The sequence below is a fragment of the Acinonyx jubatus genome, chromosome E2, assembly GCF_027475565.1.
Source record: "Acinonyx jubatus isolate Ajub_Pintada_27869175 chromosome E2, VMU_Ajub_asm_v1.0, whole genome shotgun sequence".
NCBI classification, from domain to species: Eukaryota; Metazoa; Chordata; class Mammalia; order Carnivora; family Felidae; genus Acinonyx; species Acinonyx jubatus.
The window spans coordinates 27,486,518-27,587,443 of NC_069396.1; the positions used below are offsets into that span (position 1 = coordinate 27,486,518).

The 100,926-nt window shown below is 49.6% G+C and overlaps 1 protein-coding gene across 15 annotated transcripts; it reads right to left on the reverse strand.

Annotated features, from left to right (window-relative positions):
* Positions 1–6,213: 6,213 nt before the first annotated feature.
* On the reverse strand, positions 6,214–92,662 carry NLRC5 (NLR family CARD domain containing 5). Of its 15 annotated transcripts, XM_053210171.1 has the most exons (50): positions 92,510–92,662; positions 67,318–67,434; positions 65,949–66,490; positions 63,958–64,264; positions 63,085–63,144; positions 59,042–59,110; positions 56,284–57,958; positions 55,186–55,269; positions 54,956–55,039; positions 53,503–53,586; positions 53,293–53,382; positions 52,252–52,311; positions 50,452–50,517; positions 49,902–49,985; positions 48,022–48,105; positions 46,980–47,069; positions 44,831–44,899; positions 43,986–44,054; positions 42,535–42,618; positions 42,013–42,096; positions 40,402–40,491; positions 39,606–39,650; positions 38,557–38,646; positions 37,553–37,636; positions 33,433–33,516; positions 30,979–31,068; positions 30,729–30,791; positions 28,181–28,264; positions 26,483–26,566; positions 25,746–25,835; positions 25,358–25,423; positions 23,664–23,747; positions 23,500–23,583; positions 20,105–20,191; positions 19,532–19,609; positions 18,647–18,730; positions 18,237–18,320; positions 16,670–16,753; positions 15,954–16,037; positions 14,185–14,268; positions 12,657–12,740; positions 12,171–12,254; positions 11,787–11,870; positions 11,574–11,651; positions 10,769–10,852; positions 10,612–10,683; positions 10,254–10,337; positions 8,490–8,573; positions 8,101–8,184; positions 6,214–7,280 (listed from the first exon to the last, which is right to left on the reverse strand). In XM_053210171.1, the coding sequence occupies exons 4-50, from the start codon at positions 64,250–64,252 to the stop codon at positions 7,169–7,171; spliced, it is 5,604 nt and encodes a 1,867-aa protein (XP_053066146.1). In that variant the 5' UTR covers positions 64,253–64,264; positions 65,949–66,490; positions 67,318–67,434; positions 92,510–92,662; the 3' UTR covers positions 6,214–7,168. The 15 variants fall into 15 exon arrangements, with proteins under 15 accessions (XP_053066146.1, XP_026931612.2, XP_053066140.1 ...); XM_027075811.2 differs by lacking the exon at positions 12,657–12,740 and having other exon boundaries at positions 59,030–59,110; positions 63,052–63,144; XM_053210165.1 differs by lacking the exon at positions 12,657–12,740 and having other exon boundaries at positions 92,510–92,661.
* Between the last annotated feature and the right edge of the window lie 8,264 nt (positions 92,663–100,926).

Genomic DNA, 100,926 nt, shown 5'->3' on the forward strand with positions numbered 1-100,926 from the left:
GCATATGTCCACGCAAAAACTCATACACAAAGGTTCATTGCAGCATGGTTCAGAATAGCCAAAAAGTGGAGATGACTCAAATGTCCATTAACAGATGAATGGATAAACAAAATGTGGCCTGTCCACACAATGGAATATTATTCAGCCATAGAAAGGTAAATATGAACAGACTTTGAAAACATTATGGTAAATGAAAGCAGCCAGTCATTAAAGATCACATATTGTATGATTCCATTTATGTGAAATGTCCACACTAGACAAATCCACAGAGACAGAAGGCAGCCTAGTGGCTGTCTAGGCCTGGGAGGAGACTGGGAGTAATTGCTATTACTATGGGATTTCTTGGCGGGGGGGGGGGGGGGGGCGGTGATTAAAAATGCTCTGAAATTATAGTGATGGTTGAACAACTGTAGGTATACTCAAACCATTCACTTGTATACCCTTAAAGGGGTGAGTGTTATATCTCAACAAAGCTGTCTAAAAGAAAGTCAGGGATTAGGAGAAGCCAGAGGTCTGGGCGCCTGGGTGGCTTAGTCGGTTAAGCGTCCGACTTCGGCTCAGGCCACGGTCCCATGGGGTTCGTGAGTTCGGGCCCGCACTGGGCTTGCCACTGTTAGTGCAGAGCCTGCTTCAGATCCTGTCTCCCTCTCTCTCTGCCCCCGCCAAAAATAAATAAGCATTTTTTAAAAAGAGGAGAGCCCAGAGGTCAACTGATTAAGGCCAAGTGTCTTACCCTCTGTCCTTGATCCACACACAACGTAAGGCCGTTAGAGCAAAATGTTGGAGGACATCTTTCCTTGCCCTGGTAGAGACCTCACTGCGCAAGCAGGAGGCCTCAATTTCCCCAAATTGGCCTAGTATGTAAAACACCTGCTGTCTGGGTGTTTATTTCCACAGTCCAGGCTGTCGGGACAAACAGATCGGAATAACCAGGGCTGCCTGTACACTTCAGTGTGTTTGTGAATTACAGACACGTGAAGGTACTGCCTGTGTACCGGGCCCTGGCTGGCCTCAGGGATGTGTGAGGGGGTAGAGGATGGAAGGGGTCCCAGTTATTTATGCTGCATCCAAATCACCCCAAACTTTATGGTCTCTCATGGCTCTGGGGGTCACTGGGCTCAGCGGGAGTGGTTCTTGCTTAGGATTTCTCAAACAGTTGCAGTCAGACCATGACAGGGGCTGGAGTTATCTAGAAGGCATATGTCTGGCAATTGATGCTGGCTGTCAGCTGGGACCTCAGCTGGAACCGTCAGCCGGAACACCTACCCACGACCCTTCCATGCGGCCTGAACTTCCACATAATATGGCAGCTGGGTTCCAAGAGTGAGCATCCCAGGGGAACCAGGTGGATGCCTTGTTATCTTTTATAGAACCTAGCCTTGCAAGTCACATCATGTCACTTCTGCCGTAGTTACCAGCTCCCTCCATAGACCCGCCTCTCAGTGAGAGGACTGTCACTGTCACACTGTAGGGAGAGCATGTGGGATGGGAGGAATTGTGGTGGCCATCTTTGGAAAATACCGTCTGCCACAGGGAATTGATATGGAAATATATTCATGACGGAGACAGCCCCTCAAGAATCTCATGGCTGACTCCAGTGCCAGGCTTCAGGCAGAGTCATGGCTGTGGGTTTGAATCCCAGCCGCTCTAGTTATTGCCTGGTGCGATCACTCAGTTCTCTGGGCCTCAGTTTCCTCCTCTGTAAAATGTAAGGATAGACTTGTATCTGCTTCTGGGGATGCTTGTGGGAATTCAGTGAGACCCTTATGTGGCTAGCACAGTACCAAGCACGCTTAGACACCAGGGCTGGTGCATTGTTCTGGCTATTTTTAGGTCCCAGGGCTGTGGTCACTGTAATGCAGGGATGCCCCCTTCTCCGGTCAGGATGCCCGGGCTCCCCTGCCCTTTCAGTCAGCCCCAGACACCTCCATCGGACCCAACCTTACACTGAAATATTTGTGTGGGGGCGGGGAACCACAGGAGCAGCTGGGGAAACCGATGCTTCTGTCCTAGGAACTCAACCTGGGGACCCCAGTTGGATTGTTCTCAAGTGAAAGCTCCTTTTTTTGGTGGCCTCCTCCTTAGGGGAAAGGTCGCTTTCTGGGCAGCCAGGGCAGGGCTGGAGTTTGTGTGGGATGAACAACAAGGCATGGTTTCCAAGGCCCGGGGTCAGGGAGGACGCCAGCTCTGGAAGCTGGGAGACACATGGGGTAAGGGTGGGGTGCTTCATCGGGGTGGCTGCGGCGGGAGGGCGGACCGGAGGACCAGCTGTCGCCAGAACTTCCTGAGACCAGCCCTGGGAGGAGCTTTACCAAAGCAGCCACTGTCAGGTCTTTCCCAGGAAGCTCTGGATGTGTCCAGAGGGTGTGTCCAGCTCTGGGCGTGTCCAGCTCTGGCTGGGGTCACCACCCTCTGGCCTGGCCTTGGCCATGGGAGGGGGTTGGGAGCACAAGGTAGACTGCACAGCCCTCCAGACTGGGGTGGGGGTCGTGGCGGGGGCTGCTCTCTGAGGAACACACAGACCTGCAGACCAGTTAAATCCCTAGCCAGGACCACCTCAACTTCCTGCTTGTTCCACGACTGGAATTGAAGCCCCACTGAATACTCCCCGTGTGACCTTGGCAAGTCTCGTTCCTCTCTGGGTTTCCATTTTCTCCTTTGTAAAACAGGGTAGCTTGTTGCTGAGATTACGGCTTTGGGTCTAGAGGACGTCATGGATGGTGGAAATCCTACAGGACAATAACCAGGCAAGGCAGGTGACAGAGGGTTCAAAAGCCTCCCTGAGGGAGAGTTAACCATCAGGTCACCGTTGCAGCACTTGTGAAAGTAGGTCTTTGTGCCTTGTCTCAGTTTGCTCATCCTTTCACCGTACAGATGGAGAAACTGGGGCTGCACCTGTGGAACTGAGTCACAAAATTTGAAAGTGGTTAAGGGAGTGGATCCTAGGAGCTTTCATCTCAAGGGAAAAAGCCATTTTTTTCTTTCTCAGTTTTCTTTGGTAACTATGTGAGATCCTGGATGTTAAATAAACTTATTGTGTTGATCGTTTCACAATGTATGCAAGTCCTTAGCCTACATGTTCGCACTCATACAGTGCTGTGGGACAGTTGTAGCTCACTGAAACAGGAAAGGGGGGAAAATGTCATGAAACGTAGGTTTGATTCCCGGTGCTACCACTTACTAGCTATGTGCCTTTGGACAAGTCAGGAAAAATCTCTGGGTCTCAGTGTCCTCATCTGGAAAGAGAGGGCCCTTGGGACAAAAGGGGTCCAGGTATAAAGTCTTGTCTTGCCTTCCACACCCACAGCTGCACGTTAGCATTGCCTGGGGAGCTTTCTAAATAATGTGTGTGTGTGTGTTTTAAGGTGTATTTATTTATTTTGAGAGAGAGAGAGAGAGGTAGAGAGAAAGGGAGAGAATCCCAAGCAGGCTCCACGCTGAAAGCACAGAGCCGGATCAGGGGCTCGGACCCATGAACCGTGAGATCATGGTCTGAGCTGAAACCAAGAGTTAGATGTTCAACTGACGGAGTCACCCAGCTGCCCCTAAATACTATCCTCTGTTTTTTTAAAAAGGCATTTTAGGGGAGACTGGGGGCCCAATCGGTTGAGGCTCTGACTCTTGGTTTTGGCTGAGGCCATGATCTTGTAGTTCATGGGTTCGAGCCCTGTATCGGGCTCCACGCTGACAGTGGGGAGCCTGCTGGGGATTCTCTCTCTCTCTCTCTCTCTCTGCCCCTCCCCTGCTTATGCTTTCTTTCTCTCAAAACAAATAAATAAATTTTTTAAAAGGCATTTAAAAAAAGTTCCCCAAGTGATTCTAATGCACAGACAGGGTTGAGACCCACTCACTGGCAGATAGCCTTGCAAAGCTGAGTGTGGTCCAGCAGTATAGACATCACGTGGGGGCTCTTAGAAATGCAGCATCCTAGGCCCTGCCCAACACCTGCTGAACCAGAATCTGCTTGTTAACAAGATCCCCAATGATTCGACGCACATTACAGTTTCTGTAACTGTGATTTTATAGTTCAAGAAGCAGTGGCCTGGAAAGTGGATTTCAGACGTGTGTGTTTGGGGCCAGGATGGAAGGGGCAACTGGGGAGGATTTGAGGCCTGTAGGGATAGGAAGGGAGATTCTGTGACGCCCATCAGAAAGGTGGATGTTCAATCTGTAAAACCATAGGACAGAGGCCAAGTGACAAAGTAGCAAAATGAGCTTCTCCCAGCCTTGCGGACAGACGAGAGTACTTACCAGCTGGCTCACATTCTTGGGGAGAAAATTCACGTACAGAAATCGGGAGCGAACGCCATGTTCATTACCCTGCTCACTTGGCCACAGCCTCACTTTTCTTTGAATTGTATTTGTTTCATGCATCTATTTAAACAGCTTACTTTTCGGAGGAAGGGGGCATGGAGACTGGACCTCATCGGTGTTGGGTAGAAAAACAGTCCAGGCCTCCAGCAAGCAGGTGGCTGCAGAGGAAGATTAATAAAAGGAACGAGGTGCCTGCACACCGCCCGTAGCGGGCCCAGCCAGCTCTGCAGTGCCCAACATACGGTTTATCTCAGGGCAGCTGCTGAAAGTTTCTTGGGGTTTAGAACTTGGCCAGAGCTGAAAGGGAGAGAAGAAGGAAAATGTAAAACGAATAAGCAGCAAATGAAGAGCATCCCTGAGCTCCGGGCTCTCCTGGTGTGCATTTCATCTGGCCTGGAGCTTCTGGTTGGTGCCCTGTTCCTTCCTCAGCCATGACTTCCTGGGAAAGTCACCTTCAGGCTTTGAGGGACTCAGACTCCAGTTTTGGGCACAGAGAGAGGACAGTACAAGCACCCCTCCCCCGCTTGGTATGAAGGATCCAGAGTCAACTTGGCATCATTTCCCAGGGAGGAGAGATAGCATTTGGGGTTCCAGTTTTCTGGGGAAACTTGTTAGAGCCTCTGCCTGCCCATCCCCTCCCCCATGACCAGGATCACGGCCCCATTCGGTGCCAGGTGTGCCCTGACCCTAGCCCGATAAGAGTGTCCTCGTGTGGGGTGTGGGTGCTTGGCACTTGGCCGGAGGACTTTCTCCTCGTGCTTGGCGGGGGACCGGAGACAACATGGAGAGCGGCAAAGGTCAGGGCTGAGCCACCCAGGTGAACCACTAGTAAGCAGAGTATCCCAGGATCCTAGGCCAGGTGGGACAGGCCCCTAGCATCACCTCTTAACTTCATTCTGGGTCCAATAGGAAGTAATCTCAGGAATCACCAGTGGGCCAACCTGCCCTCTAGTGGCGCTAAGCTGTAACTGCACCCTGTCTGCCCGCTTTTTCACAATGGGGTGCAGCTCTGGGGGAAGGCGCCCTGTGATCAATTTGTTCAACCCACAGGCAGGTGACGGAGAGTGGGTGCCTTCTCCTGTCATTTCAAGCATCTCTTCACCTCATATGTATTCAACCCTAAAAGGAGAAGGGAAATAGCAATAAACCATTACCCACTGCCTATTAGGGATTTTGTATACCATGCTTCCTGGGTGCCTCCAAAGGTCCTGGGTGTTGGGGGGCGGGGGTGGTTACTAACCCTTGTCCAGAAATAGTTCTTGTCTTCAAAGACCAGCAGCAAGGAGTCAAGTCACAGTCCATTCCATGCCCATCTGACTTCCAAAGCCATGTTTTTAATGTTCCACCCACCAGTGGACCCCTCTAGGCCAGGAGATTCTAGGCTCTCACAAGGACTGCCAGGCAAGCAGCAAAAGGGAGGGGTGATACATCAGGGAGTGGTGGGGACTGTGGCAAACTGGGAGGTGTGTGTCATATCCAAAGGGCATGGTCATATGACTCCCCGGTTTACTCTTGAGTGAGAATGTGGGACCAACACCTAACAAAAGCTGAACATCTAGATTTTCATGTAAAAGTTCTCAATTTTAAATACTGACAAGTGATTCCAAAAAGAGTTTAAATATAATGCAGGTCCAATAAAGAATGTTTCTAACACTTCGAGCTTCTATAATACCCGCATAGTACAGCTGAGTCAGGAGAGAGAAGGCAACTTGCCCACGAGCCCGTGACCATATGGAGACAGAGTCTGGAGTTGAGCCCATGTCTCCTGACTCCCAGGCCAGTGCTCCTCTCGGTTCATCTCTCTGTCGTCTGTCCCACTCTCCAGTCCCTGGGGCAGGGGGTGAACCACTTCTGACCTTGGTGAGTTACCAGGATACATCAGACTCAGGGTAGAGGCTGTTAACACGATCCACATTTATTGGTCAAATTTGGCTTACAGTGTAGCAGGGCCGTCCTTGGAAGCAACAAGAATATTACGTAGCACGTGCAGCCCCTGGGAACTCACCCGGATCCTGCTGAGGTAGCGACTGGACCCCGTGGCCTTGCCTGATTATCTTGGTAGTGCCTATCCCCACACCCTTAGACCTGGCTTCTTCCCTTACATAGGTCAGAGTAGGCCTGTCCATTCCCACGGACTGTACCTAGCCCTGGGCCCAAAGTCCTTGGAAGCCAGTGTTTAAGAGGAGGGAGTCATCCCATTCACAAATGGGAAAACTGAGGCTTGAGGCAGGAGGGGACTCATCCAAAAGCCTCAGGGCTGAGTCCCTGGCTTGGTTCTCAGGCCACTGGGCTGATCAGTGCTTGGACACCTCTCCCCATCCCCAGTTCTGGGTGGAGGACATTCCCCAGCTTAGATGCTCTGGAAATGCAATATATAAATACAGACTTGCCTTTAAAAAGTAATAAATTAGATTTTGTACCAGCCTGAGGGTATGCTGCCAGCACATATCCTACGATATGAGCAGCTAGCACATGCCATCTATGAGCCACAAATCATATGTCCTGCCACGTGTGGTGCTAGGACCCATGACACTGACCCTGAGGCCACACCGCAAGCTCTATGTAACACCGCATAGAATTCTGCCACGGGCGACCTGTGTCACCCATCACATCACGACACTCTCATTGTGCGACATGTCCCCGACTGCTCATGAATATCACATGTGATGCAGGGTAGTCTATTGGCCACACCAGGCTTTGGGCCCTTCTTGAAGACTGTAGCAAGACAAATAGGCCCTGCCCTCCTAGGGCAGCATACAGGGGGACCCAGCTGCGGCTCTCTTCCTGAGCCCTCAGTCCTGGTGGGTGGAAGCTGGCTTCACTTGGCTGTATTCGAAGGACCTTGAGGGGGCCATCAAGTACCCCAAGGGGCTTTCGGCTGCTTGTCAAAGAAAGCGAAGTCCAGCCTGGGCTCCTGCCTCTGCAGACGCTGCACCGTGTCGGGGGGAATGGGGTTGTTCCAGAGGCTGCAGGGCACAGAGGCAGGCACTCAGGTCTAGGAGTTGCTCACTCATTCTCTTGTCTCCATCCCCCATTTGATCTACAGATGGGGAGACCCAAGCCCACGAGGGGGAGAGCCATGCCCAGGGCTACCTGGCAGAGGCAGGTATTAGACGAGCACGGCCACCCTCGGGAGAGGGTGTCCTCCACACCCACCTCCCGACTTCTCCCACTCGCTCTCCATCTCTGGGCACTAGCGATCCCAGCCAGGGCCACGCTCTTATGACACATTTGGGTGAAGAGGGAAAAACTATATTCTTCAAGACACTCTACTTCCACCATTTGAAACTGTCATAAGATATCGATTTCCATAGCACAAGACACTTCACTACCATTTACTAGAAATTCAAAATGCAACTATATAAATGATGTCCCTTGGTGGCAATGCCCTTGTGCAGTGCACAGCCTCTAAAACTGTACGTGGTGGCTCTGATTATATAATTTTAAGTGCTTACTACGTGCTAGGCATTGTGCTCAGTGCTTCATATAATCGTCTAGTCCTCCTAGAAACTTTCCGAGGTAGATACTATCGTTGACCCCATTTTACAGATGGGGAAAACTGAGGAGAAGAGAGGTTGAATTCCTGACACAAAGTTGCATAACTGGCAAATGGCAGAGCTGGGATTTGATCGAGCTTGCTGTCTAATTCCTGGTGGAGTGATGCAAGGCCCCTCTGATAATCCCCAGCCCGGGTCTTGCCCCCTCCCACAGGGAGTCAGTCCCCTTACATTGTAGAGGTTGGTGTGGCCTCCCACCCACCATCTCTGCCCTGTGAGCCCTTGTTACCGAATGACTTGGATGCCAGACCCTTGCGCCAACCCTTCAGCCAAGAGCCAGGCTCCACAAGCTGTGATCCGATTCTTCTCCAGGCTTCCCAACAGATAGCAGAGAGAAGGGAAAGAGAGAAACTGGCATGAGTGTGGGGGATGGGCTTCCCTATATCCCCCCCACCCCAGGCCCAACGGAACCCAACAGACAACAGTGCAGCGGGAAAGCCAAATGCGGGGACCCAGGGAGAGTGAAAGTCGGCACGGGCTTGGAGCAGAGTGTGCAACTCAGTGAGGGCTTCCTTGCAGACAGGGGCCTGACCCAGTGGCCTCTCAGCTTTCCCCAGGATGCAGGTTCCCCTTCGCGCCCTCCCCTCCTTCTGGTTTCCCAGGAGGTGCCCCTCATACTCCATTCTCTTCAGCCGGCCCATCTGCGGCAGGACCCGGGCCAGCTCAGCAGCCGCCTCATCCCCGAGCACATTCCAGGACAGCCTGCAGGGTAGGGGACCTAAGGTCAGTGGCAGGAGAACAGGGAGGCCGAGGGGTAGAGACAAGGCGGCAGGTGGGGAGGCCTGGTGGCCCACGATGGGGGGGGGGGGCTGTCACGCAGGTGCCAGAAAGGCCAAGATGGAGTGCTTGTGTGGCCTCCCCCAAAGACTTCGGAGCACAGGTAGTCCCTTCCACTCCTGAACCCCGTTTTCCAACTGGTCATCCCTCAAGACCCCAGACAGCTCAGGAGCTGGCTGTGCAGACAACTCAGAGCACACGGTCTGCAGCAATAACGCCAGGGTCCAAACCTCCACCACGCAGGTGCCTCTATCATAATTTTTGCTCTATCCATGCACCTCCTGTATTCTACTTTTGTGTGATATTTTTCTTAAAGCAATCCTCACCCCCACCCTGCTTTTTTCACTTCAAGAAATTAATCTTAGGGAATGGTTATCACCACCATCAATGGAAAACCTGTGTTCACAACCCTAAATAGGAGGTAGTTATGGGGCGTCTGGGTGGCTCAGTCAGTGATGTGTCCAACTTCGGCTCAGGTCATGATCTCACAGTTCATGAGTTCGAGCCCCACATCGGTCTCTGTGCTGGCAGCTCAGAGCCTGAAGCCTGTTCAGACTCTGTGACTCCCTCTCTCTCTGCCCCTCCCTGCTCATTCTTTCTCTTTCTCTATCAGAAATAAACATTAAAAAAATAAATACATAAATAAAATAAAAGGAAGGTAGTTATAAGGATAAACACAGTGCAGACAACAGTATTAACTTCCAGCTGGAACCTAGGTTCTTTTTGAGGGCGATGAGCCGGTGGCCTGCCCCCTGCTGGTTAAAAAGGGAGAATCATGAAGAGAAACTGAAGCAGAGAAAATTCCAACACTGGGAAATTTACTCTCTGGCACAGTAATATTTCAAGACCACGACAATGAGGCTAACTGGCTAATCTCTGATTTATCTTTGGTATGAAGTATCTGCTCCGTGGTCACATACAATATTTCTTGACTCATTAAGCAAAAAAATAAATAAATAAGGGAGAATGCCTTAGCACTGATCTGACACTTTGTCTTTGGTCTCATGTAATGAGAAGGATTAAAACCTTTACGATGCAAACCTAAAATCGTCTTAGAATCACTTGTGTCCTGTATTTCAGGAGACGGCATTTTCTCCCATTGTGTGGTCAGGGTCCCAGGCTAGTCCTGGCAGTGTAGTGCTCCCCAAGGTCGGAGCGCCTCTGATTGCCAAGGTGCGCATGGCCCGCGGGCAGGTCAGGGGCATGCTGGTTTGGGCCATTCTTCACTACGAACCGGTGGTTTGTAAATGAAGGCCCTGTAAACGGGGTGAGGTGTTCTATCCAGCCGCCTCCCAAAGGGAAGGTCAGGGGCAAAGAGCCTTTAGAGAGGAGCTGGCCTCCCTCCCTGCCCCACCCAGCCCCACCCCCACCATTCCAGAGGTGGGGAAATGGGCAAGAGAGGCTGAATGAATTTGCCCAACATCACTCACAGCCCACATGTTGAAACTCCCTCCAGAAGAGGTTTAAGTAAGAATGGCCTTCCCCGTTTATAGATGGAGACTGGCCAGGGAGGGAGGGGCCAGCTCTAGGCTGTACAGTGACTGGCAGGCAGGCCAAGCCCCCGATGCCTGCTTTTCCCAGCTTAGGCTTCTTGCAAGTACTCACAGAATTTCTTCCAGGGCCGGGCAGAGAAGCAGGCTGGCAGCGAGGGGCTTGGCAGTGTGGTCATCAATATCACATGAAACCAGGCTGGGGACAGAGAAGGGGATGGGATGGAGGGTGTCTGAGTCGGGGGCACCTCCAGCCAGCCCGCCTCTGCCCACCTTGCAATCAGAACGGGAGGGAAAGGAGTGGCCAGGGTGCGGGGCAGGGTGGGAGTCTTAGGAAGGTGCCCCTTTTTGCTCCAGACTCCCCTACACCTGAGGCCCCTGTCACTTCAAAGGCCTTCCCAGGTGCCAGAGAAGGGCTCCCCCGCCCCTGTCCCAGCCCCCCCCCGCCCCAGTAGTCAGGAGAGGCTACTTACTCTATCCGCCTGAGCAGTGGGAGCCCCTGACAGAATTGTGGGATCCCTCTGGCCAGACTGTTCTCTGCCAAGCTGTAGGGCAGGGAGACACCTGTGAGAGGAGTCCCCAGATCTCCCTGGCCTGTCCCTCTGCCCAGGCTCCATGGTCCCTACTCACCTGACCTCTTCCACATATGGGCATCCATCCAAGGCCTGGCTCAGGCTCAGTGCCCCCTCTGGGCCCAGACGGCTAGATGGCAGGCTGGAGAAAGGGGAGGAGGTGAGTGGAGCGCGGGGGACCAGTGTGGGAATTGGGAACCTTCCAGATCCCCCACACTCAGCATTGTTTCAGGCCGCACCATCAAACCTTACATGGTCTCTGGGTACCTGCCACGCCCCGACCACCTCCCCATCCACACAGGACCTGGGTGGATATTAAGGGCCCTGGCTTTGGGGTCTGAGATCCCAAGTTCAAGGCCTGGCTCTTTCTTGTGTAAGTAAGGTAAGCTCTCCATGCCTCTCTTGGCTTTAGTTCCCTTGCCTGGAAAATGGAACAACTAGAAACCGCGGCCGCGGGGCTGCTGTGAGGCTCAAACGAGACCGTGGGCACGAACTGGGGTTTTTCTCCTGAGTCACCCTTTGCCGACACGCCCTCACTCACCCTCACAGACTGGCTCAGAGCTGAGACTATTACACTTCTTTTGCAGATGAGGAAACCAAGACTCAGAAGGGGTAGTGGCTAGGCCAAGGGCCAGTAAGGGGCTGGTGGCAACCCGGGACTAGGCTAGGTCTCCTGACAGCCCTGCCCCGGACTCCAGAGCCAGGCGAGGAGCGGGCAGGGTGGGGACAAGCAGCCCCAGTACATGTACCACAGTCTGACCTAAGGCAGGGCAGCTGGGCCAGTGGGGGCCTTGGTCCCCCACTGCTCCCAGGGAACCCCTCCCTGTTAGCCCTGCACCAGCCCCAGGCACAGGGACACTCACTGCAGGATTCTCAGGTGTCGAGGCAGTCCCTGGGCCAGCCCCAGGGCTGTGGCATCCCCCAGGGCATTGCAGCCAAGCCTACAAGAAGAGAGGGATGAGTCTGAGCAGGGGGCTGGTCTGCTCCGGACCCCTGCACTGCCCTGTGCCCACGTGGGGGACACAAAGGCCAGGAGGGCGGTGGGGACACAGAGGGCCACTGGCACTCATACTCACATCAGCTGCTCCAAGTGCCTGCAAAGGGCGAGAGATTCTGCCAACCGCGCTCCCCCAGCTGGGCCAATGCCATTTCCTGAGAGGCTGAGGGCGGGGCAGGCGTTAGGCTCTTGGACACCCCAGGTCCCCCCACCTGCTTAGGGCCCCAAGAGCCAGCATCCCTGACACACACCTTCCCAGCCTGATGGGGGCAGAAAGGACCAGAGAGGAACGGGGCCTGGGCCAACTAAAGGTCCCAAAGCTGGCAGGGCCAGGAGGCCACCCAGCCCCACCACTTGCACACTGAGGTCTGGGGGAGGAATGTCAGCCCGAGGCGGGGGCCAGTGTCCACCCCGGCTGTGGTGTGGCCACTGAGGGGCCCTGTCAGCAGGACCAGCCACTCACTCTATCTTCCTGAGCTCCGGCAGCCACGGTAGGACGGCAGCTAAGAGCTGGGCACCAGTGTCTCCAATCTGGTTGTGGCTCAAGCTTGGAGAGAGAACAGGAGATGATCTGGAACCAGCAGCCTGCCACCCATGTCATTTTGTCCATGCCCCCCCACCCCCAGAACAGAAGAGGAGGCTGAAGTCTGGAGAGAGGCCTCAGCTCACACCAAGAGAGTCCCCTCACTCTGTGTTGGGTGAGGACTTCAAACTCCTGTCTTCTGTTTAGAATGTTCTCCCTGATGTCTGACCTGAATCCCTCTTGCTGCAATCCACACTCGCATCCTATCTCGGGGTCTCCTGGTGGTCTTGGCCTGGGGTCATGCAGTGGGGAAGTGGGTGAAGGTCATGGGACTAAGCAGGGAAGCGTGCTCTCAGGGAGCCCCTTGCTTTTATCATCTGACCCTGCCAAAGTTGTCTTGGGTTGGGGGAGGGACAGGCAACTCATTCCAGCTCCTCCAAGCTGGTGGCAGCTCTGAGAGCCTCGGAAAGCAGGTGGCAGCCGACATCACAAACACCATTCCTGCTCAGACTGGAGAAGCAGAGGCCTTAGTGGGGAGCAGAGGCCTTTGCAGGTGTTGCGCTAAGAACTCTACAGTTTACAAAGCTTTTACACATCCAGGGGCGCCTGGATGGCTCAGTCGGTTAAACAGCTGACTTCAGCTCAGGTCATGATTTCACGGTTCGTGAGTTGGAGCCCCACATCAGGCTCTGCACTGACAGCTCAGAGCCTGGAGCCTGCTTTGGATTCTGTCTCCCTCTCTCTCTGCCCCTCCCCTACTCATGCTCTGTGTTTCTCAGAAATAAATAAAACATTAAAAAAAACCCAAACAAACACAAAGCTTTTACATAACCAGGAACCCATGTGCCCGTCACTAAACCTCAGGGGTTGGGGAGGGGGACAGGCGAGGTGGGCATGACTGTACCCAAAGTCCGGATGAGAAAACAGAGGACCAGGGAGAAGCCATGACTGGCCAAAGTCTCCTAGTGATTCCCAGACAAAGTGGAAATGAAAGCCTGGAGCCCCCGCCCCCCCCATCCTGGAAGCAGTGGCCACATTCTCTGGTTGGGTCAAGCTTTGCCTCAGCCTCTGTACCAGGGATCTCCAGCCGGCTGAATGCCAAGTTCACGTGGGCTCTGCAATTCAGGCAAATCATTTCTCTAGGGCATAGGTGCTCTAATCTATGCAAATGCTGGGCTTTTCTATAAAGCCAGTTTATTGTCTTTTCTGCACCCTGACCTTGCCCTGCCTCCATGAGGGGGGAGAAACAAAACGAAACAAAACAGCTGAGGCAAACTGTCTTGGCCCCATGTTGAGTCTTTGAAGATTGTTTTGTTTTCTTTCATTTCACAAAATCAACTTCAGTGAAGTGCCTTTCTAGAAATTAATTTTGGATGGAATGACCTAGTCTCATCTGATATGCTTCCAGAACTCTCTGACCGTGCATTTACCACCCACTCCATACCGCTAGCATCGGGGGTGGGGACTTGGGTGAAAACAAAGCAGTGTTTTGTGCTGTTGCTGGGGTTTGTTCTTAGCCACCACATTTCATATTTTGAAAAAAATCACATGAAAAGGAAGTGTTATATCTGTTAATCAAGGTGGCCAGGGGCCCAAGGCGAGAATGTCAAAGTCACCAGATCTGAGTCTAGACCCTCATTACTCAACGTGTGTGGTCTGTGGCCCCCAGACTTGGTATTACTTGGGGGCTTGTCACACTGGGTGAATTTGTGCACATTAAGGGTCATGCCAGGACTTGGGCCCGACCCCTTCAGGTCACTTCCGTAGCCAGGAGGAAGCTGGTGGCATCCAAAGGCAAGAGGAGTGGGCACTGACCTGGGAGGGCAGCGATGTCCCCAGCAGAGGAGCCACAGAGGGTCCTCAGGAAGTCCCCCTGGTGCTTCCCTGGGTGGGTGGTCCCAGTGGAACTGGGGAGCATGCCCTCCCACTCATACCATCGGGCTTGGTCACTCACCGGAGGCTCTGCAGGAGGGTCATGTGTCTCAGTCTTTGAGTGAGCACGGCCAGGATGGAGCCTCCCAGTGGGAGATGGCTGAGGCTGGAAGAGGAGGGCTTGGTATGGCTGGAGTTGGGTCCCAGGGGTAGACTGAGGCCCTGCCCAGGGACCCCCAAGATAGCCATTTACATCCACAGTGAGTAAACACATTGTACAAAACGAAACTTCCTGGGAAATCCAAAGGCCGTTTCTCTGCGTGAATTAAGGCCATCCAGGTGACAGTTCTATGTTCCAAATCACACTGGACCCAGACTGTTGACCAGGAATCATAGCAACCACTGTATACTAGCATACTATTACTGAGCACACTGAGCTCAGGGCCGTCCTGAGAGGTGGAACTCTTATCACCCCCATTTTACAGATGAGGCACACTGAGGCTAAGAGCATTAGAAAACTTGTTCAAGGCCACACACAGAAAGTAGAAGCCCTGGGAACAGAAGCCAAGGCTATAGGACTCCCATTCCTGGACCCCAACTACCTGTTACCCATGGGATCACACTCCTTAAGGCCCCCCGTCTGGGCAGGAGAGAGGAATAATAATAATAATAATAATAATAATAATAATAATAATAATAATAGTCAATACTTGTAGAGTGTGAACTCTGTGCCAGACTCTAAGGACTTAATACGTATTATCTCATTTAATCGTTATAACAACCCACGGAGGTAGGTACAGCTGTTATCTCCAAAGTCAAGATGGAGAGAAAAGCACAGAGAAGTTAAGTAATTTGCCCGAGCTCACACAGTCAGAGGTGGAAGCAGGAGGTGTCCTGGTTTGCCTAGATTTATCTTTGTACTTTGCAAATTTCCCTATGCTACGTCGTGGTGTTGAGCTGTTTTTGTTGATTTTAAGGGGCATTCTCTGTGCCTCCCAGACTTGAATGCCTGTTTCCGTCCCCAGATTAGGGAAGTTCTCAGCTATAATTTGTTCAAATAAAACTTCTGCCCCTTTCTCCCCACTCTTCTTCTTCTGGGATTCCTATGATCCAGATACTGTTTCATTTTATGGAGTCACTAAGGTCTCTAAGTCTCTCTTTGTGATCTAAGAATTTCCTCTCCCTCTTTTTTTCAGCTTCATTGTCCCCCATAATTTTATCTCCTGTATCACCTACTCTCTCCTCTGCTTCTTCAGTCCTCATTGTGACTGTATCCGGTCAGTTTTGCATCTCAGTTATAGCATTTTTTATTTCAGCCTGGCTGGTTTTTGGGTCTTTGATCTCCACAGCAAGGGTTTCTCTGGTGTCTGGCTTGCCTGGATTTGAGGGGGTCTCCAGGATGCGGGACTTTCAGCTCTGGGCAAACCAGGACAGGCGGGTCACCCTACCGAGACTTGAACCCAGGTGGGGTGGCTCCTAACCAGGGTCCGTGCCCCTAATCACTTGGCCACGGATGGACAGGTGGAAGACATCAGCTGGAGAGCTCAAGGAGAGCTGCCTGTCAGGGAGGAGACCCTGGGAAATGACAGATCTGAAACCGGAAGAGGTGTCTGGGCAGTGAGGATCCATCTCCTTTGTGGTGTGGGTCAGTTTGAGCGAGTATCTATTTCCAGCGACCAAGCACTTTGATGGCACTCAGAGCCAGGCGAGGAGGTAAAAGGGAGGGCATTCGGCTCACCTGCATCCATCCAGGGATTTCACAGTTTGTGTTCGCAGGAGATGGAGAGGTTCCTGGCCATGCTCCCGACTCCTCCCCACCTTTTCCCCCCTTAACCATTCACCACCACTTACTCCAGCCTCTTCAGCCAGCACTTGCCCTCGAGGACCCCCATCAGCACTCTGGTGCCCTCCTCGCCAAATTGATTGTTGGACAAGCTGGAAGGGACCGGGTACGAGGTGAGTGTTAGACGAGCCCCCTGGCTCCTGGAGCTGTCTCATCAGCCCCCTCCGTCTCTCAGTGCCCCCCCCTGGAGGGCAGCTCTGGGTCTGCAGATCCTAGACCACCGTCTTTGTCCAGGCCCCGCCAGGGCACTGCTGGCTCTAAGGGCCAGACACGGCCATCACAGCTGACCCAGCTGAGAAAGGATGCCTTGGATGAGGGCTGCAAAAGGGGAAGCCGGGGACAAGGGACACACACGCACACACACACGCACACACACACATACACGTGCAGTGATCCCTTCCGCCCCGGAGCCCTCACTGTACCCTGGTACCCACAGCCACCCCAGGCAGAGAAAGAGGATGACCCCCATTTTACATGAGACAGTCCAAACCCAGAGAGGCACAGTTATTTATTTGTCCAGGGTCACCCTGAGTGAGTGGTAAGTTGGGACCAAGGAGACAGTGCTCAGCTCCCCCAGGCCACACCCAGGGTCTCTGGGCTTCATCGGGGAGCAAAGTGATAGGTGGAGTCCCCCATCCGCCTTATCAGAGCCTCAACTGTCCTCACCACCCTCAGCTGGGTCACCCCTTCCCCCCACCTCCCCACTCCCAGCTCTGCGACTCACTCCAGCTCCTCCAGGTGGAGGCAGTGGCTCAGACCGGATGTCAGGTGGGCCAGACCCTCGGACCTCACACAGCTGCAGGTCAGCCTGTGGGGGTCAAAGGGCAGCAGGTCAGGTAGGGGCTGTGGGTCTTGAGAACCCCAAATGCCGGTAGCAGAGAGCAAGGAGGAGGGGTGGGGCGGGGGGAAGGGGCCCTCCTTCCCTTCATAAACCTCCCTGCCATGGAATCATTAAGCTGAGGTATAGCTTGGAGGCAGGAGCATGGACTAGTTGAGCATTTCCCTAAACCATATTCAGGTAGCAACTTCACAACGTAAGCCACGAAGTCTAGCTAGCTACTATCTTTGACCGTGAGCTCTGCCTCTTTAGTTCAACAGCAAAAGCGAGTAGCAAGTACTGGAGAGGTGTTAAAGATGCCCTGGCACCAAACGGACACCTTCTCCTTGATGCAATCAGTTGGATTCAAAGAGAACGGAAAGTTAGAAAAGCTCCATTTTGCAACCATCATACTGATACTTGACGCAGGCAAGAATTATCAATGGAGGTTGAAATCTGTAGATTTCAGATGGAAATGTGAGGAAGGACAGTATGTTTACACAGTCTTAAAGTATCGCCCTACAAGATACAGGTTAATTAGAAAGGGGAAAACAGTCGCCTTGCAAGGGAAGAAACCTGGCAGACACCAGCTTAACCAGGTGATCCCAGTTACCCGTCACCAGTCAGGGGACAAAGAGACAGCATGTCTCCAGGGAAAAAACGCAACATCACCTCTGTGATATTTCTGTTCCACACGCAGGACATAAATCTAAACATGAGGACACATCAAAGCCAAACGGAAGGACGTTTTACAAAATCACTGGCATGTAAATGTCATGACAATATCATGCGCGACAAAGAAGGCCTAAGGACCCTTCCAGATTGTCAACTAGTGTTGGCAAATAACAACTAAGTGCAGTGTGTGATCCTCGGTGAAATCCAGGACTAGGAAAAAAATGCAACAAACAACATTAGGGGGACATTTGGCAAAATGGGCACAAAAACGGTAGTTCTGATAACAAGCATGTGCCAATGTTACATTTCCTGCATTTTACACTTTTACTGGGTCATGGGAGAGCATGTTCTTGTTCTTAGGAGATTCCCTGAAATAGTAAGGGGGGAAGGGGCAGGTTTATGCAACTGCTTCCAAATGGCTCAGAAAAAAGAGAGAGGGAGAGAGGAGAAGAGCAGAGAGGAGGGATGAGGAAGGAGGGAGGAAGGGAAAAAGAGCAAAGGTGAAAAAATATTGACAAGGGGTGAATTTGGGAAAATGGTATATGGAACCGCTTCTCGGTCTTTTATCAGTTTGCGATTATTTCAAATAGGAAAGAAAAAGAAAAAGAAAAAGCATTGGAAAGGAAATCATTCTCTGCCATACGGCCATGTGGATGACCACACACCTTGACTTTCCAGAGCCACGGAGTGGTCCCAGCCCCCAGGGTTAGTTCCTCTGAGCCCAGGGCTGGGGAGGGCGGGAAGTGCGGGGGCAGAGCAAGGGGGTGCAAGGGGGCGCGTGAACATCTTGTCTGCATACCGGAATGTCTTCAGCTCAGAGAGGGACGGCAGGAGGCTCTGCAGCAGCAGGGAGCTGGTGTCGCAGAGGTTCACCTGGGACAAGCTGAAAAGGCGCAAGCATATTCTGGAGGATTTCAGGTGGGATGCTCCTCAGGGAACATCCATCACATAGAGATGGGGAGGCCAAGAGGGGGAAAAGAGCCACCCAAGAGTTCCCAGTGGGGGCACCTAAGCCACCCTGGAGCTCTCCTCAACTGGCCAAGTATGATTCTCTCCTGCTTGGGGAAGCAAGAAGGCCACAGAAAGCAGTGCTGCCCCAGGCTCTGCTCCTCCCCATCACAGACTGGCCAGCCTCTCCCATGTGGCCTGGACTGGGTACGGGGGTGACCAGAGACCTCGGGACCCTAGGAGGTGTTTCAGGGTTCTGACCTGAGCTGCCGCAGCCTGGCACATGTCTCCATCAGCTGCCAGACAAGAAGATTGTGGTGGGTCCCAAGGTCACAATGAGCCAACCTGGAGGTAGATAGGGAGGCAGCAGTTTCTGAACACCTGGGTTACTACTGGGGACTCAGTCCCTGCCTACACGGAGCTTACCTTTTAGGGATAAATAAATGCTAATGAAATAAAGTCCCACAACTTTCTATTCATTTATGGGAAGTGCTATGAAGGAGAGGTCCAGATGGGGCATCTGGTATGGCTGTGCAGGTTGTTCACCGCACAAGGGGACCCAGCCAAGAAGGTGAGCTGGGGCCGAGTTCCAGTTATGATCTATTTCCCAGAATGTACACATGCAAGGCTGTGCATTCACCTAAAAGGGGTGATGTTTTAGTTTCCAAAATGTGCTGCATGGATTCGGGGTGCTGTGAATCCAAGCATCTGTAGGAGTGGATCACGGGAGAACCTGATTCTTTCTGGGGGTTCAGAGGGGCCTTCCTGAAGCAGTGGTGTTTAAGCTGAGACCTGGAGAATGGGGTGGGGGGCAGGTAGCCAGGTGAATCAGAAGGAAGAGGGTAGGGGGAGAGAGAACATTCTGGTCCAGGAACAGCCTGTTCAAAGGCCCTGAGGTCAAAGGGAGCAAGGTGGTGTTGGAGGAAGTGAAAGATGGTGGGGGTGACTGGAGCTGAGACTAAGATCTGGGGTGGGGATGGACAGCATGGAAAGGCAGGTTGGGCCGGCTTTCACTGGCCACCTAGACACTTTGGACATCAAAGGACTCTGAGCAACGCAGGAGAAATATTGATCAGAAGCAGCAGGTGCCCCCACCCCTACCCCACCGCCGGCTACTCGTCTGGGGGTCCAGGTACTAGGTCCCACCTGAGGGCCACGGCCTCTGGGTTCTCCTGGCGGGGAAACTCCAGCTGGAGACAGAGTTGCTGCTGGGCCTCGGCAATGCTGAGGAGGGAAGGGGTAGCCAGTGTGAGGGCTGCAGCTGTCTCCCATGGAGGCTGAGCTCCGGACTGAGGCTGCCAATCGACTGACTCTAAGCTCCCAGACCCGGTAGGGACCAGACTCGGGGCAGCGGGACCCCACAGACTCTGCTCTTAGCTGCCCTGTGTCATCTCTGTGGCCTCCGGTCATAGAGCCACACTGCGCGTTACTGTCATCCAGGGGCCGCTACCAGGCAAGCGGCACAGCCTCCTGGCCGTGCACCCCCGTGATCCAACAGCTCTTTGCATCGGCAGCTGCCTTCCTCTTTCTGGCACGGTGGCCTCATTACTGCATAAGTCACGACACGTGTGTGTAGCCCCTGCCATCTTGGGGATCCAGAGAATTTGCTAGTGACAGAGCTGTTAGCCCACAGGCCAAGAGACCGATGTCTAGGGTAGGGACGGTCCCAACAGTCTTGAAAAGATGAAGCATTCAGAGCAGCCTCCTCCCTCGACTCACCTGATTTCCGTGATGTTGCCTGAGGCCTGGGTGCAAACTTCCAGCAGGGCGAGGACCCCGGCTTTGCCTACCCATGGTTCCTCCACCCTGTCACAGAAGCAGAAGGAGATGAAGGTCCCAGGCTGAGCAGGGGAGGGCGTGGGAGGAGGGCCAAGGAGGCTTTTTGGTTTGACTTATTTAAAAACTATAAAATTACACAACCACGCACAAACATAAAACAGGAAATTAACATCATCCTTGTTCCAACAGTTACTGTAACAATCCTAACAGAAAATATTCTTTTTTAAACAATAGCTTTAGACTTAAGGAAAGGCCTATATAGCATTATGTGGCAAAGATAAGGAAACAAAATTGTATATAAAACATCCCAATTTGTATTTAAAAAAAAGAAGGGGTGCCTGGGTGGCTCAGTTGGTTAAGCATCTGACTTCGGCTCAGGTCACGATCTTGGGGTTCATGAATTCGAGACCAACGTCGGGCTCTGTGCTGACAGCTCAGAGCCTGGAGCCTGCTTCTGATTCTATCTCTGTCTCTGTCTCTGTCTCTCTCAAAAACAAACATTAAAAATTTTTTTTATGTTTATTCATTTTTTTTGAAAGACAGAGAGAGACAGAGTACAAGCAGGGGTGGGGCAGAGAGAGAGGGGGCGGGGGACACAGAATCTTAAGCAGGCTCCAGGCTCTGAGCTGTCAGCACGGAGTCCGACATGGGGATCGAACTCACGAACTGTGAGATCATGACCTGACCCGAAGTTGGATGCTCAACCGACTGAGCCACCCAGGTGCCCCAAAATAAATAAACATTTAGGAAAAAAATTTAACAAGGAAAAATATGAGAGGGGAGAAAACATGGAGAGAAACAGAGACACAGAGATACAAGAAAAATATATTAAATGCTAAGGCTGGTTGTTTAGACGGTAGAATTCTCACAAATGGTTTTTCCCCTTTTTCCTTAGTTTCCAATATTTTCCAGACTTTCTACAATGTGCATGCACTAATTTAGAAGCAGAAAAAAAAAGAGTTGTTTAAAATATTTCTGCTTTTGAAGTTATGTTGAATTTTTTTTTTCAAAGTACTATTTTCTTATGTTCATCTGGATTTTCCACAAATCTCTACGAGTATGTGTTATTTTTAGGGAACGGAAAGTTTTCATTTAAAGCATTATTTTGGGTGCTCCAGGAATTCTGGGTATATACCCAAAAGAATTGAAAGCAGAGATACAAAGAGAGATTTGTACACTCATGTTCACAGTGACTAATACAGTCACTGTATTGGCCACAGTCACTGTGGCCAAAGGGTAGAACAGCCCAAGTGTCCACGGACGGATGAATGGATAGATAAACAAGATGTGGTGTGTCCCTACAATGGAACGTCAGCCAGCCTTTTAAAGGAAGGAAATTAATGGGGAGCCTGGGTGGCTCTGTCAGTTGAGAGTCCTACTTCAGCTCAGGTCATGATCTCGCGGTTCGCGAGTTCGAGCCCCGCATCGGGCTCTGTGCTGACAGCTCAGGGTCTGGAGCCTGCTTCGGATTCTGCGTCTCCCTCTCTCTCTGGCCCCCACCCCCACTCACGCTGTCTCTCTCTCTCTCTCTCTCCCTCAAAAATAAACATTAACAAAATTTTTTAAATAAAATAAAAGGAAGAAAAGTCTGACATGTGCTACAACATGGATGAACCCTGAGGATCCTGTGCTGAGTGAAATCAGCCAGTCACAAAAAAGACAAATACTGTACAATTCCACTTATAGGAGGGACCTAGAGCAGTCAAATCCATAGATTCAGAAGGTAGAATGGTAGTTGCCAGGGGCTGGGGAAGGGGGAAATGGGGATTTGTTCAAGGAGCATGAAATTGCAGTTTTTCAACCAAAGAGGTGGGGTTGAACAACAACGTGAATGTACTTAACACTCCTGAACTGTACCCTTAAAAATGGTTAAGATGGTAAATTTCACGTTATGCGTATTGTACTGTAATTAAACAAGGATGTTATTTCGGGGAACAACCAGACTCACACGCCTCATCACTGGCTGTGCTGAGAGGTGCACAGCACTGGCCACAAAGGAAGTTTTTTGGACACAAAAATGCAACTGAATCTCACGGAGCCTCTTCTGATGTAACTTCCATTCCAAAAAAGTCAGGGATTTAGAGGAACAAACAGTGACGTCACAGAGCCGGCAAGGGAGTCTATAGCACACGGCCGGTTTTGTCCACAGGTCACCGGCATAAAAGAGGAAAGTGGGGAAGGGGATACAGATTAAGAGTCCTAAGAGCCCCCCCCATGCCAACACCGACCTTGCCTGGATCCTGGGTCCAACGAGCCAGCTGCCCCATTTGGGGACGATGGGAATTTTCAGATCGGATTGGGTAATCACGACACTAAGAACTGCCACTGACTTTCCTGGGTGTCCTAATTCAACCGTGATTATGTACAAAATGTCCTCATATTTAAAGATCCATGGTGAAATACTTAGGAGTAATATTTTTTTTTAATTTTTTTTTTAACGTTTATTTATTTTTGGGACAGAGAGAGACAGAGCATGAACGGGGGAGGGGCAGAGAGAGAGGGAGACACAGAATCGGAAACAGGCTCCAGGCTCTGAGCCATCAGCCCAGAGCCCGACGCGGGGCTCGAACTCACGGACTGCGAGGTCGTGACCTGAGCTGAAGTCGGACGCTTAATCGACTGAGCCACCCAGGCGCCCCAGGAGTAATATTCTATGGGATTTATGGCTTATTTGGAAACACTGTAGCCAGAAAAACAAAATTAAGATATGAAACAAATATAGAGAACCCTGAACATCTGTCAAACCCAGGTGATAAGAACATGGGTCTTCAAAATTAGTCTACTTTTTAGTATCTTCAATGCTTTTCTGAAAGTTTTAAAATGATCATAGCAAACATGCACACATGGTATTTGTTATACATTATTATTTTTAAAAATTGTAATGTTTATTTATTTTTGGGAGAGAGAGAACGAGTGCGAGCAGGAGAGGGGCAGAGAGAGAGGGAGACACAGAATCCGAAGCAGGCTCCAGGCTCCGAGCTGTCAGCACAGAGCCCCACGCGGGGCCTCGACCACGAGATCGTGACCTGAGCCGAAATCGGATGCCTAACCAACTGAGCCACGCCGGCACTCTGTTATATATTATTTTTGACCTCAGCCGGGTGTCCTTGGGGGTTTCCTTTTTTTCTTATGTTTCGAAGCATAGGCCCCACCTCAAGGAGAGCGGCTTCTCTGTGTGCTAAGGGGGTTTCTGGGACCACTGTCAGGATCCAAGTGGTGGGGTTTGGGTGCAGGAAATGGCTGGGGCCACAATCCTGGGGGGCCCAGCCTCCAGTAGCCACCCTGACCCCATTCACGCCACAGCCCCCTCCCAGGGCCACAGAGGAAGACAATACCTGAGATTGAACAGTCCCACGGGCCACCTCACCAGACTCAGGAGAACAGTCAGCTGCTTCAGGCCCAGGCAGCACTGGGTCAGCCTGGGGACAGAGGTCCATTACTGGGGTGGCTCTCACAGGGAGTCCCTGTCCCTTCACCTCCCCTGTGCCGGGTCACTCACGTGAGCGCTGTAGGCTTCAGGGTCTGGTTCAGGCCGGTGGCCAGTCTGGGCACATGCTCTGGCCTGAAACTGCACTGGCTCAGCCTGAGGGCAGAGGGGAAGGGGCAGAGCCCAGGTGAGGCCTGTGGGAGCTGTAGTCCTGCTTCCTCCTGTCTGCCCCAGGGTCTATGGGGAGCCCCACCCTGAGTGCAAAGGCCTGGAAGCCAGGCCTCAGAACGGGCCAAAGAGGCAGTTCTTGCTCTGGGAGCTTCCCGTCTCCTGGGAGAGATCACCACCCCCACCCTGACCCCGCCAAGAAGGGGCCGGGAGTGTCACTCATTGAGCCCTGACTATATGCCAAGCCATGTGCCCGCCTCTGGGTACACCGGGTGAGCTTGCCTTACGTGCAGTATCTCGCGGAATTCCCAGCACATCGTTTACAGGCAGAGAAACCAACTAACCCGGGACGCACAGCTGGTGAGCGGTGAGGGCAGAATCGGGTTGCAGTCCGGGTCAGCCTGACTCCGGACCCCAAGCCTACCTACCGCCGCAGCCCCACTCCCCACTACGGCTTTACTCCAGGCTCCCTTGGGGAGAGGAGGCCTGGGACTCTGGCCGGGGCCCCACCCTCCTGGCACTCTGGTCCTGGGTGGCCCAGGGCAGTTCACTCCCAAGGGACAACAACGAGGCTTCCACGAGAGGCTGACATCTGCTGCACGTTAAAGGACAGGGGGAACTTTATCTCAGAAACCACAGGGAAGAGAGTGTCAGGCTGAGTGCCCCGTGGGAAGGAGGCTTCAGTGGGCCATGTGTGCTCTGAACAAGGAGTGAAGGTCCCGTGGGCTGAATGTGTGGGTGCGTGTGTGTGTGTGTGTGTGTGTGTGTGTGTGTGTGTGTGTGTGTGGTATGAGTGTGGTGTATATGTATGTGATATTGGGGGGTGAGGAGGAACACAGTAGGAAGTGGCAGCTAGATCAGACTGTGAGGAAAAGGCCAAGCTGAACAACTTGAACCCTATTCTGGGGACACTGGGAGCCACCAAAGGGCTTGGCACGATGGAAAGGGCACAGTCTGACGTGTGCTGGGAGATCCCTCTGGCTGCTGGGAAGTGAATGGATTAGGGGAGGCCTGGCCAGAGGCCGTGGACCGGTTCAGAGGCCATGATCACAACTGAAGAAAGATATATAGGGGAAGTGACCCAAGACAGTGGTGGTGAGGCCGAGAGGGAGTGAGCCCAAGGCTACTGGTGAGTAATAACAACTGATACAGCACTCGCGAGCCAGGCCCTTTCCGAGCACTTTACGCTTATCAACTCATTTAATCCTCATAATAACCCCAAGGGTCTGTCTTACTATTATTCCCATCTTACAGATGAGGGACTGAAACAGAGAGGTTAAGTCACTTGTTCAAGGTCACCTGGCTGGGATTTACCCTCAGGTGGCTCCAGAGTCTGAGCTCTTAACCACGATACTCAGAAGTTTCCAGACTTAAGACATGGCTAAGAGGCGCGAATACAACACGAAGGCCTGGCCGCAAGGACTGGAGGTGTGGGGGGCCTGGGAGCAGATCTGGGGGAGGCAAACCCAAGCCGTGAGCATGACGCTGGGTGTCTGACGGAGGAAAGGGCCCAGCGAAGGAGGCACGGAGGCTGCTACGGGGTCAGTCTCTTCTTCCCCATTCCCTCCCCTTTATCCTCACCCCAGACCAGGAATTACCGTAATGTCTTCCCAGCCTCCTCCTCTCGGGAGAAGTGGATCCAGAAGCTTTGCTCAGAGCCCAGGCTGCAGAGAGAAGGGTGTGGGGAGGCCCAGCATCCTGAGACCCAGACACCAGGGGGTACACCAGGGAAGGGGGCTGGGCCCGCAGGGGGAAGGCAGACCAGAGGAGACCCCCAACCCACTCTGTGAGGGACACTGAAGCCCGGCCTTCTCCATCCTGTGACCTCCCTGGTCCCTATGTCACGCAGGCCTCAGAGGATGGAAACTATGAACCCCCATTCAGTGAACGCTGAAAGGGGCACAAGTTGCCCCAAGTCAGACAGAGGGCTGCTAAGCGTGGGACCTTTGCTTCTCCCCCCATCAGCAAGTGGCACCAATCTCTTACTTCACGGAGGCCTCCCGGACACGTGGGCAGGAGGGGAGAGTCTTCACCAGGCACAGAGCACCTTCCACGGAGATGCTGTTGTGACTCAGACTGGAAGAGGAATGAGGCTCAGGATGGGGGCGCACCTCAGGGCAGCCCTGCCCAGCCCCCTGTCTCCTCTCTTCCAGCTGTCATCTCTGGGAGGAGAGTCCTTAATGTCCAGATGCAGACTCTGAGGTCCAGAGAGAGGCCAGAGGGGCACTATCCCTGGCGGGTCAGACACCGGGCCCCGCATCCTCAGGAGTTGGGGCTGACACAGGGTCCTTGTGGTCTGAGACAGGGCTGATGAGGCCAGGCCGGCAGCTCCAGCCCCAGGGGCTCAGGGAAACCCAGAGCCCAGCTCAGCTGCCTAGCGACCTGCTGTGTCTGGCCACCACTCTGTGAGTCACTGGGGTATCGGCTGAGAGTGTGGGTGACTTCCTAGGGGCCCTCCCTGCTGTGGGAACATCTCCAAATCTGTGTCCCGTAGAGTTAGTCAAGGGGAGCTGCAGGGACAGGATGGACCAGAGCCAGGACAGCTGGTGTCCTGCATCAGCTGGTTAGAGACAAACTGTCACTTCCCTGTCCCAAAGTCAGCTTGGGTCACCACGCTTTAGTTACAGCTTCTCCTGGATGCCTGGTGGGGGCTCTGCCTATGGTGGGCAATGAGGGAGAGAGGGGCGGGTATGGGGCTGTCCCCCAGGCTGCTCATCACTTACTCAAGAGAAGCGGAGATGGGCAACTGAGGCAGACATTCCAGTAGGCACTGGAGCCCGTCATCACCCAGCAGGTTTGCAGAGAGGCTGCGAGAGTCAGGAAGAAGTCGGTGGTGGTCAGATGCGCCCCCTAGGCCGGGGCCTTTCTCTTCACGGTTACTATCACTGCTACCCAACCCACACAGGACTGCTTCCGTGCCAAGGTCACCATCATGCTGTCGCTGTGGCGGGACAGCACCATGCCCACCTCCATCACACCATCATCTCTGGCACCCCCTGCACAATCACCCAGCACACAACAGCTCCTGCACTGCCCACTACCGCCCCCTGACCAGCACCGCAGGCTGGGGTCACCTCACCTACTGGGGCCCCCGGGCCTCCAGCAGGCTCCCCGGAGTTAGAGAAAAATGAACTTGCCTTTACTGTGCCCTTGGCCCACATCAGTTGAGAAACACAACTTTTGCACAAGAGTAAATTCAGGAAAAAGAAAGATGTCTGGAGGCCGCGTTTACCCAGGAGATTTCTTCTTTTAATTTGGGAATGTAATATCGGAAATTGCACTTGAATACTTTATCTGCCCTCTGAAGCAAGCCTCCTATGGTTTTAGCTACGGTTGCAGGAACAGTATGATCAGCAGGCCTGGAATATCTGATTCTTGTCTTGCATCTTTGAACTCATTTTGTCCCTGATGATGACTCTTTCGAGGCTTGTCTTTTTCGGAGAGACTTTAAAAATTAAAACTCGGTGTGTCTCATAAAGCCACTCGATAAAGTAATCTTTACAATTAGAAAAATTTCCCTCTATAATGAAAAACAGGAAAACTCAAAGCTGTACTGCTGATTTACCTAATATGTGATTTCCACCAGCCCCATTTCTCTTGGCCACATCACAATAGGAATTTAAAGTGTGTGTGTGTGTGCGCGCGCGCACACGTGCTTTTAGACAGCTCTCTTTATGTCCCACTGGTCCTAAGCTAGATACCTAGCAGTTATGAGCAAAGATTGCATCGTCCTAGCTATGTGACCTTGGCAAGTTCTTAAATCCTCCCTGAATCTCAGTTCTCTCATCTATAAAATAGGGGACAATAGCACCTAGGGTTTGGGGAGGGCAAAAAGAATATGTAAAGCACTTAGCACAGTGGAGAAAGTGCTCAGGAGGTGTTACCGATTTTAATTTTTCTACCCATCTGGGGGTTGTGCTACTTGGGCACCCAAGACAGGTCATACAGGTGCCACCTCTCAACAATATAAGGGCCCATGAGGCCTCACCCCAGCTGGCTCCCGGACCTTCCTCAGGCTGAGCCATCTGGTACCTTTAACCACTTGCCAGGCAGACCAAAGGATCCTTCGTTTTGGTTCCCATCTGCCAGCAGAACTCCAATGTCTTATCATCATGAGGCCAAGGGGCTCTTACAGCCCTGTTCTGAAGAGCTCCCCAAATTAGATCAAGGGGCGCAAGCTGAACTAGCTCCACCATGGCAAGAGTAGGGGGTGGAAGAGATAAATGGGTACAGGGAAATTTTATGAACGTGACCCAGGATGTGTCCCAGGCATCCCTGATAGCTGGCCCTGAGAGGTGTTGAGTGCATGAACACACACACACACACACACACACACACACACACACACACACACACAGTTTTATTGCCACCCAGGTACGTGCTCCCATGCTCCTCTCCCTCCTCCCCCACCCCCCACTTACTCCAGCTGGTTGAGGTCCTCGCATTTGCCCAGCAACCAACACAGCGGCTCCACATGCTCCCGACTGAGGGCACAGTCCATGAACCTGCTGGAGGAGGGGGAGCAAGCCTGAGGAGGGGGGCACTGAGCTGCTCACATCTGCTCTGCCCTGACTCATCCTGGGTGTGGCCTCTGAGTTCCCACGGGGCCTCACCCAAGGTTGGATTCTCTGGAACTGTCCATCATCCACCACTTCCGCCTGGCTCACAGCAGAGCTCACCTGGTGCCCACAGGCTCCCTCTGGGGAGGTGGCTGTCGGAGCTTGGTCCCTGACCAACCACACCCGCAACACTTGGGAACTTGTCCAGATGCAAATTCTAGGAAACCAGCCCAGACCCACTGAACCAGAAATCGTAGAGGCAAGGATCTCCTGGTGGCTCGGATTCAACCTCAAGTTGGAGAACTACAGCTCTTGGGGTCCTGTTAATGACCAGATGTGCAGGGTGGGGCGGAGGAGAAGTGGGGGGGGAGAGGAGAAGTGGGGGGAGGACGTCTGCTCTTGCCTTTGATATTGGAATTAAGGTGAAGAGAACTCAGAGGTACAAACTCCCAGTTATTGAAATAAATAAGAATAAATAAGTCAAGAGGATGAAAAGTACGGCATAGGGAATATAGTTAGTAATGTTGTATGGTGACAGATGGTGACCGTACTTATCACGGGGAGGACTGCCTAATGTACAGTCATTGAATCCCTAGGTTGTACACCTGAAACTAATACAACACTGTAGGTCAACTATACTTTAATTAAAAAATGAATAAATAAATGAGACTACACAAAAAGGTAAATGAAGGCTCTGTAACCAGCCAGCAACTTAAAAAAAAAAAAAAAAAAGAAAAGGAGGAAGCATCTTAAAACGAGAAAGTACCTAAAATCAATATCTCAAATTTTTATCACTGGTCCTGCCCTTCATGATCTTTTCCCTGTTCCTAAATTCCTTATTATAGTATTATTCACTTCCGATTTTTAAATCAGCTCATTCTTTTGACTAGACGCATTTATTATAAAAGGAAACCCTGTTATCATTCACTCAAATGGAAACATTACACGTGGTGCCACAAACAGACCATAAGCACAAGAATGCATGAAATGAGAGCAAAATAGCATCATTAAATTTGAGCCAGAATTTCCTGGACGAGGGCTCTCTCTCTCTCTTCTTATTAAAAAGGGGGCTCAGCAAGCATTAGAGTCAGGCCACTGCCCAAGCCCGACTTCCTCTTGGCCTTAATCACATCGAGAGTCAAAAAGGGAATAGTGACCTCATTGAGGGGCTCAGTGATGATGAACTACTCTGCTAGCTGCCCCGCCCCCTAGAAAACCATCCCATCCTGTCTCTGTTCTACATTTTGGAAACCGCTGACTTAGAAGCTATCAAGGCATTCTAGAAGTCAGGGTCGTGTTGGGCTAGATCAGGACGTGGAAAACTACGGCCCAAGGCCACCTGCGTCTTGCAAGCTAAGAATAATGTTTCCGTTTGCAAATCGTTGAGTAAAAAAACCAAAAGAAGAATATTTCCTGACACAAAATACACGAGATGCAAGTCTCAGGGTCTGTAAACGATAGAGGAGTTTTCTGGCACGCAGGCATGTGCCCTGGTTTACATATTGTCTCCGCTGCTTTCAAGCTACAAAGGCAGGGTCAAGTAGCTGTCGCAGAGATTGTGTGGCCTGCAGAAACCCAAAGTCTTTACAATCTCAACTTTTTACAGGAAAAATCTGTCCATCGCTGGGCTAGGAGCACTGCAGACCTTCTCGGGTTCGAATCCCGACTGCCCCCTACTGCCAACTGACCACAGCTGTGAGGCTTACAGGGCAGTAATGTGCAAAAGGCTATAGAATGGCACCCTGCAGATATTCAACGTATCTTGATTCTTCTATTTATTGTCACTTCACGAGTGGGGAGGCTGGGGCCCACAGGAGAAGGGTCCGGTCCAAGATCTCTCGGTGAGCCAGTGGCATCAGCTACCAGAAACATGATTTCTGCACTTGAAGGCTGTCCTCTCGCCTCATCATCCTGCCTCCGGTGCAGCACCTCCTCCCTCTTACCCAGGCAACCACAGAGCACTGGTCCAGGAGTCAGCAGGGGAAGGACACTCACATCTGTAAGTGCTTCACGCTTTACACACTGTCTCAGTTAATCCTTGCAAACATCCTGGCAGTTCCTTTGCAGCTGCGGAAGCTGGGCATCACAGAGGTTAAGGAGCTTGCCCATGGCACCGGGCCCTGTGGAGCTGCGATTTAAAGCCTGGTGGGCAGATTAGGAAGTACTTTTCCTTGGACCAGGCCCCTGAGCTCTGGTGTAGTCTGACAGGTACTCCTTATTTGCCTTTGATAAAGCTTGGTCCTCTCTGGCCCTCTGCTTCTCTATGTCAGAGGAAACAAGCCTCCTTGCAGGGGCCTTTCAAGGGGATGCTCTACAGCTGGCAATCTGTATCCAGTTCTGGGCATCCAGGAGGCAGGTCTTCTTGTCCCCAATACCTACCGACTGCCAGGGCACAATTCCAGGGACTTACCCACAGTACTCGCCTTTCTGCTCCTCGCTAGACCTGAAGTGCAGGGTTGTGTGATACAGGGACCTGGAACAGACAGCACCTGAGTCAGCCACCCTTGGCTACAGCCTCAGGGGGCCTCCTGGGGCAGGCTTCCTTCAGAAGCCAAGCCTCTGACTTGGCTTTTACTGTCTCCATCCAACCCCCACACACCTACCAGACCCTAGGCACAACCCTCCAAGATGAGACCCAGTTGTCCTAGGGCAATGCCCACCTGAGATCCACCTTCTGAACCTGCGGGCACAGGCTGAAGAGGTCGGCCAGCAGGAGGGGGCTCCTTGGGGACAGCCTTGTCTCACTCAGCCTGGGAAGGAAAGGAGTGGGACCATATGTGAGCAAGTAGGAGCCAAGCAAGAGCGGACAAGGAACCTGGATGGGCTGGAGGGGAAAGAGAAAAAAAGGATGGGGAGGGCTGGCGGGCCAGCAAGGTGATAAGGAAGAAGGCAGGGCCTCAAGAGGGACAAATAGGAGCTTAGAGTCAAGGAGACTTGGGTTTGAGCCCCAGTTCTGCTTATCGTCTGTGTGTCCTTGGACGCATCACTTAACCTCTCTAAGCATCAGCTTCCTTCCCTAGAAAAAAGGACTACTCATAGACCTTCTTCTAGGGTGTCGTGAGGGCCTCATCCTATCAAGCTTGTGCACTGCCTGGCACGACATCCAGGCTTGTTTTCTTATTATATTGTTTCTTCCCTCAAGCATGGACCAAACAGGCCAGTCCTGCTGACAGGGAGTGGGAGGCGCTAGGCCCTTTGAGTCGTTTCTCAGTGATTTGGGGCTAGATAATTTGTTCGTGTTGGGGGCTGTCCCGTGGGGTGTTTAGCAGCATCCCAGACCTCTATTCGCTAAACACCATTCGTAGCTCCCCCTCTCACCGCCCGCCTCCCTCTGCCATGACCAACGGAAATATCTCCGTTGCCATATATTCCTGATGGGCAAAATCACCCCTGGCTGTGAACCCCTGCCTTCCAGAAAGTGAGATGGCTCCATCTTGCCCTCAGAGGCATCCTTGGTGCTTCCATTTCCCTTGCCCCACAAACTCTCTATCAGCTTGTCGCGTCTGTTCCATTCTCAAGTTCTACCCTGGATCTGCCTACTTCTGCCCTGGCCCCCAATCCCCAGCCCGCACCATCTCCGACCCTGTACAGCCTCTTCCCTGCTCTCACTTCCACTCTTGTCCTCTAACCCCTTCTCAACCCAGCAGCCAGACTGAACTTTTGAAAATACACATCATTCCTCTGCCTTTCGAGCCCCCTTGGACACAAACCCTCAAGCTCCTCCCCATGGTTCCCAGGCCCTGTGTTGACCGGTCCAGGTCCCTCTCTCTACCTCCCGTCTGGCAACTCTCCCTGCCTGCCCCAGGGTGCTGGCCGCATTGCCCTTCTGGCTAATCCTTGAGCCCACCAAGCTTAATCTTGCCTCAGGGTCTCACATGTGCTCTTCCCTCTACTTGGAATGCTGTTCCCTTCTCTTCACAAGCCCGAATAGTCCCTTTTGTCCTTCAGGCCTAACCTTAGCATCCCTTCTTAGAGGTATGCCCTGACCACCCTCACCGTTGCAGACACTCTTGACCACGTTACCTAGAAAAATACCTCATCACTGTCTGAATTTGTGTTAAGTGCTTTTACTTGCTTATTGTCCAGTTCCCTCTACTACAAGGTAAGCAAGCTCCAAGAAGACAAGCACCTAGCCTTTCTTTCCCCCTCTTTGCTGTGTCTCCAGCCCTCCAAACAGTGCCCGGCCCACTATGGATTGAATAATACAAAGCGTGAGCCCTGGTGAGGGACAGGCTGGCCACCTCATTCCAAAGACGGATGAGAGCTGGGGCCGATGCTGTGTGACTTGGGCATGGAGAGGTCTCTCTCTGGTCCGGAGTCTCCCACCTGTTCATGTCAGCCTGCCACTTTTTGTGTCCAAAGGAGCCCTTCCCATTGTGGGTGCCGTGGGTTGAGCCGCCTCTGGAATGTCACACGTCTCCTCTTTCCAGTCCCTACAGGACTCAGGGATAAGCAAGGTCCTGGATGTGAAGCGAGCCGTCTCAGGCATCCCAGAGAGCCTTGGCGTTAGTACTTATGTTGCTGTTATTAATGGTATGATTTAATTTCCTGTTGTATTTTTCCATCTCAGCTGCAGCTGCCTTCCCCCCTGCTAGAAGAGTATTTAAAGTAAATCCTTTTTAAATTCTAACCAGTCTGAGCCAAAATTAGAAAGTGGAGTTTTAAATACTTTCGAGAATGCTGCTTAAGTTACCCTTTTACGGAGTTAGATGGTGACCTTTAAACATGGGTGGGTGACATATATACAACCCACATCTGTGAAGTCCCTTTCTAGGAGTTGGTGACCTTTTTGTGGGCGAGACATACAAGAGCCCATTTGTCACAGACTTCCCGTTCTTCGAGGCGCCTGTAGAAGAAGGCGTCTTGTTTGAGTCCCGACCCTGCAGGCGGGGTCGGGGAATATTAGTCCCATTTGTCAGATGAGGAACGGCAGGCCCAGAGTGGTCAAATAACTCCCCCGCCCCACCAAGGTTAGCAGGGTATTAGTGACGAGCTCCCGGTTGTGGCAGATAAAATGAAAGAGCCCAAGAGAAGGAGCAGCAGGCAAGGAGGGGGATGGCTTTGGAACCCAAGCCCCCCAGGCCAGGCCAGGGCAACGGGGAAACCAGTCTTACTGCAGCAGGCTTAGCTGGGGGAGCCGGGGCAAGTGATTCAGCAGGGTCTCCAGGCTCTGGTCACTCAGGACCTCACAGGACAACCTGTGAAACAAAGCATCTGAATGAGGTGGGGAGCTGTGGGGAAAGCTAGGGGCACTCCCTCACAGCCAGAGCCTTCTGAAGAGGGGTTCCCCAACGCGCTCCCTCCAAACGCTGGGCCCTCGAGGTATCATTGAGGCGGGAGGAAAAAGAAAGTCACAGAAGTTTTGGAAAATGCTGGTTAAGCCAAATTCAAAAGTTTCCTTTGCTGCGGGACGTCTCAGAGTTTGAATATGCTGCCGTGCATCGTGAATTTCCATGGAGCTCTAACGCTTTCTCCCACATGTTGTGGACTAGCGGGATTATTATTTCGAGGGCCATGAAGATTGGTGCCCGGCGGAAGACACGTGTTAAGAAGAGAATGCCCCCTTAACCCGTGGTAAAGTAATAGTGGAAGGTCAGGCCTGCAGCATGTCGGCAAAGGATCTGAGATGCCTGGGCCTCTGTCTGTCAAAACCGGACCGAACAGCTGATCATTGTCAGGATAATTTGTCGCCACCAGGTCCGCTTAGGAGAAATGCTAGATACCCACCCTTCGGGGTCTGCTCTGGCTACAGGACTCGGGCAAGCAGGGTGTCTAAGCGCCCTGGGATTTACATAGCCTCCCCAGGTCTATGTCTGTCCCTTCTCTCCTCTGTCCCTGTTCCTTTATGCCCTGCAGACCGCTTTTTCCTCTCACTGGGCCCTCCAGGGGCCTGGCCCAAGCCGCTGCATTATTTGCTGGTTGGGAGCTAGCGTGGGAGAGGCAGCCTCTGATTCTGGAGCTGGAGCCTCAGGGCCGAACCTCTGCCAGGGTACAGGCACCTCTACACCCTCTGTCCCAGGATGGGGCCAAGGGCTCCAAGCATTGGCAGAATAGGGGGTCTTCACAAAAGGCGGGTCCATCTGCAACCCCTGCCCCTCCCCCCACATGGTTTCTCACCAGGCCCCAAATACATGGTGTTGTGGCTTCTGGTTGGGCCAATGTGGACTTTACACACTTTTTTTTTTAGGCAATAGAAATGTTACCCATCACAACACCTCACGTGGAATACTGAAATGTTCACAAAGTAGACGTAAGGTGGTAGAATCTGGGGAGGGGGCCGGAACCCATCACCTTCCCTGGCATCCAAATTGCTGGAGTTCGGCATTAAGTACCTTGATAACAATATTCTCATATGTGGTCCCAGCACTCTATAGCTGGCAAAGCGCTTTCATGCTATAATCTCATTTTTCCAGCCACAGCTGGGGGGGGGGGTGCTTAGACCCTCATCTGTGCTCAGACCACTGCCTGAGATAGTTGACATTGTCCCCCACTATGGCGGGTGAGCCTCAGCAGGCAGTGATGTCCAGCCACACTTTGCTCCCTCCAGGGCCTGGTCCGGTGCCTGGTATACAGCAGGTGCTTAACAGTGAAATAACGGAAGGGTGCTTTTTGCAGTACTGGCCGCAGTGCTATAAAAAACACCACCAGCAGCAGCCTGGATGTCTGTCTAGACTCTAGAGAGGGGTGGTTGAATCACCTGTGGCATATCCAAACTGTGGAGGGTTAATATTAAAAGGCATAAGTGTAAAAAATAAAAGGTACAGATATACAAACGTTACATAAAAACGCATTAGAAACAATCAGGATGATTAAAAATTCATGGGCTACTCCATGATTTTAATATGTCATATAGTAATGTTAATATTTCAGGTCTGATAATGGTTTTGTGGTTATACAAAAAAATAAAGAGTACTCACTTTTCAGTTTCCCATACTGAAATAACTACAGATGCAGTCGTAAGGTGTCTGGGAATCGCTTCGAAATAACGTCTGTGTGCACGTGTGTGTTGGGGCCGTGACGTGATAATTATTGAGGCAGGTGGAAGGGACTGAGGGCCCACTACAATATTCGCTCTACTTTTTTTTTGAGAGAGAGAGAGAGGGCGCTAGTGAGTGAGGGGCAGAGAGGGGGAGAGGGGGGAGAGAGAGAGAGAGAAAGAGAAAGAGAGAGAGAGAGAGAGAGAGAGAGAGAGAGAGAGAGAGAGAGAGAGAGAGAATCCCATGAGGGACAGAGGAGGTGGCTGGAGAGACAAAGAGAAGCAGGGCTCACCAAAAGCAGGGCTGGAACTTACCCGATACAGGGCTCAAACTGTCAAACTGTGAGATCATGACCTGAGCTGAAGTCAGATACTTAACAACTGAGCCACCCAGGTGTCCCTTATTCATTCTATTTTTATATATGTTTGAAAGTCTCCATTACAGAAGTGTGTGTGTGTGTGTGTGTGTGTGTGTGTGTGTGTGTGTGTTTAATAAAAAAGTAACTTCACAGTAGGGAAATCAGACAAATGGTATCTCGGCTAGGCGGTCAAGGTCAACATCAACAGTGCTAAGTCAAGTCCATAGCATGCACCTCTGAGACGCGACGAGAAGGATGCTTCACTTCTGTGGTCTTCTTCCCCCCAAACCCATAACTCCAGTTCATCCGTGAGAAAAACATCAGACAAAAGCAAATTGAGGGGCGTTTCACAAACCATGTCACCAGTACTCCTCAAGGCTGTCAAAGTCATGAAAAATAAAGACTAAGAAACTGTCACAGACCAGATAGACTAAGGACATTGACTAACTGCATTGTGGGATCTTGGACAGGATTCTGGATCAGAGAAAGGGCCTTCGTAGAAAACTGGTGACATCCCAATCAAGCCTGGAGTGCAGTTAATAGTCCTGTAGCAAAGTTGATTTCTCAGTTGTGACAAATGTACCATGACAAGTGATATAAACAGTAGGGGCAGTGGGTGGAGGAATTCTCTGGACCAGTTTTGCAACTCTTCTGGAAATCAAGTCTTAAGCTATTCTAAAATAAATGGTTTATTAAAATGTTTACTGGCGGGGCGCCTGAGCGGCTCAGTCGGTTGAGTGACCGACTTCGGTTCAGGTCATAATCTCATGGTTCGTGAGTTTGAGCCCCGTGTCAAACTGACCACTCAGAGCCTGGAGCCTGCTTCAGATTCTGTGTCTCCCTCTCTCTCTGCCCCTCCCCCACTCATGCTCTATCTCTCTCTGTCTCAGAAATAAATAAACATTAAAGAAAATTTTTTTTAAAAGTCTACTGGCTCCATATTCCAGGAAAGCCACGATGTACTGTCACGAGACAGAAGCTCGTCGCAGAGACGTTACACAGTAAGATCCTGTGTCGGTTAACAATGTCAAAACCCCCTTGTTCTGTGTCCATAAGCATTTGCACACGGAGAAAGGCACGGAAAGACGGATACCAGGTGATGAACATGGATGAGCCTGCTGCGAGGGTCAGAGATGGGGGTGGGAAAGTGGGAACAGAGACCGTAGTGAGTGGGAGAATCATGTCAGTGAAGCTGTCGAATGCAGTGGGTCTGTGACCGCAGATAGGTAAAAACGGAACATGCACACGGATGAGGAGTGGAGGGTCCCAGGGACAAAGGACAGCACTGACTAGAAGAGGAGAGGGGCATATTTAGGTGAGGCAGGCTTGTCTTGGATTTCTTTACTTTAAGGTAATTACTGTCAGAAGGTGACAACGATGAGGACCAAAGGAAAGGCCGAGCATCTCTGCAGATGACAAAGCTGAGGCACGGGGAGTTAGAGCCATTTGCCCAAAGTCACCCAGCCTGGAGGTGGCTGGGCCGGGACTCCTTTGATTCTAAGGTCCAGTCTCTGGTCACAGACCCCAGTGTTCTGGGGTGGGTGAGCTGCTAACCAGGAGAGAGAGGCCCGGAGGAGGGGCCTTCAGAGGTGATCTGCTTTAGCCATGGAGGCAGCCCGGGGGGTGGTCAGGGCTCCAGGGATGGAGGGAGCAGATCGGGGCTCCCAGGAGCCCGGGGTTGAGCAGATGGGGAAAGGGAAGCGGCCTCTCCCAGGAGGAGGGGCAAGGTGCCCTGTGGGACACAAGGAGCCTTCCACCAATAGGTCAGGGGTGGGCAGGGCTACAGGGTCTGGTGGGAAGGGACCAGCAAAGACTCACCTCTAGCCAGGATACCCCCACCCCCACCCACGGGGCAGATGCCCACATGGTGTCCTCTAGGGCTGTGTCCTCCTTACTTACTTGACTTCCAGAGGCCCCGGGCACTTCTCCAGAGTCTCACAGAGGTGGGTGAGGCTCAAGGGCTCCAGCAGACACTGCCGGAGGCTGAAAGGGAGCAGTGGGCGGGGCAGGGCGTCAGAGAGGACCCAGGGCCCTTCTGCAGCCCCAGGGACCTCCCCTTCTCCCTCTGCCCCTCCTCCTCCACCTCTAGGCTGCAGGACCCTTCCCTTTCAGGGCATGCTCTGCACTCCAAGTGTCCCCTATAGCCCGATCCCCACCACTCAGACATTGACAGTAAAGGACTCCAAGTGCCTAGCTGCCCTTGCTCAGTTCCAAGGCCTCCCCACTGCCACTGCTCTTGCCTGGGTCCAGGCCACCACTGTTACTTGCCTAGACCACTTTAACACCCTCGAACTCCCCTCTGGCCTCCATGTAATCCTTCTCCACCTGCCAGTATCTTATCTCTTAAACGCAAATCTGACCATGCTTCTCAGGAGCTTAAGTCCCCTGTGGCTCCCTATTACTCTTATGCTAAAAGCAAAAGGCCTTCTCCATGGCCTCACTTGCCTTCGCTCACCTCCACTTGCCCTGTATATGTCCCAGCCACACTGACATGCTTCCCAAGAACCAAGCTTTCCCTCCTCAGGGCTTTTGCCCAAGTTGACCCATCTGCCTGGGACACCCCTCCCCACTCTTCTGCTGGATAACCCTGTTTGGTCCCCAGCTGAGGTGGCTCTCTTCCTAGGTGAGGAAAGCAAGGCCCAGAGAGGGGAGGGGCCCAGCCATGGTCACACAGCCCCCCGAGGCAGAGCTGGGAAGTCTTCTGAGAAAACAACAATGTGGTGTCTTTTCTCAAGGGAGAAGTCTGGGCCCGGCAGCCCCCCTCACCAGCCTTCATACTGGCCCTCTTTCTCTTCCCTCAAACTCCCTCTCTCCCAGCCCTAGCTCCCTTTAGCCTTTCCTCACTCCCTGACCCTTCACCCCTATCATGGTTACCCCCAAATAAGAAGTGGGTAAGACAGTACCAGACGCTCCTGAGGATGCAGCGCTGATCAAACGCGGAGAACTGGGCTCCTGCTGGGAACTCTGGCAAAGGTCCACCAGCCAACTGATCCCTTGGGGTGGGGAGACCGTTTTGAGAGGGAAGTTCAAATCGTGCACATTGGAAGAAAGACTCAGAAGTCAGGGCTGCAGGGGGCCTAGGGACAACCAAGGCCCTCACTGCACAGATGGGGAAACTGAGGCCCATGAAAGGGAGACCAGAGTGAGAAAAGCCAGCAGCTTACACATGGTCCAGGTGGCAGCACCTGACTAGGTCAGGGGGAGCCAGGAGGGAGCCCCTCCTCTTTCTGATCACCAGTGTGGCATTCACGGACTTCACCTTCCTGTGCCTCCATTCTTTAGGCTTCAAGAACCCAGAGTCCCCAGAAACGGAGACCTGGGCCCAGGACGTACGACCACCCGGGCCTTGGGCCACTCCAGCTTCAGACGGCCCAGCTGGTCTGGCAATGCTTTCCCCTGACACCTTAGCTGGGAACACCTTCTGCCCAGCTGCTGGGCCCACATCAGGCCGCCCCGGGGCTTGCAACCTCCCACGAGAGCCCAGGGTACCCGGCCCCACTAGGGGGCAGCCAGAAATATCTGCGCAGAACCAACTGTCGATCCTTGTTTACTGCAAAGGTGGGGAGACTTTGTCGAGCACCAACGGTTCTTGGCTTCTCAAATGCCATACTCACACAAGGTCAGAAGTCTGCAGAAATCTGCCAAATGTCTCCAGGGACGAAGCCTCGCTGCCCTCCCTCCCCCTCGGCAGCCCTGAGCCAATGCCTGCTCTGGGCTGTAACACCACCACTGTGGCCTCCCTCCCCAACTGCACTGCCTCCTTCCAAGAGAGACCTCAGCGGCCGATGACCACAAACCTACTGACACAGGGGTACATGCGCAGAAGTGGTGCCACACCTGCGTGGGTTACTCTAGGGCTAAAGGCATGGGGCTGGGGTGGGGGGCACCCGGAGGAAATGGGGACCGGGGGGAGAGGGGAGCCCACACTACCCCCGGAGCTCTCCCTCCTCACCTGCTTCTTCTGTCACCTCTCAGGATGACGTGCTGGCTCTCAGAGCTGCAGAGAGAGAGGAGGCATCAGTCTGACTGAGACCAGGTGGCCTGGTCAAGGAGCGCCTGGAGAGCGGTCCACTTTCTCAGCAAATACGACAATACGTATACTAAGCATAACTACACTGATTAGGGCACATCCAAGGTGCACCAATGACATGACTCCCTTTTATTCTCACAGTGCCGCAGTGAGGTAAGGAGGGATTCTTACCTCTCTTTGACAGATGAGGGAACAGGTATGGAGAGGCTCAGCGACGTGCTCAAATCTGCACAGCATGTAAGTGGTGAGCCTGGATTTGCACCTGATCTGTCTGTGCTCACACCTCCCGCTCTTGGAAGGGGAAAGGGGAGGACTGGGCAGACCTCACTGAAACCACGGCTCCTCTGCATGGCCTGGCTGGGTGACTTCCCTCCTATATTTTCATCAGCTCCAGAGACCCCACGAGTGAGCGCTCAATGGCCACCAGGGAGCTCCCAGTTTCCGTAAAAGTCTCCCAGGATAATCCAGAGAGTGAGCAAGGGAGAGCTGATGGATTGTGTCCCATGGCAAATTTGGAGAGATGTGAGAGTCCCAGGGCGACATTCATTCATCCGGCCGTTCACTCATTCGGCAGACATCTAGCACATGCTCACTGGACCTGGGACCATGCAGGGCCCCGAGGAAGCTGCACTGTGATCGTGACAGACAAGGAAGTGCGGTGGGAGCTGATGGCCTGTGCCGTCAGAGGGCAGAGTGGGGGGCCCAGAGGCACACTCACTTGACTTCCAGGTGGAAAAGCCACTGCAGAGTTGAGAAGCACTGGGTCAAAATGAACACCGAATCCAGGGACAAGCCGTTCTCACTGAGGCTGGAGAATCATAGGGGTGACGTTAACAGAGCTCACCCAAGACTCAAAACCTCCCTGTTTGTGGTGAGAACCCAGGGCAGGGGAGAGCTGTCCCTGAGTCCAGACGACAGAGCTCACTGAACCCCAAATGGTCGGGGGGTGCCTCTTCTAACTCCCTATTGTACAGATGGGGAAACTGAGGCCCAGAGAGCGGCAAGGTCTTGCCCAAGGTTATGAGACATGTCAGTGACAAAGCTGAGAATACAAGTCTGGTTCCCTGGGTCTGTGATAAATCTGGGGAGTGCTTTCAGGCCGGAGTTGTGCCTCAATTTCCCCACCTGGTAAAAGAAGGGCGGTGCCCAGTGCCAAATGAAAATGCAGGGGTTCCTGTTCAAAAGGCAGGAGCAAAGCTTTTCCTTTCTTTTGGGTCTGTCAATCTGTCACGGTGTTTTTCTATCTGCCGTTTAACATCGCACTCCTCTGGCACGGGTACTGGTAGGTGAGTGCGGACTCTCATGGGTCTGGGGTCAGAGTATTTCACAGTATGGAGGAGGTCACATGGAAATTTGCGCCCATCTACATATAATTTGCCTGCAGTGGTGAGGCCTACCTCCCCACCCACATGCAGGCCCAGAACAGGAACAGAGGCCACCCCTTCTTCCCAGATCCCACAGCAAGACAGCAGGGAGGGCCCTCAGGCCACAGCACTCATTCTGAAGTTGTAGACAAAACCAGAGCCAGCCCCTCTTATAGTTTAGGTGTTAACTGGGAACCAGGGGCCCAGAGAGGTGAGGTAACTTGCCTCAGGTCACACAGAGAACTAATAGTTGTGAGCTCTCCCCAGGGGCTCCTCTCACCGTAGCCCAGAAGAGCACAGGAGGAGGAGATGGGTATGTGGGAGCCTAAAACACAGGGGTCTTTTAGCATCCAGAAGCTCTAGTCTGTTGCAGGCAAAGTCCTGGGGCTCCTGGCCTCTTTCTAGGGCATCCCTCCCATACTGAACATCTTCCCTCTTTCTGCTCTCCAGCTTCCCCGGGCACCCTGCTTGGGTATCCTGTCTGCCACAAATCCTCCCTGCCTACCAGCTTGTTCCCTATCAACAGCCCCTCCCTACACCCCAGGGCCAGCATGGCCGCCAGTTATTAGGCTAACTAATCATTAGGTGACACTTCAGCCATGCTTGACCAGGTGACCTGGGCTTCCCAGAGAGGCTGTGCAGAGACACAAAGACAGGTTCAAGAAACAGAACCTTAAGTCAGCAGCTGGATCACTGAGTCACAGAGGCCAGTCTCTGTTAATGAGAATCACAGCGTAAGTACCCTTTTTGAGCACTTACCATGTGCCACGGACTGGACTAGGTTACTGACTTGCATTTTCTGATTTAATCTTTACAATAACGCAGGAGGGAATGAGATGGGACACAGAACACCCCCCCCCACACACACTCTCTCACTCTCTCTCTCTCTCCTTCTCTCTCTCTCCCTCCCTCTCTCCTTCTGATGAGGACAAGCCTCAAGAGGCTTTGCCTAGTTAGCTACTCACTTCAAGGACTGTAGAGTGCCCAACCCTGGGAGCAGCTGAGCCAGCTGGGCCGCGCCTTCGTCCCCCAGAGCGTTGCCTGAGAAGCTGGGAGGGCAGAGGGGAGAAGAGGTTAATGCAGGATCGGATTGGGGCTGGTAGGAGCTTTGTCTCTCCACTCTGGTCACTCAGTCACTTAGCTTCTCCTGAAACTGGGACACCACCCTGAGCTGCCAGGCCGGATCTCAGAAGGTCCCACATGGGTCAGCCCAGCAGTTTCCCCCAGGGCTCCTATCCTGAGGTCTGTGATGCTGGGGAGTCAAGAATGGACTTCAGAGGGGGTCGTATGTGGGGACCTGTATTTTAGGGGGAAGGGGTAACCCCTCGCCAGATTCTCTAAGGGGTTCCTGATTGCAGGAAGGAAAGACTGCCGATCTGAATCTTAAAGAATCAAAACAAAACCCAGCACGCTGACACCCACTGCCTGATGGGCCCCTCGGGCCCCTCCCCCCCCCGCCCACCCACCTTCCAACAGCAAGCACTCACTCAAGGTGACTGAGGCGACAGCTTCCTCCCAGTGCCCTGCAGAGCTGTGCTAGGTGCTTGGCTTGCAAGCCACAGTGTGTCAGCCTGCAGAGGGGGAAGCACAGCCCTGCGGTGTCTGCCTCTTTGAACAGAGGTGACAGTGGCCACCACCCCCACACACATAGGAGAGGCTTTCAGGAGAGGGACGGGGACGCATCTGGGATCCAGACAGAGGGACCAACGCACATCACACACATCAGACATGCCACACATGCGGCATCTGCCGCATAAGGCAGTAGAAAGCCAGAGACAGTAAGAGACACAGGGAGGCAAGCAGACTAAGACGGAGAGACACTAAGATGAGAGACAGAGGAAACAGATGCAGAGATACACGTGCACATGCACCTACACACCCATGCACATGCAGGCATGTGCACATACACATGCATACACATGCACACGCACTCACACATGCATGTACACATGCGCACATGTATGCACACGCGCACATGTATGCACACATGCACACACATGCACACATGTACAAGTATGCACATACACGCACAAACATGTGCGTGCACACATGCACTCGCACACACATGCATACACATGCACACGCACGCGCACACATGCATGCACACACACACGCACACACGCATGCATGTGCACGCACACATGCATGCACACGTATATGCATGCACATGCATACATACACATGCACACACGCGCACACGCATGCACACATGCACACGCATGCACATGCATGTACAAACATGCACGCACACACATGCACACGCACGCACCCATGCATGTACATGCACACACGCACACATACGTACACACATGCACATGCACACACACATGCACACACATGCATATGCACACACAAACATGCACACACACATGTGCGTGCACACATGCACATGCATGCACACACGCATATGCATGCACACACACATATGCAGGTGCACATACACACACAGTGCCAGGAGAGGACAGACAGACAATGAAAGAAAAGGCAGCAAAGACAGAGAAACAGGAAATATAAGAGAAACAAGAAGCAATAGAGACAGGGAGAATCAGATGGACCTAGAGTAAGAGAGAAGTCCAGAAGAATATTGACAGGAGCCCTGTAGGGGCTGAGCTAAGTCCCAGGATGAGGAAGGAAGGGGCCATATGTCCCCATTCTCTCCATCCAGAGTCCCCGCAACTCATCAGCTGCTGGAGGTCAGGGGAGCTAAGAGGAGTGGGGGCTCCCAGGCAGGGAAGGTAACTGAGGAGTTGCCTCGTGAGCCCTGGGTGGGATGGACTGGGCAGGGGAGGTGGGAGGCAGGGAAGCCAGGCCACAACTCCTGGATACAACAGGTCGTGTCTTCCAGGGAGCACCTGAGGCCAGAGGCCTAGGGACAGGCTTCGAGCGGAGGAAGGGATGAGCCTCGAGCCACAGCCAGGCCTGCAGGCCAGCACCGTACCTGATCCTTGTGGAGTGCGGGGGCAGCTCACAGGGCATCTGCCGCATAAGGCTGTCATGGAGTGCAGCCCTGGAGGGACACACACCAAGGCCAGGCTGAGCAAACTCCTCAGCCCACTATCTCCAAGCCCGCCCTCAGCCTCACCTCCCGCCATTCAGTCTCTACACGAGGCCTGGGGACAGCCAGACCTTGGTTCCACTTGGGCTTCTTGGCTTCCAGGCTGTGTGACGTGGGACAAATCACGTAGCCTTTAGCTGGGACAACGCATGTGAACTGCCTGAATGTGCTGCTTGCTGCATGCACATCATAGTAAGTGCTCAGCTAACCTTGGCTGTTAGTATCATTAATCTCAACAACATCATTAGTGCCTTCAGAGATGTCAGCCTAGAGCTCAGACCTTACATAAGACATTGTAGGAGACACTGAGGGGCCAAGAGCTGAGTCTCTGCCCGTATGTTGGGCTGGGATACCTTGTAGGCGGCAAACTTCCTCTAAAGGGTCCTCCATGCCAGAGGGAGCCAGAAGTTCTGACCAAAATCAGAGCTATAGACCAAGCAATCCGCAGTCCTTGGGTTTAGGCTGAAGGACCCCAGGCTCTGGTGCTCTGCTGTGTGGCTATCCCATCCCCACCCCAGTACACCATTCTGTGTCACGGGGCAAAGGGGAGGCAGTCTGTCCTTTGACACTCCCTCTCAGGGCTGCCTCCCTTGCTGAGTCTGTCGGCTTCTTAATCCTTCATGAATCTGTCAAGGTTCCCTGGCAGCTGAGTGATGTTGTCCAGCTGTGGAGGCCAGGGAGGATCTGGCCCTGGCTAAGGATGTGGCCAGGGTGATGCTGGGCCCTACCTCTCCTGGATCCCTCTCTGTTCCTCCTGCTTCGGGGCAAACGTGAGGACCACGGTTTTGTGCAGCAGGCTGCAGAGAGAAGAGAGGAAGGAGACAAGAGGCTTACAGGGGGTCCTTGTGTCATTTTATAACCTCGCCTGGAGAGACCTAGAAGGTGTCACCTCCCGCCTGTAGCTGCAGCTACTTGCTGTCACTTCCTGAGTTTCTGGGCTCCTGAAGTCTTTCTACAACAGAGATTTTGCAAACTGATTAAGCCCCATTTCCTGACAAGTCCTTCAAAGAAAGCCTCAGTTCTGCTTTCTCTCTGGTGTGGCCCTCAGGTTGAAACCCTCCTCCCTCTGCTATGTTTTCGGAGCATGCTCGGTCGAGGGCACTCACCCCAGCACAGCGGGGTCACTGCCAGGTCCGGGACGGGCACCGACAGTCCACCCGAGGCTGTAACTTACAGCAGGAGCATCCCTAACCTCAGCTGTATAAACTACAAGCTAAATACACGTTTCTCATTGCAGAGGTCATACTTCTTCTGAGTGGAGAACTTACAAACTTTAGTAAAGTAGGAAAGAAATAAAGAAAACTACCAACCATCTTTTCTACCTATCAATGACTGCTGATAATACTTGGGATTATCAGTGGGAGACCACTGATAATACTGGGAGTTCTCCAAGTCTTTTGTTTTTTTGTTTGTCTGTTTTATTATTTTTTTTAAGTTTATTTATTTTGAGAGCGCAAGCAGGGGAGGGACAGAGAGAAAGACAGAGAGAGAGAGAGAGAGAGAGAGAGAGAGAGAGAGAGAGAGAGAGAGAATCCCAAGCAGGCTCCACACTGTCAGCGCAGAGCCTGACGCGGGGCTCAAACCCATAAACCATGAGATCGTGACGTGAGCTGAAACCAAGAGTCAGACGCTTAACCCACTAAGCCACCCAGGAGCCCCCCCTTTTTTATATGCAATTAATGTTCCTTCTTTTTTGCCTTTTTTTAAAAAATGAGATTAACTTACAGATTCTCTTTTGAAAGCTCAGTTTTTAAAGGCACAGGTGAAGCCAAGGTGACAAAATATTGATAATTATTGGTGGGAGCTGGGGTGTTCATGGCACCATTCCTTCTACCTTTTGAGTATGTTTGAAAAGCCTTACTGTAAAAGCAATGAATCAAAATTTTTGTTTATTTAATATGCCACAGTCAGCTCTCCATGCTATAATTGTACCTATACCACTATTTTTCATTGAGTTTTTCTCTCTGAAGATAACTTAGTTTACTTACCTAATATTCAACTGTTACACATTTAAAGTACGTTCATTTTTTCCTATATAACCAATGCTGAGGTGAACATCCCTGCATCTAAATGTGTTTATACCAGCAGCATGATTTCTTTACTATAAATTTCTAGCAATAAGAGCGTCATTCGGAATGAGCTAAGGATCCCTTATCAGATCATTATATACAGTGAACCAAGGTCTCTTAATCTCTCGTTTGGGTTAATTGGCGTCTCTCTCCTCCTCAAAGGAGGGACCACCCTACTCAGTGAAGAGCCCTTCTGGGTGGGGACTGTGTTGACTGTGTTAGCATCTGTCCTCAGCTCCTAAGACTGAATACTGAGACTTACAGAAATAAGGTTGGGCCCTGTCTTGGGTCAAATTCCCTAGAAGCAGAGCCTGAGCCTATGAATGGGGCAGTGGCTCAAGTGTCACCTGATGGTCACTTGTGTGCATGATGTACTAAGGGCCTGCTCTCAGGAGGAACTGGGAAGGGAAGGGAAGCAGAACAGAGCAAGTCCTCAGCCTGATCCCACAGGGAGCTCTGGAGCATGAATGGCACCAAAAGTTTGTCCCACCTGAGGCCAGAGGGCTGGAGAGTGATATCTCCGCCTCTGTCACTGGCCACTCCTGGTTGGGGGAATTGGGAGGGTTACCTCCCAGGCATCGCTGGCTCCTATCAGCCCAGGATAGTTTCCCGGAGAAGGTATAAGCTGTGAGTAGCCAACACCCAGAGGAGCTGGGAAAAGAGTGTTTAGGCGCGGCAGCACATTCTACAGGTCCCAAAGGCCTGGGACCAGAAAGAATTCTAAGGACTGAGAGAGGATGATGGGAGAGTCCCAGAGCTCTAGGCTGGAGGTAGAAGTGGGTAACAGTGGTCCACTGGGAGTTCCTACCTGATGTGTAACTCTGCGAGGGTCTGGCACATGCTTACTGCGCTCAGGACACCATACACCCCATCCACAGACAGCCCGTTGTCGCTGAGGCTGTGGAGAGGAGGGATAAGGTGGCAATCAGCCGGCAGCCAAAGTCCTCAGCCCTAGACCGCTCTGGTCCCCTCCTCCTGGCACAGTAGGCTTGCTGACTGCCACCCTCGGGATGTCCCGGGTCCTTAACCAGGGTGTCTCAAAGGATTCTGGCCCATGTGGATGAGCCAAGAGATGCCTGAGCCCCCTGCCCCACCCAGAGAATAAGGTTCTACTGCTTGAGCGATAAGCACTGACTCACTGTTTTCACTTCTCTGGGCCTGTTTCCTGGTCTGTAAAATAACCACCATTTTAATCCCATTTTACAAGTGGAGAAACGGAGGCCCAGAGACATTAAATTCTGTTAAAGCTACTAAGCGACAGAGCCAGGAATGAAATCCAAAGCCGAGGCCCCAAACCACTGTTTTGCAACCTCGACCTTTCACCCACTTTTAACCCACACTTGAGGCCAAGACCCCAACACATCCCAGCCAAACACCACCCTATGCCATACTGCATAATACCACAGCATACCAACAGCCTGCTACTCGTTCTGTCCACCCCACCGCCCCAACAACCCACCCCTTTCCCTCAGCACCATACCCCCCACTCAACATACTTCTCCCCACTCCAGTACCCCACCACCCATCCACCCGGTGCAATTCCCCACCCCACCCCACCCCACCCCAGGGCTGTCGTAAGGACAAAGTGAATGCAAGCCACTGATATACAAGGAACACGGTCTACACAGGCAAGGAGTTTTTAAGAACTGGAACGAAGACAGTGGCTCATGCCAGACAAAGGCAAGTCAGGCCAAACCACTCCAGTTTTGCTGGTACTGGGGACAGAGTAGGCGTGGCCAGTGCAGCAGACCTACGTCTGGTGACTGTGGGCACACGGACCCAGGTGGGAGGGACCAGCAGGGGCTCTCCGGGGCCCTCCCTGCTACCCCACAGTGAGGCGGGCAACTCACTCCAGATTCCTGGTGATGTCCAGCTGGGCTGCAGCCTCTGCCATCAGCCGACAGCCTTCATTGTCCAGCTGGTTCCCTGAGAGGCTGAGACAGAGGGGCCTGATGCTCTGTGCTGCTAAGGCGGGGTCCCCCCAGCCTCTGCATGCACGCCGTCCCTCCTTGACTTCAGCCAAAGCATCACTCTGGTAAGTGAGCCTTATTAATAATGGGTGCTGCAAGACTGTGCACTACATGTGCAGCATCATCCCAGCTGCTTCTATGATTATTGGGTATTTAATCCTCATAACAACCCTGTGAAGCAGGCCCCATTATTATCCTCACCTTACTAAGCAGCAAACCAAGGTACAGAGTGGTTAAAACACCTCCTGAAAGGGGGACCTGGGATTTGAACCCAGGCAGCCTGATTCCAAGGCCTCGCCCTCAGCTCTTTCTTTACGCTTCAATCTGCAAAACTGCTTCTTGTGATAAACTCCTTAGTCATACGGGCATCAGATCTACTCTGGGGATCAGGGAAGTTTCCCTGACATTTGAACGACTTGCTTGAAAAAACCAGGAGCTCGGTAGGTAAGGGGTGGGTGAGAGATGGGGGAAAGGTGATCCCGGTACTGGGCACAACTCATTCAAAGGCCCTGTGGCGTAGCACACAGGAGGACCTGAAAGGGGGACAGTGTGTCAGGATCGATGATTTCAGTGGCAGGGCAGGGTCAGCTGGGGCTTGGGGGGTTGGAGGCAGCGTTCCGGATCACACGGGATTTTAGCATCCGGGCTTTATCCTGAGCAGTGGGAGGGAGTGAAGGGGGCAGGCAGCAGTGGAGTGCAGTTCACTCTCTACCCGGTGGAGGTGGCCAGTGTGGAAGCAGGGGACCCAGGGAGGAGGCTGATGGAGTCATCCAGGTGAGGAATGAGAGCGGTTCAGACTGGAGAGGTGGATGAGAAGAGGGTGGTTTTGAGAGCTACGTGAGGGGTAGGTGGTCTTGGCACGGACTGGTTATGGGGGGAGAGGAAGGGAGCTGAGAGGTGTTTGGTCTGTGTAGCCAGGTGGGTGATGGGGTCATGCTGCAGGTGAGAGCACTGGGGGAGGGGCAAGCTTGGTGACGGCCAGGTGGGTGGAAGCATGCGAGTTTGGTAAAAACACCTAATCCTGTCTTGGTTCTCCCAGTAGGACCAAGTCAAGGCTCAAGCTTTGGTCACCAAGGCCCTCACCTGTCCATCTCTCCCTGGGGTGGGGCTACTCACCTCAAAACACATTATGGCATTCCATCACTCCACCCTCGTGCCTGTTTGATTTCCTGGAATGGTCTTGGCAGGGGTCCTCTCCGGATGACATGACAGGACCTCTACCAATCCCCAAGCCCTACTCTCAAGGAGCTGGACATGAATGGAATTTCTCCAGCCCCAAAGGAGAAGGTGGTCTCACTCTACTCTGGGTGAGGGAAGACAGGGTGAGGGCACCTGAGAGTTGTGGTCCAGAAGACAGGTGCGATGAGGCTTCTGCTCTGCAGGTCTCGATGACACTGGTTATGGGGACGAGGCCGGTGGGAGTCATTGTCTGAGCTTGAACCCTGGCCTGGACTCTTCCTAGCTGTGTGACCTTGTGCAAACTTACCTCTGTGTGGCTTAACTTCCTCTTCTATGAAATGTGTGTAGTAAACAGCACTTACGTCAAAGAGATGGGGAGATTAAATACGAGGATGTTTGTAAAAAAGCCTGGCCCAGGGCAAATGCTAAATAGTGGTAGCTGTTATGATACCTGCGTCCCACAAATTCTTAATGAGGCAACACGCCCTTCCTCACACCATGCTCACACACACAGTAGAGGCCCTTCAGACCCTGCCCTGCCCGCCACCCTTCTCCGCCCCAGAACTTCCCATGATACTCACTCCACTTTGTCCAGGTGGGGGCCTTCCTGGAGCTGGGCTATGAGTTCCTGCACGTCATGGACCCTGAGCTGACACTGCTGAAGCCTGAGGTCAGGGTGGAGGCAGAGGGGCTCAGGGCAAGAAGCTACACCATGCCTCCTCCGGCTCCAAGGACCACTGACAGGTGTGGGAGCCAGGAGGCAGACAGACCTGGGGTCTCATCCTGGCCCTGCTTCTTGGTAGCTGGGAAATCTTGGACAAGGTACTTAACCTCAGTCTCCTCCTCTATAAAATGGGAAGAATAAAGGATACTTTGCAGGGTTTTCAAATGAATTACAATGAGGTAATGGATATAAAATACTACAGTGCCCAGCAAGGGCTCATTAAATTATAATAATTATTGTTGTTATAACAGATGCTCCTTGTTCAAGCCGGGATGGGTTATTCATGTGCTTTCTCTGCTCCATGCCTTTATCCTTTATCCTCCTTGCCCCTGCTACACCTCTCCTGGGAAGGCACCTCCTTTCATATTATATCCCTCCCCTTAAGGCAATGGAGCCCACAGAGGTACCTGAGTGCCAGGCTTCTGCTCTGAGCCTCTTTCCTCTGGCTGGCATTTCCCTGTAGGTCTGATGCCCTGCAAAGAGCAAATCCAACACTGGCCTTGGGTTAAGTGTCTAAGACCTGATGAGCCAAACCTCTTATTTTAGGTTCTAGGGGCTGAAGACCCTGCAGCATGACCCAAAGTGAATGAGTAACAAAGACAGTTGTTTGAAGGTGCTGAAGGTGTTATTCAGCAGAGCAAGGAGAGCAAAAGGTCGGAGGTCAAATAGGCTTTACTCAAATTCTGGCTCTGCCTTATATATAGCAGTGTGGCCTTGGGCAAGTCATTTCACCTACCTGAGCTTCCGCTGTTCTTTTCCAAAATGGGACGACAATATCTAACACAGAGTGATTGAAGGATTAAATGAGATGATGCACGGTCAAGTGCCCCGCATAAGCACAAAATTGAAGCTTAGTAAAAAGAAGCTGCTATTTCAATGTTGAAGCTTTCCATTTGATTTGTATATGTGCTACCTGTAGTTCAGAAGGTTGGAAGCATGGACTGTGTGTGGGTCCAGGTTGTGGGGGCCAGGGCACACCCAGGCTCTCTCTCACTGGGCCAGGGGAGGGTTGGAGGCTGCCGAGAAGCTGGAACATTATTAGCTACGTTTTCACAGACCTCTAGATTGGCATTGTCCAAAAGAACTTTACACGATGATGAGGATGTTTTATATCTGTGCCACCCGCTGCGGGAGACACTAGCCTCCCATGGTCATTGAGTACCTGAAATGCGGCTAATGTGACTGATAAATTCAAAGGTTCACTTTACTTCATTTTAATTAATATACATCTGAATCACCACATGTGGCTAGTGGCTACCATATTGGGCATCACAGCTATACAGTTGGAGGAGAAAAAGACATTGGTCCTACCGGATCATTGTATGGGCGAGGAAACTGAAGCTCAGAGAAAAGACTTGCCCAAGGACATAAAACATCATCTGTCTGTGTGTCTCAGCCAGGGAGGGGTATGAGGAAGCCTAGTTGCAATGTTCTTTCATGGAAAGGCAATTTCCCTTTCTTCACCCATGCAGGATTAGCCAAGCTGGAATCCATGCACAGCTGGAATAGCCAGCACCTGAGTGTCACCTGGATGTCAGTAGTATTTTAAGTACATTAAATGCGTTAATTCATTCAATCCTCAGAGTAACTCTGAGATGTAGGTATCATTGTCTTCTCTTTTAAAAATTTTTTAATTTATTAATTTATTATTTGTTTATTTATTTTGAGAGAGAGAGAGCACACAAAAGCATGGGGGAGGGACAGAGGGAGACAGAGAGAGAGAGAGAGAGAGAGAGAGAGAGAGAGAGAGAATCTTAAGCAGGCTCCACACTCTGTGTGGAGCCCGACATGGGGCTTGATCCCATGACCCTGGGATCATGACCTGAGCAGAAATCAAGAGGCAGACACTCAAGTGACTGAACTACCCAGGCCCCTTTTTTTTAGATGGAAGAGTTTTCCAGAGTGTTCTCCACATACTAATGCCAACCTAACAGTATATTCATGCCTTCCCTAAGGGCCTGCCTTGCTCTGAGACTTCTGGGGATGCTCCCTCATCACAGGGGCCAGATGTGGTCCAGATATGCTAGAGGAAGTTAAAGTTCTTTGCCAACTCTGAGAAGTAAGTCATTTCTCAGGGCAGCCATAGCAAGAAGCAGCCCCACATTCCAACTCTTCATGTGCTCTCTTGCCCACCTTTCCCTGCAACTGCTTGAGCCCAGACTGCTCTTAAGAATGAGCCCAGACTCACCCCCTTTCTACGTTCTTACCCTTGAAGTTCTGCAGCTGTCTCCGTGGGCGGGGAAAGAAGGAAGATGAGGTCCGCCTCCCTGCAAGAGTCAGACACCGAGCCATGAAACCAGTGGACTGGAAACCAGCACAATACCCCCTGCCTGCACACCCCTTGCTGTTCCAAACATCTAGAAAAAGTTGATTTTGTAATCAACAGAGAAACAACTGGCAAAAGTGCCCCAAATCAGAAATTAAAATTGTGACTATGCTATTGCTTGATGAATACTTAAAGAGTGTTTTTAAAAGTCAGGAAAGCAATTTTTACAGAGATGACTTTTTTTTTCCAGAGAAGACTTTTAAAATTTTTTTTCAACGTTTATTTATTTTTGGGACAGAGAGAGACAGAGCATGAACGGGGGAGGGGCAGAGAGAGAGGGAGACACAGAATCGGAAACAGGCTCCAGGCTCTGAGCCATCAGCCCAGAGCCCGACGCGGGGCTCGAACCCACGGACCGCGAGATCGTGACCTGGCTGAAGTCGGACGCTTAACCAACTGCGCCACCCAGGCGCCCCCAGAGAAGACTTTTAAAAATTAGGAATGCAAAGAGTTTTTATGGGAGTTACAGTATTTTAGGTTTGCATGGCACTTAACCTACTCCATGATCCAAACAGGTATCCCTAGTTCAGCACCATGGAGAGCAACACGCGGCTAATTATCCCCTGGGCTAGGCCTATGCTTCCTAGACCTGTTGATCCATTCCTTCAACTATCTGTCCATCCATTCATCTATCCGTCCATTATTCTACTCATTCAACCATCCGTCCATCCGTCCTTCCGTCCGTCCGTCCATCCATCCATCCATCCATCCATCCATCCATCCATCCATCCTTCTATCCATCCACTATATACTGAGTACCAGGTGCCATATCTGAACTAGGCTCTGGAGATACTGATATGAATAAAACAAATTCAGGTGCCCACACATGTAGGTCTTGCAGACTAGGTGCTCCTTTTCCCACCCACTACCTTCCCCTCCCCTTTTCTCAAGACCCTGAGGCCCAGATTCCATTCCTGCTCACCTGACCTGCAGCATCCTGACAGCAGGGCTTGTGATTGCTACCTTTGTCAAGCAGAGTAAGGTTGACATGGAGACACTGTTGCGGCTCAGGCTGCAAGATTGTGGCAAGGGTGTCAGGAGTGAACCCTATATCCCATGGGCTCCTGAAGAGACTTTCTTTGCTCTCCAGGGAGGAGGGTGACTCAGGCAAAGGGGTGGAAAGACTGCTTACTCAAGCTTCTGGAGCCGCGGCAAACAAAGAAGCGCCTCCACAATGCTCAGCAACACCCCGTCCTTGAGCTGGTTGTCCTGAAAACTGCAGGGAGACCAAGGCCCAGCCCCTCAGCCATGGAGTTGGGGGATTTGGGAGCCCCAGTTGACAGGTGATATGGCTGCCCTTGTGCAGGAGACACAAGTCATAGGCCCACAAGGTGTTGGTGGCCTGCTCCACAGTATCCAGTAAGCCCAGCTAAGTGGAAAGGCCCTCTGCCAGCCTCACTTCTGTCCCTATTCAGCCCCAAAGGGGAGCTCCTGCCTAGGCCCAAGAGATCCAGATAACGGGGCTGTGAAGGCCTCATGAAGTGGAATGAGGACACCCAGCACCCTGCTCTCAGGGCTATGTCTGGGATGTGCCTGAGGCTGGAGTTTATTAGGGCCTCTCGGCTCCTAGGTGATGAGCAGAGTCTAGACTGGATAAAGGAGATGCTGCCTCCATCCCCAGCTCTGGCCTTGACCCCTAGTCTGAGCACATTCTTTCCAGGCTCACATTCTCCATCTGTCAAATGGAGTCCACAACCCAGCCTTGCCTGAGTTCCTAGCTGGAGGGACAGAAGTGTGAGGGTACCTTTGTGCATGATTGCTCTGGTCAGTGCAAAGGTTTGGAAATGTGAATTGTTAACGCTGTTTTTCCTGATTATTGAGAGTGACCTTAATCTTTTCTCCTATCACCTAGTGATCCCACATAAAGGCACTCAGCTGTGGGGAATAGGAGCTGAGGTCCTACACTCCACTCAACAACCAGTACAACCTAGTGCCAGGCTGCATCTCTCTGGATGAATGGATGCCTTTTCTAAGTCTCATAAAGGTGCCATATAAGCTAGTGATGGTTCTACCAATGAACTGCTGAGAAGGTTCCCTGGCTCCACCCCTCTCAGGCTACGCATCACAAACACAGGGCAGGAGTATATTTGTGCTCATGTGCTTAGTTAGTGTGTAATTGCATCTAAGTGTGTATGTGGATCTAAGTGTGCATGCATGTGTGCACACCTATGAATGTGCAGGTCAGGAGAGCAGGAGAGTGCAAGTGTGAATACATAGGTGCACGAGTGTGAAGGTATGTGTGTGTTTCATGCACTTACTTGTATCCACAGTGCCCAACACCTGCCTACACGCTGCTATCCCTTCTCTCAGGGTCACGGAAAGAGGGCTCAAAATTCAAGCTCCTTAAAGATGGAGCAAAATATTAGATGAGGGAAGCAGTGCTCTAGGGTCTTTGGGAGCCTTGTGTTTGGATCCAGCCCCACACAGTTCTTGGATCTATGCCTCCCCTTTCCGGGTCCCATTGAAAAACAACTGGCCAGATCCTGATGGAATATGCAGGATTCATCACAGGCTCCAGGGGGTGCACAGGGACCTGGGAAGTGACTTGTCCCCATAGCCAGCAGGTCTTCCTGGAGATCACTCACCTGACCTCTTCCAGCTGTGGACAGAGGGGCAAAGCCTGCACCAGGCGGCCGATGCCTTGGGCAGTGATCTTACTTCCCGCTAACCTATAGGATAAGCAAAGAGGGTGGGAAGGAACAGAGATGGGAAAGGGGGTAGGCCAGGAATCTGCCCTGTGCAGGGTTGAAGGGAGAGGGGAGAGCTCCAGGCCTCTCTGGCTGAGGATTCCTCTTGGACCCAAGCCCTGGCTCACCCCAGCTTCTTCAGGCTCCCCATTGTCGGCAGACTCCTGGAGAGGGCTTCTGCAAAGGCGTCCCCACACTTCCTGCTCTTAAAGCTGCCACAGGAAGAGGCAAGATGGCAGAGGATCAGCGCGGAACAGGGCTTAGAGGCCATCACCCACCCCCTCCTCTGACGGATGGAACTGAATACAGTTATGTTAATAGTGGTAGCAGTAATTGCTGTTCATAGTAGTAACAAATACATATTATGGCAGACACTGCTAACTGTCCATTGAAACCCATTTTCCACTGATAGAGCTCTAATTGGGAACATGGTTTCCCAGTCAGAGATGGCATTTCCAGCCTCCCTTGCAGCTCAGGGTGGCTATATGACTATGTTGTCACCACTGGAATGTTAGTGGAAAGAATGTGCTCTGTGTCCACGTGTGTGGGCTTTAATACGCTGGGTGTATCGAGTATATGCTCCCCTTCCCTTCCCCTAAGCCAGAACACAGATATGCCCATGACCCAGCTTTGACCATGCAGATTCAGACGCCCAAGGAGATGATGGAGAGACAGTGGGAGGGATCTGGGTCCCTGAAGGACCACACAGAGCTGAGCCATCTCACCGACCTGGACCACTGACCTCTGGATCTCCCGTGACAGCGAAACAAAATTCAACATTATTTAACCCACTGTATTCGGGGGGAAGGGTTCTCTGTTATGAGCCTCACCTTTTCTCCAGCTACTACTACACATACTGAGCCTCCACCATGAGCCAGGCACTGGCTAAGGAGGGTCTTCCCCGTATTCTCTTACCCCCTCTCCCAACCACCCCATGCAGTTGGTATTACCACGAATTCATTTTAGGGAGGAAGAAACTCAGGCCGAGAGGTTAAGTAGCCTGCCAGAAGTCAAACCACCTCTGGACGCGGAGGCTCCAGCTCACGGCTGAGAGGGAGGGGGAGACTAAAAGCCTAGCAACCGCAGCAAAAGGAGGGCCAACTGGACCCTAAGGTCTTGGCGAGGCATGGAGCTTCCCCACCGGCTCTCAGGCTAAGCGGTAGTTCAGACTATCTGTTCTGATGTTTGAGATTCGTACCCAGCCTCCCTCAGCAAGAACAGCTCACCTGAGATTCTCTACCTGCTTACAGCCTGCCAGGGCCTCAGGGCAGTGGGGCTCCAGGGGGCAGCCTTCAAAATCCAGCTGGATGGGGGCATTCCTGTGCCCCAGGATGTTGTTCAGGGAAGCCAGGTCAGCATAGGTCAGTGGGAAATTGTGGAAGGACAGGTGACAGGGGAGGCTTTGGGCCATGAGGCTGGCCAGCTCAGGCTCCTGGGTCTCACCCACGCAGTGACAGAGTGCCACAACCTTCGGTCCCGTGAGCCTGCGGGTGGCCAACTTCCTCAAGGCCTGCATCACCTCAGCCTGCCTGGCACCCACCCACACCTCGTCCCTCTGTGCCACGTGGCTGAGGAAGGGACAGCAGGCGCGGGACGCCAGCCCAGCCAGGAAGGTGGGGAGGTGGTCTAAGAGGCCCAGTCTAGCTTTGGTCCGCAGCACCCAGCGAGAACTGAGGGTGACATAGTGGGCAAGTGCATTTTTGTCCACCTCGGGGCTGGCCATCAGGTGCAAGGCGGCAAAAAACTCCTGCAGGCTGAGGTGGGTGAAGGCATAGCCTGTCTCCTGGTGCCCAGGGCCTGTGCAGATGCAGAAGGAGGTCAACAAGCCGAGGGCAGCCCCAAAGGCCATCATGGGGGGAGGGATGTCTCCTACAGAGAAGATAACCTTCCCGGTCTCCAGACCCCTCAGGGCCACCTTGCTGAGGCCCAGCAGGGACTCAGGAAGCAGGTGCCCACGGGGGCCGAGGGTAGATACCATCTGCACATAGTTCTGAGTCACGGTGGGCAGAAGGGCCGCAGATTGGCCTGGAGAGCTGCTTGGGAGCAGATGGTAGAGGCAGAGGCAGGTGACTTGGCATACTGCGGGCACCGCGCACATGCTCTGGAGATGTCTGTTTTCCCTCAGCTCTGCCAGGGCTGCCTCCTGCCATGGCTGGTTACTGAAGAAGCGGCCCACGTACTCCTCCACCCGTGGCCTGTCAAAGCCCCACATGTGGACCATGGCCGCCTCTGTGGGCAGACAGTCGGGCAGCTTCCCTGGACGGGAGGTGGCCAATACCCAGCAGCCAGGCAGGAGGGTCCCTTTGCAGAGTCCGGAGAAGAGGGCAAGGGCTGGACTTGGGGCCTCAGGACCTGCAGTGTCCTTGCTGGAATGGGGGTGGAGGGCCTGGTCCAGTCCGTCAAAGATCAGCAGGACTCCCTTAGCATTCTCCTCCAGGTACTGGAAGACCAAGTCGGGGCCTGCCTCGGGGCTCAGGTACAGATCAAAAAGAAGCTGGGGCAGCGTCAGGAACTCTGTGATCAGGTTGAGCTGGCGGAATTCAAAAAGGAACAGGGCCTGGAAGCGGTCCAGCTGGCCGTCAGCCCACTTCTGGCAGAGCCGGTGGGCCAGTGTGGTCTTGCCCATGCCCGCCTTCCCCAGGAGCACCGTCACCCTCGGACCCTTGTCGGCCTTGGTGTTGAAGAGGTCCAGGATGCTCGCCTCAGTGCCATCTTCTGCCTTGGGGTCCCCCAGGATGGCCCCCTCCTGAGTGTTGAAGGGTGCTGTGGCCCGGCTCCACTGCAGGATTGGCGGGATATAGGCCTGGTGGAAGGCAAGGGGTTGCCCTGGCCGGCACGTCCTGCTGCCATAGCGCTGCTGGGCAGAACTCCTCAGCAGCTGCAGGTACCTCTTGGCCAGCTCTGCAAGGGGCAGGGAGAGGCATGAAGGCTGGAGCCCCCCACCCCCAGATCCCCTCACCCCAGTACCGGCAGTTGGGAGCCTGTGGCCTCAGCTGTGTATATATAGGTGTGGGAGGGCTGGCAAGAGCGCACGGGGGCTGTTGTACCAACCAAATCCCTAGAAGGAACTGGTTCTACAGAAGCACAGGTTCTGTAGAATGGCCTTTGGGCCATTTAAATAGGGAAGTCCGACCGGGGAAGCATGGATCGTGGTTCTGTTTGTTTTGCAACAGTATACATGTAAAGCTTTCAATGAGATGGGGAGGAAAAGTGGAGCACTCCCTTTGCAGCATCTTCTTGGAACAGACTGTGTATCTCAGTAGCCCGTTCCTCTCCCTAATATTTCGGGGCTGCAATGCCAAGGGGTGAGCGCTAATACCCTGTAGGCCCAAGCGCTGACCAGTCGGAATTGGAGCTGGGCCCTTACTGCGCGAGGTACTAACTTTTTAATTGCTGGATCACTGGGAGATCTTGGGTGGCCCAGGGGAAGGACTGGAGCCACTGTAAGGGGATACTGGGGACAACTGGTTGAGAATAAGGACCCTTCTGGACAACTGGTGGAGAAAAGAGAGCAGTTCTGTCTTTTCCACTCCCTCTGGCCTAGCTGGTCCTCGGCCGTCCCCAGGCCTTGTGGTGGTGCTGGGGTCTCCCTGGTATCCTGACTATCTCTAAACTGGCCACTGAGGGTCCAGGTCTGAGGTCATGCTGGTCACCTCCCTGAGGCTCCCTCAATCCTGAGGAAATGGTGTCCCCATAAGAGCCCAGATGATGAAGCTGCAATCTACTGGGAGTGCTTCAAGCTCCTTCAGCTGCACCATCTCTGGAGAAGGCCCTGTGGCCTCCTGTGGGGGAGGTCCTCCTTGCCAGACCCAGCCTCTCCTCTGCCCACCCAAGACCTCCAGTCCATATCTACCGGAAGCTTGGAAAACAAGAGTCACCGGGCCCTTGGAGGCTTGTCAACAGGGCACAGAGTCCAGGATCTGTGCCCTAGCCCCAAGGTAATCCAATCCTTACGTCTGGGTCTCTCCTCACCTTCGTACCCACCTAGCTGCTGCTTCCTACACTGCTTCGGGCGGGGTGAGGACCCACAGCTCTGATGAGGCCGCTTGAGGCCTGGAAAGAATGAAAGAAGGGTAAGGGACAACGTTTGGGAGCCTGGGCTGAGGGGGCACAAGCACCTTTGGGGAGCTCCAGTCCACAAATACGTAGCAGGCAGACAAGTGTCTCCACACCCAGGAACTGAGCGACGGGCAAAGGCTGCATCAACACCAGCTTCTGTTTGCAGAAGTGGGTCTCAGGCCTGTGTTAGAGGCCTGGAGGCTCTGGGCTGGGGATCTCCCAGGCTGCAGGGAGCTGGGCCCACAGCCAGCAGCCTTGGGAACACGTGGCCCCAAGCACTGCACGGCTTGGGAAAGACCCAGGTCTGTCGAGGCCACTGCTGGTTAGAAAAGTGGAGTTTCCAATGGGCCAGGCCTGTGCCCTCTCTCTTGTCCCCGTGTGTTTTATCGCCCTCATTTCACATCTTCCACATTTGGTTTAATGCTTCCCTTAATGGTTTCACGAATTCTTGTCGGTTATGGATTGTCAACAGTCACTTTAATGCCTTTCTAAAGAGGTTGGGAAAGGAAGAAAGGGAGAAGGAAAACAAGAAGGAAAGGGAGCGAGAACGGAGGGGAGGAAGAAGGGAAAGAGGACTTAGGGAAGAATTTGAAGAAGTAATGTGGGATATTCCTACAGCCAGGCATTAGTGACCAATCAGAGCAGCCCTGACAGGTCCCTTGTGTTGCCAGGTGTTAACTTAAAATTTTTTTATTATTTATTTATTTCAAAAGATTTTCTTTATTTGTTTGTTTATATTTGAGAGAGAGAGAGAGAGAGAGAGAGAGATCGCTCATGCATACACATGAGTGCAGGAGAGGGACAGAGAGAGAGGGAAAAAAATCTTAATCAGGCTCCACACTCAGTGTGCAGGTGCTGAATCCCACGACCGTGAGATCATGGCCTGAGCCAAAATCAAGAGTGGGACACTCAAAAAAAAAAAAAAAAAAAAAGAAGAGTTGGACCCTCAATGACTGAGCCACCCAGGCACTCCCTGGTTGACTTTTTATAGGTGCTGGCTTACAGGAGACTCAGGGATCCCAAAGAGGAACTGGAACCTGTTTGAGAGTATTTCAATATTCCAATAAGTCCTCTATTTAAAAAAATGTTTATATATTTATTTTGAGAAAGAGCGTGTGCCTGTAAGTGGGGGAGGGGCAGAGAGATGAAGAGACAGAATCCCAAGCAGGTTCCACGCCATCAATGCAGAGCCCGATGCGGGGCCTGATCCCATGACTGTGAGATCATGACCTGAGCTGAAATCAAGAGTCAGACACATAATTGACTGAGCCACCCAGGCTCCCCAAGTTCTCTATTAATAAGGGACTCACTGGCTAAATATCAATCAGGCTTGGCCATAGCCATGTGATAGTTATGCCAGTTCAATGATTTAAGCCAGAAGGGACAGGGACCAGGACAAATAGTTTTGATCTGCTGGGAGGCTGGGATTATGGAGTGGCTGTTCTGTTAAAGCCTGTTGATGTTAATGCCAAGCACAGCTATAAGTAAAAAGCCCATACTTCTACAGAAATAAAAGGCATCTAAATTGGAAAGGAAGAAGTAAAATCTGTTTATGGATAAGAAGATCTTATATGTAGAAAGCCTTAAAAACTCCACAAAAAAGTTTTTTAGAATAAATGAATTCAGCAAAGTAGCCGGATACAAAGTCATCACACAAAAATGAGTTGCATTTCTACACATAATGAACCACCTAAAAAGGAAATTACAAAAGCATCAAAAGAATAAAATGGTTAAGAATTAACCACCAACAGGTGGAAAACCTGTACGACGAAAAGTAGAAAACATTGTTGAAAGAAATTAAAGAAGGATAAATAAATGGAAATATATCCTAGGCTCATTGGAAGACTATTATTAAGATGGCAATCTTACCCCAAATGATCTATAGATTCAGTGAAATTCCCATCAAATCCCAATAACCTTTTCTGCAGAAATAGGAAAACCTATCCTAAAATTCATATGGAATCTCAAGGGACCCCAAATAGCCAAAACACTCCTGAAAAAAGAAGAACCTTGTTGGAGGACTCACATTTCCTGATTTCAAAACTTACAAGCAAGCTACGCAATCAAAACAGTGTGGCACTGGCATAAAAACAGACATGACAGTCCAGAAATAAACCTTCACTTATATGGTCACATAATTTTTGACAAGGATGCCACGTCCATTTAATGGGGAAAGGACAATCTTTCCAACAAACGGGGCTGGGGAAACTTGACATCCACATGCAAAACAATGAAGTTGGACCCTTACCTAACATCATATACAAAAATTAACTCAAAGCGGATCAAGGACTGAAATATAAGATCTCAAGCAATAAAAGTCTTAGAAGAAAACATAAAACAAAAGCTTCACGACATTGGATTTGGCAATGATTTCTCAGATATGGCACCGAGGCACAGGTAACACAAGAAAAAAACAGACAAACCAGGCTTCATGAAAGTGAAAAACATTTTGTGCATCAAAAGACACTATCCACAGAGTAAAAAGAGAACCTACAGAATGAAAGGTATCTGTGAAGCCTGTATCTGAAAAGGGATTAACATTCAGAATATATAGAGACCCCCTAAACTCAACAACAACAAAACAAACAAGGCAATTAAAACCATGGAACAAAGAACTTGAAGAGACTGATCTACAAAGACGACACACAAATGGCCGACATCACCAATCGTTAGGGAAATGGAAATCAAAACTACCGTGAGATGGGTACCACCTCACACCCATCACAACAGCTACTATAAAAAACAAACAAACCAGGAAACCACAAGGGTCGGCAAGGATGTGGAGAAATTGGAACCCCTGTGTACTGTCGGTGGGCATGCAAAATGGTGTTGCCAATGTGGAAACAGTGTGGAAGTTCCTCAAAGTATTCAAAATAGAGTTACCATATGACCCTGGATTCTGAATATATACTCAGAAAGAACCGAAAGCAGGATTTTGAAGAAATATTTGTTTACCCATGTTCACAACAGCATTATTCACAATGGCCCAACTGTGGAAGCAAGCCTAGTGTTTATCAGTGGTTGGATGGGTAAGTCAAGTGTGGTACACACATACAATGGAATGTTATTCAGCCTTACAAAGGAAGGAAATTCTGCCACAACACGTAGGAGGAACCTATGCTAAGTGAAATGAGCCAGTCACAAAATGATTCCATTTACGAGAGGTACTTAGAGTAGTGAAAATCATAAAGACAGAGAATAAAAGGGCCCAGGGGCTGGAGAAGAGGGGAATGGGGAGTTAGTGTTTAATGGGGATAGAGAATCAGTTTTCCAAGACAGAAAGAGTTCTGGAGATGGGTGGTGGAGACGGTCCCACAATAATGAGAGCGTACTTAATACCACTGAACTGTGTGCTTAAAAATGGTTAAGATAGAAGTTTTATGTTATGTGCAATTTACCACAGTTTAAAAAAAATGAACATAAAGGTTTGGAGAATAGAGTGAATAAATCCTGAGGTGGTCACCATTTAACCACTGACCCCCCACCACCACCCCTGCCGCACTCCATCAAAAAATCAGTCAGAGGTTCCAGGGTGTGGACAGTGGTCCGTGGGTCAGTGTCATGCCCAAGGTATCTAAATGAGGAGGAGGCCTGAGTCTGTGGGTTTGGAATATGAGGCCCTGAGGCTTAGGGACAGGGAAGTGAGAACACACTTCCTCTAGTGAAACGAGACATGATTCTGGCAGGTGCCCAGGAGCTGTCAACTTCAGACTCTCTCGGGAGGCTCCAGCTTAGATCCCCTGGGAACAGGTTAGAGCAGAACAGGCCAAAGCCTTAACAGGTGCAGAGGGGGAGGAGGCGGGACTAGGAGCCACGGGGAGGGGCGGGGATACAGGCAAATGTGTTAGTGGGTGGAGGAGGCTGGTTTAAGGGAAGCAGCTGGCTGGCCACCACCATCCTCCTCCGGGTTTGAGGTGGGGACTTAGCATGCTTACCACCCCCTCCTGTTCCACAACCCCAGCTTTCACCGTGGTGGAGCTGAGATTCAGGTTGGCTTTCTTCACCAGTTTCCAGCTGGCTGGGGAACCCTGAAAGAGAAGGGGAGAGTGCCACATGGTCTAGGGATGCAGCGGGATGCCCTAGGACCAGCTCTCAGGGCTCATCCCTCAGGGCAGGTCCCCAGCAGGGGAGCAATAAAGTGGACGCTCCACAACCTGTGGGGGACACAACTGGTGAAGGCAGTTGCCGGCAGAAATGTGTACGTATGTGCAGGTCTGTGCACGGATAGGTATGTGCTTATGCTTGCGTGTATGCATGTTTGTGCACAGGTGTGTGTGATCATACACCTGCATGCGCACTGTGAACCCCCCTGCACATCCTACGCTCTGTCGTGTGCTAAGTTCTTCTATGAGTTCTCACTTCCTCCCCAGGAACATTGTTGGCCCTCAATGTTTTGTTTCCGCACGACGCTGTGTAAGTAGAAGGTGCTAAGAAACACCCACAGAACTGAACAGCGTTCAATGCACCTGCCCACCCGTAGAGGTCAAAGGGCTCTCCCCACAACTGCTCCTGACCGTGCTGAAGAAAGAAACGTCTTGAGCATTATGGGCTATTTGGAATTTCTTGCTTGGAAGTAGGTACTGGTCCTTTCTCTCCTTGCATCCAGCCTTTCTAGGCAACTGGGGTGAAGCAGAGTGGAAGAAGGGATCTTCCAGGTCCCAGCTGATATGGTGAAAATAGGGAATTTACTCTGGAAAGTGCTCAGAAACATAGAATTTTGTTCCTGGCTTGACCATGTCGTCTTTGTGTAACTTGGGTGGGTCCCAGACTTCCCCTGGCCTCCCTGGCTCTCATGGCAGGGGGCTGGCTGGCTGCTTTGTGCCTCTTATGTCTGCCCTTACCGTCTCCATGGCCCCAAGTGCTCAGCAGCGGCACCTCCAGGTCCAGCGGCACGTCAAGTTCCATGCACACACAGTGGATGAACGCCTGCCAAGTGGCCTGACCTTGAGTGTGCAGTCTGTTGAGCTGTAGCATGACACCCTGCGTGGCATCCTCGGCCTTGTTCCTGGAGCTCAGGTCCATCTTGGGGAGGAAGAACTTCACCTTGGCATTTAGCCATTGTAGGTCTTTGCTGAGCAGCCTCACGAGCAAGCTCCACAGGTTCTTGGTGCCCAGCTGGAGGCTAACGGGGTCCATGAGGAGCTGGCCCTGTAGGGATAGGGTAGGCAGGTGAACTGTGGAGCAGGTAAGTTGGGGGAGAGGTGAGCTGGGGGCAGGTGAGTTGGAGGACAGGTGAGCGGGGGTGGGGAAGCAGGTGAGTTGGAGGACAGGTGAGTGGGGGTGGGGGGACAGGTGAGTTGGAGGACAGGTGAGTGGGGGTGGGGGGCAGGTGAGTTGGAGGACAGGTGAGCGGGGGTGGGGGGCAGGTGAGTTGGAGGACAGGTGAGCGGGGGTGGGGGGACAAGTGAGTTGGAGGACAGGTGAGTGGGGGTGGGGGGCAGGTGAGTTGGAGGACAGGTGAGCGGGGGTGGGGGGCAGGTGAGTTGGAGGACAGGTGAGCGGGGGTGGGGGGACAGGTGAGTTGGAGGACAGGTGAGCTGGGAGACAGGTGAATAGGAGGACAATTCAGCCAGAAGGAAGCCAAAGAGGGTAGTCAAGAACCACCTCCCATATCTGGGGGGCAGTAAATAGGCAGACAAGTGGCTTCTTCATGGAGTCTCAATGCCTGCGCCCAGGGATTGGTCCCAGACAGCGGTTTGCTTCTTTTCCTTATCCCCCAATTATCTGTGCCTGTGTCCTGGCTCTGCAATGGTCCAGTTTATCTCCTGCAGATGGTTCCTGAGGATGCTTTATTTTTTCTTGTTTCCATGGACCTGTTTGTGCTGCTCTCTGTCTGAGCTAAGCTCATGGCAGAGACAACTAGTTGTCCTCCAAAATCTGTTCTCCCCTTCTTCCTTAGGACCAGAACCCCTGAATATTTCCTGATCATCTGGAATAGACTTTATTTCCCAGCCTCCCTTGCATTTAGAATTAGCCATCTTACTAAGTTTTGGCCAATGGGATATAGATGGAAGTGTTGTACATCTTTTTCTGTTTCTTCCTATTGCTTGGAATGTCAGCATGATGGCTGAACTTTGGGCAGCCATATTGGATCATGAGGTAGAAGCCAGTGCAGAGAAGGTGTAAGGTAAGCCTTTCCACCTGTCCTGAATTTCTCTTACATGACAAGGAAATACATGTCTATTTAAAGCACTATTTTTTAGGGCTTTTTGCTGCTCAGTGAAATTGAATCCAATCTAACACAAACCATCGCTCTCTCTCTAAGCAACTTCTCCTTTTCTAAACTGGCACTCTCAACCTGCTGGTAGGAATACCAATATAAGGCCAGGGGCACTTACATAGCAAAGCTTAAAAAATATGCAGTCCCTTTGATTCGGCAAATCTGTGCCTAGCACTCTAAACCTTAGGATATCATTATAGATGTGCATAAAATTTTTAATTGCAAAGCTGTTCGCCTCAAGACTTTTTATATACATAAAATTGGAAACATTAGTTGTTAACTAATTAGTTAACTAATTGGTGGTCCATGATATAGTGGAAAATGCTGTAACATTTCCAGATGAACTTTCTGGCATTATTTCCTTAACAACAGTAGCAAACACTTAGAAAGCACATACTATGTTCTAAGTGCTTTATGTGTCTCATATAATCCCCACATCTATGGAGACCCCACTTCTGAGAAGAGTGGGAGGCTCACCCAGGAGCAGCCTTAGCAACTCCCAGAGGCTGTGGCACAGGACTATGTGTCCTGAGGTTCAGACGGCAGCTGTTCCCTTGAGTCCCACCCACCAGAGGCCTCTGGGCACGTGTCCCCAGTCTCCTCTGGTCATACCTTGGCAACTGGACTGATGGCAATAGATCCTCTCTCAGACACAGAGCTTCAGAATTCATGAAACATGCTCACATCCATGGGGCAGGCAGGGATCACCATCCCCACTGAACAGACGGGAAGACTGAGGCCAACGAGGGGAAAGGATGTACCCAAAGTCATACTGAAAGTCCATGGCAGAGCCAGGCTCAGAATTGAGATTTATCGCCTGTGAGATCAGTACATTTCTGACGCCTTGGAGCCCTAGATGGCACCAGACAAGTCCCCGGACTTTGTGTGATCTTGGTAAGAGGATGTGGTTATGGCCCGGGGTGCAGCTTCTTTTCCGGGCTACAGTGTTCAAAGTCCATGATGTCCATAAAGAAATCAGCCAGGACAACAAGGCGTCAGGCGGAAGTGAGGTGCACCTGGACGGTATCATTTCTGTGGAAGTCCTTTCATCTTCAAATGTGTCCTCCTGCCGGTCTGACACAACGCCTTTATCTCTAGCATTAGTGCTCGATCCCCTCGGGGTACAGCATCACGCTCTTTAAGGGTAACCATCCCTGGGAGAAAGAGCACATTACATTATGGTTGGTCATTGAGATTTCTATGAAAATAGCCTTGGAGACAGAGGATTATAGTAGAAAGATGTTCAGCCCCAAAGTTAGGAGACGAGCATTCTTGACCCGGCTCTGTATCTAATTCTCTGTGGTCAGCATTAGGGCCGTTCACAGATATTCTCTTTCTCCTCTTTCTAGGCCGTTGGAAGGATTGCACTTCCCTGCTCTCTTGACATCAGGTATGGCCACAAAACTTGCTTTGCCCAATGAAATATGCTGAAGAATGACACATGTCATGTCTGTGCAGAAGTTTTAAGAGCCAGTGCGTGATTCACCATGCTCTCTCTTTCCCTCTACCACAGGGACCAGCAGTATTCCAGATCTTGGCTGCTCCTTTAGCCTGGGTCCAGCAAGAGGATTATGCGGAACAGAGGTCCCAGTTGATTGACGATAGACAAGAAGTAGGATCAGGAAGTAAGCTTTTGTTGTCATAAGCCACCAGGACATTGGTGGTTGTTTGTTACTGGCCTATCCTAGCTGATACACTCATAGCATAGCCTTGAGCAAGTCTATTCTCTATCTGGGCCTCAGTCACATCATCTATAAGGTGGGTAAATCAGATGCTGTCTCAAGGCCCTTCCTGATTTTCTGTGTCTCATGACTTTCACTCTCAAGCTGAATGGTGGCTAAGGGTAGGCTTGTTATATCAGGGGCAGCCCAGAGAGGTAAACCTGGGTAATCTGGGTAGGGAGCAGCTGGTAGGGAGTAGTAGGGGAGTGAGGGAGTGGGTGGGAGGGTAAGAGAGGGGGCAAAGGGTAGAGGTCACCTACTTGGCTTCCTGGTTCATCCTAGACGTTCGAGGGTGTCTGCAGAGATGGTCTCATGAGTACCTGGGCCAAGTCTTGTGCTATGAGCTGATTTTCAGGTTGTTTCCATAGGGCAGGCTGCTAAAGAGAGGAGACAGGGTGCTCTCCTCAATGTTCCAGATCCCAAGAGGAATGCTGTTTGGAAGGCACCAGCCCTTACCTCTCCTCTGGAGGCACCTCTGAGGTAGGTGTTCGATCCAGAAGAGTCCCCTTGCCCTCATGCACCGATCTAGTTCTTCCCCAACCACGGTTCCTCTTGTCCCTGGATTGTGTATAGCCCGACCCTCTCTGGCGTCACCTCCTACCACATGTGGCCCAGAGGCTGCCCCTCTTCCTCCTCCAACTTGGACATTCACCTCACAGTGACTTGTGGCATCAGAGTGTGCCCTTCAAATCCAGCAGACTTATGACAGCCAATTCATTTGGACGAAAAAGGAAGAATCCTCACGACAGATGCCAATTTCCTTTCCCAGTAAAACTCCCAAAAGGGTATGATTTGCGGTTTTCTTTCTCATTACATTTGATGTATTTTTTTAGGCGGTTGCGAGTACACCTTCCTTCCTCTTCATGAGAAAACCCAGAGGCATGGCCCGCTGCCTCAGCAGGAACACAATGAAATGACACTCTGGTGCATATGCCTAAGAGACGCTGTCTAACAATAGAGGATGGGCAAGAAGAAAGGTGGCTGAGAAGTACATGGAAGAAAGTAAGCAAGGCAGAAGACGAGTGTGTGCCCTGACTGTGTGTCTATGAAGTGAGGACTGTAACTTACCAAGCCCCAGGGCTTTAGGTAAACCCACATAAATATGGCGCCCTCTCACATAACAAAGGTAAGTAACAGAGGGGCACCTGGGTGGCTGAGTCAGTTGAGCTTCCGACTTCAGCTCATGTCATGAGCTCACGGGTTCGTGAGTTTGAGCCCTGCATGGGGCTCCCTGCTGTCGACAGAGCCTGCTTTGGAGCCTGGGTCCCCCCCTCCGCACCCCTGCCTCTGTCCCTCCTCTGCTCATTCTGTCTCTCTCTCAAAAATAAGTAAACTTAAAAAAATCTTTGAAAAAAAAAAAGGTAACTAGACAGGTTTGTGTTCCCCCCACACCCCATTTATACGTTAAAGCCCAAATTCCAAGTGTGACTGTATTTGGAGGCAGGGCCTTTGGTTCTTGGGTCATGAGGACGGAGCCCTCATGATGGGTTCAGAGAGCTTCCAAGAAGAGGCAGGGGAAAGCCTGCTTCCTCTCTGGTCCCTGCCACACGGGGATACAAGGACAGGGTGGCTATCTACAAAGGAAGAGTGGCTTCACCAGATACTGGATCCGCTGGCACCTTGATCTTGGGACTTCCCAGTCTCCAGAGCCATGAGAAATAAACGTGTGTCGTGTAAGCCACCCAGCCTGGGGTGTTCGGTTACGGCAGCCTGAAATGACTAAGACAAACCTGGCTGTGACCAGAGAGAGTAAAAGAAAAAAAAAAAAAAAAAACCTCTCTAAGTAAATATGTAGATTTAAGGCAGAACCACTTAAATTATAGCAGGATACTTTGGATAGCTTGATAAAATTACAATAACAGTCATTTAGAGAAAAACGGGCAGACACGACAAGTGTTCATATGCCTTAAATATTTCATAATAAGTATTTCGTAATAAACATATTAGATAAAACAAGAAAAAAATGAAGGCAATTATATCAAAGACTATTTGTTGGGAGAGGCAGGCAATAATGGGGAGGCTTCCAACCATCGTAAAACATCTTATAAAGCACCGATCATTAACACTTTATGGAACGGTATTAAAAATAGAAAAAAACTGGCCACAGGAATGGAATCAAATTAGCTTCACACTTACTTAAAACTCACCAGCGAATCAATGGTATGAAGAGAAGACATGGAAAAACACATAGTATTAACACACACGGTAATACAAATGGTTTAAATTTAAGGAATTATTTTTTTAATTAAGTAATTAAGTTAAAATGCTCTGTATGGAAACCAGCTGCCATTTCACACACCCCCTCCCCCCGAATGGCCATAACGAACGAAAGGACCATACAAGCGTCTGTGAGGATAAGGAGACATGGGAAGTTTATATGCTGCTGGAGGGGACGTGAAATGGAGCACATCCACTTTTTGGAAAAGTGTGGCAGGTCCTTAAAATGTTACCCCCGAGAGTTAACACATAACCCAGCAATACCACTCCCAGATCTCCCTCCAGCAGACACGAAAACAGACGTTTGCACAAAAACGTGCGAACAAATGTTTGTTATCCGTAACAGCCCAACAGCGAAAGCCATGCAAATGTCCAAAAGCTTACAAACGGAGAAGCAAAATATAGTACATCTACACAGTGCAATGTGATTCGGCAACGAAAAGGAGCAAAGTACGGACACATGCTACGAGGAGGAACCATAAAAATGTTACGCCAAGGGAAAAAAGCTCCAAAGTATATCCTTATAAGTAAATTCAAATGTGTGTGTATTTGCAAACACAGAGACCCACTCTAGGCCTATACAACAAACTGGTGACAGGACTATGTCCGGGCAGGGCATGTGGAGAACACAGGCAAAGGAGAACCCTTTACGCTGTACTCTTTCGGACCACTTTGACATTCAAACTTTAAAAACAATTTTTTTTAATGTTTATGTTTGAGAGAGAGAGAGACAGAGCGTGAGCAGGGGAGAGAGGGGCAGAGAGAGAGAGAGAGAGAGAGAGAGAGCGAGCGCGGGAGACACAGAATCCAAAGCAGGCTCCAGGGTCTGAGCTGTCAGCACAGAGCCTGATGTGGGGCTCGAACTCATGAACCTGAGCTGAAGTCAGACACTTAACTGACTGAGCCACCCAGGTGCCCCTCAAACTTTTTAATAGGCACATTTTTACAAACAAACAAACAAACAAACAAAACCGTAAAGACATTTACATTAAAAATGAGAGTAGACATTTCCCCGATGTGTAAGGAAGATAAATACATGGTGATAAATGGGCCAAGAAATTATCAGTGTTGGCTCATAGAAATGGCAGTTCCCTCCATTATGTTAAATAATAAAACTAAAATAGAGGTAGGAAGGCAAGCAAAAAGGATAAACATGTGCATTAAGTATGACACAGAGAGGCTAAACATTCAAATCAAAAAGTAATTCATACATATGGAGGACATATTTTCTTCTACATGTTAGTTGAACGTTTGCATGTGTGTTATGGGGACCAAACGCCACGTTCGATGGAAAGAACTGAACATTCAGCGCAAAGAATACGGGCTCAGTGCCAGGCAAGGGCCTTTCGGCCTCAGCAGTTTCAATTCTCACAACTACACCTCTTGGATGTCCTGTATGCATTTTAAAATGTCCCCCGCTCCCAATGGCAATCCTGGCCTCCCTGTCCCCCTCCCACACTGCCTGCGTGCACCACCACCGTCCCTAGGTCAGTGAAGGGCGGCCTCCTGTTTCTTCGAGCTCAGGCCAAAGATGGGAACCTGGCACCACCATTTCTCATCTGGATTCCTGCACCAGCAGACCTGGTGCCTCTCCTCCCTGCCCCGACATCCTCCACGGAGGGCCTGGGTATCACTGTCACACTGTGACCCAAGGCAGGTGCCTCCGGCACACAGAGCCGCCCCCCCCGACCCCAAGTGAAAGCCAGAGTCCTTTTCAACGCTGTTCAAATTGTTTGAACGGTTAAAAAAAAAAAATGAAACTTGACAACTTAAAATTTTCATTTGACACTTATTTTTTATTAACTTTTGGCACTTTATGTTTTTGTGAGAAAACTGCATTTTGCCAAGAATGTTCAAACTTTAATAGAGCACACAGTTGCAGATGATATCTTCCTATACTTACAAATCTTGCATCTTTCACATTTAATTTAGTTTATTTTGCTTTGTCTTTTTCTCCTTATTAGATGGGCCAGCAGCTGCTATCTCTTATGTTTAAAAAGAGAAAACACACTTTCATGTTCATTTATTCATTCTGTAGAATTTTTCCTTTTTTCCTTTTATAATTTTTTAATCTCTTGACTTATCTTCCCTGATTTACTGAGAGTGTTCCTTGTTAAGCTTATGAGTCCGTTTATTGTTTAAATCAGTTCTAGTCTTTTGATTTAAAAAAAAATAAGAGAGAACACTTTTGGCAAATTTCCATAAATTTACGTCAAGTTTATATCAAATTTATATCATGTTACTAGTAGATTATAATTTTAAACTGAGTCATTTAATAGAGGGGTGAGATATTTTTTAAACCTTTGCCATTAATTTTTTTAACTGTACCGTGCAAAGAATAAGTTCTATGCAATTTCTGCTTTAGGGAAATATGTTGAAATTTTCCTTCTTTGCTTGGCATATGACAAATTTTAAAATATTCCATGACATTTAAAAAGTTATTCTTTTTCAATAAATATGGATTTCTGTCCCTCGAATTATGCCAAAATAAAGTCTAAATGAGGCCAAAATTTAAATGTAAGAAGTTAAACCATAAAGGTACTAGGAGACTACAAGTATTCAATTTATAACAACTCATGAAGCTCTTGTTGAATTTCCTGCATTTTTTCCTATGTGCTAGATTTGACAACAAAGAACTTAAAAATTTTTAAGTGCTGGAGAAACACATGCGGAAAAGCCTATCGACATAATTTCGGAGTAGAGAGGGTCTAGGGTCTGACACCATAAAAGAAAAATGGAATGAAATTGATCAGATACAAATTAGAATTTTTGTACTGCCAAAGAACATGGCAAATAAAGTGAAAAGAGAAATGAAAACCTGGAAAAAATATCTGCAAGTTATCAAAGATTGAATGTTTTTAATATATCAAGAGTTACTGCAAGTCAATAAGAAAAAAGTCCAATGCAGCTGACAGAACAGTGGGCAAAGAACACGAACAGTTTGCCGTAAAGGAAATACAAAGAGTTCTTGAGCATTTATGAGAAGATGTTTGACTTCACAGGAAATGAAAGAGATACATGCTAAAACTACAACAGACATACCATTTTCTAGCTCTTAGATGGTCAAACTATAGAGCTGGCAAGGTTGTGAATTACCAGGCATTTTGATGCACTGCTAGTGGGAGCATGTACGAATACAACTTTATCTATGGAAACTTCAAATGTCACATAACCATACCTAGCAATTCCATGCTCAGGCACTTAGCTCGCAGATATATTCGTAATGTGCAAAATAACTTATGTTCGGGAATACTTAATGTGCCCTTGTTTATAACCGTAAAAGTTTGGGGGAAAAAAAAAAACCCTAACTGTCCATTGAATAGAAACTGGTTAAACTGTGGCACATCCATACAACAATGCAGTTCCACGCAGCCATTAAGAAGGAAGAGGCTGAGGGATGTGGGATGACACGGAACAGCGTTTGTATCACGCGTGCGCATTCCTGTGGCCAGAGCTATCTCTAACACTCAGCTCTGGTCTGGCCTCGTTTCTGTCTGAACCTCCTATCAGCTTCCCAACACCTCTCAGATAAAGTCACAGCATGTTAATATGCCTGCCCCAGAGTAGGTACACGTCAGGCCACCAGGAAAGGTTCGAAGTATGAATAAATAAATGGTCCCTCCCCACCTGGTTGCTGGCCACCTCCTGGCCCTCTCACGCACCTGCCGCCCTGCCCATGGGCAGCGCTCACAGCCCCACCTCCCCATCTTCCTGCTTGGATCACATGACTTCCTCTCCCTGCGGTGCCCCTTCCTGTCTCTTCTCACCTGTGCAACTCCTCCTCCTGCTCTCTTCTCCAGAAAGTCTGCCCTCCGAGACCTTGTCATGCCCCCGCCCCCTGCCACTGGCCTTCACCCCTTAGCGCTCTCTTCTTTCTCCTCCACAGCAGATCTTGTGCCCTGTCATTTTCTCTTGGCCCACCTGCTTCCCTCTGCGTGTTGGTGATACCTTGAGGGCAGGGGCAGTGCCTGATTCCAGATAAGAGCAGACACCTTGCACCAGGGCCCTGGATCTGAGTCCCTACTAGTTGCCAGTTATATGGCTTTGGTAAGGTTACTTAAGTCTCTTGCTGCCTCAGTTTCTCCATCTGTAAAATGGGGATGTTGTAGATCAGGCTTCTAGAAGCGGAGTTCAAGACAAGAGGGGCTCCTGCAAAAGTTATGTATTGAGAGGGTAAGGGAAGTCTTGCTTCAGCCTAACACGTGGGGTGGGACGGGGTGGGGGGAGCTCTGGAATGTGAACGATGCCACAGAGTCTGTCCTGTTAAGAGGCAAGGAGGCTGGGTCATTACATCCCCATATCAGTCAGTCATTGGCTATGGGTCATACCCATGGTGTGGGGGAGGGAGGCATCTCTGTATGAAGTAATTCCTGTTAGCCAATGGCAACCCTTCCAGAAGGGTGCTGATGTTGGTGGCCTGGGACCACAGTGGATGGGGGATGGGTCCACTGGCTGGCTAGGGGCAAAGCAGGTGAGTGAGAGGGAACACCAACAGTGTCTGTGATGGGCGTCCTAATATCTACCAGGCAAGGTTGTTGGGAGACGAAGCAGGCAAAATCCCTGACATGGCTTCCGGCCCACTAGACAGGCTCAAGACAGGTTAGCTATGATTACAACTGCGTTGTTGTTGTTTCCTCCATAGCCCCAGCCCGTACGTAGCAAGGGTCCAAAGAAGGAAGGGAGGGATAGCAAAGAGGACACAGCTTGAGTCCGAAGCTTCTGAGCCATGTTCCTTTGGCTTCTTCCCTCTTCCTGACTCCCCAGGCATGGATTATGGGGGAGCACCCAGAAGGCTGGGTAGAAAAGGGAAACGGGGGGCTGACGGGTCCACTGGCTTGTTGGGTCCTGTCTCCTTGTCTCTACCAGGGGGTCTCCCACCTGCCTTCCCTGTTCCCGGGGCTGGTGGGAAGGGTCAGGCCAAGGAGAAGGGCCCATGGGAGGCCAGAAGCCTCGTCCACACAGCACCGGCAGGCCTGGGTTCTGCCCCTGGGCCCGGGTGGGAGAAGAGAGGACAGAAGGGGGAGGCTGAGGATGGCCAGTGAGGAGAGAGGGACAGAGGTAAAAAAGGGTTTGGGTTTAACCTCAGCCCCAGAAAGGCCGTGGTTGGTGGGGTCATATGAAAGGCACCCTCTGTCAGGACAGAAACCTTAGACACTTGGACAGAAATATCCCGCAAGTGAGAAAGAAAAATGCCGCTGAAGTTGGCTTCTCAGGACTGAGTGGACAGTCAGGCCTGGAGACCCTGGGATGGACCCGACCCACAGAGGCCCTCAAACCCTCTCAGAATGCCCAATGCCAAGCCCTGAAAGAAGTAACGAGATCTGGGCCTCTGCCTTCCCTGAAGGGTGGCTGGTTACAGTCTAAGGCTTCAGAGGATGTCTGAGCCTGGGTGCATTACCCAGTGACCCAGACTGACCCAGTGGGCTCTTTCTAGAAGGCCGATGCAGCCCCACCCTAGGAATGGCCCTCTTTTCACTGGAGGGTTCCCTGGGGGGACACCTTCAGAAAGATGTTAGCAGAAGGGGCACCCAGGTGGCTCAGTCAGTTGGGCATCTGACTTAGGCTCAGGTCATGATCTTGAAGTTCATGAGTTTGAGCCCTGCAGCGGGCTCTGTGCTGACAGCTCAGAGCCTGGAGCCTGCTTTGGATTCTGCGTCTCCCTCTCTCTCTGCCCCTCCCCGACTTGCACTTGCGTGCGCACACTTGCTCTCTCTCTCTCTCAGAAATAAACATTAAAATAAAGAAAGATGTTGGCAGCCATTTCCTCCCTCAACCACAAAAGCCAGTGGAGCAGACAAGAGGGGTCCTTGACACAGGACCCCTGTGGGGGGATGAGGACGTGGGAGTGACTGTTCCTTTGAAAACCACCATCTTCATTATCCTCACAATGTCAGGCTCCTCCAGGACTTAAACTCAGTTACAGGCCTTTATTGATGCAGAAACTGAGGCTCCCAGCAGTGAGGGGATCTGCCCAGGCCACTTCTAGAGAGCCGGCAGGTGAACAAAGGTCTCCTGGCCTTGCAGCCCCTCTAGGGGGTGGCATGCACAGCGGGGGGGGGGGGGGGGGGGGGGGGAATCCAGAGAGGGTGGAGCAGCCCAAGCCTACACCCTGGGCCTCAGGCCTGGGTGGTACCTGTCCCAAATCCAACGAGGCCTCTCTCTTCTCCTCACTGCAAACTGGGGAATCTGGGTCCCAGCCCGTATCACTAGGCTTTAAGTCACCTCCTTCACCCCTACCACCTTCCTGCTCAAAAGGCTTGAGCTCTCCGCCGGGACTGGGGTGCCCTAGAGCCAGCAGGGGACCAGGTAGTGGCCTTGCCTCTCCCACTCAGCCCTGGCAGCTTGGGCCCAGCACCCACATGAAGTGGCTGGTGACGCCTCCATGAGGCTTTTACCCAACATGCTCCTGGGCCTCCAGAAGGCTCTCCTGGGATCCGTCAGGTCACGTCAGGAGTTCACAAATTTGTTTGCACGTTAGAATAATGGGGGGGGGGGTGCTTTCAAAAATTCCAAAGGGCCACACCCTGGGCCAATAACAGCATCGTCTCTAGGGGTGCAACATCAGCATCGGTACTTCTGGAAGTTCCCCATGTGATTCTCATGTGCTGACAAGCTTGGGAACTAGTATTCTAGGCACGATGATACCAGTTCTCCACTCCCAGCTGGGGGAGACTGGTTCTGTGTTCCCTTGCACTTGGCACCCTGCTCCTCCAGTAAACCAGACCCAAGTGATTCTTGCCCTCTGAAAGGCTGGGGACAGGAAAGCCACCAAGACAGCCGTATTTAGACGAAACCCTGTGGGTATCCCCCAATGACTAACGCTTCCGCCTCCAGCCTGTTCCTTGGCAGGCTCTGTGGCTCTCCCAGCTGCTCTCACACAGGCCCAGGCTCAGCACAGTTCCACCAAACTGGAAAGGAAGCCGAGGTCTGGAAATCCCCTCTTTGTCTCCAACCATCCTTTGGTGAGAATCCCAAAGGAATTTAGTTTCGGGATTTCTGCGGGACAAAGTCAGAGAAGGGGAAATACCATAGGATCTCACTCACCCATGGAGTTAAAAAAAAAAAAAAAAAAAAAACCTAGCCAGCCAGCCAACCAACCAACCAACCAACCAAAAGATCCAGAGAACAGATTAGTTGCCAAGGAGTGCTGGTGGGGGTGGGCAAAATGGGTGAAGGAAATCAAAAGGTACCGACTTTTGGTTATAAAATAAACACATCATGAGGATATAATACACAGCAGGATGACTACAGTTCATAATATTCTATTGCATATTTGAAAATCATTAAGAGACCAATCTTCAAAGTCCTCAACACAAGAAAAAAAATTTTCTGTAACTATGGGAGGGATGGATGTCACTTATTGTGGACATCATTTTGCAATATATATCAATATTGAATTAAGTTGTCCACCTGAAACTAATATAATGTCCTATGTTAATTATACCTCAGTGAAAAACGGACAATTTTTAAATAAATGGGTGAAAGAAGACCTATCCAGAGACTTTTTACTAACTGAAGCACCATACTACCTTCAACGAATGGTCTTCTTTCCAAAGGGAATTCCCATTTCCATAGATCTTTATTATTTTTCTGCTTACAAAAAATAACCAGTCACTTAAGAAGTCCTAAACACTGCAAAAATAAAACTTAAAGTTTATATCTCACGATTTCACCCATTAGGGAGAGGCATACAATTTCTATGACTCTTTACCCACAGTGGAGGACATTTTTGCCTGATCCAAGAATCAGAAGAATGTCACTTCTTTAAAACTTTTCTAAAAATCATCTCCCATTTAACTTTATCTCTAAACTATGGCTCACCATGAACAGAAGATAACCCTCAAGAAAAAAAAATGGTGCTGTTGAACTAGAAGAAGTTACCACCTGCCCAGGGCTCTGACCGTTGCTGAAAAGGAGACCAGGAGTGTGAGAAGCACTAATTCAGCACCAACGGAGACTTTCTCCTTGACTAATCAGGAAGGATTAATGAGAACTGAAAAGATGACAATGTTCTCACTTTATGATTCAATTTGCATGAAAGCCCTGACCGCACACCTCCTAAAATAATCGTGTTGACTCCTACTGGATATGTCTCTCTTTGGGGCAACACTGACTGTCCATTTCAAGAGGAGGATGCTGAGGCCCAGCAATATGCAGGACACCCTTAAGAACTCAGGGAAAAGACTACCACGAAGACACATAAGTAGCAAATTATTTCTCTTTACAACAAGATCCAAATGCCTCAGAGGACCAGCTTCCCAGGGTTTGAATGCTCCCTCCATTTTGCCATGAGGAGCAGAAAGAATCACCAAGGCAAAGGACTGATGGGGATCGGGTGACGGTACAGGCTCTATCCCTCCACCAAGGACATGGGTGCTGGGGCATCATGCAATTTCCCAGCTGCCTGCAGCCTCTACATTTGCACAGGGGAGAAATTTAGAAACAAACAGTTTAAAAATAAAGGTCAAGGAGAGGATTCTGGAAGATGGCAGAGTAGGAAGCACCAGGACTCTCTCTCCCCACCTAGACAACACTTGCACGGGCACAATCTGTCTGATGGAATTGTTGGGGAGCTCTGAAGCCTTTGAAGAAGACTTCCCACTTCCACGGGAAGGTCTCGGTGGTAAATTGTGGTTAATTTTGGTCAATTCCAGCTCTAAGCACGGTAGCGGCTCTCCATACCCCAAACCTGGTCACATGGCAGACAGCTGTGCATATGTTCCTGAAGCAGCCTGCACACAGCCTGGAAGAATCAGGGTGAATAAAAAGGACCTTGTCCTCCAAATATCGGAGATTTGTGCTCTGATTGCTGATTATTGCTTCTGATCACAGGTGCAGAAAAAAAAAAAAAGGCAGGTAGTCATTGTTGTTGTACCTCCCCTCATTGTTGCAAAATCCTCTCCCTCCAGTTAAACTGTCAGGAGATTTAAAGGGCTAGACCCCTTTGATCCCACCATTATTTTTCTCTTCTCCCCTTTCTGGAGCTGGACTTTAAAGACTAGGACACAGAATCTGTACATAAGGAGAAAATTAGAAAGTGACCACATATGCCCAAGGAAACCTCAGCAAAAACACAAGAAGACATTAGATTTACACCTCAGACTGCTCGTCAGCACAAAGACAGCACAAAGACAGCACACACACACACACACACACACACACACACGATAACCAAAAACAGTAACAAAAATCCCAGACAACTCTGGGGAAAGGAGAGAATCTGATTTCCAGAGATACCACATTATTATACTCAAATGTCCAGTGTTCAACCAAAAAAATCACAAACCATACGAAGAAACAGGAAAGTATGACTCATTCAAGGGGGAAAAAAAACACCAACAGACTCTCCCTGAGAAAGACTTCATGGCAGATATCTCAGACAATGATTTTAAAACAACTGTCTTAAAGGGAGCCAGGCTGGCTCAGTCAGTGGAACATGCAACTCTTGATCTTGGGGTTGTTAGTTCCAGCCTCACACTGGGTGTGGAGATTGCTTAAAAATAAAATCTAAAAAACTGTCTTAAATGCTCAGAGAACTAAAGAAATAGGTGCAGAAATCCAAGAAAGCGATATGTGAACAAAATGAAAAAAAAATCAATAAAGAGATAAAAAGAAACCAAAAAGAAATTCTGAAACTGACAAGTACAATTACTGAAATGGAAAATTCACTAGAGGGATTCAAAGGCAGATCTGAACAGGCAGAAGAATCAGTAAACTTAAAGACAGGGCAATGGAAATTATCGAAGCTGATGAACAAAAAGAAAAAAAGATTGAAAAAAAGCAAACAGAGCCTAAGGGACCTGCACAGCATTAAGTGGACCAGCATGCACATTGCGGGAGTCCCAGAGGTGAAGAGGGGGAAGAAAAGAGGGCCAGAGAGAATATTTGAAGAAATAATGGCGGAACACTTCCCTAATTGGATGAGAGGCATGAATATAAACATTCAAGAAGTGCAACAAACTCCAAGTAAGGTGAACTCAAAGGAATCCAACCAAGACACATGATAATCATATTTCAAAAGCCAAAACCAAAAGTGGATCTTGAAAGCTGCAAGAAAGAAGCAAACCATCACATACAAGGGATTCTCAATAAAATTATGTGTAGATTTCTCATCAGAAACTTGGGAGGCTAGAAGACAGTGGGCAGATATATTCAAAGTGATACAAGAAAAAAAAAACCCCTATTAACGAAAAACCCTGCATCTGGCCAAACTGTCCTTTGGAAGTGAGGGAGAAATCATGACATTCCCAGATAAACAAAAGTTGAGGGCATTTATGACCACTAGACCTGCCTTATGAGAAATGCTCAAGGAAGTCCTGCAGATGCTACACATTACTCTGAAGCTGTATGGAGAAACAAAGGTAAACACATAGGCAATTATAAAATCTAGTATTGTAATGATGGTTTGTAATTGTACTTTTTGCTTTCTACAGGATTTAAGAGTCTAGTATATTTAAAGGAAAACAATTATTGGTGTAAAAGCTAGTATCATTGTAACTTTGGTTGGAAACTCTAAATCTTGTTTTCTACATAATTTAGGAAATGAATATATTTAAAGGAGTTAGTAGTTTATGTTTTGGGGTACACAATGTATAAGGTTGTAATTTTGTGACATCAACAACCAAAAGGGGTAGGGACAGAGCTGTAAAGAAGCAGAGTTTCTGTATGCTACTGAAGTTAAGCTACTATAAAATCAAATTAGAATGTTGTAACTTCAGGATGTTAAATGTCATTCTCATGGCAACCACAAAGAATAAAGCTATAGAATACAGACAAAAGGAAATTGAGAAAAAATTTAAACATTTCACTACAAAATATTAACTAAACACAAAAGAAGACAATGCAAGAAGTGAGGGACAAAAAAGCTGTAGAGCATATTAAGAACAAAGAGTACAATGACAGAAATAAGTCCCTCTTTGTCAGTAATCATGTTAAATGTAAATGGATTAACTCTCTAAACAAAACAGAGATTGGCAGAATGGATAAAAACACATGATTCAATTATATGCTGTCTATAAGAGACTTACTTGAGATACAAAGACAAAAACAGATTGAAAGTAAAAAAATGGAAAAAGATATTCTATGCAAATAATAACCAAAAGAGACTAGGAATGGCGATATTAATATCACAGAAAATAAACTTTAAAACAAAAAAGGTTATAAGGGACAAAGAAGGACATTATATAATAATAAAAGCTTCAACACAGCAAGGAGATGTAACAATTGTAAACATTACATGCCTAACGACAGACCACCAAAATGGAGAAATAGACAGTTTTACGGTAATATTTGGAGATGATAATGCCCAACTCACAATAATGGATAGAACAACCAGAAGAAGAGACATAAGGAAATAGAGGACTTAAGCATACAATCAACCAACTAGACAGACATATATAGGACACTCAACCCAACAACAGCATACACATTCTTCTCAAGTGTACAAGCAACATTTCCCAGGATAGACCATATTTTAGGCCACACATTAAGTCTCAGTAGATTTTATTTTTAAAGTTTATTTCGAGAGAGAGTGTGTGGGTGTGTGAGCAGGAGAGGGGTAGAGGGAGTGTGTGTGTGTGTGTGTGTGTGTGTGTGTATGAGAGAGAGAGAATCCCAGTAGGCTCCGAGCTGTCAGAGTGGAGCCCAAGATGGGGCTTGATCTCATGAATCATGAGATCAGGACCTGAGCTGAAACCAAGGGCCAGACACTTAAACAGACTGAGCTACCTAGGCGCCCCAAGTCTTGATAGATTTTAAAAGATAGATATCACACAAAGTATCTTCTCTGACCATGAGATGAAGAGAAATCAATAACAAAGAAAATTGGAAAATTCACAAAATTGTCAAAATTAAACCACACACTTTTTTTTAAAGTTTATTTACTATAAGAGAGATCGAGAACGGGAGGAGGGAGGAGGGGATGAGGGGTTGAGAGAGACGGAGAGAGAGAATCCCAAGCAGGCTCCACACTTGGATGCTCAACCAACTGAACCACTGAGACTCCCCTAAACCACACACTTAACCAATAGAGCAAATAGGAAATCACAAAAGAGATTAGAAAATACTTAGAAATAAATGAAATAAAAAACATAACATACCAAAATGCGTGGGATCCAGTGAAGGCAGTGTTAAATGAATGCTTACATTAAAATACAAGAAAGGTCTCATATCAACAGATTAACTTTATAATTTAAGGAACTAGAAAAAGAACAAACTGAAACCAAAACCAGCAGAAAAGGGGAAATAATAAATATTAGAGCAGAAGTATAGGAAATAGAGAACAGAAAAACAATAGAGAAAAATCAATGAAACCAAAGTCAGCTCTTAAAAAAGATCAACAACACTGACACACTTTTAGAAAGATAAAGAAAAAAAGAGAGAAGATTCAATTTACTAAAGTCATAACTGAAAGTGGTAGTATTACTACCAATTCTACAGAAATAATAAGGATTATAAGAGAGTACTATGAACAATTATATTTCAACAAATTGGGAAACCTAGATAAAATGGAGAAATTTCTAGGAACACACAACCTACCAAGACTAACTCATGAATAATAGAAAATCTGAATAGACCTGTAATCTCCTAATAAGGAGATTAAATCAGAAATCCAAAGTCTCCCAACAAAGAAAAGCCCTGGACCTGATGGTTTCACTGGTGAATTCTATCACACCTTTAAAGAACTAATACCAATTCTTCTCAAACTTTTCCAAAAATTGCAGAGGAGGATACACTTCCTAACATACTTATGAGGTCAGCATAATCCTGATACCAAAGCCAGGATACAGACACTATAAGAAATCTACAGACTAATATTCCTTATAAACATTAATGTGAAAATGCTCAAAATAATATCAAGACAAATGCAAAGCCTATTAAAAGGATTATACACCATGACCAAGTGGGATTCATTCCTGGAATGCAAGGATGATTTACCACATGAAAATTGATCAATGGAATACACCACATCAACAAAAGGAAGAAAAAAAACCCACATAATCATCTTGATCGATGCAGAAAATGCATTTGACAAAATTCAATATGGTTTCATTATTTTTTTTTAAACTCAACACACTAAGGGAGTACCTGGGTGGCTCAGTCGGTTGAGCATCCAGCTTTGGCTCAGGTCATGATCTCGTAATCTGTGGGTTCAAGCCCCACATTGGGTTCTGTGCTGACAGCTCAGAGCCTGGAACCTGTTTCGGATTCTGTGTCTCCCTCTCTCTCTGCTCCTTTCCTCCCCTCCCCCGCCTCAAAAATAAATAAATACTAAAAAATTTTAAAACTCAACAAATAATAAAAAGCATAATAAAAGCCATAATAAAAGCCATAATACAAATAAAATAATAATAATAATAAAAGCCATGAATGAAAAAATTCACATAATAAAAGCCATGAATGAAAAACTCACAGGAAACATTATATTCAGTGGTGGAAGATTAAAAGCTTTTCCTCTAAAATAAGGAATAGACAAGGGTGTCTGTTTTCCCCACTTCTATTCAATATAGTAGTGGAATTTTTAGCCAGTGAAATTAAGTAAGAAAAAGAAACAAAATGCATCTAAATCAGAAAGGAAGAAGTGAAATTATCTGTTTGCAGATGATATACAATATTCTTGCATGTAGAAAATCCTAGACTGCACAGATAAACCATTAGAACTAATGCATGAATTTGGCAAAGTTGCAGGATATAAAGTCAACACACAAAAGTCAGTTGCATTTCTAGTCACAAATGATGTAGAATTGAAAAGGAAATTACAAAAATGATTCCATGTACAATTGCATCAAAAATAATAAAATACTTAAAAATTAACATACGAGGTGAAAACCATGTACAATGAAAACTACAAAACATTACCAAAAGAAATTAGAAGCATAAATGAATGGAAACACACTGTAGGTTCATGGAATGGAAGACTTCATAACGTTAAAATGTCAATATTATCCAAATCAATCTACAGATTCAAGAAAATTCCCACCAGAACCCCAATGATGTGATTTGCAGAAACAGAAAAACCCATCTTAAAATGTAATCTCATATGGAATCTCAAGGGACCCCAAATAGCCAAAATAAAAAAAAAATCCTGAAAAAGAAGGTCTCGTAATTTCTGATTTCAAAACTTACTACAAACTAAATCAAAACAATGTGGTATTGACATAAAAATAGACATATAATTGACTCTTGAATAAGATGGGTTTGAATTGCATGAGTCCATTTCTACAAGAATTTTTTTTGATAAATACAAAATTTATCAATTTACAGTACGGTACAGTACTGTAAATATATTTTCTCTTCCTCGTGATTTTCTTCACATTTGTTTTCTCTAGCTTACTTTATCATACGAATACAGTATAGAATACGTATAACATACAAAATATGTGTTAATCGACTGCTTATGCTATTGGTAAAGCTTCTGCTCAACAGTTTGCCATCAGTAGGTGGGGAGTCAAAAAGTGATACACGGATTTTTGACTGCCCAGAGGTCAGCACCCCTAACCCCCACATTGTTCAAGGGTTAACTGTATAGACTAATGGAATAGAATAGAAGGCCCAGAAATAAACCTTTGCATATATGGCCAAATGAGTTTTTACAAAGGTGTCAGGTCCATTCAATGGGGAAAGGGCAGTCTTCAATAAATGGTGCTGGGGAAACTGGACATCTGCACGCACAAGGATGAAACTGGACCCTTACTTTATGCCACATACAAAATTAACTCAAAATGGGTCCAGGGCCTAACTACAAGACTCAAAACAGTAAGACTCTTAGAAGAAAACATAGGACTGAAGCTGAACCACCATGGATTTGGCAATGATTTCTTGGATATGATCCCAAAGGCACAGGTAACCAAATATATATCTTAGACTTCACAAAATTTTACTTTTGGACTTCATGAAAATTTTAAAACCTCCGTGCATCAAAAGACACTAGCCCCAGAGTAAAAAGGCAACCCACAGAATGGGAGAAACTATTTGAAAAACATATATTTGATAAGGGATTTATCATCAGAATATATACAGAATGCCTAAAATTCAATAACCAAACTAAATGCCTGGAATTGAACAACAAAAAGACAAACAATTCAAAATTGGGCAAAGGACGTGAAGAGATGTTTCTCCAAAAAAGGCCTATGAATGGCCAATAAGTGCCATCAGGGAAAGGCAAATCAAAACTATAGACACAGATACCACCTCACACCCATTAGGATGGCTACTATCAAAAAAAAAAAACACACACACACACACAAAACTGAAAACAACAAGTGCTGGCGAAGACGTAGAGAAATTGGAATGCCTGAGCACTGCTGGTGGGCCTGTAAAATGGTACAGCCGCTGTGGAAAACAGGATGGTGATTCCCCCAAAAATTAAGAACAGAATTACCATATGACCCAGCAATTCTGCTTCTGACCATACACCCAAAAGAACTGAATGCAGAGTCTCAAAGAGATATTTGTACACCCATGATCATAGCAGCATTATCTGCAACAGCTAAAACATGGAAGCAACCCGAGTGTCCATCAATGGAGGAACGGACAAGCAAAATGTGGCATATTCATACAGAGGAATACTATTCAGCTTTAAAAACGAAGGAAGTCCTGCAATATACAATATGGCTAACCCTTGAGGATATTATGCTAGGTGAAATAAGCCAGTCACAAAAAGACAAATACTGCATGACTGCACTTATATGAGGTACATCGAGTATCAAATCCCTAGAGACAGAAGGTAGGGCAGTGATGCTGGGGACCGGGGAGGGGTTGCTGGAGAGTTACTGGGCAATGGGCATAGAGTTTTGGTTTTACAAAATGAAGAGTTCTGGGGGTGGATGGGGGTGATGGCTGCACAACAGTGTGAATGGACATAACACCACTGAATATTTTAAGTGGTTAAAGTGGTTAAGATGGCAATTTTTATGTTATGTGTATTTTAACTTCATAAAGTCCATATATTCCTTTAGAAGTCCACCCTGAGGGGCATCTGGGTGGCTCAGTCAGTTAAGCAGCAGACTCTTGATTTCTGCTCAGGTCATGATCTCGCAGTTCATGGGGTCGAACCCCACATCGGGCTCCACACCGACAGTGCTCAGAGACTGCTTCTGATTTTCTCTCTTCTTCTCTCTCTCTCTCTCTCTCTCTGCCCCTCCCCCCAGAGCACTTGCTCTCTCTCCAAATAAATAAGTAAACGTAAAAAAAAAAAAAAATGTCCACGTTGAGAACATAGCCTAAGGAAATAATCCAGAATGTGAAAAGCTCTAGCTGCCAGGACGGTCATCACAGCGCTGGATGTCAGACACCTTTCCGGATACAGATGCACTGGCTCAGACACCAAGCCACCTGGAATACTGTGGCCTCGGGAAGATTAGGGTCTGTCCAGGTCTCCCCGCAGGGGAGGGGATAAGAGGCTGCAGTCATGAGGTCGCCTCCAGTGCAGGTCCAGCCTTTTGTTAAATTACACGCAAAAAATTCACTCACAAGAAGCACTGTGAGCCCAGAGGACTTTAAAGTCCTCTTTCTCCTCCCCTCCCTTTTTGCTTTCTGCCACAGCTTCTGCCTGGTTCCCTCTTCCTCCAGACACCATAATGGTTCATGGCTCCCTGCCTCACTCCCCCCAATTGTCCCAGGTGCCCCTCAAGAGAAGGCCACGCCTGGCGGCTCCACACACAGCCTTGCCTGCGCCCTCCACCTACCCCCTCGCCTACCTAGTCTTCCTTTACCGCGGTCACCGCCTCTCCACAACTGCACATCTCCGTGCAATTGTTCGTTGCCTTTTTTCTGTTGTCACATCAGTGAGACTTTGTTGTGTTGTCGGCTGTAACCGAGTGCCCAGCACAGGACCTGACATGTTACAGAAACTTGTGCTGAGCGGCCAATTGATCGCTGGGCGGAGCCGGGTGGGAATCTGTGCTGGCGGTACACCCCTCACGTGGAGAAGGGGGCATCACCCCACCAAAAATGCCCTCTGGCCATCCTACCCCCAAGAAGTTTCTGGGGGGTCTCCTCCCTGGGTGGCCCAGCCTCTCTCCCTCTCCTCCCTTCTCTTAGGAGCAAATACAGCACCCACCCCTCGTACCCCCACCCCACTCACATGTTCCATGCAGTCTGTCCCATCCCCCACACCCTGGTCCTTGCTGACCACTTTGTACCCAGGCCCCACTCTCTCCAATCCTATCAAGGTATTTTCCCCAAAATATTTCCCTTCCTGAGAGGAATCTGGGGCGGGGGCGGGGGGGGGCTGTGGAAAGAATTAAAATGTCACATTTTTGGGGGCGCCTGGGTGGCTCAGTCGGTTGAGCATCCGACTTTGGCTCAGATCATGATCTCACGGTTCGTGAGTTTGAGCCCTGCGTCGGGCTCTGTGCTGACAGCTCAGGGCCTCGAGCCTGCTTCGAATTCTGTGTCTCCCTCTCTCTCTGCTCCTCCCCCGCTCATGCTCTCTCTCTCTCTCCTTCAAAAATAAATTAAAAAACATTTAAAAAAATTTAAAATGTCACATTTTGTTTTTCATATAAAAGAAACAGTCCACATGTAGTAGAAGAAAACAAGACCAATGCTTAAAAAAGTGGATATGGTTCTGCCATTCTATGGACAACTACGTGGCCACTTAAAGTTCCAGTATGTTCATATTACAGACAACGAGCCAATTTCCTTAATATATACAGTGGTTTTATTTACAGCTAAGTAGGAAAAAGACCAACAACCCAGTGGAAAGTGGACAAAGGGTACGAAGAGGCAGATGATGGAAAAAGAACTACAAATGACGCTTAAATATTTGAAAAGATAAGAGAAACTGGGGGAAAGACACCATTATTCATCTTGCAGGTCTGCAAATATGGAAAAGTTTGATAACACGTGTGTTTGGGGGGCGGGGTGTGGGAAGCAGGTCCCCTCACACATAGCTGCTGGGAGTGAGCATTAGTCCAACACGTAAGGAGGGTAATTTGCCATATTCATTAAAGCTCAAACTGCATATTCCCTTTGGCCTTGCAAATGTTGCATATGTGAGAATATGCACACATGATGACTGAACAGAGATATTCGCTACAGCACTGTTAGGGACAGCAAGAGACAGGAAACACCCTAGATGCCCAATAACGGTTAAATTAATTGTGGAACAACCATAACAGAGAAATACTATTTAGCCGCTAAAAAGAAAAAAGCAGATATTTTTGTTTTGTGGTGATGTGGGAAGATTTCCAAATTACATTAAATTTTTAAAAAGATAAAGGGGCACCTGGGGGGTTCAGTCGGTTGAGCATCCGACTTCGGCCCAGGTCATGATCTCACAGTCTCAGTTTGAGCCCTGCATTGGGGTCACTGCCGTCAGCACAGAACCTGCTTTGGATCCTCTGTCCCCTCTCTCTCTGCCCTTTCCCTGCTTGTGCTCTCTCTCAAAAGTAAATAAAACATTTTTTAACCCCCCCCCCAAAACAAAAAAGATAAAAAACACTATCTAGAGCATACCACTATTTGTGAGAAGGGGGGAAAATATATATATATTTGTATATATACAATATATGTGTGTGTGTGTATACATACACACACACACATATATATACACATTTATACACACACACACACACACACACATATATATATATATATATATATATATATATATATTTGTAAAGGCCCACTTGAAGTATCTTTGGAAGGAGACGTAAGAACCTAATAACATTGGTTGCCTTCAGGAAAGTAACCAGGTGGCTGGGAGAAAGAGGGAGGGAGAGTTACTTTCCATTATATATCTATTTGTAGGTTTTATATTACTTTACTATATGAATGTATTAGCTACTAAAAAATGAAATAATTTAAAAAATGAGATAGGATGTACTTTTCCTGTAACATATAATTCCATTGTAGTTTAAAAGGTATAATTCCAGGGGACTTGGATGGCTCACTTGGTTGAGCATTTGATTCTTGACTTCAGCTCAGGTCATGATCCCAGGGTCATGAGATAGAGCCCTGCATCAGGCTCTGTGCTGGGCATGGAACCTGTTAAGATTCTCCTCTCTCTCTCTCTTTCTCTCTTTCTCTCTTTCTCTCTCCTCCTCTGTCCCTCTTCCCCACTCATGCTTTTTCTCACTCTCACTCATAAAAACATTTAAAAAGTATATGTATATTTTTACATATGAGTCTATTTAAAAATATGAATATACACACATAGAAAAAAGACTGGAAGTAACCAAAGGGAAAACAGAGATGATCTGAAGTCAAGCCAATGTTGTCTCAAGGCTCTTTGAAGTTCTACTTTACCAAACATCAGAGCATCTCAGCGAGAAGGGCTGTGCAAAACCTTTCTGGGGAAGACTCCTGAGTCTGAGAATTTACCAGAAGACTCTGGAGTGACCCAAAGGATGGAGCAGGAGTCCCATCACAGAGAGTCAGGCTGGAAGCAGCATAAATGAGTGAACTCACATTTCCCCAGGCCTCTCATCCCCCTATCCCAGGAAAATGACTGGTTTCATGCCTTGGTCCACTAGGGAGAAAGGATGTCCACAGAGCGGAAGAAGAGTCTGGGGTCAGAGATAGCCAGAACTAAGATCATACCTACCTCCACCCTCCAGATTCACAGAGAGCTAAAGACCACTTAGGGTTTCCCAAAGGAACAGAAGGGGGGTCCGTGCCAACTTCACCCAGCTCTAAAGGACCCAAGTACCCCAGATAGCATGCAGGTTACACAAGGACGCCTGTTTTACAGGTAACAAGTCCCACATATAACCAAGAGCTTGTCTGCCTCACCGCTTTTGCAATGGTTTTAAGTACAGTGTGTGGGAGAGACATGTTCTCCGGGGTGACCAGAGGGACCAAAAATCTTCCCTTCTCTAGAAATCCTACACCCACAGCCAAAGTGATCAATTTTTCAATTCTTTGTTTCTTCGCAAATCATCTGGGCCTTTTCCTTGCAGACTAGATTTCAGCCAAGGTAGACCTGTGGGATACCAGCAACACAAAAATAGACCTGGCAAAGGACACCAGTAGTTTGTGTCCTTAGAACACCTACAACAAGTTTTTACGGGGCGCCTGGGTGGCTCAGTTGGTTGAGTGTCTGACCTTGGTTCAGGCAGTGATCTCGCGGTTCATGAAGTTGAGCCCCACATCGGGCTCTCTGCGGTCAGCGCAGAGCCCGCTTCAGATCCTCTGTCCCCCCCTCCACCCCTGCCTCTTCCCCACCTGTACCCTCTCTCTCAAAAATAAGTGACATTAAAAAAAAAAGTCTTTACAAAGTATTGGCACTTGTATCAATTTGCTTAACCCTCAGTCGACTCTGTGTGGAAGGCAGAAGAGAGGTTTGGGGATGGTGAATTTGCTTCCTAGCTCGGCTAGACTTGTAACAAAGTATCCTCCAGGGGAAGATCCTTCCTTGCCTTTTCTGGCTTCTGGAGGTGGCTGGCAATCCTTGGGGCTCCTTGCCTCATAGATACATCATTCTGACTTTTGCGTCTGTTGTCACATGGCTGTCACCTGTGTGCTGACCTCTTCTCTTATAGGGACACCAGTCATAGCGAATTAAGGGCCCACTTACTCTGGTATGACCTCATCTTAACCAATGGCATCTGCTACGACCTTATCTCTAAATAAAGTCACATTCAGAAATACTGGGCGGGGGGGGGGGGCGCGGTTAGGACTTCAACATATCTTTTTCAGGGACACAACTCAATCCATAACAGACAGGAATAAACATACTAAGAAGTTCTGTGGAATTTTCCTCAGCAGGGCGCTGTATGTGCAGAGACTACTTGGCCTGCCAAACATCCAGTCACCTCTGCAGCTTTTTTTTTTTTTTTTTAATTGTGAAACACTTCCAGAGACTTTCTCCTCTGCTCGTCCACCTTCATCAAGGACCCATGGCTCTCCGCATGCTTGTGTGGTGCTTTGAGGTTTGATCATGCCCTGGGGCAGGTCTCATCTCATCTAACCATGAAGCACCCTCTGCAGGACACATCATCATCCCCATTTCACAGATAAGAAACTGAGCTTCTGAGAGATGTTAGTTCATGGTCACCCCACAGATACAAGGTGCTGAGAGCCCTGGTCTGCCCACCTCCCCCACCAGGTACCCAGCTGCGTGCCGTGCTATGGAGACAAGGAAGGTGGCCACGATCAATGGCCAGTTGGCACTAGAGTTCAGCCATGTTTGAGGAAGGCATACTGGGGAGGAGCTTGGATGCACCCTACAATAATCAGCTTTCCCTTCTGCTGTGTTCTCCAGTGGGGGACCCAGCCAAGTGCCTTTCTGGGCTTATTGCTTCTTAGAAGGAAAAGCAATTTGGAGGGATGAGGCTCTCGGTACAGGCCTGGGGTACATCCCACATCCCACCACCCCCAGGTTTGGGAGACAAGGAAGTGCTGATTTTCAAACTGTGTTTTTTTAATATTTATTTATTTTTGAGACAGAAAGAGAGAGAGAGAGAGAGAGAGAGAGAGAGAGAGAGAGAGCGAGCATGCGTGCAAGTGGGGGAGGGGACGGACAGAGAGGGAGACACAGAATCCGAAGCAGGGTCCAGGTTCTGGGCTGTAAGCACAGAGCCTGACATGGGGCTCGAACTCACAAACCGTGAGATCAGGGCCTGAGCCGACTGAGCCACCCAGGTGTCCCTTCAAACTGTTTTTTGAGTCTCCACACCCCCAATCTTTTAAAAAGGAAATGTAAGGATCCCCAACTTATAAAACAGATGCAAAGCATGCTTCAGGTAGGGATCCCTCCCATACCTCCCCAAACAGCCACCTCAGCAAACTCCATGTCCTGACCTCCTGAGAAAAATGTCTAAAAACCACATAAAGTGCGAAAAAGCAGATAACAAAATGCTCCTATGTCTTCACTTACTATGGGGTTAAAATGTTCATTAGAAATAGGCGGGAAATTTGACATTAAGAAATTACTGTTAAAATGCTTACAGACTTCAGACGGTGTGGTTATTATTTTTTTTTTTTAAGATTCCTTATCTTTTAGTACATTCTGAGATATTTCAGTTGAAATGCTGTGATGTCTGTTTGAAATTTGTTTCAAAATGAGGTGTGGTAGGGGCACCTGAGTGGCTCTGCGGGTTGAGCAAGCCACTCTCGGTTTCCACTTCGGTCATAATGATCTCAGGGTGTCAGGCAGAGCCCCACGCTCAGCGGGGGGAGCCTGCTTGAGTCTCTCTCTCCCTCTCTCCCCTCCCTTCTCCCCCACTCTCTCTTTCTCTCTAAACTAAAAGGATAAATAATGAGGTGTGGTAGAGACGAAAATGGGCTGCGGAAGGTTGGCGTGGTGGTTACATGAGGCTTCTCATCTGGCTCAACCCAACTCTGTTCCCTCTCTTCTGTAAGTGTGGCATGGTAACAAAAAAGCATTTCTCGGCTAAAAAGACTGAATTGGGCGTGACGAGCAGCGTGGCTTCTGTAATTCTTTTTAAAACAAATTATTATCGAAGTACAGTCGGCATACAATGTCATATTAGTTTCAGGTGTCCGACCTGGATAGTCCACCATTCTCTACACCTGTAGCTGCCCTTTGTCACCATTACAATACACATTACTTTTCATCTGCGTGAGTTATTTTGTAACTGAAAGTTTGTACCGCTTTTCTGTAAAGCACTTCAGTGAAGTATGACTGATACAGAAAAAGCTGTGTATATTTAATGTATACAACCTGATGAGGTTGCAAGAAAATATACACCTGTGAGATCATCACCACAATCCATGCCATAAACCCACCATCACCTCCAAAAGTTTCCTCTCGCCCTCTATGTATGTGTGTGTGTGGACTATAGGCTGTATGCTGTACAGAAGGTCTCTAGGACTTACTTGTGTATCCAAAGCAAACTTTTGGTACCTCTTAATTACCTTTATGTATTTCGTCCACCCCCCCACCCATCTCCCACATCTTTTTTTTTTTTTTTTAATTCTTTAAAAAGCAATTAAAAGTTAAAAGTTCCAGGAGGTGATAGGGGCGTTGGGAGGGTGCGGAGAAAGGCGAGTGCAGCCGCGTCCCCCGTCCCTTGGCCCGGCGGTGGGGCGGGGGGGACCCCGACCCGCCTTCCTCTGCGGCTCGCACCCAATGCCCCAAACTTCTCCGGGCGGCAGGCGGAGCGCCGCCCGGCCCCGGGCGCCCCGTCTGTCCACCCGTCCGTCAGTCCTTCCACCCGGCCAGCCGGCGACCTTCGGGGTCTCCCGCCCAGCGCCCCGGGGCACCGCCACCTCCCCGCGCCGCCCACCCGGCCTGCGCCGCGGCCCCCGGGCGCGCTCGCTACTCACCGGCTGCGCTCCTTCCCCAGCGCGCTGCGCACGAAACTGAAAGCCAGCGCGGAGAGCTGCGGGGCAGTGCCGGGAGCCGGAGGCCGCTGCCGGGAAATCACGTGGACCCGAGGTGCGGAGACCACGCGCGCGCCGGCTGGGCTGGGGCGCACCGCCGTTCCTGCGCGCCGCCGGCGGGGCGGCGGGACCCGGGCACACCCCTGAGGGGCGCGGCGGACGCTCGCCGCTTCCGCGGAGGCGAAACTGAGGCAGAGGCGCGCGCGCGCGAAGGGGTCAGAGCGCTGCAGGAGGACCCCGGGATGAGTTCAACGGTCGGCTCTCCTGGGACGCTAAGGAGGCGGGGACGGGGTGGGAAAGAGGAGATGGTGGCGGCGCGCGAGGAGATGGAGCCCACCCAGCCTGGCTCCTGTCCCTCCATGAAAGGAGGGAGAAGGGAATAACGGCGACAAGCGGTCTTATGAACTGAGCCTTTGGCTTTCTGACACGGTGCCAAACACTATCTAGGAATTTCGCTAATCCTCAAAAGAACCCTAAAGCGCAGATGCGAGCATGACCCCGTTTTACAGATGCGCAAACTGAGGTCAAGCGGAGAGAGGTGAAGGACTCTGCCCCCAGTGGCACAGGCAGACACAGGAAGAGAAAGGAACCAGGAGCCCTGGGCGGACAGAAAGATGAGCTGGCTCCCCCAGGAGGGGCTCAGCAGCAGTCCTGAACGGGGCGAAGGCAGTGGGGGGGTGGTCCGACTCCCCTTCCAAAGCTCCACTAACAACCTCCTGGCTTTTTGCACCCCTTCCCGGACAGGGAGCTCCCTTTCTCCTGCAGGGAATACATCCATCCCTGGGTTCCACCCATGCCCGGGTGACAGTCCTGCAGTGAAGCAGCTTTCCTCTCATCACTTTTGTCCCCCTGCCTCCCAGGCCACGTGTGTGAGGGTGTGAACATGGGGGTACGGCAAGGTGGTGGTCATGAGCACAGCCACATCAGTGCCAGGCACCCCTGGATTTATGCCCTTCTCTCCAACTACTGGCCAAATACCTTTACTCAGGACTCAAGGACTGTGAAACCGCCTTCACCCTGCGAGAACCACTGCCTGACAGTCCAGAAGAGTGCTCCTGGTCAACTTAGTGAGCCTGACCCTTGCTTTGGGCCCCAAGATAAAGAGAAAGCAGCCCAAGAGAGCATTGGAGGGGACAGAGCAGGGGTCGGAAGGAACCTGACTCACTGACAAATCTTCCCAAACCTGAAGGGGCATCCCCCTGCCAAGCACCATATCAGCTCTTGCCTCCTAGCCATCAAGATACAGGCCAGCCCCCTTTGGCACCCTCATGATGTGGACACTGACCTCATCTCTCTCCCTCTGCTCTTTGTTCTCTGTACTACGTCGGCCTCCATGAAGTTTCCTGAGTCTGTCATGATTCCTTCTTCCCCAGGGACTTTGCACATGCCAGTGTCTTGCTTTTTTTTCCCCCATCCCATTTGGCCAATGCGGCAGGAGGGATTTTCTTCATGCATCTTTCCTGGAGCCTTAGTGCCTCCCAAGACCGGGATGATAGAAACCTTTCGTACTACAGCCTGAGGGTGGGAAGAAGACCTCTGATCATAATAAGGTGGTCCAGCTGAAAATATGCTTATGAGAGATTTCTCTTCCATGTTAACATCTGATTTACTTTTTAGGGGCTCCGTCCCCCTCTTTTACCAGAAAGCAGACCTCTGTGAGGGTCCCTTACTGCCCCCCCCCCGCCATCTTTAGGATCTGAAGCCCCTCGTGCCCCCATAGGTCCTGTCCAGCACTGGAACCACATGGAACAGAGGAGTGACAACTCACGCGGGAAGCTGGTCAGGAGAGGAAATGGCACCTTTGATGGTGGGTAGGCAAAGAGGCTGAAAGGAGCCAGCCCTGTGGGGGAGGGGAGAGAGAGTCTGAGAAATGCTCTCTGCTGACCAAGGGGAAGGCTAGGAGACCCAGCCAGGGCCATTCCAGCTTCCACTCTTTCCTCTCTCCCAAAGCCACACGGGCAAGCAGATATTCACAAGAAAAGCAAAGCCAGCGCACGTATCCTGTGGGGAAGGGAGCAGAAAGCTGTCAGGGCCTTCTCGGGGCCTTCCCCTCGGCACGCCCCAGTAATGGTGTCTGACACTCCGCCATGAGCGTCACCTCATATGGATGAATATCCTACAATGTCGGAGAATTTGGAGAGCATCAAATCCAACGCCCCCATTTTATAGGAAGGGAAACTGAGGCTCAGGGCTGGGCTTGCACCAGGTCCCAGCCTTCCAGCCCACAGTTCTTTCTGTCACACCAGGTTGCCAGTAGGGGACCTGTGCCCTTAAAGTGGGTCGAGCCACCCTGTGTGATGGCAGAGGTAATATTCTCCGGGTCAACCCAGAAACAGGGCTCCATGCTCTGGCTGGGCCATCAGCGTGCAAGGCCACCAGTAGGAAGAGGTGCCTTGAAGGAAGGGAACCCGGGGCTCCTAGTGGCTAGGGGGTCAGAGGCATTTGCAGCTCTGTCTGAGGAGAGCCTAAAAGGTGAATGAGTGCTTCCCCATGAGGTTCGCGTCCCCCAACAGCTCTGGACAGACTTGAAGCTGCTGTGCCCGTCAAGAGAGCCACTGTGAGTGCTCCCTGGGCACTCACGTGACCAATGTGGCGGGGGACCCTACGGCCTGGGCAGGCATCCATCTGTATGGCTGTGATGAAGTCCATCCCAACCCACACCTCTCGTCTTGTTCCCCACCTCGTGTGGTACCTCTCCTGAGAGAGGCCCCAGGGTGGCCTCTGACTGTCCACAGAGGGGAATCCAAGGCCCAGGGAACAGCCTCCTGGGCATTGCTCTCCTGCCCCCTTCGGCCCCCTTAAGCCATACCACCAGGATCCCCTTCCCAACAGACACTCAGGGAGAATGGCGGGTCCCGGAAAGAGACAAGGGAAGGATCCTGGGGTCTTATTTCCTTTGGTCCTGTTGCCTGATTTTCTTTAGGGTCTTCTGTCTGCTTTCTTTAAGACATGAGGTACTTGAGGGGCGCTTGGGTGGCTCAGTCAGTTGAGCATCCGACTCTTCATTTTGGCTCTCACAGTTCATGAGTTCAAGCCCCGCATTGGGCTCGGTGCTGACAGCTCAGAGGCTGCTTGGGATTCTTTCCCTCCCTCTCTCTGCCCCTCCCCCAAGTGCATGTGCTCTCTCTCTCTCTCTTTCTCAAACTAAATAAATAAACATTAAAAAAAACAAAAGACGTAAGCTAATATAGGGCTTAGCTCTCCCCGTCTACCCAAGACCATTTCCCTCTCTCAAGTTGGAAACAGTCTTCGATATAACTCTGAAATCAAAAAGAGATGAGAATTTGGCCCTCCGTTGGACCCTCATGCCCCAGAAAAGAAACTCTGGGAATAATTCCAAGTGCTTCTGTCTAATATTTGAGGCCCTTCTTAAGAGAGCCCTTTTGAGCGCTCTCTTGAGATCTGCCTCCAGCCTCCAGTCCTTTGCTCAGGTGGTCCTTTCCTCCCACCCTGCCCTCCCTCTGGTCTTCATGGTGATTCTTCCTCCTAATTAGGAGTCAAGGTAGAAGGGGGCACCTGGCTGACTCAGACGGTAGAGTGTATGACTTGACTCGTGAGTTCAAGCCCCATGTTGGGGCCGAGCTTACTTACAACAACAACAAAAAAGTCTAGGTAGGATCTTGTCAGGTCATAAGTCCTGGAGGGAAGGGACCATATTTCCCCACCGATATCTGTGCCTGTCCCCAGGGGGGGCTGGGGAGAGATCTGGGGAGTCAACTACCCCCTCCTCTCTCTATATATATAGCACATACCAGGAATCCCAGAGGCTTAGGAAGAGCTTCTTGTTGGAAAGTTGTTGTTGGTAAGTGTTGTCAGAGTATACTGAACTTTTCAGATTCCTAAATAACAAACAAACAAACAAACAAACAAAAGAGTAAATAAAATAATACAAAACCTTAAGAGGTGTTCAAAAGGCTAGCTGCAATGTGCTATCCTGGATTGGATCCTAGGACAGAAAGGGGTATCAGTGGAAAAAGTCTGGAGTTTGGTTAACAGCAATGTACCAACATTAATCTCTAAGTTATGACAAAAATACAAAGGTTAGGAATGACTGTGGGGGGCAGTACGCTTTTCTCTATTTCCCATGATGTGCCTGCATTCCTTTCGTCTTCAGCATTTGTGCATTAAGAAATATTGAAGATACACATAGTCCTTAGGCTTGATTCCTTATCTACAATGACAAAAGCAAGTGAGCTCTGAAAACTGCACATTTTTTCCTTCAGTCTGTCAGTACACCCGGCCATTTGGATAGGGGGCTATCTATAGTATTTATCTCACTTCTCGTGATGTGGAGAGAGACCAGTGTGTGTGACTGTGGGGTGCCACCCCACATCCCATAGGGGGTGTCCTGCCGTATATCCAGGTCACACACACGGTGCTACCTTTCTGAAATCCACAAGATTCTGAACGTGGAAGTTCATATGGTTTTAATGGACCAGGGGGTTGTGGATCTGTGTGACAAACCCCCCACGTCCTACCTCCGAGCCTAAGAATGAAATGTTACTAAAATGGCTGAAACACCATGTGTACCTCTCCATAACTTGTGTCATATGGTTTTATCAGGAAGATGCCCAAGTTTTTAAAAGCAGTCAATTGCAACAGGGGTGGTGAGAAGAATTTGGAGGTTTTGGAGGCCCCTCTGTGGGCTGGGTCCCCTATTTCCCCACCTCGCCCCATACCCTCCTTGCCTCTTCTAAAGCATAAGCCACCAAGAGTTACCTGCTTGGGCATGGGAGGAGTTATACTATCACAAAGGAACTGCCCATGACCTTGTTCTGACAAGCAGTCTTGGGCATCCTAGAGCAGTGGACAGTTACTTGAGGATGGATGGTGGGGAAACCAGGGAAAAGCTGTAGGAGACATAAGGGGTTCCATGGCCAGGACAGGGACCTGTCAGAACAGCTGTGGTCACTTCCCCCAGAGATGGGAAGAATGCATTGATATGGGGTCCCCATGGCTGGGAACAAAGGAAGCAGCCTGGGGCAGGGGCTGGGGTCTAGGCTGGGCTCTGTGGCTTGAGTCAGAGGCCCCAATCCATCACTAATTTGCCACTGCTGACCTTTGCCCTCTCTGGCCCCTGGCGCCCTCATCTATATGACAGTGAAGCAATCCCTTGCCTTGTCCACCTGTCAGGGCTTGGCAAGGATGCCTTTACTTAGCCTTCTGTGACCCATCTTCTTCTGCAAAGTGAGGATAGTAATAGTAGCTACCTCATAGGGTTGTTGCAAGGATAAAATGAAATAATCCACATAGAGAGCTTAGAACAGGATCTGCTGCATGGGAACCCTCCAAGAGATACTGTTGCTTTTTCCAACAATATTCCTGGAATAATGACTATACTTCAGCCCTGGGTGAGAAGGTGGGGTACAGCAAAGAGGTGAAAAGACATGGTCTCTACCTTTAGGAAGCCCAACATTCATCTGCTAACCCCAGAACCAAATGCAAAATTGCACCTGAGCAGTATTTTAAAGGAGAAATGCACCAAGCTGTGGTTTGAGGACCCTGAAGAAGAGATCTGACCTAGTGTGTGTGTGTGGGGGGGGGGGGGGAGGCTTTTCCTGAGGATGAGGAGGAATCAGATGGGGGAAGAGAGAGAGAAAGCATTCAGGGTAGAGGTAATAGCATGTGCAAAGGCCCTTTGGGGGGAGCATAAAGCATGGCTAATGCAGGGGATGGGGTTGGGGAGTGTGGCCTCAAGTGGCCTGGGAAGGTCAGCAGGATCCCCAGTTTACAGACTGTTGGGCTAGGCTCTGGGAGACCTCTCTCCTCAACAAACAATTCAAATAATGGCTACATTACAACAAAAGGTTTTATTTAATACGCAGCTCAAAAGAAAGAAAGAGATAATCCCAGCCACTAGAGATGAACTAGGAACTGAGCGCTAACACTAAGTAAAGTAGCCCAGAGAAACAAATTTGAAGATGTGGGTTCAAACCACACTGGCCTGGGGTTTAACACCCTCAGAGGGAAAGAAGTGAGATGAAGAGGTGGAATAAATAAATGATAATAATATCATAATAGTAGGGGACTTTAACACCCCACTTAGAGCAACGGATAGATCATTTAAGCAGAAAACCAACAAAGAAACGATGGCTTTAAATGACACACTGGAGTGGATGGACTTAACAGATACATTCAGAACATTTCATCCTAAAGCCGCAGAATACACATTCTTCTCCAGTGCACATGGAATGTTCTCCAGAATAGACCATATACTGGGACACAAATCAGCCCTCAGCAAGTACAAAAAGATCGAGATCATACCGTGCATATTTTTAGACCACAACACTATGAAACTCGAAATCAACCACAAGAAGAAATTTGGAAAGACCATGAGCACTTGGAGATTAAAGGACATCCTACTAAAGAATGAATGGGTTAACCAAGAAATTAAACAGGAAATTAGAAATTCATGGAAGCCAATGAAAAGATTAACACGACAGTCCAAAACCTCTGGGATACAGCGAAGGGGGTCATAACAGGAAAGTATATAGCAATCCAGGCCTTCCTAAAGAAGGAAGAAAGGTCTCAGATATACAACCTAACCTTACACCTTAAGGAGCTGGAAAAAGAACAGCAAATAAAGCCTCAAACCAGCAGAAGATGGGAAATAATACAGATTAGAACAGAAATCAATGACATCGAAATAAAAAAAACAAACAGTAGAACAGATCAATGAAACCAGGAGCTGGTTCTTTGAAAGAATTAACAGGATGGATAACTCCCTAGCCAGATTTATCAAAAAGAAGAAGGAAAGGACCCAAATTAATAAAGTCACAAATGAAAGAGAAGAGATCATGCAGAAACACAAACAATAATAATAGAATATTATGAGTAATTATATGCCAGCAAATCAGGCAACCTAGAAGAAATGGAAGAATTCCCAGAAACATATGAACTACCAAAACTGAAACAGAAAGTAGAAAATTCAAACAGACCCATAAACAGGAAGGAAATTGAATCAGTAATCAAAAATCTCCCAAAAAATAGGAGTCCAGGGCCAGATGGCTTCCCAGAGGAATTCTACCAAATATATATATATATTTATTTATTTATTTATTTATTTATTTATTTATTTATTTAGGCTTTTATTTTTTTAATTAATTAATTTATTTATTAAATTTATTTGTTTATATTAAACATAATCTATTGTCAAATTGGTGTCCATACAACACCTGTGCTCATCTCAACAGGTGCCCTCCTCAATGCCCATCACCCATCACCCACCTTCCCCTCACCCCCACCCCCTATCAACCCTCAGTTTGTTCCCTATATTTGAGAGTCTCTTATGGTTTGCCTCCCTCTCTGTAACTTTTTTCCCCCTGTTCCCCTCCCCCATGGTCTTCTGTTAAGCTTCTCAAGATCCACATAGGAGTGAAAACATGGTATCTGTCTTTCTCTGTCTGACTTATTTCACTTAGCATAATACGCTCCAGTTCCATCCACATTGCTACAAATGGCCAGATTTCATTCTTTCTCATTGCCAAGTAGTATTCCATTGTATATTTAAACCACATCTTCTTTATCTGTTCCATAAATTTGGCTCTTTCCATAATTTGGCTATTGTTGAAAGTGCTGCTATAAACATTGGGGTACATGTGCACTCCTGTATCCCTTGGGTAAATTCCCAGTAGTGCTACTGCTGGGTCATAGGGTAGTTCTATTTTTAATTTTTGGAGGAACCTCCACACTGTTTTCCAGAGCAGCTGCACCAGTTTGCATTCCCACCAACAGTGCAAGAGGGTTCCCGTTTTTCCGCATCCTCGCCAGCATCTATAGTCCCCTGATTTGTTCATTTTAGCCACTCTGACCAGTGTGAGGTGGTATCTCAGTGTGGTTTTGATTTGTATTTCCCTGATGAGGAATGATGTTGAGCATCTTTTCATGTGTCTGTTGGCCATCTGGATGTCTTCTTTAGAAAAGTGTCTATTTAGAAAAATGTCTTTAGAAAAATTTCTTCTGCCATTTCTTCACTGGATTATTTGTTTTTCGGGTATGGAATTTGGTGAGTTCTTTATAGATTTTGGATACTAGCCTTTTATCCGATATGTCATTTGCAAATATCTTTTCCCATTCCGTCGGTAGCCTTTTAGTTTTGTTGATTGTTTCCTTTGCAGTGCAGTCTGACACCAAACATTTAAAGAAGAGTTAATACCTATTCTTTTAGAAGCTGTTCAAAAAAATAGAAACAGAAGGAAGGATCCCAAACTCATTGTACGAGGCCAGCATGACCTTGATTCCAAACCAGACAAAGACCCCACTCAAAAGGAGAATTAGAGACCAATCTCCCTAATGAACATGGATGCAAAAATTCTCAACAAGATACTAGCCAGCCGCATCCAACAATACATTAAAAGAAT

What these genes read in the sequence shown, in the direction of transcription:
- NLRC5 (XM_053210171.1), bottom strand. Translation starts at nt 64,252, where the DNA reads ATGGACCCCGTTAGCCTCCAGCTGGGCACCAAGAACCTGTGGAGCTTG. An exon ending in ACAGCTGCAGAACTTCAAGG is followed by an intron (nt 50,518 to 52,251) that starts GTAAGAACGTAG and finishes TGCTCTTTGCAG; the next exon opens with GGCATCAGACCTACAGGGAA. An exon ending in GACATCACCAGGAATCTGGA is followed by an intron (nt 47,070 to 48,021) that starts GTGAGTTGCCCG and finishes TCCTCTCCACAG; the next exon opens with CCTCAGCGACAACGGGCTGT.